At 44.9% G+C, this 144179-nt stretch overlaps 1 protein-coding gene across 2 annotated transcripts; it reads right to left on the bottom strand.

Moving 5' to 3' along the window:
* Positions 1-30083: 30083 nt before the first annotated feature.
* Positions 30084-138929, bottom strand: FGF9 (fibroblast growth factor 9). Of its 2 annotated transcripts, none has more exons than XM_078657091.1 (3): positions 137794-138929; positions 77131-77234; positions 30084-31243 (listed from the first exon to the last, which is right to left on the bottom strand). In XM_078657091.1, exons 1-3 carry the CDS (start codon positions 138071-138073, stop codon positions 30998-31000), a joined length of 630 nt encoding a protein of 209 aa, XP_078513217.1. In that variant the 5' UTR covers positions 138074-138929; the 3' UTR covers positions 30084-30997. The 2 variants fall into 2 exon arrangements, with proteins under 2 accessions (XP_078513217.1, XP_078513218.1); XM_078657092.1 differs by having other exon boundaries at positions 31113-31243; positions 77135-77234.
* Between the last annotated feature and the right edge of the window lie 5250 nt (positions 138930-144179).

The raw sequence follows: 144179 nt of genomic DNA, 5'->3' as shown, positions 1-144179 counted from the left end.
CCACCCTAGACTGACGGAAGCATCCTTTAGCAGAAACAACCTACCGCCGCGGGCAGCACCTTAGAGAGGATGGAGTTTCCTGATGTGGAGAGAACTGCCAAACAAATGAACTTTAAGCAGAGACTTTTGAAAACAATGAGGAAGAGAATTTTTATAATAATGTGTATTTTTATGCTATTCAGCGTAATGGTCTTTTTGATAAGCTATGTTTTATTCTCTTTTCATGTGACATTCACGCCCACTACATCACCCATACCTCCCCCTACTGTTTCCTCTCATTCTTTCCACCCTTTGCCTGACCACGAATCAAATAGGAGATTAGAGTTCATTAATAACTCCTTCGTTCAGCTATTACACCAACACCAACTTGTAATGAATACAACCAACTGTTGGGTGTGTGGTCTCATGCCCCACACCACGGATAGAGGTATCCCCTATTTGGTCCTGCCATTTAGTCGCAATGGGTCAGTATGGGCATATAGGACAATGTTCATATATGCACGAGAAATCCAACCCCTACGTTCTGTAAAAGACAACCTCGAAACTAGCGCCCTAGTCAAGGGTATAGTTGACATGATCAAGGAAGTAACTTCTTACGAAAATACCCCGGATGATGAGATACTTGCATATGTAGGTTGGAATGTGACCGGATATGGCACTACAGTAAGTGAGAAACAGCAAGCCAAGAGACCGTCCCCTATCTGGATCGTACCCCATCAAGGTCACCTGTGTCTGCAAGGCATTGGTAAGAATCCCAGAGCTCAGCTAGGGAAGAGTGTCTGTACAGAAACGTACGTTTTTGGATCTCAGACTTCCCCTGCCTTTTTAGCCGCTAAGGGTACTTATTTCATCTGCCATGATAGAGCCTATACATGGTTGCCCCCTGACTTCTCGGGCTCATGTTTTGTTTCATTCCTGTTACCTCCCACCTACACAGCAGCGGCGGATTACCATCGGACAAGGGTAGTTCGAGGTGTTTTGAGTAAAGAAGACACTGCAGGTCAAGAATTTGGTGACTTTGCAATGGGTGTTCTGCCGTTCTGGGGAGCCATGGCTAACAGCAGAAACATAAGGCAATTGACAAAGGTAGTTGAATCCACCGTGATTGAAACTGCTGGTGCCCTTAGTAACCTGACTGCTGAGCTCCAGTCGGATCGACTGATGACCCTTCAGAACCGGGTCGCTTTGGATGTAATACTTGCGGACCGAGGTGAAGTATGCAAATTGATCCAGTCCAGTTGTTGCATTTTTATTCCAGATAATGCTCCAACAGTGTACGGGGCCATCTCTAAACTACATAAGATTTCCGAATATATTCATGTGGATAAAGGAGATTGGTCATTAATGGGATGGTTCTGGGGACTGATATCTGCCTGGGGATGGAAAATTCTGATGGTCATTGGGATGGTCTTAGCCATTCTTTTCCTGTTCTGTCTATGCATACAGTGTGCTCCTGCAATATGTGGCCTCTGTGTTACATCATGTGTAAGGAAGCCTGTGTCAAGACATGAGCTCAGCACTAGAATGATGTTGCAGCAACATCTCAATGACTTTAGGAACCTAGATCTGGACTCAGATTAACATGAGGATAGATTAATTGCCTATGTAAGGGCAAAAGGAGGGTCTGTGGTTCTGAAAAATCTGGATTCATATTATAGTACTGGACTCGAGAATAAAAACTTCGTTGAAATAGGACGAATTTGGTATCAAAAGACCGAGAATGACGAGTACATCAAGTACATGTATTTTCGGCATATTCGAGTGACGATTTCACCTCGAAATCGTCATTTACCTTCTGAACCCTTAGCTGCATGTTGCCCTCTACATAGGCCTTAATCCAGTTGAATTTGATTCCACAAGGACACATACTCCTTGATCGACTTCTCTCTGACCCCAGTACAAGTTAGAACCATTGCCCCAGGCCGAGCTCGTTAGGTCAGTTCCCTCCCAGTGGCCGAGCAAGATAGCATCTAGGCTCAACCGGCCATAAAAACATTTCAGCGCGCACACCTGCCATATCTCACTCACATCTTTCTCCACTCCTTTCCTTCACTTGCTTTATGATGGGGAGGTGACCGTTTTTATTAGGGGTCCAGCGATATCTGATGAAATGTTGGGCCTGGCCGGATGATTTGTTATGGACAGCACGACGTGAAATATGTACATGTCATCATGACTCTGCTTTTCTTTTGTAATCAGTAACCATAAATGAAATACCACGAATCCGAGGAATGTATTGCTCAAGGCTGAATATTAGGTATAAGAAGAGAAGCCTGACTTTGTGAAAGTGTGCAGTCTCCTGAATATACTTGTATCGTACTTCTAGGACCCTGTCACCTTGGTTGCAGCCAATAAACTAATCTTTGACTTCACCTGGAAGACTCTGAAGTTTCTGTCGGTCTGACTCAGGAGAACCCGAGGTCTCTGGTGTGTTGATCCCCTGGCACCGCTGGGTTACCGGTTCTGTGCCGGTTCTTAAAAACCCAGTACCTCAGGGGTTATGTCAGTTAGGAAGCTATGACATAGTCACACAGAACAAGTCACCCATAGCAACAGTTTGTAGTTAGAAAATACTCTAAATTAATATGTTGCGCATATATACCATGATCTTGACAGATAAAATAAAATTTTACTTTTGGGAATCGACCATAGGCATACATGCCAACAGACACAATTCAGGCAGGAGAAGCTTGATTTTTAAAGCCAAAGAATGGCTTTATTCTAGCTGTCTCCCACCTAAAATTGACTCTGCTTCAATGTTAGTCAATGAGGGAAATAAATATCCCTCATTTGCTTTTCACTTTCTCCTTCTTTCTGGTTTCAAAATGTTGACATGTATGGCCGTTTGTGGAGTCAGCAAGGGTCAGTTGAGAATGGAAAACAGCTTCAGGCTGTAAACTTATTGTTACAGGTAAGTACCTAGTTTCTTTTCTCTATTTTCCAGATTCACATGCTGTGCCTCGGTTATGCAGTTGCATTTTGTCCGTAGAATAAGAGGTGTGAAGTTTAAGACGAATAAAACAAATCTTTTAACACTGCCTGCCCCACCTGTGGCCCTTCATTGCTTGTACATAGTAATGTGTTGTGAATGGTGCATATTGACACATTCCCAATATATGTTAAAGATGCTCCCTTTTATTTATTGGAATGTGTTCTCAGTCTCACTGTTGAGCGTTTACCTGCTACAGAGTAGCATAATTACATGGTCCCCACAATCCATTGGACATAGAATATTTGTTTACTGTTAACTTTACCCTTCACCTGAGAAGACAAAGCCCCATAAACTGCTGTTTGTCTAATACATTTTCTTCCATCCCCGTAAAACAATTCTAATTTCCAGCATACGTAATGTGGTTCTGGCAAATGAAAGCCTGGTAGATGAACGATTGTACTTATATGAAAATTATAGATCTTCTTGAGAATACATTTTGAAGTTGTTCTTATCACCCTCCGCTTTTGTATGTGTAGGTAAGTGTGTTGCATAGTTAAGGGCTGCTTTACACCAACCCCAACCTGAATTTACTGAAGGCTATTAAAATTTGTTGTGGCGTTGGGCCGACTCTTTCGCCCACTTGCATGACTTTGGGCACTGAGGCAAGCACTGCCATTACATATTGGTAAAACATTGAGTACCCTCCTCGGGCTTAAGTATGGAGTGCCATGTGTGGAATAAATGGAACAAATTTAGAGGTAACCCACGTACGGCCCCATGGCCACAGAGAAGGTGGGAGCAAGCACACGATGAAATCGATAAAGGGGGAGCAAAAGATGTGATATCTCGTGGGTGAAATGATCAGATTGTTAAGAACGCCCAAAATGCGACCAAGAGAGGCGAAAAGAGATTATTCTGTAACCATGGTGATGACGAATGTCTTGTTGTTTTTTAAATAAAAATAGTTTTAAAAAAAATGGAGTGCCATGGAACTGACTTGTGTAGACATTGGGCCTTACCCAGCTCACATACATGGATGTGCAGACAGCCACACACACACTGTCAGAGATTCTGGTGGAAGCATGTCTCTTGTAGTTGAGCTCTAGGGCGAGAGGCAGGGTATGGCTGACTGTCACCAGAACCATGATGAGAACGGTGGATTCCATGCCTTGTGGTTGCACTGAGGACATGCGGTGAAGTTGGAGCCACATCTTGTCTTACCATTACTAGAGGAGAATGCAACTGGTGGAGGTGCGAGACCTGAGAGCGTTACACCTTCCTGATGGCTGGTGGTCACCCGGATGCTGCCATCCCCAAAGCCACTGCAGGGGCTCAAAGGGAGCACAATCTGCACTGCAGGTGTGATTGCTGAAGGTGGCTGCTTAATGCTTTAAAAACGTGTGGTTTATCCAAACTTAACTGTGCTTCACTATTGTGGGGAATAAGAAAAGTAGGGAAGATTTCCTTTTTTTTTCCAGCACACAGTGGGGGTAGGAAAGATTTACTGCCGGGTTCTATGGTAGAGAAACATTTATGGAGGGGAAAAGACCCCCATACATTCCCTAAATGCCCTGCACATTGACTTGGGAGACTTCTGTGGAATTGCTGCAGAAGACAGAAAAGGTATGAAGAAGGTGTTGAAAGGACAAACAATGGCGATGGAAACTAAGATAAAGGAATGCGATGGGAGTCATGATGAGGCCTGGTGACAAAAAACAGAGACCCTTGACAATCTTCAGTGGGTGTGACACATGCGAGGGTTGGGGTCGAACTGTGGTCATAACCATGCCCCTGGAGACTGTTTTGTCTTCAGTAGTAGCTGGCTCACTGGCCTTAGAGTGCAAGGAAGTGGGGGAAGTAGGAAAGAAGTCCTTGTGACTCACAAATAAAGGCCAATCTTCGAATGGAGGTACAGGAAGCACCGTAATATTGATTGTGAGTTCAGTGGATTAGAGAGAAAGAATCTTACAAGAGATCATCCAGAGAAGGGAGGTGTTGCTGGGAGATCAGTGACTTCTATTCTTCCCTGACTAGCACCGCGCCACGTAGTCAAGAAGGAAGGCACTCCGGTGTGTTTCTGGTGAAATCGCAGGTGGAACATGGGAGAAAACATTTTATTTTCTCTCAGGTCGTGAGCTTTCTTGGGTGGGCTAAGCCTTGACAAGTGTTGACTGTCTGTGACAGCTGGTTTTGGGAGTTGCATGGGCATGTCTGAGGTGTGGGAAATGTAGACCCTCCTGCGCATAGAGGCCACAAGGATGCTCCATGGTGATTTTGGGCAGGTAGTAGGTAAATATGTTATGTCCTCTAATTTTCATTGTTACCTTTTTGTTCCCTCTCCACTATCCCTCTACCTCTTAAGACTATAAAGCCACAGAAAGTGTGTAGAGGTGTGTTGTTGGTGTAAGTCTTAGTTTAAATGGGTATTTCCTTTAGAGGTAGAGGCAATGTACCACAGACCTTGGAGGCTGTATGTGAGAACTTCTGTCAGTGGAGGCAGCTACTTAACGGGGCTAGGGGGTAATGGGGCGAGGGTATGGGTAGGGGATAAATGAGAAAAAAATCAATCAAAAACACTTACCTGCAGGCCCGCCGTCACCTCTTGGTCCTTTTCGGTCGACTCCAGGAGCAGGAACCAGCAAGCACACAGGCTCCCAGACTCCTCTAGACAATCACAACACTTCATTACAGCAGCATTGTAATTGGTCTGAGCACCCTGGTTTGACACTAAGAGAGGGACTGAGAGACAGTGCATGTTCTCCATTCAGGCTGTGCAATACAGCCGGTGGAGAACATGCAAAGAGCGCATGGCTGTTTGGCCAGCCCAAAACGGTCGGCAAAACCGTCATGCGCACTTAAGAGAGTGCCCACCACTCCTAACCCTGTTCCTATCATAGCCCAGTCCAGCCCCGCCCACCCGTAGCCAGATAAGCCATGACGGCAAAATAAAATGATAATAACATTGAGTTACTGTTTTATTGTTAACTGCTCACAGAGCAGTGGGGCGACATTCCTCTGCCTTAGCGGAGGAGTCCCCGACTTGTGTAGTTTACACCCAATAAATACAATTAAAGCATAGGATGGTTGTTGTAAGGATGAGACAAGATTAACCTATTTAAAACTACATTTGCATTCTAAACAGTTGCTGGCTACCTATGTGGCTACCTATCTGACCAATATTGGATTTAGGCCCTTCAAGAAAGATTTTATTCAAACTGGTATTTTAAAACCTGATGTATTGCCTGGTACCTCTGACCATGCTGCAGTAGCAGACAGCTGTACCTTATGTGATGCCTTTATCCTCCAGTATAAATGCTGAGGTACTGTAAAACTATCCCCGAAATTGACTCTCTGCCTCCCTACCTGTGCATGCGCTGAACCAGTTTGTGGGCTCTGTCATCTGCCTTCGCTCCTTCAGGTGGTGCTGCTTTTGCTGCCACTCACCACTTGAATTCTCGGAATCACCCTACGAACTCCATCTCCCAGGGTGTAACGTGGCCTATCACAGCTGTGTCGGGACCCGTTGACAGGGGGGAGGCACCGCTCCAAATCAAGCGCATAAAGCACAGCCTCTACCCCCGCAGCGTGAGTCCCTGTAATTGTCTCTCTGACTCCCTCCCTGTGCATGCGCTGAACCAGGCTGTGGGCTCTGTCATCTGCCTCCGCTGCTTCAGGAGGTGCCGCTTTTGCTGCCACTCGCCGCTTGAATGCTCGAAATCACCCTACGAACTCCATCTCCCAGGGTGCAACGTGGCCTATCACAGCTGCTTCGGGACCCACTGACGAGTGGGAGGGACCTCTCCACCTCAAGCGCATCATGTGCAGCCTCTACCCCCGCAGCGCGGGTCGTGCCGGGCGAAGCCCGGGCCAAGGGCCGGCCCGTCTGAGCCCGTCCGAGGCCGTCCGAGATTGTAAGAGGCTGGGCTGGGCCACTCCCTTGACATTTTGTTACAAGTGAGTGTATCACCCTGTAAATGTTGTTAGTTGTAGTATAGAGCTATACTAAGGGAGGGCCTGTACCTCAGGAAAACACCAGTGTGTAAGCTTAAGGTGAAATTAATTTGAATGCAAGAGGGAGCTTGTTGAGCTACTCATTCACCCACTGTATTACATTTTAGATCCATAACTGGAACAGGGGATAGAGGTAGCACCAAAATAACATGGGGAAAAATACTCTGCCAATCTCTAGGCCTGTCACAAGGCAGAAAGCACAAGCGCATACACCTGTAGTGAATCATACGGCAATAGATAGAATGTTGCAGCAAGCAATTGGAGCTGTTTCAAAAGAAATCGAGCGAACTGAGAGACGTCTCTCTCTAACGCCAGTTTTAACAAGAATCTCTCCAACCTTGGATCTAGGTCCATCTTGTACACTTCAGCCATCAGATACGGTGAATCTAACAGATGTAGCCTTGCTACAAGATATTGTAACCATCGAATCGCCTAATACGAGTGCAAGGGGGGTGGCCAAAGGAAAAAAAAAGAAGAGGCATTGCTCAAAACAAAAACCCAATCTAGGTGGGACTCACAACAATAATACCTCCTTGCTGACATCTAAACCCACGTATGATGACAATGTAGATGGTGATTGTGCCACAGATACAATGAAACCTCCGTAATGGGCTGTAGAAATGGTAAATGGGCTTAAAACTTACTTAGAACAGATTATCAAAACTGGGCTCGAAAATACGATGTGTCGTATTGATAAATTAAATATGACAGTAGATTCTTAGGGTACTAAATTAGATTCCATTCTGCATGCAAGTCAATCTGGAAGACCTTTGTACTTAGCTATTGAACCCCACTGTATCCCCAAAGGCCCGTCTGATTTGACTATGCCATCTTCTACAGTAAGGCAAGTGCCACTACCTAATACGAGCACAACTCTAGGCCCTATAAATGGCACAGGAAACACACAGGGTGTGAGACAAGAGACATCTATTCTGGTAGGCGGATTGGTGCAAAAGGCACCCTGAAAAGGTAAAGAAAGTGCTAGACATATACCTCTACCTAATACTTGTGCAAGTAAACTCATTCTGCCACGTATAGATTTACCCCCTGCGTCTTCTCCATATGTTGTCGTATTAGCTGGGATACCTGAGTTGGAAATAGGTTGTGTGGAGACCTATATTGAATTAAAAAATAAGTCAATTCATTGGTTAAACAAAAATAGACCCCTTCCATCCCAGGTACATAGTGAAAATATATTTGCACGTAGAGTAAGTTGGGTAGGGCAAAGAGAGAAAGACATTGTGGGTAATTGTATCTTGATTACATTTTAGAGATAGACGGGTGGTCCAACATATCCCTGAATGGTGTCAGCCTAGGGCGACAACTGGAATTCAGACTTTTTCCCTAAGTTATTTTTATCCTCCCTGTTCCCTAGCAGAGAGAATGGGAAACGTGTAAAAAGTGGGAATTGAGAGCTCAGATAGGAAATGTACACAATAGGGGACGGAACACTGATATCATCCCACCAACTAATGTTCCTGTAAGTAACAGATTTAGTGTTCTAGATCAGGTGGATTGACTGAATCCTACTGACCAGTACCCCTTAAGTATGGCTAAACAGCTAGGTGTGTTCCCCAATGCTGTGGGAGTTGAGCCTACCAACCAGCAACTGTTGATAAGAAATGAGTTGGCGATAGAAGAGAAAAGTATAGGAATCATTGATAGCACTCCGGAGGCTCCACACTGTATTCCCTTTGGCAGGGTGGGGAACTTGCGCACAGTACCCCAACGGGGGGGAGTCCATTAGGGCTTCTCAGGTTAAAAAAGCAGAAAGACCACAGGGAGTTGACATTCCTAACCAGCAACTGTTGATAAGCAACGAGTTGGCGATAGAAGAGAAAAGTACAGGAATTATCGATAGTACTCCGGAGGCTCCACATTGTATTTCCTTTGGAGGGGTGGGGAACCTGCCCATGGTATCCCAACGGGGGGAGTCCATCAGGGCTTCTTAGATTAAAAAAGCAGAAAGACCACAGGGTATCAGTATTCTGTCATGGAATATAGCAGGTTTAATCGCTAAAATGGATCTCCCAGATTGGGGAGATTTCATAGATTCCCATGAGATTTGCCTATTCCAAGAGATCTGGGCATTAAAACCACTTTACAGAGCAGGGTATGTTGTATATTGTGAAGCGGCTGCTCAGGGGCTAAGGGGGAGACCCTTGGGGGGACTTTGTATATGGGTTGGTACACATTTGGGTTGTACAGTAAAAAGGATAGAAACTCATTCCCCTGATATCTTGTGTATTTTTCTCTCCCTTAGAAATTTTCCAAAGGTGGCCATTATTAATGTCTACTCTCGCCCAGTAAGGTATGGGCAGATCTCGCAAACGTTAGATTGTTTGGCTGCTTTCCTTTCTACACTACCTGAGCAAATCCATGTTATTATTAGTGGGGATTTTAATTGTCACTCTGAAACCCCTCAATGGCCTATCATCTTCTATTACTAGTGAAGAGGACTCGACTTGGGCAATCCCCGCATGTAATGCCTATCCGATAAGGGGGTGGACACCATTAATATTACAACTGACCTCACTTACCCTCAGCCACTGGCTGAGGGCATGTAATGGTATGGTTGCCTGCTGATAATCCCGGCAATTTCACCTTTGAAAGGAATGGACAGGCCTCCACAATCGATTATATTTTGGTAAATGTGGAAATCTGGCATAGGATCTAGAATTTCTCAGTCCATACTCATGGTGAAAGTGATCATAATCCGTTGGTTGCAACACTAGATAGTTATCAGCTGGAAGAAGGGCAGGATTCGGCCAACTCACCACCCCCTAATTTAACAGTAGTTGAAGGAAGTAGAAGAATTCGCTGGGGAACAACTATACAATCTCCAGAAGAGATGGCCTCTATGTATAACCAAATCATTCCTTTTTTAGAAAAGGCATGCTCTGTTTCTGGAATCATTGGTGTCCTAGAATCCCAACAGGTGTTATAAAAAAATCATGTGGATATAGTTGCAACCCTGGTGAAGTTTTTTTATAGTAGTAAAACTAATAAAGGCTCTCAATGTAGAGAAAAAAACCCTGGTACAACAGGGCATGCAGGGATGCAAAGAACGCCCTGCTGTCCAGGCTTAGAGAGGGGGATATGCATTAGGGAAGCTAGTGTGTTCTTAAAAAACCCTTTTAGCAGCTAAATCAGAATGGGAGATTGATAGATGGCAAGCTATCAAGAAAGCTTTAGATGATAAAGATACAAGAGGCTTTTGGAATCTGGTTAAGACTGGAAAAACCGAGGGCAAATCTGCCATTGAGCAAAACATCGGGGAGGAAGTTTGGCGATCCCATTTTAAAGTTTTACATTCTAGGCCACAAATCGGATTTACTGAGCCAAGGACTCTTGTTAGTGATCAAATTTCTGACTCTTTTGGTGACATACCCTCTAGTTCATTGGCTGAGGTATCAGCTGCTTTGGTTAAATTATTACCAAAAAAAGCACCTGGTCTGGACAGGATCCCTGGGGACCTGTTTAGAAATGAACAGGTAGTGTGGGCTCCATACCTGCAGACCCTTTTTAATGCCATTCTCCATGGTATGGCACAAAAGGGGGTGGTGATGGACGGAGCATCAGTGTGGCAGGGTATGCTCAGACGTGAGTCCCTTGCTCACTTTGCCACTGGATTCAAGCAAGCCGGGCTGAAGACGGCTGCAATGCCAGAAACCGGTCCTCGGAAGCTTGTTTCCGGTCCAGGGAAGGCATGGCTTGGCAGTTCGGGCTGGACTGTTCCCATGAGGCACAGGGTCAGACTGATTTGCATATAGCCATGTCTGAACTGGGGTGGCAGAGTGGGCTAAAGAACGGTGATGGATTAAACCCAGATCTTTTGACTGGATGTAAGTGTTTGATTGGTTCAGATGCTCCGTCCTTCACCACCCCCTTTTGTACCGCTTTTGGCCGCCATAAGTGTGGCAGGGTATGCTCAGACGTGAGTCCCTTGCTCACTTTGCCACTGGATTCAAGCAAGCCGGGCTGAAGACGGCTGTAATGCCAGAAACCGGTCCTCGGAAGCTTGTTTCCGGTCAAGGGAAGGCATGGCTTGGCAGTTCGGGCTGGACTGTTCCCATGAGGCACATGGTCAGACTGATTTGCATATAGCCATGTCTGAACTGGGGTGGCAGAGTGGGCTAAAGAACGGTGATGGATTAAACCCAGATCTTTTGACTGGGTGTGAGTGTTTGATTGGTTCAGATGCTCCGTCCATCACCACCCCCCTTTGTACCATTCTCCATGGTATGGCACCCCCTCCAACATGGGCAGGCTCCAAGATCATTCCTATTTATAAAAAAGACTCCCCCCCCCTAGAACCAGCAAATTATCGGCCTATAAGCCTTTTTTTTAATAATCTTTTTATTGTTTTTCCAATAATATGCATATTACAGCTCTAGGGAGCATTAGAACATCAATAAACCTCACAACAACGCTGTGACCCACAGAATACGCAGCAGCATAATACTTCTGTACACCTAATCGCCATCATGACACACCTCAATAAATTGTTATATTTGTTCTTACAACACCATATCCTTATCCAGACTGTTGAGTGGTGTCCGTTTGCTGAAGAAGATGTTGTCTGAGTGGCTCCCATATGTCTCTTGGTCTCAACATCATAGGTAGTTCCTCCACATAATGGGCTAGTTGCTCATTGCAATATACCATGTCCCTGATCCATAATTTAATCCCCGGGGCCAGGCCACTTTCCCAATGCAACGCCACTCGACGCTTAACCAGCAGGAGTGCAATACGTACCAACTTTCCCACTACTCCTTTCAACTGCGGCACGAAACACAGCAAGCACACAGCAGGTGAACATAGCAGCGCGGCACCCATCATGATCTTTAGCCGCTGCACCACACTCTCCCAAAACATTAACACACGTCTACATTCCCATGCAAGGTGAAGGAAATCAGCGTCAGGTTGACCGCACCTCTTACAGTTACTCCTGTCTCTAAGTCCATACTTATGAAGCCTGACCGGGGTGTAGTAAACTTGGTGGATGTATTTAAAATGAATTATGCGCAGATTCCCATTAGGAGTAAGGGACCCCGTCACTCTACAGATATGCTCCCAATCTGTGTCTGATAATGGAGGAGTTAAACTCTGATTCCAGTGAGCAAAACTTCTGTCCGGCACGTAAACTCTCTCCCCCCTCACCTCCCTATACAGTCTAGTGATCAATTTGCGCCGCGATGGTGCTACCAGTAGTAGCTATAGGGCTTGTAGTGTTGGTGGTTCATCTGGGTATGCATGATAGTGATCTCTAATCACGCGTTTCAACCTGAAGATGGTAAACTGAAACAGTAGTGAGGGATTTGTGATGTAGGACAGGTGTTCTTCCGTAATGAAATGCCCCTCCGGATATATATCTCGCATGTTTACGATTCCTCCCTCCCTCCCTCATGGTTTGGATGGGATCTACCTCTTGCGTGACAGAGAGGGCTGCATGGTATGCTATGGGTAGTGCTGGTGCGTATAAAGTTAATTTATCAGTAAGTTTTCCTATGGCCTGCAACGCTTCTATAGTTGCGTCTACTGAATTAACTTCTGTGCGGGGCGTGTGCCTATGGGTATGTGTGAGTACCCCCGCCAGCGGAACCGGGTGTGTATCTCCATCTTCTACCGCAACATGCGGAGTGAAAGCGTGTGGCCAGAACCAATAATATGCATATTGTGCATGTGCACATCAATAATAAAGATATATGTCTGGTGCATTGAATCCACCCCTGGCGTAATCCAGCGTCATGGTAGTCTGCACCTCCTTGAAGAATTGACGTGTCAATTTAATCGGGATGTTTGTGAACAAGTAGAGGAGACGCGGCAATACAACCATTTTGATTATCGCAATACGATCAGCAAGGGAAAGCGGAAACCTATTCCACCTATCCACCTGCTGCTCCAATGCCATGTATGTCCTGCCGTAATTTTCCCTGACAACGAGATCAGTGTCACGATGAACCCAGACCCCCAAATACGTCACCGGTTCTGTGGTCCACACCAATGGATATTCTATATTGGGGGACTCCGTCTTGGTCGTGAGTGGTATAATAATCAATTTGTCCCAGTTGGTCTGCAGTCCCGAAAAAAGGCCAAATCGTATATATTCCTGCAGCACCTCTGCTAGATACCGACCTGGCTCCCGTATGAATCGCACCATACCGTCGGCATAGAGCGATATGCCAACCGGTCTGTGTAAAAAATTCAGTGCAGTTCTTCTGTGCCACTGCCGAATGATACATGCCAACAGCTCGAGGGCCAGTGAAAATAGTAGTGGCGATAATGGACATCCCTGGCGGGTGCCCTTTTAAATTTTGAATGGTTGGGAGGTCAGTCCTCCAACACGCACTAGTGCAGAGTGATCAGCGTACAACAGCCGCACCCAACCGGGAAATAATGGCGGGAATCCCATTCTTCTCAATATATCAATCAATCAATCAATCATAACACTTGTATAGCGCACTACTCACCCGGAAGGGTCTCAAGGCGCTTGGGGGGGGGGGGGTCCGCTACTGCTCGAACAGCCAGGTCTTGAGTTGTCTCCTGAAGGCGAGGTGGTCCTGGGTCAGCCGAAGGTGGATGGGGAGGGAGTTCCATGTCTTGGCCGCCAGGTAGGAGAAGGATCTGCCTCCGACGGTGGCTCTTCGGATGCGTGGTACGGCGGCGAGGGCGAGGCTGGTGGACCGTAGCTGGCGGGCGGGCGTGTAGAAGGTCAGGCGGTCATTGAGGTACTTGGGGCCCAGGTTGTGGAGAGACTTGTGTGCGTGGGTGAGGAGCCTGAACGTGATCCTCTTGTTGACGGTGAGCCAGTGCAGGTCCCTCAGGTGGCCGGAGATGTGGCTGCGTCGGGGAACGTCCAGCATGAGACGGGCAGAGGCGTTCTGGATGCGTTGGAGTCTTTTCTGTAGCTTGGCTGTGGTTCCGGCGTAGAGGGTGTTTCCGTAGTCCAGTCGGCTGGTGACGAGGGCCTGGGTGACCGTCTTCCTGGTTTCGGTCGGGATCCATCGGAAGATCTTGCGAAGCATGCAAAGGGTGTGGAAGCATGAGGAGGAGACGGCGTTGACTTGTCTGGTCAGCGAGAGGGAGGAGTCCAGGATGAAGCCTAGGTTGCGTGCGTGGTCTGTTGGCTTGGGAGCGGTGCCCAGGGCTGGGGGCCACCAGGAGTCGTCCCAGGCGGAGGGCGAAGATCCCAGGATGAGGACTTCCGTCTTGTCCGAGTTCAGTTTCAGGCGGCTGTTCTTCATCCACTCGGCGACGTCTTTCATCCCTTCGTGTAGGCTGGTTCTGGCGGTGTCTGGGTCTCTGGTGAGGGAGAGGATCAGCTGGGTGTCGTCGGCGTAGGAGATGATGTTGAGGTTGTGTTGGCGTGCGATGACAGCAAGAGGTCTCATGTAGACGTTGAAGAGGGTGGGGCTGAGTGAAGATACTTGAGGGACGCCACAGATGAGTTCGGTGGCCTCGGATCGAAACGGGGGGAGGCGGACTCTCTGTGTTCTACCGGCGAGGAACGAGATGATCCACTCCAGTGCCTTCTCTTGGATGCCGGTGTTGCTGAGGCGTTGGACTAGGGTGCGGTGGCAGACAGTGTTGAACGCTGCAGAGAGGTCCAGGAGGATGAGTGCCGCAGTTTCCCGGTTGTCGAGCAGGGCGCGGATGTCGTCGGTGGCTGCGATGAGGGCGGTCTCGGTGCTGTGGTTGGCTCTGAAGCCGGACTGCGAGGGGTCGAGGGATCCGTTCGTCTCGAGGAAGGCGGCAAGCTGTCTGTTGACGATCTTCTCGATGACTTTGGCAGGAAAAGGGAGGAGCGAGATGGGGCGGAAGTTCTTGAGGTCAGTGGGGTCCGCTGTTGGTTTCTTCAGCAGGGCGCTGAGCTCGGCGTGCTTCCAGGTCTCCGGGAAGGTGGCGGTGTTGAAGGAGGTGTTGATGACGTCCCGGAGTTGGGGTGCGATGGTGGAGTCAGCCTTGTTGAAGACGTGGTGGGGGCAGGGGTCGGTTGGGGATCCGGAGTGGATGGTGTTCATCGTGCGGGCTGTGTCTTCGGTGGTTACCGTGGTCCAGGTGCGGAGGGTGGCGGTGGGGTGCGTTGGTTCGACGGTTGGGTGCGAGGACGGTGCGCCGAAGCTGTTGTGGATGTCGGCAATCTTGCGGTGGAAGAACGAAGCGAGAGAGTCGCAGAGATCTTGTGAGGGAGTGATGTCGTTGTTGCCGGTGCTGGGGTTGGAGAACTCCTTGACTATGCTGAAGAGTTCCTTGCTGTCGTGGGCGTTGTTGTCTAGTCGCTCCTTTAGTGATTTCTTCTTGGTGGTGCGGATGAGCTGGTGGTGCTTGCGGGTGGCGTGTTTGAGGGCGGTCATGTTGTCAGTGGTCTGGTCGAGGAGCCAGGCTTTCTCGAGGGTGCGGCAGGTCTTCTTGGAGTCCTTGAGTTCGTCGGTGAACCAGGGGGCCTTCTTGCTTCTGGGTCTGCTGGGAGGGTCCTTCAGTGGTGTGAGGTCGTCGGCGCAGGCGGTCAGCCACTGCGTGCAGTTGCGGGCTGCTTCGTTGGGGTCCGTTGTGCTGGCAGGTGGGTTCTGGCTGAGGGAGGTGGTGAGCTGGTCGGCGGTGATCTTGCTCCATCTCCTGTGAGGAGCCTGCTGCGGGTGGTGGTGGGTTGTGGTTTTTCTGAAGCTGAAGTGGATGCAGCTGTGGTCGGTCCAGTGGAGTACGGTGGAGTGGCTGAAGGTGATGTGCTTGCTGGATGAGAAGACTGGATCAAGCGTGTGGCCTGCGTAGTGGGTGGGGGTGTTGACCAGTTGCACATATATTCCCATTATATGGAGTCGAACGCCTTTGCCGCATCTAGGAGGACTGCGTCAGCTGGTAGCTCTGGCTCCAAAACATGGAACATCGCATCGTTCTCAAATTATAAGAAGTTGATCTTTCAGGGATAAAACCCAACTGGTCTGGAAGAACCAGGTCGGGCATTAAGGGTTGTAACCTAGTTGCCAGTATTTTTGCCAAGATCTTGGCATCAAGATTTATCAACGACAGTGGTCGATAAGATTCACAGATGTCAGGTGGTTTGTCCTTTTTAGTAGTGTGATAATCAAGGCCTGGCGAAGAGTCGGAGGTAATAGGCCCGATTTTAGTGCCTCAGCGTACATCTCCTGTAAGTGGAGGGTAACTAACTATGTAGGCTTTGTAGAATTCAGCCATAAGCCCTTTCTGATTGGGTAGTGATCGTATAGCCGCTTCGATATCTGTCTCATCGATGGGTCGATCTAAATATTGGCGGTGAGCATTCGAGAGCCAGGCGCGCTCTATGTCTGCCAGATAAGCATCCATCTCCGACTCTGCCACCCCCACGATGCATAGAGATCCGAGTAGAAGTCGCTAAACTACTCCACTATAGCCTTTGGTGTATGGGTGGCCTCCTCTTGAGCGTCCGTGATTTTAGTAACGTAGTGGAAATCCTCCTGCATTTATATTTTTCCGGCTAGATTACGGCCTGGGCGACTCCCTTCTCCATTAGCGCGTGCAACCCATCTGCGTGCTATATAACGAATCTCGGACTCCGCTAAAGAGTCGCACTGCTGTAACAAGTCATGTATGCAACCCAAGATATCAGGACTGGGGGTGAGCGTATATTGCTGTTCAGCCTCCATCAATTTGCTCTCGACTTGAGCAAGTTGCCGATGTATATCCTTTAAAATACCGGCCGTGGTGCTAATACAAACCTCTCTGATGGTTTCGTTAAAGGCCTCCCACAGTGTGGACGCACTGTCCACCGTGCCCATATTGATTTAAAAAAATTGCTTTATGGCCGATCGTATATCGTCACTATACAGAGGATCCAGCAGTGCCTGCGCCCGAAAGCGCCGTGCATAGGGTTGATGCTCATTGGACTCTATTGGAAATGTAAGTAGTACTGGGTTATGATCTGACAACGTACGAGGGAGTATGCGTGCCCACCTTAGCTGTACTATTTCTTACCCGCCACACATCCACTAACCCAAATTCCAACATAGCGTCATTGACACTTCTCGCAATCTTAGGTGTGCGTAACCCCTGGGGCTTAGATTTGGCCAGCTGAGGATCTAAATATGTATTAAAGTCAGATCTCCATACCGTGGCTACCTCAGGCCATTTGCGCATAGGGCTATGTAGTCGTGTAAAGGTCTCTGGGTCGTCTGCTATGGGACCATAAATGTTGATCAAGGTATGAGGGAGGTTCCCAATTTACCGTGGATCATGACGCATCGTCCATCTTTATCGGTGTAGGTGCGTATAGGTGTGAAGTGTATGCCCCGCTTCACCAAAACGAGCACCCCTCTAGTATATGTGGAGTATGATGAAGCCAGTTAGTATCCCGCCCAGTTCAATCTTACTCTCAGAAGCCGCAGTGAGGTGTGTCTCCTGTAGGAGAGCGATCTGGACGTCATGGCGGTCTAAATAGGCAAACACGTCTGAATTTTTTGGGGAGTGTTGAGGCCGCGTACATTCCAGGTCAGGCAATTCTATTTCTCACCCATGTTTGTTCTTATATAACTGAGTGACCAATGTCATTTGTGTGTTGACATCCACAGCAGGTGCATTCAACAGGTGTCTCATCAGCATATTTGGTATAGTCACAGCGAACAATCCAAACATTAACCAAAGCCCACCCCTCCCACCACCCACTTCAGCAACCCCAATTCGCCAAAGTATCCCTGAACAATGCCCATCCCCCCACTCCCACCTCCCCCCAACAATCCCCATAGAGATGGAACATCTTGTGTGGTACACACACAGGAGCAGGAGCAGCAAAGCTAATGGACCCAGTGACAGCCATCACAACGGGGTCACCTTAAGGTCACAATGACACCCAACTCCACCCTCCCATGTTAACCATGAATCAACTCAAACGTGCGTAATTAGTGCAGAAACACATCCTTTGTACAAATATGACCCCCACCATGTGTATGGATAGCTGACAATATACATCATGAGTTTAGTTTGAGCACTTATCTGCATCCATATGATTTGTTTCACAATCCGTTTGGGAGTCAACGACCCCCATAGTCTTCTAGAAAGGATATATGACTGTCATTCTGCATCCAAAACCTGCTCCTGAGCATCCTGCTCGCCCCTGGGTGATCGTCTTCCCGGTTGTTGTGCGGCTCTTTGCTTCAAAAATGTTTGCACCTCCTTAGAATCGCTGTAGAGTCTGCTCTTACCCCCCTCCGTGACCCGGAGACGAGCGGGGTATATCATTGCGTAAGGAATGTTTTGGTCGCAAAGTGCTTTCTTGAAATCGACAAATTTCTTCCGGGCCTCTTGAACTTGTTGCGTGCAATCCAGGTAGATGGATATCATCATGGCTTCGTGTGACAACGTTCCCAGTTCCCTTGCCTTTCGGAGCGCTGCATCTCAATCCCTGTAGTTCAGGAGTTTTGCTATGATGGAACGTGGTCTCGCACCAGGCGGTGGGAGCGGCGCTAATGACCTATGCACCCGTTCAACAATAAACACAGACGAGAAGGTGTCCTTACCTAGCAGCGCAATCAGTAGAGACTCAATATAGCGTTCCAATGGACCCGTATTGGTCGATTCGCAATCCCCATGAAGCGCAGGTTATTGCGTTGAGACCTCGCTTCTAAGTCTTCTGATTTCGCCATGAGTGTCACCAGCACCTTGTCCGTTCTTTCTGATTTGTTTTCCGTTTGGCGCTGGGCATCCTCGGCATCAGAGATCTGCCTTTCCGCCATATCTATCCGCTCCGTGTGCCGGTCCAGCCTTTTGGACACGCGGTCCACCTTTTAAGTCAGTGACTCAATCTTTCCGTCTATGTTGGTTAGCGTCGCTTGGATCGTTGAGAACATGGTTTGGAAGTCCACGGCAATAGGGGGCTGCATACTCCCCGCAGGCTCGGAGGTTTTTTCTGTCCCAGGGTTGTCCGTTATTTCCTTTGCCTGCTCAAAGTTGAGTCTTGGCTGATTTTGGTCTGGTTTGCCCATTATCACTGCTTAGTGGCCAAAATATTAAAGTCTCCCCAGTCAGGCCCGAGGGTCCGGTGTCCTTGGTTAGGCGGGCAATGTGTGCATAGTCCATGTAGATGGCCGTACTCGGGCCCCTAGTGTAACTACAATGGGGCAGCAGAGGCTCTTCAGAGGTGTGCCCCACTTACACACAACCTGCATAAAGGTTTGTGGGAGACCGAGCCAATGACACAGCCAGCCTGGGTAGTCTCAATGAGCTGGCACATTCGCGACGTCAGCACATGGCGGGCATATAGGGCAATTTGCGTGGATCAGGGCCTCCAGCAAAGGATCCTGCCTCAGTGCCAGCGGGGGGCCCGATGGTCCAGCCAACAACAACGCCAGTCAGAGGGACGGGGGGCACAGATGGGCAGCCCTCAGGTAGCGCGGGCCCACCAGCCATACCAGGCCCCGCCAGCTGTGCCCAGATATCCCTGCTAACAGCCAGGGAGGGCCGCGCCAGCACGAGACAGAAGCACCATCCTGGGTGCAGGACCCACAGCTCCACCCGACACCGCCACAGCTGGGCCTCAGTCACGCTCGCGGCCCGCTGCTGCAGGCTGCCCCCACCTCTGCTCCTCTGCGCGGCCAGGGCCCCGGGCCCCCGCAAACCCCGTCACCAAAAGCCCCACCTGCGGCATCCCCGCGAGCAGGACAGGGACCACACAGTCGACTCTCCGTGGCCTCACCGTGTCCATCCCCTTGAAGCCGCCGCTGTGTCTCTCACCGGCCCTGCGACGCCAACAGCACTGACGCCGCTATCTGTGTCTTCGCCGGGGCAGCACACTCAGATGTCGGCGTAATCAAATGGGGCTGTGCTCCAGTGAGTGGTTCTGCAGATTCCGGCTGAGAATGCAGGCTGAAGAAGGAGGATACATGTAGGATAGTTAGGTGACCTCAAGGAGCTCGCCTACGAAGCGGTCATCTTGCAGGCCGGGCTAGCTCCGCCCCCCCGGCCTATAAGCCTTATTGATGTAACGCAAAAAATGTTTGCTCGTGTTCTATTGGGAAGATTGCAGGTATGGATGGGTGACCTTAATATATTAAGCCCCTTACAAGCAGGCTTTAGGTCTAAAACCTCGACCATAGATCAGTTATTTAGACTACAAGTGATCTACTGGAAAACCATAACATTGGAGGGAGGTAGTCTCTATCTTACATTCGTAGATCTTAAATCTGCTAGATAGACCGTGATCAATCGTGGGGCCTATTGCTTGATATGGGAGCTCCAGCCTATCTTTGTCAACAATTGAAACGTCTCCACGAAGGTACTTTTGCGAGGATAAAATATGGTAAAAACGGGGAATTAACAGCCCATTTCCCCATTGAGAAGGGAGTGAGACAAGGCTGTGTGCTTGCCCCAACCCTTTTCTCACTCTTCCTAAATGGGTTAATTGAAGATCTCCTTGCTATTAAGGATATTGACTCTCCCAGGCTCGCTAATCGCAAAATACCAGCATTAATGTTTGCGGATGACACGCTGCTCCTATCTAAAACACCTATGGGGATGCAGCTTGTCTTAGAGGAATTTAGCTTGTTTTGTAAGGAAAGGAATCTGGAGATAAACATACAGAAAACGAAGTATATGGTCTTCCATGCTGATTCTACCAACTGCCCACACCCTCAAATGGACCATAGAGAGGGTGCCCATATTTGATTATTTGGGCCCCACTTTAAATGACAAGATGGAGTGGGGGCCTCAAATTAAAAAATGTTAAATGTTAAATGTTAGGAGATTTCTAGAGCGCATGGCTGCCCGTGAGCGACCCAGCGCTGAACAGAAGTACAGGCGGAGTCATGAGGGGAAGCTTACGGGAACAGCCAGGTCTTCAGAGATTTTCGGAAGGTCAAAAAGCAAACCTAAAATTAATCCAGGCTACTTGGGGGCTCCTAAAAGTACATAGGACTTGGGCTGTAAAGGTTATAGGTCCCCCAGCAGAAATGTACAAGGTCCAAGCGAGGGGAGCCTCGATGTATGGTGCTGAACTCTGGGTTCATTGTCCATCTAACACTTGAACAGTGACAGAGAATAATTTCATAAGACAACTTTGGGGTCTTCCAAAAAGCACTCCCTTAATACCGTTAAGGATGGATTTGGATATTGTTCCTATTGCTGACCTGATTGCTTCTCGTCCACTTCCTTACTGGCGACGTTTATGGAGCACGCCAGAGCTAGGAAATTACAGGGAGGAATTAAAAGCTGTTATGTCTATTTTGGGGGCAGGGAACATACCGTGGTTGTCTTTTATTAGGAACACGTGCCATCCCATAGGGAGGGATGACTTGTGGTCAGCACCTGAGGAGACCTGTTCAGCCATTTCTAAAAAATCCCTAGCAATTGCTCTGATAGAACATAAATTGGTACGCATCCTGCAGACAGTTGACTCATCCAGCCTGACTTCTAGGTTTCTGGACGTAAAACCACATTATAATTTGGAGTTGGTGTTGCACTGCATTCAACCCCTTGCAGCAAAGAAACTGTTTCTACAATTTAGGCACGGGACACTCCCGCTGCATGCATTCACTAATAAATGGACGGGTGCTACTAAACAACTCTGTCCTGGGTGCACATCAACAGAAGAAACCTAAATTCATGTGATATTTTTCTGTTCGGCCTATCGAGGGGCAATGTCTAAAAGGGTCCTCCAACTCTGTAGAAACCTGGGTATAAGAAATTATAGAGAGGTTTTCAGGATATTAAAATATGATACTCACCCAGTTTTTGTCGTTGCAATCTCTAAATTTCTATTTGCAATGTGGTGCAAACGCAGATGCCTACTAAAAGAATTGAGTTGACAATTTCGGCAATCCTGCTCCTTACTGATCATTTTTGTGACCTAAACCTGTATAAATTTAGGGTGCACATTTTTTAAAACTTTTTTTTGTTTAAATTATATTTTTATTGTATCTGTTTTAAATGGTTATACTGTTTTAAACGTTGATAATGACTCCCTGGTTATAGCTATTTGCCCATGCTTGCTGTCCCACTTGTGACAATTGATTTCAGGGGGTGGAATCCTCCATATATTGATACTTTCATATTGTCTATGGGCCCTAATAAAAATTTGTATTTTTTTACTTTTAAACTAATGTGTCATTCTATGATGTTTATTTGACAATGTTATATTACTTGTGCCTTTATGGCTGTTATAGCCGAAATAAAGCTTTTTGACTGACTAACTGTAAAACTATCTTTCTGCAATATTTCCATTTGACTACAGAAAAGTCTATGTTGCGGGTTCAGGCTCTCTCAAAATGTCCATACATTTGGATGGTGAAATGAGATGACTGAGTGAATTTTAAGACTTCAGAAGCCAGGTCCCAAAACGAGACTCTTGGTTTTCTATTGCCGCCTTTGACCCCTTTCATATAATTTCTAGTAAATGTGAGCACCATTTTTGTTGCACCCACTGAGGTGCTATTAGAATCATGGTCATTTGTGAATGTCACGTTTGTGCTGATACTTGAATAATGAACCAGAACTTACTAAACTTCTTACAGAAGTCTTGGTTGTGTTCCTATTCAGCAAGGCATTGGTCACCATGCGTTGTTCAGAGTGGGGCCCCCAGTTTGTCTGTAGGAGCTCCAAAAGGTTCTTCACAACCAGAGGATGGCACAACGTGCAGGTTGAGGGTCTCCAGATTACTGCATGGTACCTGGAATGTCAAACCTGGGCTTCTTCGTGGGTTTAGGGATGCCATGAAGACCAAGTGAAACGTGTAGCATCACCATTTAAAGTGTCCAGTCCAAGATGGTGGTTTCTCAAATGGAAATCACATGAACTTCCCATAGTCAGTTTCTGTTTTTGACATATATAAGGAAACACATGGAAAGGATGGATGCATTGCAACGTGTTTTGTTTCCTTGATTTTGCGTCATGCTCAATGCCCTATGCCCCTTTTCTAGATGTTTGATTCCCTGAATTTTCCCACCAGATCTAGACCATCCCTAGTTAATTTTCTTTTTCTGTAGCCTAGCATAGATTGTGCTATTTTTCTTATTTTTCCCTACGCAGTTTTTGATTAACCTCCTTGTAGGTCATCTGATTCTGGACCGATTATTCCAGCTTGGCAATTTTTAAACTCCTGGTGTGTTGATTATTACCAATTAAATCTACATCATCAATCAACCTCTACACAGATTGCCAAAGGCAATTTTTCTCTTTGTGTTTGTTTTTTGTTGTTTGTAGCTGTGTCCCCCTAATGGAAATGCCTGTCGTCTTTCACTTATATTATTCTGTGCAGTATGGCACGGTAGCTAAAGGGAAGAGTTGGCCTCTCCTTGGACAATCTAGATGGGTATTCAACAGACCTGCGTTGTGATGCCCTGCATTGGTTGATGATCTGTGGAAATCATTGCATTGGGAGACAATCTTACACATATATCCCATACCAACTTATAAAACTTGCATTTCCCTCTGACCTTGGATGTAATAATTTGGTCTAAAGCCTTGGCACCTCAGGTTTGCACATGCTGTGAAGTGATCTATAGAAAGTGTGCCCCGTTGGTCAAAGATCTTCTTTGCCATTTAAAAATATCATTCCCAATCTTGAGCAATGTCCAGGTATTTCCTTAATATATCACCCTGTACATTTTCTTTACTTACCAAATGTTGCACTACTAAAGAGACATTCTGAATATTACAATACCAGATCTCCTGCAGTAGTCTTAAGAGTAGGTAGTATTTTGATCTGCAACGTCTTGAAATAAAACACTGTAGTACTGTTGCCTCTTACAATACCAATGTAGCTTTATACCAAAAACAGTCTCTAAGTCCAAGAAGACAATGTATTTTAGTGATTTTTTGGATCCAAATGACCCGGAATTTTCAAGTTGTGCAAATACACTCTCCGTCCGGTGTGCAAGAAATCTATAAGACTTGTTGCGGGTGGAACTGGTGATTTGAATATTCTCTCCTTAATCATATTGTCCTGATTCGAACATTTGAGTGTCTTTTATACTGTGTAGTTGACAACCAGTGAATAATTACAATCAAGTCTTATATGACCATTGCTTTGCTGATTATTCTTGTATTTGTCTCATATACAGACAAGCATTTGGTAATGCATGCATGATGCCACACTTTTCAAAGTGGTCTCAGAGGCTGTGACCTTTGAATGTGGAATATGAACCTGAAAAGACAGAACATTTTACCCCTGTTTTACTAGTGCTATTGCTTTAGGATTGTGCATGACATTTCGAAATTGACCATGAACAACCATTGTAGCAACAAGAGTACTGTGTTGATAATGTTCTGGCATTGCAGGAATTAGTTCCTCTTAAATAGTCCATCATACATGTAGGGGTGTATTTATATTATTGACTGAGATGCACCACAACTACTGAAAGGCATCAGTGAAGACTCACCATTCCCCGCTTTCGTAAGTCGAGGGTAGGCGGCAGAGCATTCGCGGGAAGGACCGCAAAACTTTGGAATGCCAAGTCGCACCCTCTCCGATTGATGGAACCAGAATCAGCCTTCAGGCAAGCTCTAAAAACCTGGCATTTCAACTGTTCCTAATCCTTATGTGTGCCCCGTGTAATTCAAGTGCCTTAGCGCAGTGACACCTCTGTGGGAGGTAGCTGCACATTCTAAATAAATAAATAAAAACTGATGGGGCTGGTTTTATGACAAAGGGTATGACTTTGAAGTGATGTTTCACTTCGCAACAAGTCTTGTACATTTCTGATGCTGGGGCAGTACATGAAAGTAGACATTTGTGAGGTGCAAAGTCACCAAGAACTCTTCCTACACCAGCACTCTAATAATTTCTTACTGTGCCATCATCTTGAACCTACGTGTCTTGACACAGTATTTCATGGAATTCAGGTCCAATAAGGTCTTAATAAAATGGGTGATTTTGGTAAAATAAAATAAAAATAGTGTACACCCATGTTTATATACTTTTGTAGTACCTTCTCTATCGCTCCCTTTGTCTACTTCTAGAAGCAGTATGAATTATTTTGTCTGTGTGTATGCAAACAACCGGATTCACTTCACTGCTGAATTAAGTGGTAACAGACTTCGCTCTGAGACTGGCCTCCTGAATTTTATTAGCCCACGTCTTCACGCTGATTCATTCTGCCCTTTGGACCTTTAGCCAAGACTCTGTGGGCTCCCCTTCAATTTCAGAATGTCCTGCAATTAATGGAGGCATTCCCACCCTCATTGAAGAACTTGTGCACTCCAGACCTTATGTGTCTTCCCTGAAATCTATTTCCCTACGCCCACTGACCTACAATTGTTATATCTCTACAATGGAGTCTCGGAATCTACTGTGTGCTCTGAAAATTAGTTCACCCTGATGATGGCCCTCAAATTGTCGTATATGGTACCAAACACCATTAAAAATATTTGTTGGAAAGACTCTGAAATTATGAAACTCAGAAATTGAGAGCTTTCTGAATTACTCTAGACTCAAATATCTGCATACTTCTCTGATGCATTAGTTTGTTGACCATTCTTATGTCTATCGTCCTTGTGGATGGTCACACTGCCGGCCTTTTTGATTTTCGTTCTCTCACCTTCACCTTGTGACCACTTATTGGTCAGAGTACTGTTGTTTTTTTAAGACCCATAGTACACAATCCATTATTGTAGCCTTTTGTGTTTATTACTTATATGTGTGTACATTATAAACTAATTATTATACATATGGTCTCCTTAAAATGGTAGACATATATATTTATAACTGGATAGCTAGATAACTATCTGTGAACTGGTTTACTTAGAAGTACCTCGAAGAATTTTGCTGTCTTTATACTGATAGGTACCCTGTCCTTCATACGTCTATGTCTTGCTCCTGTGGTTTCTACAGAACTCAAACAAGGGTCTTTTTGTACGAAAAGATTTTTAAACCAATACTACCAACCGAGTCCGATCAATCTGTTTTAATATAGCATAGAGCCCTGTAGAGTGGAAGGAGCAGTTATATCTGACCACCTACAGAAAGAGAAAGGGTCTGTCGGAGTGAGTAAGTCTGTGGAGCTCTCTAGTTCCAGTGCAGAAGATGACTTTGGATTGCAGTGAGGACAAGAAGGAAAAAAGTTCTAAAGAATAGCTGGTTGCTAATTTACTCATTGGAGGGGCTTTTCCAAACTTGACCAGATTTGGACTGGCGATCTAGCCGGGGGTCTGAAAGGCACAGAAACAAACTCTACCACCACATTAAGTAAATAGCGGGAGACCCCAATGTAGGAAAACAAAACGCCTTGCTAATTTGTTCTTTTCTTGCCTTGTCAGTTGGGTAGGGGGTTTAATTCAAAAGTGTCCCAACTAGATCACAAGAAAATATAAGCCTACAATCGTCATCATTCTATCCTTGAAACTCACACAATTATTTACATACAGAAAAATATAAACGTATCCCTTCGGCACAGAGTAATATCTAAATTTTTCATTTTCCCCCTTCCCCCACCCCCCCTCCCGAAAAAGGTGTTACAGTATGCTCTTCAGTAAAAGAGATATTTGGGTTTCACACATGCTGGCAACATACATTTAAAAAGTCAAGCATATGGTTTTTCTGTGTACATTGCTTTCTTTACTCAGCTGTGCACTCCCAGACAGGAGAAAGTTAAAAATAAGAGCGCATGTTGTTAATTAAAAACGACATTAGACAGTGTTGAGAATGGTCTTTTGAATGCCAAGTTCATTTTAGAAAGCTGAACTCTGCTACCAAGTTTGTTTCTGTGACCTCAAGGAGATTCTGGATCTACAACGATGAATCCCGAATGCTTTAGATGAACTCCTAAGTTATTGGAGCATTCCTAACATAGTATTAGCTCAGTCCTTCCGGGAAAAGTAATCTCGATTTTTGGAAAGTAATGTTTAGTATACCAGTAATTCATCTTAGACAGTGATGCTAAAATATTTGGTCAACTGCTACTATAGGAACTTGAAGAATGGGCTTCCAGTAACAATATTTTACCACTATAACAGATAGGTTTCAGATAAGACTTCAAGACAAGGGACAACATTTTGGCTATTAACCTATTGGCACATATGGCCATCAAACAAGGAACAGCTCTATAAACGTGCTATTTGGATTTTAGTGTTGCTTTTGACAGGGTGTATAGAGTGACGCTTTGACTGAAATTATCCTCTTGGGGCATCCCATTATCATTGTGTAATATGCACCATATAGAGACATGGGTAAGGATGAAGATTTGTTCAGGTCACATAGAGACTGGAAAAATCTATACCAAGAGAGGTCTGAAGCAGGGCAGTGTACTTGCACCCTTACTATTTAACTTCTACACAGCAGATCTAGCTCCAACTTTGAAGAAGGGAAGAATATTCTCATCCAAATGAATCTCCAGTCACATCCCTGTCATTCAATATGCCGACGATACAGTGCTCTTAATTTATACTCCAGTTGGATTACAAAGACCCTTGACGTGTACTTACCAACATAACCAAAACATCAATCTTAAGCTGAACTCGAAAGAAACAAAATAGTACAGTTTAGCAAATCCACTGGAACCCATTTTTGGGTGATTGATGGTGAAAAGATGTTACTGACTGAAGCTTGCCTGAATCTAGGTGGGGCAGTATCAGATATAAAGCCATAAAAGTCAACTATGTGCTATTTGAGATCAAGCAAGGTTTTCGCAGCACAAACTGTGAAAACTGCACTACAACTTGCTCTTCAATTTCAGGACTTTTTAGAGCAAAGCCGATTTGTGCACTCACCAATGATTCATCAACATATAGGGCTAAGTTAAACTTTTTTATAGAAAAAATATTTTCCACTGCTATCTGTGCAGTCTATAGTCTTCCACAGGGCTTGTCCAACAGACTAGAATTTGGCCTGTTGAATCTTGGCTCTTTGGTAGATCTTCTGGCTCTGCACTACAGTTAGGCTGAAGAACTCTGAAGTAGGAATCCCAAAAACATCTAAGCTGGTGTGAATTAAGCGAGCAGGTACATTTATATATTCAATTAATATATCTCCAGGGAATTGCCAATTTACACAGAATAGTCAATGTAATGGATCTTTTAGAGAAATGACAAAGTAACCTACAATACAGTCCATTTAAGATTATTGCTAGAAAATCTACAACCGTGATATTATATCAATTTACACTTCACCTGCCGCTCAGTCCTACATGGGAATGAAATTGAAACGCTCTTGAAGAACCAAGATCATGAGGCTTAGGTTTCTCCTGGTCCCACCCGCATCACGGAAACATAGCTTACAGGTATTAAGGTCGAAGAATTGCAATTGCTGTGGAGGATGTGGCTTTGTTCTGAGTCACTGGAGCACATCATTTGCATATGCCCAAAGTTACTTAACTTACATAGAACAGGTATCTGTCCCGGTTTTATTAGACTGGGCATACATACAATCAAAACTGCAGTAGCAAAGAGTCTGCAGGGCACTGACAGCCAATTAACATGTCGATTAGTCAAATTCATGTATACGGCAGACAAGGATCTGGATAAATGTGACAACAGGCTGCACTCTGTACACCCTTTGGCAAGTCTATTTAAGTGAACAACAAGTCAAGTTTTAGCAGACCTTGCTTTCCATAAAAAAACCTTAGTTTGCTCTTAACTCAAAGTCTGCTCATGTACATTTTTGTTTTATTCCATCTATTGAAAGTGCGTTTACTGCACGATCATAAAGGGGATAGGTCTAATTGATTCATATTTGCATTATCAGAAGCAAATGCTTAATCAAGTTTAGAAATGGGTATTTATTTCCATATCATGAATTTTCATGGTGTATTGTAATGTAAGAACTGCTTCATCAGCCATGTTGGTGACAGGATGTCCTAAGTCCAACGATGGTGTGGGTGCATTGGAAAGTTTATGGTTGGATAATTAGGAGGTTTTTAAAGTCTCTCGTGTCTTGATTGCACGTTTATCAGGTTACCTAAAAATTGTATTCATTCAGTGGGCTGTTGCTTTTTTAATGGCTGGTTTGTTTTATATAACAGTATTTGCAGAATTAATTAATGAGGTGGGAATTTTATAATGTTGGTCTTAATGTGATTTTGTAATGATTTTCATTAATCGAACAAATAAAGTATTGCTTACTTTGTTTAAAGCAACAAGTGCTACATTCTTTGAGCATTCCACGCTTAAAGAAGAGAATTTTAGGTACATCAGTAACACACGTTCTACAGCAGATTGGCACAACCGTATCAATGTATAAATAATAGATCAGTAGTAAGACTTTTCAGAATAGTTCAAACTTGCAGAAAGATACAATGTTAAGAACTGGAGGTGCTGATTTAGAGTTTGACGGAAACGGTACACTGTTGTAAAGGCGACAGAGAATCCTCTCTGTGAAACTAAAGGTTCACCCGCCTGATTTACAGATGGGCAGACCTTTAATAAGTCAGTGAAGGAGACAACTCCCATTGTTTTAGGGAAGCAAAAATACAACTAAACTGAATAAAACTCTAGTTCGGCACTTTTTACACTCTTCGTCCCAATGAGAAACTCCTTCTCCGATCAAAAGTTCCAAATGTAATACCTTTAAAGTAAGATTTATTTCTTTGTTTCATCCTGTAAAAATATTACAAAAAGGTTCATAAGGTGTATAAAGTGTAACCTCTTCATAGTTGGCCCTCATGATTCTTATGTGAAACACAAAAGAAAAAACATAAAAATCTAGCACTTTTCCCCAAGTTATAATTCAGAGATTTATTTGAATCATTTGCAAGTGTTACTTAGAAAAGGATATTAATATGTCATGTTTATGCAACGTTTCATAATAGATGTTACATTGGTCTCTCTCTAATTCCTTGTAAGATAGCCAGTGTACAAATATACTATGTTAAGTTTACGTGTGGGCCTAGGAACAGGTTCTTCTCGTTTGAGAAAGTCTCCAAGTGATTCTTTTTGGTTCTCTGCACGAACCACAGGCCCTCTTCTGCAGCGATCTGTCTCCCTGATCCCTAGCCACATGCTGTAAAGAAAATTACTGCAAAACAGGTGCAGATGTTTCTTCTGAACAGATCTCTAAAACATTGCTGACATCACATCTGCAGAGGAAGTACATTCGCTCTGATGTCACTAAGAGGCGTGACGGGTGAAGATGAGTATATGGTAGACTATACAAGCTCTCCACGCTTAGGATGTTAGAATAATTGAAAGCCACTTATCAGAGAGGAAAGAGGAAAGACACAGAATGAAAGTTGAAGACCCAGCCTTGTTTTTAATCCTATGGGGATTAGCTACTGTATGAGACAAGCAGTCAGAAGAGTGAATACTCAGTGTCATTGAGTGGTATGCATACTTTTACAATATCATGGGCACAAAATAGATTGTCACCTTTAATACATTAGGGTTGCTGGATATTTTTGTTCGCCATTGGTGGATCCATGCACCAAATATATTCACCTGCATGAATACATACCACAGGGCCATAGTGGCATTTGCTAGGTAATGGTTACAGAATCTAAAGCTTCCAAACTGCCCACCTGATCTGTACATATTTCATTAAAAATAAACTCTATATAATAAATAAATATATAAAATAAATATAATGTTGCCTTTGGAATTTCTATAAATAAATTTAACTTTTTATTTTCACTAAGAGGTCTTTGCTTTAAACTCCATGGGACGAGACTCCCCCACGGAGCAGGTAACTGAAAAGTCTCTTGTTTTAGTAAGACTGCACCTTTCCATGCCTTTGCAAACGCAGCATACACTTGAGTAGACTGCCATTCGGAATCCTGATGAATTGAGTATGGCAGCTATGCCGATATAGGATGAAATACAACTGACCGAAAATGAAAAAGCGCAGCTATCTCCCAGCATGCATCAGGCCTTTCCATCATTGCTTCAGCTTGTGTTTCTCTCTTTTTCTGTCTCTGCCATCTTAAATCAAGCGAGTAGGCATAGGCTCTCCTCCTGGAGGACAAACCTTCAAGTGCAGAACAAAATCAGCATGGTCCATCCAAGCCTCCATCATACAATATGCATGCTACAAAGTTTGGCAACAGTGGAGCTGACGTGACGACACAGCTAATCATTAAGAACCCACCGCATTAAACCTTTATAGTGGTTACTTTATAAGGGCTCAAGTGAAGCAATCGTCTTTTGTCAACTTTGGCTTAAGATGTCCTTATACAGTTCCGGCACTTTTTCAGGGTCCACAGGTCTAGGTAAAAAATGTGTGAATTTTTGATGCCGCTTAGTCCTAGACCCGTCTCTGGGGGTTCCATCTTTATTTAGAGCCACGTAATAACGTCGTCCAGTGTCCATATGCTTGTAGAGATTAGATGAGTATGTGTTATACCAATTTTCTTCAAACTGCTCTCTGAAGACACATTCCTGGCTTAACTTCTCCTGCAAACACAATAGAAAAGAGACATAAATAACGATGCTCAAAAGTTGGACAGGTTTTCATTTCTATAATAAGATTTGATTTTTTTAAAGATTAGTTATGACAATAAATTGGAAACTGCTAGTTGGTGGTCATCCAGCAGTATAATTTGAAGCGCCAAAATGTTGTGAAAATGCTATCCTAAATTAGGCCCTCTGTCAAACCTTCCAATCCCTATATTTTCACAGTTGAAATTAACTTTCACATTGGAACTCAAACCTAGGTAGTCACACCCCACACATCTTAACTGCACATTTCCATGTCCAGTTTAGCTTGGAACCACAGGATTTTTGAGTAATCTATTATCAAATTGTAAGTACGCTCATTTTAAACTACCAATATTAACATAAACATTTTTAATACTCATCAATAAACTTGAAAAAATATTTCCTGCACAGTACTTGAAGATCAATAGCTCTATATTCAATGAATCGAAACAGAAGAGACTAAAACTATGGTGGATAAAATTAACTGGTAACTTTTCTGTGTCAGTTTTATTTGAACATTTGTGGTGCGAGCCTTTCAAGCAAATAATAGTAACTCATACAAAGTATTACAAAAAACATCAAATGAATTAGTCAAACATTGGTCAATTAATACCTAAGCCACCGCCATAAAAAAATGTCTAAGAATTAGAGAACTGGGAGGTCTTTTGAGTTTCAAGGTTAAAAATGGCAGAATATTAAATTGTATTCATCTGTGGGGCAAAGTTTCACATTAATGATTTTAGTGGTCTCCGTTAGTCTAGTAATTGTATATTTTCTCACCATTTAGACAATTCATGTTCCGGAGCTTTCTCTATGCACAAGCACTGTCTATATCTTGAATATTCACAGAATAGTATATCTTCATTTGCGGACTTCTTTGTTGAAAGCCAATGATCATATCCTCTGAAGCCTCAAACGTGTTCTGGATCATCTGACATAATGAATTCCAGATTTCGGCCAAAATAAATAGGTAACTACTTTTTACTAGCAGGTGCTATACCTTGAACTGAAAATAACCACTTTATACTATATGCATTTTCTTTCCTGGTAATCGTCGACACGAAGAAGTGGGTTTTGTGAAAGATGTAATGCTAGTAATTTGTTACAGGTGAAGAGAACTCTTTTTTTATATTAATTGTTTTTAATGGATTTTAAAGCATAAGCAGGTGGTAGTTGTTGGTTGACATTGACAACGGGCAATACCAAGCGTCATCTAGGTTTGTCAGTAAAGAGATCAAAGGGCTACAATGAAAAAATATCAGGTGGTTTAGCATTGTAGAGTATGCTCATTATACAGCGAGCGTCAACAACAATGTGGTGTTGTAATGCTTAAACTGGCGATATACATCTGGTGGAGGGGTTAGGTGGACGGTTCCAGAAGAGGTAGCTGGGGCTTGACCAGGATGGCTGCTAGGGGAGGCTAGGCTATTCTATGGGTCGGGGATGGCGTGTAGGTGGGCAGGCGTGGAGTGTGCAGAAGCTAAGTTGTGGGCTTCCAACTGGAGTAGTATTGCGTAAATGGCAGGAGGAGTTTGGGGCGTAATCATGAGATGGGGGTAGATCGTCGTTCCCTGTCTCTTACTGGAAGTGCATAAGTAGAGTGGCCCATTGGGGGAAAGGGGAAGTTTGCGTAAGTCGTACACCGCCTCATAACAGAGTGCGTACTCCTCCGCTATGCTCTCTTTCCGTATTGCCCCATGCCACACTACTATTGTGGAGCAGTAGGAGAATGCCAGTGGAGTGTAAGTGTGCGCTTGGCGAGAAGGAGTGCCAGTGCTGCAAATCGGGTGTGTTAACTTTAGTTGCTTTTTGCATCTAACAGACCTAAGGAGCATGCTTCCCATGAGTATATGTCCCGCAGTTCAGTGACTTCGCCAAGGGTGGCGTGTACTGAATGGCAATAGTTTTGTATGTTTGGGCAGGACCATAACATGTGCCTGAAGTCCGCATCGAGAGATCAGCACAGTGGGCATCCAATGTGTGCTTTGGAAAAATAGCGATGCAATTATGACAGAATTCGGTAGGCCCTGTGAAGAATAAAGAATTGTATATTCTTAAACAAAAAGTCGCGGAAAACCTGCTAGGAGAACTCCAGCGCTCGGTCCTTTTCCCTATCATGCAACACCCCCCCAAAGTCATCCTCCAGTTTCTGACAAAGTGCAGCTAGAGGATCGACTGTTAATTTGCGGATGTCTTTATAGAGCCAGTTTAAGAATGACTAACATTCTCATATTTTAGTAAAATATGCCAATTATTAAAACATGAGAACAGTGATACCTGCTAAAAATATGTGCATTCTGCAACCAAGACAACAAGGTAAGGCAGACCAGACATCTTAATATCAACTAAGTAGTTTAAATTTCACAATTTACTCTTTAACATGGATTAGTCTTTGACATTGTTACTGTGTGGAGAGATCACTATCACTATTGCAGTATAGCACAAACATTGTTATGTTAATGTATTTTTCTAATGCGCACAGCTACCCAGCAAGGGTTTCCCAGCGCAGACCATAACAGAGACTCAAGACATCTGAATTAGCAGTGTTGATTAAAAAGTCAAGTTTTTAATTGCTTACGAAAATTGGGGTACAGCTTCTCTTTCCGCATCACATTGGCAAAGCAAATAGGTCTTCCTCGAACTGCGATTTACAAGCCTGTTCCATTGGCTTAGAAGGGAGCTACTTTCACAACTGCAGTAGAACTAGGTATTGTGATACGAGGCAGCATCCTAGCAGCAGCAGAAAGGAGACAGTAAATCAGGGGAGAGGAGCCACTGGGCGCACTCACTTCGTGATTTGTATCTCAACAGTGCTCCAGTGCATGTCTGAGATAAAGAAAGCCATCGAGTGATAGTCAATATTAGCTACAATTTTACGATTTTTGTTTCAGGTTCACCCTTGAGAACAGACTAAAATAATTTTAATTATACCTTGCTGCACTAATAATAAAAAAATATTGCTTTGTTAACTTCAAAGTAGGTGCAAAGTAGGACAGAAAATATTAAATGTGTGATGTAACTGTACTTTTCAAATGTAAAATAGTCCTGCATGTATAGCAATGGAGCTGGAAGGATACATCTAAGGTGCCAATATTATAACAGTGAGACTAAAATAATCATGTGGGCTGATCCAAGATGTGACCGATTTTGTCTCAAACCAGTGACAGGAGCATTGTGACTTGGGAGCAGACCAATGGTACACAGCAAGTCCGTAGCAGTGCAATGTAGCAGGGAAAGCACAAAAGATTCTGCGGAAATAATGGAAGTATACATATTAGACTGAAAGCATAAATTGATCAAAATTCTGGAAACAAGTATTGCAACAAGAGAAGCACTGAAGACCGAAATAGATAAAAATGGTTATAGACATGAGCATACTTCAAGATGAGCACCACAAACTGAGCCAAGGATCTGTGGCTGAAGGCTCATGAGCAAAAGAAGTCAATGGCTGAAGGACATTGACACAAAGGTTATCTATATGTATGTGCTATATTTTAAAAATAAAAGAGGCTTATTTAGGCCAGATGAAAGGAATAATATATGTGTCAGATTATATACAGAGGGTAGAAATATTCAATAACTTACTGTGCAGAGATGGAGGCATGGCAGCCACGCATGCAGACTGCTGCTCCATTGTGGGATCACGGCTACACACTCCAATTCCCCACTGTTATAATCTCCCCTTGGTTTCCCTAGGGAGGATGATGTGTTATAATCTCCCCACTTGGTACACTCCGCCACCCCCGTTTAAGGCTGCCCTTTGGTTCACCCTTAGAAACTTCAGGTGAAGGCACTGTAGAATGTTGAGGGCTCAGTGAGACGACTTGAGCACTGGCAAGCTGAGGGTACAGTTTATGCTTACTACAAATAAAGAAGTTTCTTCTTACCTCAAGCTTGGATTATTACTACACCCACCATCCTGTGGAACAACCCCACAGAAGCAGTTAGCTCTTCATAGCCTGACGCAATCAGATACCAAGGTTAATGGCGGTGAATGGGCTTAAGACAGGCTGAAGAGGCAGACAACACGAGGGCTCAGACCCTGGCCCAAGATGGAAGTCATTGCAGAGAAGCGGTGAGAGCCATGTAATCCTGCAGTGTTCAGAGAGCAAGGCCACCGCTCATCGGACATCTGCAATCCATATTAGCAGCCCTGCGGCATCCTGGGGGCCATTCTGCCCCCTGAGAAGATTAAAGGTTTGGGACTCACTCCAAGGTCTTCAAGGGCTGGAGGCCTGTCCAGCTCATCCTGTTGCAGGTGGAACAGACGTCAAGTAAAAGGGGACAAGGAGGAAGGATCAGAGCAGTGTCAGCTGGACTTCTCCAGGACAGGAGATGAGAGCAGATGGTCTGGGGTGAGCGCCGCCTCAGGACCCTGCCATGCCTGGCTTGTGGATTGCATTGCAGGGGCCTATGGCCGTCCATGATACAGAGTGGACTTGAGACTTTAGCAGCCGACGGTGAAGAAAAAACCACTCATCACATCACTGCATTCAAAGACTGCTAATGCCCCCCTGCTCTGTGGTGAGGGGTTGGTGGTTGACTTAAACAGAACAAACCCTGAGGGACATGGTAGCCCAGGGAAGTCACAAGTAGATTGTTAATGTCGGCCATACCTTGGGGCAGAGTCAGACCTCCTGGCTGCGCATACAGAGACATGGCCCCTTGGCACAATCTCAATCCTAGGCAGAAACTGGGAGAGGGGGGGGCTGCCCTGTAAATCTAGTTTAGGTTATAAGAGACTAATTGAAATTGAAAATTGACAGGAGCATTGTGACTTGGGAGCAGACCAATGGTACACAGCAAGTCCGTAGCAGTGCAATGTAGCAGGGAAAGCACAAATGATTCTGCTTGGCGATTTTAATTTCTGGCCCAGCGATCCCGCAGAAGACCTTACTTCTAAGGATTTTACCTCACTACTGTCAAGCTTAAATTTTAATCAACACGCCCGTGCCCCTACACATACCCGGGGCCACATTCTAGACCAAATATGGACCCTTAACTTACCCACTACCAATCTGTCCATCGCTCCCTGCGTACGGTCCGACCATCATCTACTGTCCTTTTCCCTGGACCTGCGCTTGCGAAATGCCCCTCGTGGTTCTAAAACCCTATGGGCTAGAAGTTGGAATTGTGTTGATATTCCTGCGTTCTGTGATTCTTTAATTGCCACCTGCCCTGATCTTACTGATACACCTTCTCAATTCCAGCTGGCCACTTTGGACAGTTGGCTAATCCATCTTCGTGATGAAAAGGCCCCTTTGAAGAAGGTCATTATTAACCACCACCACTATGCTAACAAGTGGTTTACTCCTGCTCTGAAGGCACTTAAACTAACGGTCCGCCAAGCAGAACGGGCTTGGAGGTCGAAATACTGCCCTGTCAGTAAAATTAACTATACCACCTTACTTTCAGAGTATAAAAAAGCCATCCAAGAGGCCAAGAAAGTTTATTTCTCACAACGCATACTGACAGCAGAATGCCAGCCCCGTGAAATTTTTGCAACTGTCCACGAGTTAGCTCTATCAGACAGGCCCTCACCCACGATCACACCCTCCCAGTCATTGTGCAACTCACTGAATGAGTTTTTTATTGACAAAGTTGCACAAATAAAAGCACACATTCCTCCCCCATCAAACTCTCCTTTAGATTGTCCCTCGCCACAAAATACCCAGTGCCTCACTTACATCCCGAAGCTAACTAGTGAATCTCTTTCCCCGCTTCTTAAGCGTGTAAAATCTGGGTCTCCTTCTGACGCGTGTCCGGCCCGCATTCTGGCCCAGGTGTTCTTGGCCTGTCCTGCCCCTGCCCTCACTGTCTTAAATGATACCTTTTCTAAAGGCCTAGTCTCCACTGCATTTAAATCTGCCACTATCATCCCCATTTTAAAAAAGCCCGGGGCTGACCCTTCTTCCCTAGTTAACTACCGTCCCATATCCTTGCTCCCCTACTTGGGAAAGGTGGCTGAGGCGCATGTTTCCCAGGTGCTGAGCTCCTTTATTGAGGACAGCAATTACCTGGCCCCATGTCAAGCTGGCTTCCGACCACGACATTCAACCGAGAAGGTGGTGATCTCGGTCATGGACCAACTTAGGGAGGGACTCGACGCCAACACCCCCAAGATACTGGTCCTATTAGACTTATCCGCCGCCTTTGACACTGTGAATCATGACATTCTGTTATCACGTGTCAGGGCGGCGGGGATAGGGGGGTTAGCATTAGCATGGGTCGAGTCTTTCCTGATGGACCGTACTCAAACAGTTCATCTAGGCACCTTCTCGGCTCCTCTGCGTAATGTCAACTGTGGTGTCCCCCAGGGGTCTGCTCTCTCCCCTTTATTATTTAATCTTTATGTCTTTCCACTGGTGTTTGCTTTACAGAATATGGAGGTCACTGTATATAATTATGCAGACGATCTACAACTAATTTTTTATCTTTCTTCCCCTTCAGGAGTTGGCAGTTTCCAGTCCGTCATGCTATTTATCCGAGACTGGATGAACATCAATCAGTTAAAACTTAATCCGGATAAAACAGAACTTGTGGCGACGGGCGGGGCTGCCAACCCCTGGTCCCCCTCCTTTTGGCCCCTTTCACTTGGGCCCCCTCCTCTTCCTTCTTGTTCAGTCAAAACACTTGGGATCATGCTTAATAATCGATTAACTCTCCATTCACATATCAACTCTGTGGTTTCTTCCTGTTTCTTTACACTTCGAGTTATCCGGAAAGTTGCCAGGTTTTTCTCCACCTCCGCATTAAAACTCATCCTAATGGCCATGGTCCTGTCAAAGATTGACTACGGCAACATCATCTATAATGGAGACCCTGCTTATGCTCTGCAGCGCCTGCAGTTGGTACAGAACCAGGCTGCCCGCCTGGTTTTTGGCTTATCCAGGTCTCATCATTCGACCCCATTGCTCAGGAGCCTCCATTGGCTCCCTATAAAACAACGAGCCAGGTTCAAGTTAGGGTGTCTACCTTTTCAAGCAAGAGCGGGCACTGCCCCTGCCTTTATCAACTCGGCAATCTCTCCCTATGTTCCCTCTAGAGACCTTCGCTCCTCGAGCCTGGCCTTACTAACTACGCCCCGTTTTAAAAAGAAGCGGGCAGGGGGGCAGAAGTTTGCTGTACTTGCACCCACTTTTTGGAATGACCTCCCCCTGCCTTTAAGACTCTCCTCCTCCTACATGGAGTTTCGGCGGTCACTTAAAACGCTTCTATTCCAGCAGGCCTTTGGCACTTAGCTCTCTCCTTGTTCCCACTCAGTGACCTCACCAGCGCCATGAAACGGATTCAGTGTACGTGCGCTCTATAAGTATTTTTAAATTCAAATTCAAATAATGGAGGTATATATATTAGACTGAAAGCATAAATTGATCAAAATTCTGGAAACAAGTATTGCAACAAGAGAAGCACTGTAGACCGAAATAGATAAAAATGGTTATAGACATGAGCATACTTCAAGATGACCACCACAAACTGGTGGACAAGTTGAAATGCAAAGAGAAAGCAAAGGAATAGACATGGTCCTCTGTTGACAAGCTTCAGAGGCAAGTGGCAGAATTGTCTAAAAAGGTGGGCCGTCTTAACATAGTCTCAGAACGCCGAAGTGCGCAACATCCATTTGGTAGGAGAACTCTGAGGGAACCAATATGGTATCCTACTTGGAGGTGGCTAGGCAAGACCTGTTAAAGTTATTTGCTTTGGAAAGGGTGCACATGGTCCTGGTGAGGCATCTGCTGCCGAGGGCCCTGCCACAGACAGTGGCTTCCAACCTGCTACAATATTAAGATAAGGGCTGTATTATGCTTTGCTCAGCAACCATTGGGCAGTTCAAGATCAAAAACAACTCTTTACATTTTCACTGACTACGCTACCACAATCCTTCATAAGAGAGCTTTGTTCCTGAGGGTTAAGCAGTGACTCCAGGACACTGGCCTAAGGATGATGCTTGATGGACACATTATTCTTTGACAAGCCTGCCGACGCAAAAGACTGGCTGGAGGAGTACATGGTGTGAAATGACAAATACCAAAGAGATAACGGCAGAGATGACCCGACATTAAAGGAATTAAACAGCACGCCAGATCACAGGTTGAGTGAGAAATAGCTGCTGTGGTGGAAACTGCTACAACTTTTAAGGAATCTCATGGGGTAAGAACTGAGTGGAAACACAACAGACTCACCCAAGGAAGTTCTGACACAGATACACTCATGGAAGACTGTCAGTTGAGATCCAGACTGACTCACAGGGCTGCAAACTGTATATGCAGACCCGACTTATGCCCTGACCTTACCCCCAACTGTAATGAAACCCACTGGGAAGGGGGAGTATTTACAGCCAGTAGAACGAGAGAATGGACAGATGCTGGGCTCTTACCATGGATGACTGCTGCAAAACTAGGGTAATTAAAAGTCTGACTACTTTGACTGAGGAAGGAGGACTACTGGAGTCTCAGTCTTTGACATACAGAGCGCTTGTGTAATCGGAAGGCATGGACGAGATGCTGCAGGCTCTCCTCACTATTAAAAGTGGACACAGATTGATATCTTGCCTCTATAATAGCCTCCTCTTCATGACTAAATTTAGCATGACAAGTCTAAGAACAAGCTGGGGAGGAAAGAAAGGCAGCGACCTGAGAGAAAGACAAGGAAAACCATTCTGGAATATCCCTAAAAGGTAACTAGGTACACTAAATTCAAATGCACAGACTGTTAATTTTTGCACACCGCCTACTTAAAGCCCCACAGACTGAATACCTTTGCAGGGACATTAGACAAGAAGTGACCTAGCTGTGAGTTACTAAAGGGTACAGTGGACTGGAGTTGCCCCATTATAACTCACTTCTGGTTGGGAGATCACATCCTATATGGAAAGAACATTATTAAACAGGACTAACCTTAACAGCTTAGAGGTATGCTTACTTGTTCTTACCCGCACCTCAACAACAAAGCCAAAGAGGTTGGTAAAAAGTTCCTGGACCTTGCTCCGTATTGGCTAAGAGAGCCACTAACTTGCAGCTATGCACCCTTGACGGCCTACCCCAAAGTAGAGGGAAAGGTGAGGTGGAGAGGTGAGCGAAAGTGAATATCGCAATAAGGGAAGAGAGACAGGGTGTGTGCAGGCGTTGTATAGCGGACGTGTGGGAGCAAATATTAAATTTGGTGAAAACCCCAGTGAGTGAGCTTCTGTGGTGGGGTGTCGAAAGAAGCTGGGTGCCAAACATGGTGGTTAGCCCTGACACAGCCCATTGGGAAGATTAATGTGTTTGCATCCATCTAAGCAAGGGATGAGCAATGTTTTGAAAATAGTTAATTTATTAATTCTTCTAGGAATGCATGGCCGAACTGGGTCTCCAAAATTGTTGAATTTGCTTTCTGGAAGTTGCGGTTCATGTTCATTGTATGCAAGACAATAAGCAAAATGCATTACGAATATAGAGGACAACGTGTACTGTGTAGAGAGGCCAAGTCATCCCAACACACAATGGTAGATGAGGAAAAACAGCCATAAACAATCCACACGAAGTCTTATGTGGATACCTTGCAAAAGTGTAACTGGTCCGATATTTGAAGTAAACAATACAACAGGAGCAAATAAATTGGTTCCATCATTTAGCTGATTTTTATGAGGCAGATTATTTCCTAAATACAATATAAGAGCATAAGTAATTGCTGCGCCTGCAGCTCAGCAAGAAGGCTGGAACCCATTGAAATGAAGTGTTCTTCCCACTGCAGAGAACGTGTCACATGGTGCATCCTGCAGCCGCAGCAACCTTTGTTAAAAATAGAGATCAGCCTAAAATGTCATAAGTGTGTCCTTTCTTTGCGGCATTCATTATTCAGTTCGCACGTCCTCTGGATTTCAAACCACAGGCGCTCTCATAGTTCATCTGGGTATTTAAATTAAATATAAAAAGACAATCCATACATATTCATATTTCAACACACCAAACAATTCCTAGCGACAACAGGCGTGTTTGTCCCTGCGACAACAAATGTGCTTAAGAAATGCCACTGCAGCGTACACAGATGAATTCTCAAAAAGAGGTCATGAAATAAATTCTCAAAAAGAGGTCAGCGGGTACAGGTGACTGCAGCACTGCAATGATGCAGAGGAGCGGGATTGTGTGGGCCACACATTAAGCTGTAGTGATCTCCTTTTCACCTGCTGCAGCTCATGATAAAGCACGTTCAATACACACTGGCCACCTGCTTCTTTCTGAGCAGAATTGCTTATCGGAAACACAAAGCTAATATTGCTATGGCTAATATTGCATATTTCTTCCTTGTTGGTATAATTTTTCGTCACTACATAAAACTCGCCACTTTTATAACTTACTCAACAATGATAGGCATTCAGATTATCCACCCTAAAAGATAAAATAAACTACTTTCAGCTGTGAGTTATTAAAATAAATACACCCTTAAGCGATTCGGCAAACCTATGCCATTTAGAAGGAGGGGGATAGGTATTTGTGTGTGTGAATGTGTGATAAGCAGGGTGTGAGCAGCTGTATAAATTAATATATTCACTTGACATTACAGAGCAAGTGCAGGCTGACAGTGCAGGGCTATGAAGCTAGTAGGGTGCTTGGTTGTTTTGTATGTCTGTGGGAAAGGAAAAGTGTGGGAGTGCAGTGGGGTGTGAAGAAAACGGTATAATGTGGCAGGCAGCGCAGGGCTGTTACAAGTCACACACCGGCCAGTTTGGTTTCGCCAACGATCATATGACCTCAGCTATAGAAAAACAGGTGCGGCTGGCAAAGGCGGTCCCGCTCCAGAACCCTACCATCCATGTGTGTGCCCGTGCGCGTTGATGCGCCGCGAGCGGCCGACCCCAGCCGCCAGACACCTGCCAGTCCAAAGGACTCAACAACTGGCAACAAAGGATGGAATCTACTGCCCAATAAACCACGCTGGGCAAGCTCTGTTTGGTCAACACCCTCAGCGGCAGTAAACAGCATCCCCAGTATCAGTGTGACTACGCCCATCAGTCACACCTGACCCCAGTAAGTGCTGGCAGCAGTTTCTGTAGCCCTGCAGCTCACAGCCCACCACCCAAACTGCAATCCAAGCCTGTCTGAAGACAAGTGCTAAGCAAGCACAATTTTTGGAAAACCCCAAGGCCTGGGGAGTGGTCCACACTCACACCACTACCATCTCATGAGCCTGGTATCCATGAGACTGCAACCAAACAAACAAATAAGGAGGAAAACTGTGCAGAGGTCGCACCAAAAAAAAGGAACCATAGCTAAAGGAGGCCCCAATGCACTCCTTCAAGCTGTTCAGCACACAACCTGCACCTGTCAGTGCCAGAGCCAAGCAAAATCAAGGAAGATAAAGCACCATCACCATCTTCCTCACCATCTGGACTCAATGACAAGTGCTGAACTTCCGTACACATGAGGTTCATACCCACCATCGAACCCTTCATAGTCTCTGGTGCACCATCCTCTCAAGCCACCAAATGAGCCACGTGGGTAGACTGCCGAGAAATGCACTTTGCTGCGGTCGCACTTGAGGAAGACAGGCAACGACCCATGCTTCGACACCTGGGGGGTGCCACCATCCACAGACTGTCCAAGAAGGTACAAGAAGCTGGACCCTGACGCACCTACGCCATGTTCAAAGCAGCTCTCACTGCTCACTTTGCACCTGCTTGACAAACTCCTGAAGAGTCGGTGGACAAATTTATGCTAGGTTATGCGAGTTGGCAACCACATGTACTCTCCCCAACTAACAGGATGAAATCTGCACCCAATTAATTTGGAGATGTTTATCAGCTAAACTAGTTGAAAACAGCCTGCAAGTGCCCCACATGATGATGGATGACATCCTCACCATGTTTAAATATGTACGGGGTATACCCACATCACCCTCCTATACCTGGGTAGGAGACACTGTCATGTACACAAAAGGAAGTGGGTACGGAGGAATTAATATAAGGTTATTTATTTTTGAGTCGAGCACATTCAATTACTCTCTCTTCAATTTCGAATCCTTTCCACACATATCTTATTGGAAAAGACACACATATACAATGGCACCTAATCACAAAACCATACGTAATTATACACAAAATAACGTGATAAAAGTATATACACAAGACAGTACCAACAACTGCATATTGCCAATACCCAAACAAATTAACACTCGTGTTCACCCATTTATTCTAGGTGGTACACTTGGAGGTAGTCAAGGTCGACACTTTAGGCAAAACAAGGACTTATTTTCATATAGCTCTATTGTGTCATCAACAAAGGTATTAAGCCATTCCTAACAGAAAAGACTCCTCCATAATAGATGTCGACGCGGACGCGTTTCAGCCTTAGATGTTCTTCTTGGCCTCCTCAGGACAAGGGCAATAGGAGAAAACTAAACAAAATAAATAAATATATATATATATATATATATATATATATATACATTAACCAATCAATCGGACCACTAATTTGTATAAAGCATGCTGGCTATACCAGTGCAGTTACAAACAGTCATGGTGTCACCCACATTTTATAGAAGGAGATCGAGGAAATAAAAACCTCAAGTGGATGTGCAAAACACACACAATTCGGTGATACGGAAAAAGGGGGGCTAGGGCCAGGGCAAGTGTAATTCCAGCAGAAGTCCGTGGAAAGTGAAAGTGTGTACTGGAAAAAAAGGAAAGTGGCCCGAAGATCTTGAAAAAACGAGACATGCCTATATCCAGTAGCAACCACATGTACTCTCCCAAACTAACAGGATGAATTCTGCACCCAATTAATTTGGAGCTGTTTATCAGCTAAACTAGGTGAAAACAGCCTACAAGTGCCCCAGCATGATGATGGATGACATCCTCGCCATGGGCAGGTTAAAACAGCTATCGAAATTCTGAGCGCCCCACATGGAGGCCACGCTCCAGCGTGCCATCAAGGCTGACTCTGTCATCCAAATAGGTGCCACATCCTCGCCTCAAGTCATGAAGGACTACCCCAGGAAGCTGTAAGCTGCCAGACCATGCCGTTGGGTTGGGGGCCCCACCCCACATGTGGGAGAATGTCCAGAAAAAGGACAGAAGTGCTTAGCCTGTGTCAAAATGAACCACTTTGCCAGGGTCTGCAGATCAATGCCAGCAGCAAAAGGGCCAAAGAGAAAAAAGGCCAACAAGGCAGACACAGAGTCTGGGCTGGCAGAAGACAACGACATTCATGATGATGAGTCAGAAGGTACAGTCCATGTCATCCACATCGTGGAACCCAACTCAAGTCACATACACTGAGCCCCTCAATGCCAAATCATGGTCGAAGGACAATCGATAGTAGCACTGATCGACATAGGGGTCTCGATCAACATCTTACCTCTGTCAGTGCACATAGAGACGGACACACTTCCGGCGTTGTGCCGTACCACCACCAGGGTGTAAATCCACTGTACTTTCACATGCCTCCCCCTGGCAGGAGTCTTCACCACTACCATTAGCCACCACGGCTAGTCCACCAAGATGAAAGTCTATGTCATGAAAGGAGGGGTGTACATGTTGCTCAGCTGCCACGCGGCTGAGCAGTTACAGTTGGTCCAGTTCGCATTTGGATTCCATGTCAGCGCCCTTGACCCTCTACTCAAAAAATTCAAACAGCTATTCTAGGGGACCGGATGCCTGAAGGGCGGACTAGTCCACCTCCTCATTAATGAGTCAGTACAACCGATTGAGTTACATCACCGGCAGGTAGCCTTCCACCTATGCCCCAAAGTGGAGACGGAACTGCTGAAACTTGAGAGAGCAGACACCATCAAAAAGGTGGAAGGGCCAACGCCGTGGATGTCATCTATCGTCATCAGCTGCAAGCCCAAACAGCCAGGAGAGGTGCGCGTGTGTGTCGACATGAGGATCCCAAACACTGCAGTCAAGCAAGTACGCCACATAACACCTATGTTGGAGGACATAGTATTGGAGCTGGCTGGCTAGAGTGATTCTCGAAAATTGATCTTTGCTCAGGATACCACCAGATCTTCCTCGTACCGAAATCCCAACATGTGACCACATTCTTCACCAACCTGGGTTTGCGCCGATACAAACGCCTCAATCAACTTCAACATCTCCAGCGCAGCAGAGTTGTTTCAGGACATTATCAGATGGGTGCTGGTGGGCCTCACTGGCATCCTAAACATCAGTGATGACATCCTGGCCCATGCCCCCACCCTGGAAGAGCATCTCCATTGGTTAGGGTCTGTTTTCAATGGACTATAAAGCTGTGGCCTCACACTGCACAAAGAAAGTGTGAGTTCCTAAGAGAAGAAATATGCTTCTTCAGGTATAGTTTTTCTTCAAAAGGGATCATCCCCGACCCAGCCAAGGTTCATTACATCCAGAATGCTCCCGCCCTCTACACCGTTACTGGAGTAAGGAGCTTCTTAGGTATGGTCATGTACTTTGGCCATTTCATGTAGAACCTAACCCAACTCACAGGACCACTGAGGAGACTCACCTGGCAGTGGGGTCCAGAAGAGCAAAAGTAATTCCAAGCCACAAAGCAAGCTCTCTCCTGAAACCACCAGTGGCGGCTCGCAGAGGGAGTGCTGCAGGGCAGTGGGGCGGGGGTAATGGACATACGGCAGACCGGAGTAAAGTAAATATATATTAAATAAAACAGTTTACCTTGCGCTAGCTGCATCGCCAACTCGCCCGCCCTGCCCCAACGCCCTGCACTACTCCCTCTGCGTTGATAGCCATGTATGAACAATCAGTTTCAACTTTCCTTCAGGTCCTTTTTCTTTTTTTATGAGATTGTAAACCTGGGCAGTAAGTTCCTCAGTGCATGCATTCAAGCACTGGTTCTTAGGTTCTGTTAAAAGTTAATCATAAAATAGGTCAAGTTGGCAACCATACTTAAGATAAAAATAGGTGCTTAATACAAGTTAATGCTCTCTTTGCTTTCTGCTAATCCTGTTTACGCAAGCACGAGTTTTTCAGGGTTTGAAGCATAACCTCCTCATCCCCTTTTTTGACCTAGTCCTTACTCTGTGGATATACAATAGTGCCCTGGCGTCCATTCAATCCCACTGACCAAAAGAAACACATGTCATACTATTCTCATTTTGTCACCATTAGTTTACTGCCCACACAACTAAATGTAAAGAGTAAGCAGGGGACTCCTATGAAGCCTACCAGAATGTGGCACTGATATCAAAACCAGAGACCCAAACCCATCCTACCACCTCATATTTTCCTTGACATCAGCCAGGAACACCTCTGTACCCAGAGACCTAGAAGAACATTTCTGGTGAGACAAGTAGAAAGCGATCAACAATATATTACACTGCAAATCTCTCCTGTGACTGAGTTTATGACCTTTAGTTTGGTTTCATGTCTGAGAACAGGTGTCACCAAAAACAAACTAAGAACCCATGAGCAGATGTGTCATCACAGAAGACCTGTTTGGAAACACAGAATAAAATCACACTAAATCAAGACTCCAACCATCAAGAAAATCTCTTAAAGAGAGTCCTTCAATTCAACATTTTTGCCGGCACCTATAGACCCTTCTGGGCTGTGGAGTACATTCACTCCTTAGATAGGAATTACCCACCTATTGGTGGAATTCCTTGTCACTTATGTAAGGAAACTTAGGATGTTTAAAAATAGGCACTTTCAGGATAAATAGAAAGAAATTATAAGTGGTTTTAGATTATAGAATACTGGCTTCACTGCCACAACCTACTCCCTGAAAAAGGTAGGAACAAAGAGGCACTAGAATGGGAAATAGCCCAATTCCACTATTATGTAACACTCATATATATATATATGTACAAAAAACTTACTCTGCTGGAGCTGGCAAGTGGAATGACATCACTTGGAATCACAAGAGCCACTGTTCCATCAGAGAAGAAAAGCCATAGAAATATCTGTATAGAGGATCACACGGGGACAGGGATATAGGCATTTTGGAGAATGATGGAGGTTACCAACATCCACTCGGTGATCCTGAACTGGCTCACCAGATTTTCTCCATTCTAAAACGTCTGGAATGTACAAAATTTACTGAACCCCTGAAATAAAAGAGAATTTAATCTATCCTGGACCACCAATACCTCAGAGAATACCAGTGGAATCCTGGACCATATAGATTGGGAACAATCTGAAGTTTTCCAGGATTGGCTACAGATGTACTGCAGAGCCAACCTTTAAAGACCTGGCAGGAATTTACTTTTAATGGATACGGAGCAACTTGCTTGAAAGTTGCAACTAGCGCTAAAAATTGTATTCTGTCCAGCCAGCCCTCTGGCCATGTCAGATCTACTGAACTATACTGTGCTCAGTCCAATTACGACCACATCCCACTAAGACCCAATCTTGCCTAAAACCCAGCTGGAGGACAGATCTTCATAGGCAGATCTGAGCTCAAGGTGTACTGGAAGGGACTAGGAGGCCTTCTAGATGACAATGCAAATCACAACAGATAGCCTCAAACACACTGACATATTTTGGAACAATGTGGAAAGGTGCGATCTCTGAAACTCATCCACAACACTATGGATGCACAACCACATAGATACAGACTAGAAAGCACTCCATCTGCTACTAGTTGGTGCCAGAATCAGGTTCAATTTTTCTGGATCTTGCATAAGACCAGTTGACATTGGGGTCCAGGTTACATGCAAACATTGTGGAGAAGTGTGGCTCACCGGTTAGAGGCGGCAGACCCAGAAGCAGAGGTCGTCCTGGGACCAGGGTTCAATTCCCGACGCGGCAGGGTACGGGACTAATGTCAGCGGGCTTGATAAATCTCGCCTCGGTGCCTCTCTAACCATGGGTCTCACGCTGCAACTCTGGGCAATAGCTTGCTTAATCTCCACAACGGCCCCCTCACTGCCGGGGATGCCTGGCTTCACCTTGGGGATGCCCAATAGGGACCATCTCACAGGGAAAGCCAGGACGGGTTCCCCAGCGGTACACAGCGCCAAGAAACCCCAGGGTGAACGTGCGCTCTACAAATACATACTAACATAACATAACAAAACATTAGCATCCCACTCTGTGCCCAACAAAAGAATGTGACATGTGATGGCACACCTGATAACACCTTTAAATCAAACAAAGGCAGAACCTTAGGAGCACATGGGCATCAGCTGTAGAATTAACTGAAACCAAGCCTTAGGGCAAAACCAAAGCACATCACTTTCAGCAAAGGCCGAAAATCTGGACGGTTATAGCTCTCTTATAAAAATCTGCATGTTCGGGTGCAGCGAATAACGTATATTAGGGCTGTGGCCTTCTTTAACTGATTAGAATGAATAAATTCCCCAAAACCTTCACACTGTAGAGATCATGGACATGGCACTATGGAACGGGTGGCTAAAAAACTCTTTAACAAATAAATCGTAGTGTTGGGAATGTTTTTGCTCTATTGTCGAATATTCTCCAATGTAATGTCAGCTAGCAAAACAGGCAGTGTGGCCTAGGGACTCTGCACCACAAACTCGATCAGAATGCAGTACATTTCGATCCATTTTGGAAATTACTGTAAAACAATTCAGCTAATCTGATCACATTACGACTGCAGTGGCCACTCTTGACTTTTAGCCATGCGCATACTGATAACTGGCATTACTCAGTGCACTCCATAAGATGTTAAACAACATTTCCTCAAGGAGGAAGAATTTAAACATAAAACACAGTCAGTATTGTTTGGGTAATTATTAACCATGGTATTTCTACATTTATGCTTTACCTTGACATTGTGACATACAACCAACATTTTTATTTTATTTTATTTATTTATTTATTTTGTAGAGCGCGTAGTCACCCGGAGGTATCCCAGCGCTAAAAAATCTTATCTCCTGAGTACAGTGGACCAAGGGAGGGGGAGAGGGAAGGAGGGACAAGGAAGAGGACGGGGAGGGCGGAACAAGGAACAAGATAAGGGCCAGGAGTGATTCACTGTGGGAAGAGGTGGGTTTTGAGCTGTTTCCTAAACCGGAGGTATTGAGGTTCGAGACGCAGGGCTCGGGGGAGAGTGTTCCAAAGTCGTGCAGTCTGGACTGAGAAACGCCTTCCTCCCGATCGAGCTCTCTTGAATTTGGGGGCAACAATGAGGTTTTCGGTGTCAGAACGGAGAGGTCTTGAGGATTTGTAAGGGGCGATGAATTTCTTGAGAGCAGGGGGGCCTTGATTTCGTCGTAGTTTGTGGGCCAGACACAGGGCCTTGAATTTGACCCGCTCTCTTATGGGGAGCCAGTGGAGGAGTTTTAAGGCCGGTTTGGCCGACGCTCTGGCAGGGGTATTCGTGAGGATACGGGCCGCGGTATTCTGAATTCTTTGAAGTTTATTCAGGGTCATCTCTGGGGCGCCCAGGTATATCACGTTGCTATAGTCAAGCCTCGAGATTATTAGGCCTTGAATAAGCAACTTTTGGGAGTTGGGGGGCAGGATGGGCAGGACTTTCCTCAATGACTTCAAAAGACCAAAGCAGGTCCCGGCCACTTTCTTTGCCTGCACGTTGAACGAGAGGTCGGTGTCAAGCCACACTCCCAGGCTCTTTACTTCCTCTCTGGGTTCTGGAGGAGGGCCCAGACAGGCTGGCCAGATGTTTGGGGACAGTGTGAGTCCTTTTGGGCCCAGGAGCAGAACCTCCGTTTTTGACCCATTTAATTTTAGGGCAGAGGTGTTCATCCAGTGATGGACCTCCACAAGGCAATTAAATAGATCTGCTGGTTGTTGTTTGGGGTGGGATAGTGACACAACCAGTTGTGTGTCGTCAGCATAACTGACGACACTCACTCCGAATGGAATGATGACCTCCTCCAATGTGGACATATAGATATTAAATAAAGTGGGGCTCAGGGAGGAGCCCTGAGGCACGCCACATTGGAGGGGAATTTCGGAGGAGCGGGCGTTGTTCTCCCAGATTTGGTAGGTCCTTTGAGCCAGGAAAGATGTAAGCCAGGCTAAGGCGGAGCCCTCTACACCGGCTCCCTTGAGTCTTTTGATAAGGAGTCGGTGGTCGACGGTGTCGAAGGCCGCGCTTAGGTCGAGGAGGATCACTGCCACTGATCCTCCTCCGTCCAATAGCGTTCTGGCCTCTTCAACCGCTGCTAGGAGGGCGATGTCTGTGCCCTGCCCTGGGCGAAAGCCCGTCTGGGAGCTTTTTAGTATGTTATTGCCCTCCAGGAACTGGGAAAGTTTTCTATTCACCAGTTTTTCAGCAATCTTGCTGATTCCTGGGAGTAGGGAGATGGGCCTATAGTTTGCCAGGTTTTCGGGGTCGAGGGAGGGTTTTTTTAACAAAGCTTTCACGACCGCCGCCTTCCAGCTTGGGGGTACGACTCCCTTTTGGAGTGAGGTGTTAATCAGGTGAGTCACGGGGGGGATGATCGTGGAGGCTACCTTTTTGAGAATTCGGAGTGGGGCGGGATCCTTAGGAGAGCCGCTTTTTATGGATGTTAACGTGTCTTCTACTTCTTCAGTCGTGACTTGGCCCCATGAAGAAAGACGGCAGGGTGTTGACGGTTGCGGGAGATCGTGTTCCTCACCCAGAATTGCGGAGGGAATAGCCTCGAGGATTTTTAGGATTTTCCCGTGAAAGAAATCCGCCAATTGTTGGCATTTGGTCTGGTCAGTTGTAGGGTCAGTGGGATGTTTAGGTCCGGGTGCTGGGGTTTTCAGAAGGTCTTTTAGGATAGCATAGGATTCCTTGCTGGAGCATACTGCTTTCTCTATTCGCTCCTGAAAAAACACGATTTTGGTTTTACGGATGGTGGTTTTGTAATTAAGGAGAGAAGCAGAATAGATCTCTTTATTTGTTTCTGATTTGACTTTCCTCCAGGATCGTTCCGTTCTCTTACACTCTTGACGCAGGGCTTTAAGCTCTGGTGTGTACCATGGAGCCGAGGCTACTCTTTTGGGGTGTTTGAGAGAGGAGGTTTTAGGGATGAGTGCATCAAGAGAGGAGGTGATCCATTCAGTGACCTGCTCGTCAGCCATAGCTGGATCGCTGGAGAGCTCGGGAGTGGACTCTGCTAGAACGGCGGCCCATTCCTCAGGTGCAAGTTTGTGCCACCGTCTGTCAGTGGTCTGAATTTTAGGGGTTTGAGGGTTGGTGAGGGGTGTTTCCCAAGAGATTGGGACAAGAAAGTGGTCTGTCCAAGGGAGGATCAGGGGAGGCTTAGTAGTGATGGCTGTGGCATTGGTGAGGACGGGATCCAATAAGTGTCCCTTCTCATGGGTGGGTTCATTGTTTACCAGTCGGATATTGAGTGACGACAGGTCTTGGAGAAGGTCAACGGCTATCCGATCTGTAGGGTCTTTCAAATGTAAGTTAAGATCGCCTAAAATGAGAACATTGCTGACAGAGGATGCTAGTTGTGCGACTGATTCAATAAGGGCGTTAAGGAATTTTCCCGGGGGGCCCGGGGGGCGGTAGATCAGTAAGCCCGACAGGGAGTGGGCTGGGGAGAATTGAATGGAGAATTGGCAGCTTTCGCAGTCCTCGATTTGAGCATCAGTGGTTCTACAGGTGAGATGATCCTTAAAAATTATGGCTACCCCCCCTCCCCTCCCTTTGGGTCTATGAAGTGCTTGACAGAAGTACCCTGGAGGCAGGGCCACGACGATGTCCGAGTCGGTGCTGTCTGATAGCCACGTTTCCGTAAGAAAGAGCAAATCAAAGTCATGGTCTAGAATTAGCAAGTTTGTTTCAATTGCATGTTTGGGGAGGGAACGGCAGTTAAGAAGGCCAATCTTAAGTCCGGGTTTTGTAGATGCGGTAGGGGGTGGAGCGCAGCGCATACAGTAGTAGAAAGGTTTACCTTCGGTATGCGTATGGTGACAGGCCAAGATTGTTCTCGGTTGAAGTGCGCGGAGCATGTCTCCAGTGTATACCATGCGCGCGAGTGGGGTTTCCGGCAGCATTTCTGGGCCTGGGTCCGTCTGGGCCCAGACGGGCCCAGACGGGCTTGCCTTTGGCGCGCCTTCGGCGCGCTGACGGCGCGCCCGCTGCGCCCGTCCGCTGCGCGTACGGGTGTTGCACATATTTAAGCACAGATTGGGTGTGGCCTCAAGAAGTGGGCGTGGCCTGATTGCAGGCTCGCTCGCTGCTGTCGGGAATGGCGTTTTTCTATCCCGTGGCGGTGTTGAAATCGACTGCCTGGGAGTCAAGAGGTAAGAGTAAGTGCCCAAACTGCTATGCAGGTGAGGGGAAGTGCGCAGTTTTAAAATCACACACAATTTTTAAGAAAATACAGTAAAACCTCCCGGCTGAGCCTCAGGAGTACAGATGTGAGGAATTAAGGTTGTTATGGTGATCTGCAAATAAGGTTTCTGGGTGTAGACAGAGCATTTTATGTTTGAAATTCTTCTTACCATGTTTGGAGAGATGGGGCGGGGGGTAGATGATGGACCAAGAGTTTGGGCCGAGTTTAGAGATGGGAGGGGTTGAAATTGAGGGTGGAAGAGAGAGTGGAGGCACTGTTTGGAGAAGAGGGGGAGAAAGGGGATGGATAGCAGATTGGATCGTACTGGTCAAAGAAGCGCAGACGGGAGGTGGAAATAAATCATAGAGATTAATTCAAACGAGAACTTGAAGCAGAATACAGTGATATGACATGAGGGTGAGTTAAACGGAGGAGCTTCAAAATAAACAATGTAACAAAATGTAAAAGGAACATCAAATATACACTAAAGCAGAATATATAACAACAGATTATACATAAGGATAAAGTGCAAAGTGAAGGATGGCACAATGACATAGGCAGTCTAAACTAGAAGAATTAAAATTAAAGTTGAAATGTATGACAAATAGATAACAACTATATGAAGAAAATAAAATGCCATGAGGAAGAGGGACATAACTTAATACACAATCAGTAGATAAAGAAATTACAAATGGAAAGTATACAAAGCCAGTTGGAATGTACAGTAAAGAAATCACAAATCAGAATAAATAAAATTAGATTAAAAAAAAAAAAAAAAAAAAAAAAAATGTATATTATTAGAAAGTTATAAAGTGCAGGCATAAAGGAGGTAGAGAAGAAGTAAGCTAAGTGAGAATAAAATAGTATGAAATAGCATATAGTGAGGATAACTGGTTTAAGGGGGGTATAGTGAGGTTAAAGAAAAGAAAAGAAAAGAAAATGGGGTGAAAAGGAGGAAAATGACAGGAGGAGATATAAGGGAGCTGGTTGTGAGATGACAGTAAATGGGATAAAGAGCAGAGATAGTGGGCATAGGCTTATAATTGTGATTAAAGATCAGGGCAGTCTTCAAAGATGGTCGCCAGGTTTGTAGAGGAGAAAGCAGTCCTTTTTTAGTGTCAATGTTACAAATAAGAGAAAGCAGTCCTTTCTTAGTGTCTATGTCATCAATAGGGAGGAGGAGTATATTATTGAGTGGGTAGAGATCGTCAAAATGGAGGACAGATTAGCTAGTTAATGACTGAGGAAAACAAAATGAACCAGGGCAATGAGTGATTTTGCCCGTATGGGAGTGATGAGGGCTGCATCCTTACAGCTCACGATTTGCATGTGTCCTGCGTGGGTTGGCGTTGAACATCAGTGCCCCCACTGTTCAAATCGGCAGCAATGTGGTTGCCCAGGGCATCAGCCCAAAGCCATGATCTGTTCCCTGTAGGGACCGTTTGCAGGAAAATACACTGGAGTAGCCGAGCCCCACTGATCCTACCTGTATCAATGAGGTAGTCCAGGACATCAGGAGCGAAGCTGCCTACACTGTGTATCAGGGGCGGGCTGGGTATTGAACAGCGTCATGCGGCAGGGGTGTCTCGGCCTACCTGCAGCCTCCAAGCTGTGTGTCTGCAGGCAGACCGGTAGACTGCAGCATCAAAAACGAAAGAGCAGGGGGGGGGGGTAACAGACTTCCTCCCGGTCTCCGTCACCGACGATCACAGCCCCTAGCCCCGGAGGTCTCCCAGGAAGGGAGTATCAGGAACAACACGCTCGGATCAGTCCTCCAAGACGACGCCGATCAAGCCTCAGGGGGCCCGCTCTACAGAGGCACCAGGACGCAGAGCGGAGGCTGGCGAATAAAGTACGGAGACAGCGGCTGCATCAAGGGAGTCACGGCAGGGCACCCAGATCAGAGGCAGCGTCGAGGGGGTCTCACCACCGCCCTTGGCTCAGATGAGGTCCCATAGGTAGGGAGCAGCGGGAGCATCGCGCCCGAGTCAGCCCAATAAACAATGCAGAACGAGTTCGTGACCGAGTTAATACAACGCTGCAGAGGCACCAGGACGGAGAGCAGCAGCTGGCAATTAAAGTATGGAGGCAACGGCCGCATCAACAGGGGTCACTGCAGGGCACCCAGATCAGCGGTAGCCTCGAGCGGCAGCCTCAAGGGGGGTCCCGGAAATGCACTCGGTTCAGCGGCAGTGGCCAAGGGGTCAAGTCAATGTCCTCGGCATAGCGGCAGCATCAAGGGGGTCCCAGTAGTCACTCGGCTGGGCGGCCGCATCGAGGGGGTCCCGGTGGTGAGCACGGCTCGGACCAGAGGAGACCAGCAAGCCGCCTCGTCGCTCGGATGTCTCCAGATACGTGAGTAGAGATCCAAAATTAATTTCAATATCGTCGATAGATAAAGGAAGTCTTCTTGTCTTAGTTGGTGTGTTGAACGGAGATGGTTTTAGGTTTATCCGGGGATTTACACCAAAAAGGTGATCCCTAAACCAGGAGCTTTTCTTTCTGCTCCTCCTCAGGCGGCCATCTTGAACTTAAGTGTGCATCAGTAACATAGCGTTACTGGCTCTCTCAGAGAAAGATGGTCACTTTAAACCAAATATACATATAAGTGCAGTGAATATACTCTAAATTGGTCTGAGGGAAAGTAAGAATAGGTGAGGTAAAGTGTTTTCTAGCTCTCCAACTAGAGCTAAAGAAACCTTTCTACAGACCCAAATCTGTTTTTTAAGAGCTCATCCATGACTTCTCAGCCCTACAAAACTCAAGGGCCTATCCCTCATAATAAAATCATAGACTTAAGAGCAGTTGTAAAGTTATTTATTTATAGGATTGCTCTTGAATAATCGTGAACAAACATTTCCTGTCATTTGCGTCATACAGAATTACTGACTCACTATCTTTTTCCACGTTTGCTTCAGTCAGTCCTCTTCCCGATTTCTTTTTTTCAGCAGCCCCCCAATTTTTTCTTTCCTATAGGATGTTTACATTTGTCCATCATACAACCCCTCCAAACTTTTTTTTTATTCAAACAAATTGGGTGCCATGATTCAGAAGTCAAGTACAATCAGATCTAGGAAAAACATGGTATTAAACCTAGTGAGGGAATAATCAAGACATGATTGTTTGCTAACCCATGCGACAATGTAAAATATGGCTTTCTTAAAATCGACCTACTTTACTTCTCCACAAATACACAGACCTGGTTAGACATATTCCTCCATAAATGGTCGATGTCCCAAAAAGGTTAACATATCTTACAGTCACAAACTCCTTCCTTTGGGCTGCCGTACTATAAAGCAGATCAGGGTAATACCATTTAGGACAACAATAGGATAAAGATTCAGGCCAGCCACAAAACTCGTTTAATATTTCATTAAGACTTACTTTCTTTCATTCGTCAAGGTACACATTGACGTTGACCATCCCAACTCCATGTCCTTTAGCCTCAGATTGAGACTGTTGGAAATGGGATCCCTGGCTGGCCAGGGCTTTCGCCAAAGTCAGTCAGAGACCACCACCCCCAAGTCAGGGCAAGGGAGTTACACGCCAAGATAACCCCTACTCACCCTCTAGGTAACGTGGCGCGAGCAGCAAGGCTAAACTTGGAGGCGATGTAAGTTAAGTATTTGCGCACGCACCCCAGCAACAACACCCAAAGGCCCACCACAAAGGAAACTCCACACAAGGTTATATAAAAATAGCCTTTGTATTACACCAAAACACATTAGATAAAACACACACTTTACAATGTGCCAGAGGCACGGGCAGAATTTACAGGGGATATGTACAAAAGGGCCACCTGGACCACTGTCAGGAATCAGAAGTAGCACTTTCAGAAATAGCACTTCGAATGTAAAATTACTTTAGCACAAAATAGCACACAACCAGTAATCACTGGTAACCAGGACCTCACTAGCACCACCTGTACTAGGGAGAAAACAACCACCTATGTATCACAATACCTGTAGGGGTGTAAGAACAGAACACATGATGCAATGCATAACATTCATTCAGAGGTGTAAAGAGGAAAACACATGATGCATCACAATACATTCAGAGGTGTAAGCAAAATGAACAATTGCGCCAACTCACGTAAGTCACCACCTGTGACTGTCCCTAGGCCCTCTGGCCTTGTTGGGGCTAGGACGCCCTGTGTCCAAAGTCCAGGGGGGCCTAAACGGAGCAGTTGCCCACAAAGTGCTGGGCAACTGGGTAGCAATTGATGGGGCCAACACGCTGGGGGAGCCTCACAGGCTCTGCAGAAATAAATGTCCCCCTGAGCCCCTCTGGGCTCTAGCAAAGGTCTGGTCCCTCTGAGCCTCTCTGGGCTCCTAACTGAAGATGTGCCCCTTGAGCCTTCTCTCAGGGCTCACAACCAGGTGGGGGCAAGGTGGGGCCTTCTGGGGCCACTCCACCACAGACACCAAATGCTGCCCTGAGCCTCGCAGGCTCTTCGTAAAGAAATGCCCCACTGGTTGGGGCGAGCACACAGGGGGGGGGCGGGCACCGACAATATGCCCCGACGCCCCCCTCTACCGCAAATGGCCGCCTGAGCCCTTCGTGGACTCAATCAACACTGGCTGCCACGAGCCTCGCAGGCTCTCAGTAAAGAAATGGCCCCAGGAGCCTCTCGGGCTCCAAATACCAAATTATGGTATCCAGCCAGCCGGAGCCTCGGGGCTCGCAAACAGAAGATGCCCCTGAGCCTCGCAGGCTCCAACAACAGGTAAGGCCCCCACGAGCCTTCTACTAGGGGGAGGGGCGGGCACTCACCGGTCTCTGGCGGCTGCAGCTCCTCTCTGGGGCTGCTCCTCGGCTTCGGGCGGCTCTGCACGGGATCTCCCGCTCCTCGGGGGCTCCCTCCACACTTCTCCCTCCCTCCCTCTCCTGGGCTCTCCCTTGCTTAGGGAGCCTGGGAGGGGAGACAAGGAAAGACGCCGGCTTCTGTCCTCACCGGAGCGCGGGGTGGCCTCCCGTCCGCTTCCGGTTGCTTTTCTGTCCTGCCCCCGGCCTGCCTGACTTCCGGGTCGCGGCTGTGGGGGCGGGACTTCTGCCAGGCCGCGCTCGGATTGGCCGGCCGGCAGGAGCACTTCCGGGTCGTCGCGGGCAGCGCGGCGGCCCGTCTCCGGCACTTCTAGGCGGGGGCTCAATAAACCGAGGGCTCCCTCGAGTTTAAAAATAGCAGCAAATCACCGGGGCAATGCCGGGTGGGCACCGGCTGAAACAATAAAAGCGCCCCGAGGAGCTTGCAGGAAATAGGGCGCGCTCTTAGCGCTAGGGGGCAAATCTAGCGCCGCAAATCAAGGGAAGCGCTCCCAGGCGCTCGGAGGGAAATCCTCAGCGCTCCTAGCGCTAGCAATAATCCCAGCGCTTCCAGGTGCCCTCAGCAGGGCAGGATCACAGGGAAAGTATCTTGTAGGGGGGGCAAGGCTGGGCCCAGAGCCAGCACACTGGGTCTCCAGGCAGGGAGACACCCCAAGTGGCGGTCCTCTGGCCCAGCAGCAGCAGCAACAGCCCCCTCAGGATCCTGGAAGAGAACAACATCTGTGGGGACACAGCCCCATTTTTATACAGTGCATTCCTTTGTTCAAGGGTGCAGAGTGGGGGCGGAACCAGTCGCAGCTGGTTCTTGAGTACTCTGTTTACCTCAGCCACCCTCTCTATTCACTGGCAGGGCTTGGGTCATTAGACACACCACAGGGGGGCGGAGCCAGCATTGTGTGGGGGAAAACCCAGCCCATCCAGGACACAGGTACACTCCTCCCACACATCACTCATGCTAATATCCCACTCACCACCGGGCAGACCCATCCAGACTTCCTGGAGCCTGGCATGCCAGCCAGCTCCAGCCAATCACACGCCAGCACCCTCACAGCACACGTACAGCCATGTCTAGAAATGGCGCTTCCCTACTAGTCACATACATGCTGCATACACCATCTCGCAGCATTCACTCTCACGAGTTCACACATACCAGACTCAAGCCTGTACACCCCACGCATCAGGAACTACCAGGGACACATACATTCCCCATGCATTCCTATGGGCGGGCAGGCCTAGCTCAGCACATGCACTCAGAGTGCGCACGCACTTTCCACTGGGACACAGTGAAAGTGTGCAGAATCCCAAAAATCACCATCACCAGGTCACCATTTCACGCAAAAAGTCTAGGGGTGAACCTGCCCTAAGGGCCAAAGTCCAACACAACCCCCTTCCAGCCAAAACGCAGGGTAGACCAATCACCACCGTGATGGACTTCCCTGCTTGGGGCGATAGAACACGGACGCGGGCCCGCAACTGCAGGGACACCCTCCTGTTCTACGCCACGGTGAACCCATGGGATTCCTTCTAAACACACTGTCTGGACCAACTGGGCTACCCCACTGGTACTCCCAGGCTGTCCGCGGCCAGGACCAGGCCCTGGGCCACCCAGGTGCCACTGGTCCATGCCAATTCACAGAGCGGGGGGTAGTAACCCCTGGCACATAGGAGCCATTCTCCACTCTTCCTGTCTGCAAGACAGGACTAGACTGCCACTGGTTCTCCAGCCTAGGGTCTACAACCTCAGGCAGACCAGGAGTCTCAGGGAAGGCTCTCCTCCCCTTACCTCTTCTCCTAGGGTTCCTCCTCCTCCGACGAGGGGTACACCTAGAACGCCATTCCAACCCAGGGCTTATCCACTCAGGTTGTACCGGGGTCAGAGGTGGGCTCTCCCACCCTCTGCACCCCCTTCCAGAGGTCTGCCCTCTCCCACCTGGAGAAGTTCCTCTGGAAGAAGAACCGGTCAGGACACTGGTTACAGTCGTCCTACCCTTCAGGTCAGGCTGATCCTGAACCTGGCCTTCCAACCTCTGGTCTAAAACCTTCGGTGGAACAATTGCCTGGCACTCCAGGACTTCTGGGGATTCACACACAATCCCCCTGAGGCTAACAAATGACACATCTGTTGCGTGACTGTCTGTCTGGCGCAGATCTCCCGCCCTCTGTCCACCTGACAGTGCGTGACGATCCCCCAGACCAAAAGTGGTGTTACCATGGTCACTACACGGGAACCTAGCCCAACTGGGTAGTCCCTGACCCACTGGTCCTTCCACTGGGGAACTCCCCCAATCACTCCTCACTCTGGACTCCTGTACCCTCCCTACCGGAGCGGTACTGCCAGACTCTAGAACCACAGGAGCTCTGGTTACAGACGCTCCAGGTCCTCTACTCACTAGGAGATCCTCCTCAACTGGGTTAACAGGACAGCCTAGGTCCCCAACCTGGTGTTCCCTCAAGAAACCACCCAGGTTCTGAGACAGGGCTTCGGGCCTCTGGGGGCTCTCAGCCACCCACTGACTCCTGCTCCACTGAGCCAGGCAGTTAGCCCCTACACCCTTCTCACTAACCAGGGACCTAGCTGGGCTACACTGAGCCTCTTCCACCACGCTGGGCTGGAAGATCCCTGACCCACTACTTTTGGAGTCACTCCCTAATGACTCTACAGAACCCCTGGTACTTTCCCAGCGGTCTGCTTCCTCTGCAAGGTCCCAAGGACAAAAACATTTCAACTTCAGCAGGTGCTGGCGCAACTCTGGACACACAACACTGAGCAACTGCTCTTTGAGGAACATATTCACTACTCCGTCCCTCTCATCGTCCGGGTTAGCCGCCAGCCAATCCTCCATTGCATCAGAACAGTCATCCACAAAATACCCCCACTTCTGGTGAGGCGGTTTCCTATGGTTCCTGAACTTCAACCTGTTCTCCTCCTCTTGGGAAACAGGTTCCAGACTGGGGGAACTGGGACTGGGATTTCCTACACTGAAATCTAAATAGCTGCCACCACTGGACTCAACCCTCCCTGGGGGATCCAGAAACTCAACACTGCGCGCAGGGGATAGTCTACCCTCCAGAGCTACTTTGCCCCTGGTGGCGGCCCTCTCAGCCTCCTCTATCCTTTCCTGCGCTAAGACCCTCTCGGTCTCTAGCTGTTGCTTCTTAACCTCCAGCTGTTGCTTTCTAACGCCCAGCTGTGCCATAGCCTGGGCATGCTCCAACCTGAGCTTTTCTAAAGCCAGCTGGTGCTCCCTTTCTCTCCTCCTATCTTCCAGCTCCTCTGGGGACAGGTAAAGGGATGAGGTGCTGCCTCCTACGCTTGACCCAGCAAGGGACTCCCTATCTATGGGGTCCTCACTATCTGCTGGCGTCCCTGTGCTATCATTTTCTTCCTCCTCCTCAGACTCTTAAGGGCTCCCCTCTGACCCACCACCCTCATGGTGTGAGACCCGGGCCCTCTCCTCACTGTGCTCACGCTCCCAGTCCTCCTTCTGCCATTGGATCAGGTTACCCCTAAGTTGGGACTGGGTGTCTGACTCATTCACTGCAATGTCTCTCTCTTCGCAAAACTCTCTCAGTTCATGCAAAAACAGACCCCAGACATTAAAAGCAGACTCCATCTTGGCAGGATGATCACAGACACGTGCAACACAGGGGACTTAACAATCTGAAGTAAGAGTACACAATTCCAAAACTTCAACAATCTCCTTATCAAAGAGAACTCATACTCATGCGTCCAGGAAAACACACCATTCATCCACACACACCCTCCCCTCGGATCGGTAAGGCAGTTTCTACCACCCCTGACTTCTCAACCTGACCAAAAGCGACACAGGTACCAAACTCTGGAAGCAGGGCGGGGGACAAATGTACTGAACACAATTATAAAATGACACTCTTCAGGAGAAGAAACAATGGAATTTCATAAACAATCCCCTAAAATGTGGTCATCTAAAATGCAGAGCTTTGTAGTGCGGCCAGTTGCTACTAAGGTACAAGGCAAACACAAATCCTCATCCTCACTGCTTGCCGCCAATGTTGGAAATGGGATCCCTGGCTGGCCAGGGCTTTCGCCAAAGTCAGTCAGAGACCACCACCCCCAAGTCAGGGCAAGGGAGTTACACGCCAAGATAACCCCTACTCACCCTCTAGGTAACGTGGCGCGAGCAGCAAGGCTAAACTTGGAGGCGATGTAAGTTAAGTATTTGCGCACGCACCCCAGCAACAACACCCGAAGGCCCACCACAAAGGAAACTCCACACAAGGTTATATAAAAATAGCCTTTGTATTACACCAAAACACATTAGATAAAACACACACTTTACAATGTGCCAGAGGCACGGGCAGAATTTACAGGGGATATGTACAAAAGGGCCACCTGGACCACTGTCAGGAATCAGAAGTAGCACTTTCAGAAATAGCACTTCGAATGTAAAATTACTTTAGCACAAAATAGCACACAACCAGTAATCACTGGTAACCAGGACCTCACTAGCACCACCTGTACTAGGGAGAAAACAACCACCTATGTATCACAATACCTGTAGGGGTGTAAGAACAGAACACATGATGCAATGCATAACATTCATTCAGAGGTGTAAAGAGGAAAACACATGATGCATCACAATACATTCAGAGGTGTAAGCAAAATGAACAATTGCGCCAACTCACGTAAGTCACCACCTGTGACTGTCCCTAGGCCCTCTGGCCTTGTTGGGGCTAGGACGCCCTGTGTCCAAAGTCCAGGGGGGCCTAAACGGAGCAGTTGCCCACAAAGTGCTGGGCAACTGGGTAGCAATTGATGGGGCCAACACGCTGGGGGAGCCGCACAGGCTCTGCAGAAATAAATGTCCCCCTGAGCCCCTCTGGGCTCTAGAAAAGGTCTGGTCCCTCTGAGCCTCTCTGGGCTCCTAACTGAAGATGTGCCCCTTGAGCCTTCTCTCAGGGCTCACAACCAGGTGGGGGCAAGGTGGGGCCTTCTGGGGCCACTCCACCACAGACACCAAATGCTGCCCTGAGCCTCGCAGGCTCTTCGTAAAGAAATGCCCCACTGGTTGGGGCGAGCACACAGGGGGGGGGCGGGCACCGACAATATGCCTCGACGCCCCCCTCTACCGCAAATGGCCGCCGGAGCCCTTCGTGGACTCAATCAACACTGGCTGCCACGAGCCTCGCAGGCTCTCAGTAAAGAAATGGCCCCAGGAGCCTCTCGGGCTCCAAATACCAAATTATGGTATCCAGCCAGCCGGAGCCTCGGGGCTCGCAAACAGAAGATGCCCCTGAGCCTCGCAGGCTCCAACAACAGGTAAGGCCCCCACGAGCCTTCTACTAGGGGGAGGGGCGGGCACTCACCGGTCTCTGGCAGCTGCAGCTCCTCTCTGGGGCTGCTCCTCGGCTTCGGGCGGCTCTGCACGGGATCTCCCGCTCCTCGGGGGCTCCCTCCACACTTCTCCCTCCCTCTCCTGGGCTCTCCCTCGCTTAGGGAGCCTGGGAGGGGAGACAAGGAAAGACGCCGGCTTCTGTCCTCACCGGAGCGCGGGGTGGCCTCCCGTCCGCTTCCGGTTGCTTTTCTGTCCTGCCCCCGGCCTGCCTGACTTCCGGGTCGCGGCTGTGGGGGCGGGACTTCTGCCGGGCCGCGCTCGGATTGGCCGGCCGGCAGGAGCACTTCCGGGTCGTCGCGGGCAGCGCGGCAGCCCGTCTCCGGCACTTCTAGGCGGGGGCTCAATAAACCGAGGGCTCCCTCGAGTTTAAAAATAGCAGCAAATCACCGGGGCAATGCCGGGTGGGCACCGGCTGAAACAATAAAAGCGCCCCGAGGAGCTTGCAGGAAATAGGGCGCGCTCTCAGCGCTAGGGGGCAAATCTAGCGCCGCAAATCAAGGGAAGCGCTCCCAGGCGCTCGGAGGGAAATCCTCAGCGCTCCTAGCGCTAGCAATAATCCCAGCGCTTCCAGGTGCCCTCAGCAGGGCAGGATCACAGGGAAAGTTCCTTGTAGCGGGGGCAAGGCTGGGCCCAGAGCCAGCACACTGGGTCTCCAGGCAGGGAGACACCCCAAGTGGCGGTCCTCTGGCCCAGCAGCAGCAGCAACAGCCCCCTCAGGATCCTGGAAGAGAACAACATCTGTGGGGACACAGCCCCATTTTTATACAGTGCATTCCTTTGTTCAAGGGTGCAGAGTGGGGGCGGAACCAGTCGCAGCTGGTTCTTGAGTACTCTGTTTACCTCAGCCACCCTCTCTATTCACTGGCAGGGCTTGGGTCATTAGACACACCACAGGGGGGCGGAGCCAGCATTGTGTGGGGGAAAACCCAGCCCATCCAGGACACAGGTACACTCCTCCCACACATCACTCATGCTAATATCCCACTCACCACCGGGCAGACCCATCCAGACTTCCTGGAGCCTGCATGCCAGCCAGCTCCAGCCAATCACACGCCAGCACCCTCACAGCACACGTACAGCCATGTCTAGAAATGGCGCTTCCCTACTAGACACATACATGCTGCATACACCATCTCGCAGCATTCACTCTCACGAGTTCACACATACCAGACTCAAGCCTGTACACCCCACGCATCAGGAACTACCAGGGACACATACATTCCCCATGCATTCCTATGGGCGGGCAGGCCTAGCTCAGCACATGCACTCAGAGTGCGCACGCACTTTCCACTGGGACACAGTGAAAGTGCGCAGAATCCCAAAAATCACCATCACCAGGTCACCATTTCACGCAAAAAGTCTAGGGGTGAACCTGCCCTAAGGGCCAAAGTCCAACAGAGACATTGCCCATTCTATAATTAAAAGGGAGTATAAACGATTAGTGCACAGTCAGCATATCTCTAGCAGAAAGTCTACAGTCCCTAAATTGATTCTTAACTGCACTCTGCTGAAGTCCCACTATGTTGTAACAGACCGCTTGGCCTTTGCTACTCTAGTGGTGTACTTCCGATTACTACTTTAAACAATCTGCTTCCCCCCAACTCTCATCTAACGGCCGGGCTACGTCCTCCCAGGATATTCTTGCACAATGGCTAGATCACCAGTACCCTCCCTTCCCTTCTTCTATGGCTCTGTTATGCTGATATTCTAACGCCACTGTGGTCTTCTAGACACCATGTCACTTATTTGATGGAGTGTATGCTAGAATATTCTCAGGAAAAATATAATCTGACAGAAACATTATGTCTAAATCTCATTTATAGAAAGCATTCCAGCTGGTGGGTGTAGATTACTGCTAACCTCAATGAGAGGATCATTTTGAAACAATAATCAGAACAGGATATTTCTGTCAGAAGAAATTTTGGGTACGATATTCTGGTACCGTACGAGTTGATGCTATCTTTTTTATTTGATAATATGCTGTTCGGCTATTGGCTGTGTGCTTCTATTTAACATTTTAAATTGTATGCTTTCTTTTGCTCCCAACCCACAGCTTCCTCTAAAGCGGTCTCCTACCCTCAGGGTTTGCTGCGCACTCAAAAAGCAATTAAATAAATACACCTTCGCAGCTACTCATTTTGAGGTGAAAGGCGTTCACGGACACTAACGAATAAACATCATTAGTGCCCGTTGGGATGCAGAAACAGGTGGGGAGTTCCCTAAAGAACCAGTGGTAATCCGCCCATATAGTGTTGCCATTAAAATTACAAGAACATTCCAGCGGCTGTCCAGAGGGGTATTTGTGTCATGGCGCAAAAGGGTAAGTCAGGCACGATGTATTTTTATTCACATGCTTTCTCGGACTTCAAATACACGAACCATCTGCGTTATCCCTGTTTCTATAACGAGCATGCAGCAGGTCAGCCTTAGACTAAACAAATACAGAGGATGTGGAAATCCGTAGTTGCATTTAGGTTTCTCCAACGAGTGGGTGCATCCAGGGCCGTCTTAAATGCTGGTGGCGCCCTATGCGACAATCATGTTTGGCGCCCCCACACCCATGACCGCCTCCTCGGATTCTCTTACTAATACAAGGCAAAAGTGCCCCTCAACTCTCCAATCATAAATTATTGAAAAATACAGTGCGTCTCCTTCTCCCAGGTCAGCGCCCCCTCCACTGGTCAGCGCCCAGTGCAGCTGCACCGGTCGCACTGCCCTAAAGCCAGCCCTGGGTGCACCACACTGGATGCACAGCAAGCTTGCTGGATGTGCAAGCCGCACGTGCTAAAGGAGCCTCTGGACAACCAAACATTTACAGAGTGATTTTAACCCGAACCATGTCCACAGGAGTGGTTTCAGCAGTATCTTTTTGAACAACCAGGTGCAATTTCATCTAATATGATGAACTGAGTCCAGCTGAAGAAACACCTGGAAAGCGACATATGTCCGATTTAATAAGACATATGAAGGACGAATACCCATGAACATTAACATATAATTTAGTTAGGTAATTAAGAGTGTAACAGGTATTTCCCATTAACGCTAAACAAGATAATTGTGAAAGGTGTTCCACGTTCAAATTATTCAATTTATAAAGGTGTTAATTGTACAACAGGACATGCAGAGACGTTTTACACAGCAGAGTCTTGCCCTGATGGCCTATAATAATTCTGAAATATATTGTTTTGAATATCGCTTCCCTTAAATTTATTTTTAAGGCAGTGATGTGTGAGATTCATAAAAAAGAATCTTTTAGATCAAAACAGGACCTCATATATGAGAAATGGAAGATTGTCATAGGGATTATTTGCACTAATATTAGTAAACTGCTGCTGTGTTACAATATTGAAAACACTGGTCACTATCCCTGAATATTATATATAAAAACATTTAGAATTTAGAGAGTCTTTGTACTGTCAGTGACCTGGCCAAAGAGGGCATGAAAGAGCTGAGTGGATCCTAAATTCAAAGCTCTTCTGAACGGCACCGCCAAAATACATTTGGTCCAGGGCCCCCAAAATCCTTAACATGTCCCTGAAGACATGCACATTAAAACATGCACTTACCGCGCACAGTACCAATGGGATTGGGTAACGAAGTATTATACAAACCAGGAACATTGGCTAAAGTAAACAGTGGATTCTGGAGAACTTTTAGTCGGATTTAAATGATCTGCAACATTTGTAGCATAAATATAAAATTGACAGCAAAAGCATCCGAGTTCCGTCAGTAGGTAAAAATATCGGTAAAGTCTGTACTATCGTGACTCATCTAGGTTACCTCTCACCCCAACAAATAGATTAATACTTTAAAGCTTCACTTTTTTTTTTTACAGTGCCTTAATGACCACGATATTTACATGTATTTTCACACATATGCCCTCAGTCTAATAATACCATTAAACCACAGTTCTGCCCAAACGAGTATTATGATTCCAGTGGTGATACAGTTTGGGCTCTCATGGTCCAAAAAAAAAAACTAGGCCTGGGCGGAGCTCACAGAGTTTCACTCTACGGAATTCCATGGAGTTACTGAAAAACTCAGCCAAATTTCACAGACTACTGCGAGCAGGCCGAGTATTGCACACCTACGACTAGTTCAAGATTTCATGGGTGCTTCTCACTCAATGGTTAATACTGACCTGTGACATTAAGTGGATGACGAAACGGTGAACTTGCTGTATCGGAAAGGTGAGTACTTTAGCCCTGATATTACAGAAAGTAGGGGTCCACAAGATCGGAGTCAGCGTTTACAAAATATATCTCTTTCGTACAAGTTTGGTAGACTAGAAATAAAGGGGTACCCTCCACAGCCCAGAAGGCACAGCTTGCACTGCTTTTTATTTCAGCGCATGAAGTCATTCAGGATGAATGGCTGAATACATAGTGCCATTGCTCTTAGGGAACAATCATCACAGTGATGGGGGGGTTAATGGGATAAAGTATGAATTCGACAAGACTGCAGCATTTTAAGGGAAGATTCTCAGCCAATGCACACCAAGTTAAAAAAAGAAGGCGCAGGAAGATGGAAGCAGGTGCTATGGAACTAGAAGGAAACCAAATCGGCTGTGGGTAGCAGATTTAAAGAGTATTTGGCTTTTGCCTACGCACAATACTCTAATTCCACCCTCGTTCTTGTAGTCCATTTTCCAAACACAGAAGACATACAAGCACACTCAAACCATCCTCCCCCACCACAGAAAAGACCACTGCACCTGAAAGTCATAGACACCTTTCATGATGAAAAGATTACAGAAAGTGGTCCCAGATGTTCCAGGCATGGACTCAAACCCTATAGAGGACCATTCAGGGAATGTGGGGGGTGAGAGGGGTTGGCCTGGGCTGGCAGGGACAGGATAATTTAAAAAACAAGCAGTCTCAAAGCAGTAAGTCTCACATTTGTGAAAGTTAGAGCTCTTGGCGTTGAAAAGGACAATGTGTTTTTACTTTTGTTTTTTATTTGCAGGGGAGTGATCATATTTGCATAGCGCTATTGCCATTGGTTTGTACTTACTGCGCTACAGAACCAGAAAATGGGAATTAGGTTATGAGGGAGGGGAAACAAGAGTATATGCTGCCTGAAAAAAATAAAAAGTAACAATATCCTGGGAAAAGCAAATACTCATAGGGAATGCAAGATTAAGTAAATCATGTGAAATGCAAGCATGGTTACCAAAACACTTTTACACTTTTATTTAGAAATCAATGAGTTTTCTTGCCTGAAAAGTTAAGAACATGACAACAGGGCCCGGTTTAAAAACACCACATATCTGAACACAGAGCCACGGTACACATTTTATAAACTAAAATAAGGAAACCAGACAATAAGGATCACGCAGAATATTTTCCAATCTACGCATCAACCAGGTATTGCAGTACCTCCAGGAATGGTGCCGCATTTGCCCACCCGGGCAAAAACGAGAAAACAAAAGTAAGGCTTCACTGGCAAAATCTGTAAAGTGGTGCTAATGAGTGTGGGTGTGAATATCACTTTGTGTCCACTCTCTCTTGCTTTATTTTATTTTTTTAATTAAATTTCTTCGTATTTTGACCTTTTTTCTCTCTGTCCGAGGCTGCACTTTGGAATAGAAAAGTGTTTTTCTTTTTTAGATGTATTTCACAGGGGAAAAAATAAAGGAAAGGAGAGAAGAGGAAAATGAGGGTAAGAGCTGTTTGAAAAAAAAAAAAAAGAGTTCTCCCACACAACAGGTAAAGAAGGAAAGTGTAAGCAAACTGTACTTGGTCGGTGTTCCTCTGCCTTGAACGGAAGTTAAGAATCAGCTGCACGAACGAGTTAGGAGACAGGGAAAAAAAGCGACACTGGCCGGGGAGCCTATGGTAAGCAGCAGACGGGATAAAAGTTGTTTTTAGGATTACAGCAGGTCGTTCACGCCTAGGCTCGATCTAAAAAAGTCCATTGTTAGCCCCTTCGCAGCGGGGGTAATTCCCCCGCTGTGCTGGGGGTCGGGGGCGCGCACAGCGACCCCGTGCTCATGACAAGCTCAGCTCGTCATGAGGCACAGTGCTGGTGTGCTCATGACCCATTTCCGTGGAACGTTCAGCACAGCAGGAGAAATATCCCCGCGTGGGAGCGTTCCACAGCTCATGACGAGCTCAGCTCATGACCGTGCCTCATGATGAGCTGAGCATCGGCTGACGAACTGGAGTCGATGGCGCCGGCGCCAGCGTCCATAGGCCATGGTTGCATTGTGGGGTGGCATGGTGCGTCGTCCAACTTATGAGCGGTGCCCTCAAACCACGGTGCAAGCAGCGATATGGATGTCTGCATGGAGCAGCAGCGTCGGGCGTGCTAGGGCGGCGGTGTGAAGTGAGGCAGTGCAAAGTGCGGTGCCCACAGGTCATGGTGCAAGCAGCGGCGGTGGCAGCAGTGAGATCAGTGTTGCAATGCGAAGTACTGCAGTGCCTTCAAGTCACAAAGTCAGCAGCGGCGTCATTGATGGCGTTGGGTTGCTTTTTCTTCTGTTGCAGCACAAAACACACAGTTCACAGTGCTGGTAGAGGATGAACTTGAAGTCTTTGCTGTGCCCGAGACTTTTTGAACAGGGGGCAAGCTCTACCTCAAGTCCTTGGAGAAACTCAAGCAAAGAAGTTGCAGAAAGTTCAGTCCATTCATTTCTCTGACCAGACAGAAGCAGTCACTGCAGGCCAACACAGCAAAGTACACAACAAAATGGTAGTTCCTCCTCACAGCTTCTCCAGCTCTTCTTCTTGGCAGGTTCCTTCTAAAGCCCTGGGGTCAGGGCCCCAATATTTCTACCGCATTTTCTCTAAAAGGCAAGGGTCTCTGAGCTCAGTCAAAACCAATTCTACCCTCTCTGGCCCAGCTTCACTATAGGAGGTGGAGACAGCATTGTGCAGAGAAGACACTGCCTATTCAGGTGCTAGTGAAAACTCCTCCTACCACTCTAAATGCAGACCAGGCCTATTCAGCCCTGCCAGGAGTCACCCAGGAACGACAGGACATACCTCAACCCCCCCTTGTGAGTGTCTACAGTGAATGCACATCTCCAGCCCCTATCACTCCAAAACCAGACAGTCAATACACAAACTTGCAAAGGCACACAGAATGGTTAAGCAAGAAAATGCCTACTTTCTAAAAGTGGCATTTTCAAACACACAATTTAAAAAACATCTCCCTAAAAAGACGTGTTATTAAAGTCTGAGTTCAGAGATCCTCAACTCGATTTCTCTATCTTGTCCCAATGGAAAGTTATACTTGTAAGAGGTTACAAATCAGCTCTCATGTTAGCCTATGGGACAGATAGTCTTGCAATAGTGAAAACGAAATTGGAAGTATTTCACTATCAGGACATGTCACACACACCAGGACATACCCTACCTTTTACGTACACTGCACCCTGCCCATGGGGGTACTTTTGGCCTACTGAAGGGGTGGCTTACATGTAAGAAAAGGGAAGGTTAGGGCCTGGCAAATGGGGGCACTCGCTGGCTCAACATGGCAGTAAGAACTGCGCGCAGACACTGCAGTGGCAGGTCTGAGACACCATTGAAAGGCTGCTTGTGTGGGTGGCACAATCAGTGCTGCAGGCCAACTAGCAGCATTTGATTTCCAGGCACTGGGCACACACGGTGCACTATACTAGGAACTTAGTAGTAAATCAAATAAGCTAAACATGGAAACACCAATCCATAAACACAATTTACAGTAGGAGCACTTGCACTTCAACACTGAACAGCAGTGAGAAAATGCACAGATGCACTAAACCAGCAAAACTAAGTTCAATGTTCCATTAAAACCAGGAGGCCAGAAATCAAAAAGACAGGTGAAACATGTTAAATGATTCCAGGTCTAACAGGCCCTAAAAGGAATTCAATTTACAATCCCCAATAATATTGCTACCCGGTATTACCAACGCCCCCTGTATCAGTTATGCTGCATATTGTATTATTGTAACAAAAAGTTTGAGGGTTAATTCGCCCTCGCCTGATGTACGGGCCAGTGATTCACAGACACCAATGAACAATAATGTATGAATGTGTCACCATTTGCAAACCTTCCTACCACCCCTTGTGAGTGCTTCAACATACATAGCCCCTGCAAGTAGTAAGGCCTGCAATGCATGGAATCGGCATGTTTATCCTACTATCAACATTCTAATTATTGTGCTATTTTGTCTGCTGTAGAGCTTCCAAAATCTACTACAGAAAGCTGAAAGGTTTACTGTTTTTTGGCTGGAAATGTTGAATTGACACGGACTTCAAATGCAGTAAATGCCAAAATGTCAACTGGGAAAGCATTTCCAGCAGAGATTGAAATAGTGTGAGTCATGAAAATGCACAACAGAATAGATGCAGGACTCCCTGTAATAGGGCCATCAGAATACACGTGTAAGTGTTGACAAGACTGCAAGTCTCTTTATTAGATTTTAAACGGTGTGCCTTGACACAACTGTTTAACTTAACTGAATCAGTTAAATTAAATGACCTGTGGCTAAAAAGGCTGTCGTCTGTCTGTTAAAAGGTTTCAATGTAGAACAACTCGAAACCTGAAGTTCAAATAAAGCTGTGTTTCTCTTTTGCTTCAAGAAGCATCAATAGGTTATTTTTCCATCAATTATTCAAGTGCTTTACTGTACAATGCATTATTTAATAAGGCGGGAGGAATAGCTAACCCATGCTGACATAAACTAACAACCCCATGCAGAGCCCATTACAGACACATGAATGAATAAAATAAAATGCGTCTTTATGAGGGAGCACGAGAAAAGGTGCAGTTTTCTTAGATTCTGCTATTGTTAATTTCAATTTATAGGCATTGCGATTGTGGCACAGAAGCAAGGTGCTTTAAGGCACCGATAAATAACAAAAAGCCTTACTGATGTGATGTTTGCTTGTATTTGCCTTGAACGGTCAAATGTACAAAAATCTGGTGCGGTTGTTTTTTGTTGGCTTTCTATAAAATCAATAAACTTGGTTATCAAAAAAAAAAATCACAAAAAAACATGCTTCCTTGAGCAAAGGGAGAGAAGAGACTAATTGAACCACCTCCACACTCCCTACACTGGCCCCAACTTGCTCCTGTTAACATTTACAGTATTGTCATTTTTTTTCTAAAGAGATTGACTATGCATGCCTTTTTAATTGATAAAACTGGGAAGGTAAAGAGTGTACAAATCTATAATATGACAAACAAGGATCAAACCAGAAATCTTTGGAGCGTGCCGTGACTGTATGGATTACCATCCTTATATTAATTAAATGGAGATTGCAGTAGGAACTACATTTTCGGGTGCAACCTCTGGGGGCCTACATTACCATGGTCATCTGTTAAATCAAGGATGCATTTTATTTTATCATTCTCCACTTTCAAAGGCACATAACTTAGAGCACAATTCCTATTCTGAACATCTTTTCAAAACTACTAGATTGTTTCTGCAGGTCCCCAGAACCCTGTAGCTACGGATGGGGCAGTCAGTCTGTGTCCGATCGACCAGTCTGACAAATCAGGTTTTGGGTCTGTTTTTGTCAGTTCTGGGTCTGTTTTATGGCCAGGTGGACCGGTTTTCACTCTTTATTGCATGGACATTACCATTTTTTTTTTTAGCTTTCCGCTTCGCTAATGCGGGGCACTTATATATTGGGGCGCAGGCCTATTTTTTGTCCCATCTGACCCTGCTTGTACCATCTCGAGGGAGATGACAGTAGCCTACCCTCTGCTTCCTCATTATTAATTTGGCTGGGGTACCCTCCCACCAAATTAATAACCCAATTTTTTCACATTTATCAAAAATAAATTGTACATATACTCCAGTAGTTAAGTGTGATATCTTTGGCGGATGTAACTCCATTAATGTCCAAGTTGAGATTACCTTCTGCCATTTGAAACATTAACTTAATACATTTTCACTGCTTTGAATATGTGTTAACTAGTTTTTAATGTAGTCTACTGCAATAAAACAAAAAAAGAACATCCATTTAATTTGTATAATTTTAAACGACTGGAAGTACTAAAGGTATGATGACATTGAGGATTGTGACAAAATAGGGGTTTAATGTTAGGTGTGGATTTCTAATGAGACTTCGAGGGTCACTAATTGCATTTACAGTAGCAAATAGTCCCTAAAAGCTTCTCCAACTGTGTTTAATGGATAATCTCTACACAATAGAAATATCAGTCCACGTTACAACTGCGTTTGTGAGGTTTATTTTCTTTGTATTTAAAGGTACATATACATGAGCACCCTTTTGTAGGCAAACTCGATTCACAGAATGGCTGGTAAAACACCTTACAAGTGAAGCCAGTATAAGCACAGCATTCTTCAGGTGCTGAAACTAAGGAGTGTACATCAACCAGATCGGTGTCAACTGGATTCAATGATTATTTGTGAAAGCGGACATTTCAGCAGATGACCCATTCTCATGCATGCTGGTTCAGACTAAAGTCCTTCTCCTCTCTTAGAATTGTCTCTAAATCAGTTAGCGTCAAAGTACAATAGATTCAGGTGCCTTTTATGAGTTTTGTGCCAGACTCAGCTGCATATGAAATGGTCGCTCTCTGTGATATTCACAAATAAAAATAAAGTTATGTAAAAATAAATGAATACATCTGCCAATTGCAAAATCACCATGCTTCTCACAAAGTAACATGCAAGTACAGCAGAAGCTCCAAAAAGATTCACAATGGCTTCGTGTCTTGGTACCCTGGGTGGAACATGTGTACGTTTATCTATATATTTATAATGTGTAACTTCAGTTTAGTGACTGACTGAATGGGATGGGATGGGTCTTTCTTACTTATCGCTATTCCCATTAGCTTGTTTCTTGATGAATATCTATTGTGCAAGTTACATCACTGGCCACAGCTCGATTGTAGTGTAGAACACTACAAATGTCAATCAACTGGACTAAACTGAAAACAGTTTAAGCTTAAATAAATTCATGGACGTACAGTTAGTGGTCTTTCTAATATTCAAATGGAGTTTGTTCCATAGATGAGAAGCCTGGACCTCCAGACTGAGTTTTCCTATTTAAAACGATTATCACATAGAATTATAGATGGCTAACAGTGCATGATGGGGATGTTTTTCACAAAATGGGGTACTGAGTAACACCAACTAAACAAAGAGAGCAACGCTTGAGCTATTTAGGATGTCACTCAAAATCCATATGTGAAATACGTCTGTTATTCACTTTTTACCCATCTATAGTTTGTTATGTATAGCCCCATCAATTATACACTGCCTCCCCATTACGCAGGGACAGAGTCGTAATGGGGAGGCAGTGCATAATATTGCTTTTTCCACCTGTTCCAAATGTTAAAAAAAATAAAACAACTAGCCCCCTGCCATCCACCAATCTCTGTGCCTTCCCTCCTCATTCCCTCCTTCTCCCTTCCCGAAACTGCCATCAAAGCAGAGCACCAGTGCGGCAATGACAGACTCTCCCAGAGCCCGGTCATAGCAGCATTGAATTCCTATATGAGGTAATAACAGTGGAAAACAAATTTTGCTTCCAACATTTGCTAGGTCATAGCAGCGAATAACCGCATTTAGATTCAGTTACTCATGATAGCAACACTCAGTGAGAGCTGTAGAAACCTGAATAATCAGTATTAGTGTTCAAAATGCACTGTAAAAAGAGAGTCTTTATGAAAGAAAAGAAAGTCCGAATTACTTGGTTGCCCAATGGTCCAATCCTCTCATGTACTGCAAGCCAGAGTAAAGAGGTATAGGGCATTGGATTACATGCATGCTCAACTTCCTAGCCACTGGAGTGCACCTGCTCCCATGTTTTATAGGTGCTCTAAATTTGGAAGACGATACAAAGGAAGGTCCAGATATGGACTAGGAAAAATCTAAGTTAGTAAGTACCATAGCAGTTATCACATGGACCCTATGAGAGACTATATGGAAAAGCAGTCTTTCATGACACTTTAAATCTGATGATCCGCACACAGTTGGATATATATAACTAGCCAAACAATTTTGGGGATAGAAGACAGATATCAAATTGCATAACTGCAGGGTGGAGTAATTTGTTTTTACCACAGGCTGACCCTTATGCGTGTCAACAATGCATCAGATTGCTTTTGTGGGACATCAGACTCGCCTTATTTTGATGCAGCAGAGTATTTGTTTTCCAAGATGCTTTTTGCGGGTGTGTCATTTAAATAGGTGTTTTTTAACTGAGGGTCTTAATTAGCTCCCCAGGCATTTTGTAATTTACACTTAGGGGGTTTCAACTCGGCCATCCTTTGTCCAAACTATTTTGGTGCCTTGTAATTAGAATTGGAGCTTTGGCTTTACAGGGGAGTTTGATTCTATGCGCTATCTAGCAGTCACCTATGTCTGAAGTACTGTGACTACCAAGGTGGAATCTTCAATTGTCCATCACAGTCATGCTACCGATGGTGTCACTTTTACCTATATTCTAGTGCCCACATTCCCAAGTGTGTATCTCTGTTTGTTATATTACTATCAACTGTATAATGTGAGTCCCAAAAATGAAATTGTGTCGCAATCCTGAAAAGGGAGTAGGCGCACGAGAGGCAGTTGCTTTTGGATGGTGGTGAACAATGATCGGGTTACACGATTTTAAACTGCACGATCTTTGACAATCCTTCACCTGTTTCAAAATGTAGTTCACCTGGGTTTATTTTGTTAATTTCAGGTTCATTTAGGTGAAAAGACTGTTCTTCTTAAAAATTGTTTCTTATTGGCATGAGCCGTTATTGACACAGATAGTCCAGAGACATTTTAAGGCATGGGCAAAGTGGGCACGGCCCAAGGCCTGTGTCTTTTAGGGGACCCCTGATTGAGCCAGCTCTGTCCAACAGAGAGTCTTGCTCTGATGATCTTTAATAATTCTTAAACAGATTGTTTTTAATACCATTTTCATTTACTTTATTTTTAATGAGGGGGATATGTGAGTTGATTACAGACAATTTGCAAATACATGTGTTCATGTTTCATACAACATTCATGAAAACGTTTCTTTTAGATCAAAACAGGACCTCACATATGAGAAATGGGAGGGCGTCACAGAGATTATTTGTGTCTACCTGAGAGACTAAAGTTTATTTTCTGAGCAACAGAAGCAAGCTGATCTCAAACCAAGTAGGAAGAAAATGAGAATACACCTCAGAGAAATGCAGAAAAACTTGTACACAAAATCATTTTTAACACTTTAGCCGCGGCCGTAATTTCGCGGCAGTGCGGCGGTTCCGCGGCGGCCATTGGACGTTCGCAGCACCATCGAGGTAGTGCTCGCGATGGCCGACGGCAGCAGTTAAAGGGTTAAGAACAGGATGCAAGCCACAATATTCCAGGATGGTACACCCCAAGGTGATATAGAGCACTACAACAAAGATTTTTAACACTTTGGATGGCTGAAAAAACTAGCAAGCGTTAGAAAAGCCAGTAGATCTTACCTTTAAAATACAAGACACAACATGTCTGTAATGTATTGGTTAAAAAAAGGTCTTACAAAATTTCAAAGTACTGGAAGAGAATCAAATACGTATCTTAGGATACCTCAATACATGGAATTCAATGTTTTTGACCTTTATAAATAGCATGCTTTATTTTTCAAATACTTTTAAGTAAGAACACTTCAACAGAATTTAAAAAAAGAATAAGGTCTTGTCAGAATGAAAATAGAGAAACATTTGCCATGGCCCACTTTACTTTTGACTGGATTCAGCCATTTGGTTGTCTACGGAGCCCAAGGAGCGGATGTTTGGCCTCCAAGAGAGGTGGAATGCTAAGTACACCTTCTACCTCAAAGGCCGCCTGAGTGAGTGGAGCAGATAGCCAGTCATCCAAATCCATGGATGTGTTTGTGTGCCAAAGACTGTTTTATGCCCTATGTGGAATGCAGCAGATACAACAAAAACCTCTTCCACCATATCCCAGCAACAATATCTCATGTTGCTGTGCTTTTACAAACTAGTTGGGAGAGGTGAGGGTGTTTGTGGGGGAGGGAGAGGAATCAGCATACAAGTGACAAAGCTAACAAAAACATGCACTCTCATGGATTGCGAACGAAAAAAAGTAGTTCCATAAATATGAGCAGTGGAAGGATACAAGTTTTCCAAACAAAAGTATCATTAAGACGTTATCCTCTAGGGGAGAGACAAACAAAAGAAGAGGAAGGCAAGCCATCAAATAAGAAGCAAGCGAATGAGTAGCAATATAGCCAATCAATGGTAAGCAATCAACCACACAACTTGCACTATTTGAAAGGGGACACCTAAAAAGAAAGGCCCTTTTTTTTTTTATACGTCACGTAAGTATTGAGTGTAGTCTACAATTGAGCCCCTATTTATGGAACCTTAGGCGAGGGTTGTTCACAACCTGTGGCCTTGAAGACAGAAAGTGGGATATCATGGGCTGTATAAAGCACAGTCTTTCTGTTGAACTGTCTAATGTTGTAAGGAGGGAGATGTAAGCCTGCAAATATATGTTGGTGAGGGTGTGCAGAGATTTTGAGCTGTCCTAAAACAGAAAGAACTTACCGACCCATACAGCTCTCCTTTCTCATTCATTCCGAGGTAGAGTCCGCTGTCCACACCTCGAATGCTGACGAGGCCCACCGCTATGCTAATGAATTCTAGTATGCCTACAAAAAATAAACAACAAATAACGTATAAACTCTTTGGTATATTAAAAGAAATAGTTTGTGATTATTAAAGGGACATAAAACAATTTACATATTGATCAGAGAGACACAAATTAAATGGCAACAATAATTAAAAGTGTGTTTTCTCCGGGCAACAGAAATACTTTAGTAATCACACAAATTTAGTATATTGGCCCACCTACTGCCTTCAAGTGGCATTTGTAAATCACACACTACCCCTTTGGTCATTTGGCACAGATGTTTATGGTTACTCAAATTAATGGTACCCATCTTATTGACCTCAGAACATGAAAGGCTCAGTGGTCCTGCCAGGATTTGAACCTGTGAGCTTGAGGTCAAACACAGATTAATGGAGCGGATGCATTAGTTTACTACACCACCCGGCCCTGTCTCTTCAATCAATATGGAAGTCATGCATGCCTTCTTGCATTTTTATTCAGAACGAGGCTCGGACTTCACTATCAAACAAATATGAATAGAGCCAATCAAAGTTAAAATGTTATAATTTGTTCCTTTTTTATGCAATGTGTTGCGTAAAAATAAGTAGGAGTACCTGCAAAGTAAGGGTGACTTGAAACAGTAGCCAAACATGTCCAAAGAGCTAGCATCCTTTGTAGAGTGGATGTTTTGTAATGGAATCGGACTGTACAATATTAAGACGGAGATCCTCCACTCCTTAGTCAAGGAGTATTCCATGAGCAAGATGCCCTGCTACAGCTCACTTGTCTCTTGTTTATTTTTCCTTTCACTTAAATCTGCTTCATAAAATCGCATTAACATTTCTGCAGGCAGGCTACAATATGTCTTGTGAAAAATTAGCATCTGTACACCTTGTAAATTATATTTGAGGAAAGTAACTTACGGTGAGGGATGGTTAAATCTAGTGTCACATATAATGTTGGTGACTCTGCAATTCCATCTCCTCTGCATAGCAGGGAACATATTTGAGACCTCTCCTAGCGTAACCTCTTGCAAAACCCTTCCCATTAAGAAAAGAAGAGGACTTGCAATTGCTTCATTGAAGGTCTGGTGCCAAAAATTAAACAGAAGCAGATTAATTCTTAAATGACTTCTCTACTCACCGTCGAAGATTTCAATTACTTGGTTTATTTCACTATGTTCACCAAAGAACTTAAGACTGGCACAATTTGATAATAAAGAAGAGATGTTAACACTGTTTTATAAGTGGTGGTCAGTTCTTGGGAAAGTATGCTGCCGTGGTTTCAGCCTTTTTTTTTTAGACACCGACCATTATCATTGACCTCAAGCTAGACTCTCAAAACGCACTTGTGTTTTTTACATTAATGCGTCCACTATTAAGCGGAGTTTGATTCTTCAGGTTGAATCTGTTCAACAGGAGATGGCTGTCCAGTGGGACATATACTAGGCTTAGCAAATCAGTATCCGAAACGGATTTTAGTACTAGCACAATTCCACTAGGAGAAATAAAAATCAAATCTGCTGATTTCGGTCTTTCTTTTATTTGATAAAATAGTCCAATACAATTTAGGTATTAAATCCCAAATCATCAGCAATGTACGGAACAGTGTACACATTGTCATCTAATACATTTTTTAATAAAAAATCCAATGTATCTGGGGCTATTCTGTGCATAGGTTCGTGTTTACATGTTTGTGGGGTCTCATTCTGAAGAATCATGTGTATGTATATGGGCCGTCTTGGTCCTTTTGTTGGCAAAGGCCCAATGAAATTTGTTCCGGAAAAAAATGCAATGATAGTGAATACCATGCATTTCATCCAACTGAGGCACGACCCAAATGAGTTTGCTTTACAAGGGGCAAAATGAAAAATAGATCTAGACGTTTTAAGAGTATATATGAGATCCCTGACGCTATATTTGCAAGCAGGAGACAAAAGGAACAAACAGAGAGAAGTGCAGTTGAAAATGACTCAGGCAACTATTCGCCTGAAGAGATGTAAAATGACCCGGAAACTCACAACCCCAAAAACACAAGGTTCTACCCAGCTTCCGGCTTCTACATCCAATCTCCAATCTGGAAATATACAACATGGTAAAAAAAGACATCTTTAAGAAGAGATATGTTGCCTTGTGCAAACATCGGCATGGGACATTTGGCACACACTGGAAACCTTCATGGCATTTTGCTGCAAGGGATGACCAAAGCCCTTGGCACAGACTACTTCTAATTTAGAACTACAAAGAAATCTATAACATTGGGTTTAGAACAAGTGATTAATCAAATATTTCTCAACCTATATTTTTAGCCACAAATCTATGCCCAGTCATTCAGGATTACTCTTGCATGTAACCTTTACATGGTGGATCTCTGTCTGACTGTTATCCAATGCCAGAGAAGTGAGGTCATCGGTATATACAATTTTCGCTTTTTTTTAGTGGAATACAGTGGTTGAAGTAGCAACAAACAAATCTCCAGTAAAATCAGTATCTCAGCCATAGCAGATTTCACTGAATACTGGGAAATAGAATCATAGGGTAAAAGTAAGGGTGTGCATGTCTTTTCTAGAGACCTTCACGTATTTATTGCAAAAAACGTTTTAGTTTTTTTTTTTTTAAATAGGGGAAGAGCACAAAGATTTTAGATTTGGCTTTTCATAAGAAAATGTGGTCTTTTGCAATGCTGTTGATATCATTTACTATTTTCAGAAGTTTTTGGGTAAAATAGTGAGTTCAGCACAAATACGTTGTACAAGAAACTAGCAAGAACACAGCATATACCATTCCATTGCCACACAAATGTGCAGAACAAAATACTACACAGATCTGATTTAATTGTGAAAACCAATAGGCAGCACCGACGAGTAAAATGGTTGCACGTCTCTTGTCCGCAAGAAACCAATTTTAACTACTCTGTTTCCATAATGTTTACACGCTACACCGGTAAATGCAGGAAAAAATTGAATGATGCAACTACACAGCGAAATCTATGGGAAAGCAGGCCAGTGCAAAATCAACAGATTGGCCAATAATCAGGAGTTTCTTACATTTAAAAAAAAGACACTTGCCCGAAACAAAAAAAACAAAAAAAATCACAGAATCCAAGGAGGGAGGTTCACAAAATGTTTTGTTATATGCTGTGCTGAATCCTATTTTATTTAAATAAGCTTGGCTCTCCCACGTCCCCCCTCCCCCAATGGCATACACCTTGCTTAGGCCCCTCCAGGTTCTCTCCTGGAACGTCAACGGTCTCCTAGACCGCATTAAGCGCACTGCGGTCCTTCGAGCGGCACATCGCCACTCGGCAGACGTGCTCCTTCTCCAGGAGACCCACCTTTTAGGGACACAATGTAACTTCCTGGCCCGGTACGGGTTTGCGATGGTCTGGCACTCTGGGTTTCAACGCGGGTCCCGAGGGGTGGCGGTCCTGCTCCGGAAGGGTCTCCCCTTCACCCTGGTTCAAGCTTACACTGACCCACAGGGGCGATATGTCGCAATCTCGGGCATGGTGGAGGGTTGTCCCCTGAACATTCTGAATGTTTACGTCCCTCCCGCCCTCCTGTCCCCGACGCTTCGATGCCTCACACAGATCTCCTCCGTCTTTCCGCTCGGCCTCACAGTTGTTGGTGGCGACTTCAACGCCGTGATGCAACCGGGGCGGGACACGACCGGTACCCCTTCGGCGACCCGCCTCTCCTCTGCGACGGCCCTGTCGAGCTGGGCCTCAGCCTTGGGGCTCTGTGACACTTGGCGGGTCTGGAACCCTCGCAAGACACAATATACTCATACCTCGGCCTCCCACCATACCCATTCCCGCATTGATCTCCTCCTACTCCCGGCCGCAGATTGTCATTTGCTCTCCGGAGCGAATATCCTACCAAGGGGACTGTCGGATCACTCCCCCATCTCCCTCCGCATGGGCTCCACTCTGGAGGGACCGTGTGCGGTATGACGCCTCAATGCATGGTTCCTGCAGGACCAGGCCCTGGTAGACGAGCTAGGGCAGGAACTAACCCACTACTTCACTGCCAATGAGGGTTCGGCTTCATCATCCGCGACCCTTTGGGAGGCTGGTAAGGCGGTGATTCGTGGAGTGGCGAGGGGGCTTGTCCACGCCAAGCGAGCAGACCGGCTAGCCTGGTTTGCGGAGTTGGAGTCCCAAGCTGCCTGGCTAGAAGCCGAACAAACTGCAATCGGCCGAGCGGACCCCACCCTGCAGCTGGCGTTGATCCGGGAAGAGCCCCGCCAAATCTCGCTCGACTCGGCCCAGCAGTTGTGGCGATCGTCCGTGGCGCGGATATACGGCTGGGGTGACAAGAACGGTAAACTCCTCCATAACTTGGTCTCCTATCCTAAGAACCCCCGCGTTATTCCGGAGGTCCGCGCACTGGATGGCACCCTCCAGGTGACCTCCGGGGCCATAGCGGGAACCTTCGCCGACTTCTACACCCGCCTCTATGCGGCGCGCCCACCCGACGCGCTTCTGACTACCCTACTGGGTAGGGCCGGTGCCCGGCTACCCCCCTCACTCCAGAGGATGCGGAGGCTCTAGAGAAGCCATTCACACAGGATGAAGTCCTGGAGGCCACCCCCCTTTTGAACCGTGGCGAGACACCCGGTCCGGACGGGTTCCCGCAGGAGTTCTATGCGGCCTTCCGGGACACTCTGGCCCCCCAGCTGTTGAATCTTTTCCATCACATGATAGAGAAGGGCTCCTTCCCCCCAGAATCGGACTTGGCCACGATCGTGGTCATCCCCAAGACCCACCCGCCCTCTGTGAACTGTTCGGACTTCCGCCCTATCTCCCTTATTAATACCGAGATCAAGCTCTTTGCCACAATACTGGCCCAGAGGCTCAAACCCTTTCTACAAGACCTGGTAGTCCCGGACCAGTGTGGCTTCATGCCGGCCAGAGGTACCCGCCACTGTATCCGCCGCCTCCATCTGGCCTTGGCCCATCGCTCCCGCCTATTTCCCTATCTGGCCCTCCTCTTTCTCGACTTTGAGAAAGCCTTCGATACGGTGGGCTGGGCGTATCTGCAAGATGTGCTGGAGGAAATGGGCTTCGGCCCGCGGTTCCGCAGCTATATTGGGGTCCTCTACGCGAGCCCCAAGGCCCAAGTGTTGATCAATGGGACGCTCTCAGAGGTATTCCCGATATGCAGAGGCACGCGCCAGGGGTGTCCCCTATCTCCACTCCTGTTCGCATTAGCGATGGAGCCCCTGGCGACGCTCATCCGGCATGACCACCTCGTTCAAGGGTGGACCTGGACTGAGAGTCACATAGACAAATAGCCCTCTACGCCGATGACGTGCTCCTGTATTTGGCGGACCCGGCGACCTCAGGCCCTAAATGTCTGCAGATCCTTCTGGACTTCGAGCAAGTCGGTTTAATGCGGCAAAGTCCACCCTGGTCCCGCTGCACCCCTCCCGGGAATGCTTCGACTGGCAGTCGTCCATCCCCCTTAGACGCCACTCGGTTAAATACCTGGGGATATGGGTGACTCTGCTACCGGAACTGGAATGGGCACTGAATATCACGCCCCTGGTAACCCGAATGCGATCGGATCTGAAGAAGTGGCAATCCCTTCCCCTCAATCCCCTGGGTCGGAGTGCACTGTTCAAAATGATGGTCCTCCTCCGTTTCCTTTACATTCTACAGAATACCTCCATCCCCCTTCCCCGTGCTTGGTTCCAGGAGCTTGACAGAACTCTATTCAGGTTCCTCTGGAGTGGCGGACGACCGCAGATTTCCCTTGCCCACACCCGCACCCCCCCTTTGACGGAGGCCTTGGGGTGACTCTCCTCTATCTCTACTACCTCGCCACCAAACTGATAAGTCATCCACAACTGGTACGCGGGCGGCTGGTCCGACCCAGTGTACCGGGTGGAACTGGAAGAGACGGACTTCCCACAGCTGCAAGCACTCCTTTACGGCTGCCCTGTCCCACACACCATAGCCCCAATTACCAGAGCGGTCTCGCTGGCTTGGCGCGCCGCCCTACGACACACAAGATGGGACCGTAAACTTACCCGCCAGACGCCACTCTGGCACGGAAACTGGCTCCGAGAGGTTTCGTCACTTGGCGGGTTTCGGCGCTGGGATCTCATCGGGTGTCGGTGCTCGGAGAACCTTTGCTGACTTACAGCTGCGCCACGCCCTTCCTCACGCCCCGCATTTCAGGTATTTGCAGCTGCGCCATGCTATTCATGCACATCTCCCCGCGCCAACCACCCTTCCAGAGTTTAGCCCGCTAGAAGCCCAAGTGATGATGGGGGATCTAGGTGGGGGGGGGGGGAGGGGAGTATCCCGAATTTACCATGCCCTAGTAAATAACAGCCCCTCGTCCCTCGACCAACTGCGTACCCGGTGGGAGGGATGGGTGGGACCCCTGGAGGAGGCCGATTGGAGGGACGCCCTGATGGCTCCGCGTACCCTAACCACATCCTCCAAGCTGCTGCTGGTGCAGATATATTACCTACACACATCCTACCTCACCACGGAGAGGCTTTTCCGAGCTCGTTTGAGACCCTCCCCGAACTGCCCAAGATGTGGGCACTCCCCGGCCGACTTCTACCACATGGTGTGGATGTGCCCGGGGCTTGTGAGGTTTTCGAGGGGAGTGGTGCGAGAACTTACACAGGCTCTGGGCTGGGAGGTTCCCCACGACCCGCTGCGATTGCTGCTGGGAATCTTTGATGGCCTGGATGGCACTAGATCGGATAAACGCCTGTTGGGGACGGCGGTAGCCGTGGCCAAACGGTACATAGACCGTAACTGGCTGCGAGAAGCACCTACCACGGTGGGGGGATGGAGGAGGGGGTGGACTGGTGCGGTGACCAAGAGGAGGCCCTATTCGAATCCCGGGGCTCTCCAGACCTATTCTCTAAAATATGGGGGAAATGGTTCAACCTGATTCCACCGTGAACCCAGATATATGCAATGTCTTTGCCATTTTCACGCACACTGTAATGTCGGACTGGCTTAATCCTACCCATGTGTACTGTTGATTTTACCTCAATGTACCTGTTAATTTATGAGCTGCTGCCAATGAATTCTCTTTGCTGTTTTAAAAATGCTAATAAAGTTGATTATCAAAAAAAAAAGCTTGGAGTGGCCTTTAGTTTATGCCGATCCAAAATCAAGGCATAGAAATACTAATGCAGAGGGTTGCAGAGCCCATAGTCTGTAATGTACAAGGCTGAGATGTGTTAAAGAGCTAAGAGTACTGTCAAAATAAATATTCTCTGCAAGGCTAGACTGGCTGTTTGGGCATCTGGCATTTCCCCGGGAGCCTGGAAGGGTGGGGGGCGAAAGGTGAGCAGTGCTTTTTATTACTTACAGTTTTGTAACAGTTTTGGAACAGTGCAGCAGTTTTAAGAGAACTGCAGAGTTCCTTGTATGTCCAACAGTTTTAAGGTAACAAGAAAAGTGCCAAGATAACTCTGGTGATTAATGTACCTGCTAGAGAGAGATCAAATTTGTGTTTAGTGGTAGTTTTTACTCATCTAAGTTAGTGCAGAGAGTTAATATGCCTGCTGCAAAGAGTGTGTCCTATCCAGGTCACAGGACAGTATTTTATGCGCATAGCTCAGAGGTTTATCGCTATTGTCACAGAGATCCTTTCGTTCCTGTGCAGTTCATAAATTACAATCATAATCTAGGTTAGAAAGTTATGCGTTTTTTCCAGTCTTTCATTAGCTTAATTTTGCTAAAAAGGGTACTTTGGGTAGACATACATTTTTATTAGTAAAGTCAACCCTAACCACTGTGTTAAGTTCTGGATCCTGAGTTTGAGCTTCCCCAGACCAAAGACTCTTAAAAATGCCTACCAGAATGGATGACGTGAGAATCCTACACCTTGTAGTCCCCTTTGTCTTATACAACATTTTCAATCCCCTGATTTACGCATGTATGATTCATTGTCTCTGTATTTTTGTGTGATGTAAAGTGCTCCCACACCCTACACTGGTATAAGAGGCGTTATAAAATAAATTAAATACACGTGAGAGAGGAGCTATGGAAAGAGAAGAGGCCCTGTTGGAGAGTGATAGTGAGGGACTCATTGAGGAGCCCCAATAAAGATTGCTGCATCCTGGTGCATGTAAATTCAACATTTACTATGCTTTAAAAACAAATACAATTAAATATATAATGAAAAATTATGTGCTGTAAAATGCACAATTTTTGTAATTTTTCCACAAATTTTCTTGGGGGGGACCCCGCATGTAGTGGTCAGGCTCGCACCCTATGGGACTTGTCTCACAACATTAGCCAGGGCTGCTTTGGGTTCCCAGTGCGGCCCTTATTCTGTGTGAAAGGTGTGTTCACACAGATTTAGGAAAGGCCTTAACGTTTACAAATTGCGGTTATTATACTGGCACAAAACTATAGCAAAATATATGAGAGCACTTCAGTGGGAGGTTTGCCTTTCTGCACCCAGAAGAGGAAATGTGGGGTTTAGCACAGACCGTACTCCACCCCCTCACCCCTCTGACTCACGCTGAAACAAGAGGCCGGGGAGTCTGAGGGAACTGAAAGCGTTAGGTTAATTTTGATCATTTCAAGACATCTTGAAAAACTCATCTATACAATGGCAGCACATCCGATAAAATTAAAATACTCTGACAGTCAAATTTCTGCTGAGGCCGTGCGTAGAGAATCAATGGTCCTCCTGTCGACCTCTGGGGGAAAATAGCAGCCTGCTAAATCGGTCAGGTCATCAAAACAAAGACAGCAGTACTAGATTTTGATTCTGCTGTTCAAATGGTGCAGGGGTGCATGACCGGCCACGCACTGGACCCAGAGATAAAAAAAGCGCCCAATTGAAGGATATTTTAGCAGTTACAAACACTCTCTAGTGACATTGAATGTTTCCAAAGCACGAGCAGTGTCAGGGGCGCAGAAATTATGCCAGAATGGGGCTATTCAGTGAATTACTTCTAGTTTCTCTTACATGTTAAACTAAAATAACGTGTAATATTACCGTGTTGTTACAATGTGGAGGGTCCCAGATGGCTTATAGAAAAGCACTTACATGGATTTGAGAACAATTCATTTTGCCTCTGTGACAAAATAGGCTGTAGTCAAATCAATAACAACCACGAGCCACATAAATAAGGCTTACGATGATCCTCCAGAGGAAAGCGCCGCAGTCGGGAGGACACAGAGATGAAATGCATTTCTTGCAAGGGTATACGGATCATTGCTTCATGGATTATTCAGAGGCACAGACACACACTGCACAGAAACAGCATGTGTGGCCAAGCACACAGAAATGGGTCAATCTCTGGGTTTCTGCCCCAGGGGTCACCCCCAGGTGCTGCTTTTTTAGACTGGCTGACCTAGGGTGACTCTGCCCCGCCCTCATGGCTTTCAAAATCAATATGCGCACAATGGCGATGCAAACATCACTTAACCCAATAATAGGCTCTGCATGCCGAATGGAGATACTTTAATGATAATGCAACGACTTGAAGGACGCGTGTGAGGCAGAACCAATGACCGATAGGCAATCAATCTTTCCCAGTATCCTTGACAAATATTGGGGCCAGGTATAAAACTCGTCTTAGATGCCCACACGGAACACAATAAATCTTAAATTGAAGGTGCATATATGTGCACACATTCTCACACAATAAGCATCTCTTACATAGGCGTTCATCTCTATTCGCTCCTTGTGAGAGGAAATAATCAACAGCTACAGTCACTCATCTATGGTTCTTTCACTGCTCTGTCTCCTTAATCGTGCTCCTCACCACTATTCAGAAGAGCATAATGTAAAATAGGGAGGGGCTTACTGCAAAAGGTAGTGAGGGGTCTCCGAGTCTTGTGTCACTCTAAGTGGCAGCACTAAGGGCAGGGTAAGTCGGCGAAGGTCCAGGCAGGTGTTACACCCTTGCATCCCCATCACTGCTAAATTCCCTACCGAATTGTTGCGTTCCACCTCCAAGACCTTTCTCTACTTGCCTTGCCCCAGTTAATGCTGCCTGGGGTGTCCGCTCTTTGACCACTGCTTGCCTCTACACACATCTACCCTAGCTTTCCCACTACAACAATCACAATCTGCCACCAAGTGTTGCCTACTAGCAACACAGCGTCCCTTCTCACCGAGGCTACTTTTGACAAATTCAACATTTTTGCAGATAGTTCATGATCTTTACTGTCGCACCAACATGAGACAGTAAGACTAATGAATATTTAAAAAATGTATCACGTTGCACCGGGGGATAACAAAATGGCTGTGCTGTCGCAATTTCCATCTTGTTATTCACCATACAGTTTTTTATTCAAGTACTACCTTTGTTAATGCATACACTACTATCTTGAAAGCAGTTCATGGGATACACATCATTTTGATGTATCAGAATAGCATAAAGAAAAATTAAATGTGACAGAAATATTGTGTCCTAATTGCTTGTAAAAACGTTGGTTCATTGAGTGTAGATTTTCTGTTATTAACTCCAATAGGGGCAATATATTTTTATACAAAATATTTGTCAGAAGATATTTTAGTTACAATAATATGGTACAATACCTAAAAATTAATTTCCGATAATTAGTGTTAGATACACCTCTATACGCACCCTAATGAATTGCTATCTAGAGGCCATCAGCGGCTCCTCTGCTATGGTGGAGGAGCATCTCCCCACCTGTCAGCATCTAAAAACCATGAAAAATAAAACTGGTTTAAAATCAGTTTTATTTTCTTTGTGCAGAGGTTTAGGGGCAGGGCCAGGGTAATGACGGCCTGGAGGGGGAGTATTGGGCACTACTATTCACTGAGCATGTGGGTTTGGCCTGCCGTCTCAGGCCAGACAAACCCACATGCGCAGTTAAGCTCTCTCCAACCCTAGCTGCATTGCTGGAGTTGGAAAGAGCAAGCACAGATTCCTAGTCTGTCCTGGAGCGCAAATCATCAGCACTGAGGCCAATCCCGAAGTTGCTCTCATGTATGAGAGTAGCTTCAGGATTAGCCACAGGGCAGGCTGGAAGCCTGTGCCTTCCTGCACTGAAGAGGAGAGGAGCAGAAGTGCGCAACACGATCCTGGAGGGCGCCAGTTAAGTTATCTTTTATTAGAATATTAGAATGTTGGGAGCTCCATTGTAGACAATGGAGTACTCCATGCTTCTACGGGCCGGTAAAAGGCCCGCAGAGCAACATTCCATGTTTTTGTAGGCCTTTGAGAGGCCTTTGTTTGATTTGTCAGAACATTCTGCTCTCTAGTGGCAGAATGTTCTAATAGCCTTATAGTCCTTCGTAGCAGGGCTATACTGGCTATTAAAGTCCCAGTCCCTTGTTAAAGTCCCTCGACTTTGGCTCGTGCATTTAACGCGGGAGCGGGCCTTTACTGGCGGGCTATAAGGCTGTATTATTATTTTTTAATTTGTCTCCATCATCTCTCCTCCAACACCCCCTTCTGCTTCTCCTTTCTTCCCCGACACGAGCCGCTCCTGCTTGTTTGTCTTTAAAACATGCATTTTATATAGCACAAGAAGACATTTGCAGAGCTGGCTGAACGCTGGTGGCACCCGGTGCGACAATGTTTGTTGGCACCAACCCCCCCATCTGCTGGTGACACCCGGTGCGACAATGTTTATTGGCACCCCACATCTGCTGGTGGAGGTGATGACCACCTCCACCATGGATTACCTCACCACCACCTGTTAACAGTGCCCCTCAAATCTCCATAACCACTCTCTTTCAGATGCTTTTAATTAGTTATATAGCGTCAGTGTAGGGTGTCAGAGCACTTTGCATCATACACACATTACAAAGAGACAATCAATTGTATGTGTGTAAATCAGGGTATAGGAAATGTTACATAAGCCAGAGGACTACAAGGCGTAGGAGTGACATGTAAGCTTTACTGGTAGTCAATATAGTGCTTGGTCTAGAGAAGCAGAGAGTGAGAATTGAAAACAGAACACTATAGTTGGGGGTTCTCTTTAATAAGAAGAATGGATTTCTACCCAAATGAACCACTATTGCAACATTAATCTATGCACTAATCTATACTTTGCAGTGTGTATGCAGTTCTTTGATGACAGTTAATAATTCACTGTTCTATATTAAGATCTCTGTGACAAAGGCAGTAACTCATTGACCTATATACATTATATGCAGTTTGTGATCTGCATGGTACACTTTCCCTGCAACAGGCATATTAATCCTCTGTGCTATTCGATGATCAGTCAAAACCTTAACTAGACAAAACTCGCATCCCTCTCCAGGAAGAACATTAATCACCTGAGCTATCTTGACATTTTTATTGTTGCCTGGAAACTGCTGTAAGCAAGAAATGTGGTATAAGGTGCTTTTAAAACCAAAATAAACTTGATAACAGGCCAGGGCACTCCCTGAAGTCAGCACGGGGTGCAGTGGCACTGGTCGCACCACCCTAGAGCCATCCTTGAACATTTGAATAAAAAAAGGAAATGAGGATAAAATAGAAACTGTAGGTGACCATTTAGGATAACAAGGTTTTCCTATTCGTAAGCGCAATGTCCAACTTAAAAAACACAAATGGATATTTTAACTCTTGGGGAGTTAAATATACTAAAGTGGGCGTAATAAGATGGCTAGCTTTACAGTGAAGGTCAACAAATCAGTAAATTCAAATATAAAATTCTAGTAGACAATACTTTAACAGGGTTGGCAGATGGCAGTGTCCAGTGCAGACACACAGAAGGTCACAAGATTGTCGCATGGCACTACTGGCCACGCAAGTAGCATGCCTAAATCGCACCTGAATGATGGGGCCTAATCTAATGTAATATGTCATCTTCCAGAAGAAACAGGCGCACCTACCAACTACTTCGGCATTAATGTAGGCAAATACTTGGGACACTCTTTTGGTAGATAATTACAGTCTGCTTTAAGGTCATAGGAATACAAAAATTATCCCACATTCGGATGGCCAGAGCTGTCAGATACCTACATTTTGCTTCCCGTTGCTTGTTTGCCAAATATGGGGGGAGTGTTTCATAGAAAACAAAATAAGTACGGTTGAACAGACGAGAGAAAGCTGAATGGCAGACCAAAATTGAAAAAAAAGAAAATGCAAGATGCATCCAATTGACACCTGCAGATACGTTCAATACTAAAAATGTTATGAAAATAGTTCGAAACGGTTTGCCAGCCATTATCAAGACATTTTTAGCACTGGATTAGCCAGAATTGGACAAGAAAGCAATTTAGCACATCTCGGATTGATGAAATTACCCAACTGGTGCGTTTAAAGTCAGATCACACTCCTTCTTATTTGCTCTGATATAAGGCGACCTGCTCTGTATTTTGTTCAGCACTTTCGGAGTAGGCACCTCCTTCTATCACAACTTTTGCTCCCAAGGCTTGTCAAAAACCAAGTTGAAGTAAAATGTTCTATAACCTTCCCAACTGGTGTCCCTCCACACTCTTGCCATTATCTACACTAATGTAAATCGTTCGATACCAGCCTAGATTTATTCTCAGAACATTAGTACTTGCTCTTTGTGTGTCTTGGTACATTGTGCCTCATATCAAATTGCTGTGGTTAAATGGCTCCCAAAAAATACCTTTAGTCATTAGATTGCTACTTTCTTATCAATTTTTCTTTGGGTTTTCACATAAATTCTACATCTAATAGAAGAGCGCCATGGAAATTGTTTAACAAAGTGGCCAAGCCAAACCACACATAGATACAGAGACAACCCTGGTCTTTCGCAAAGAGCGGATAGTTCTTGTATAACATCATGGAAATTCTCTGACAAGAGCGATGAGGGGAATCCAGTTCTCTTCAAGAGAGAAGTTAGGAAATTAGCACATAAATGTTGTGCTACAAAAATAGTCCAGCCAGAATATACCCAAATATTGTGAAGAAGGCATACATAGGTAAGTATAGTTTCACTAGGCTTAACTCTACATCTACCCAGTTTTAAAATATATATATATATTTTTTTTCCTTTTCTTCATATGATATATACTCACATCACACTCTTTATGAGCCAAAAGAACCAGAACTCTGGGATATTTATACCTTGATATTATGTTAAAATATCTTTCAAGTATGGAGATAATAAAAATATTTAAACATTGGACCAACTTTACTCCAATAAAAAAAAAAACAGTTTGCCACACACCTGACACATGAAACAACCTCTGATTCACCTTTGCCACTGCCTTAGGATGTAGCAAACTTGCAGTGTACCCGAGATTCTGCATGTCTCAAGAATGGCGTATCATTCACAACCTATGCCTCTTCGAGTTTCCATGCAGCACTCTCCACAGCCCCAATAAGGGAGTCTTACACACCATCAACCTCCCCAAGGGCTTCATGTCTAACATATTTCCAAGTTACAAAATTCCATTATCTATCTATCTAGCTATTTATCTATCTATTTATCTTTTACAATAAATAAAATATACTCTGGCTTTGGGTTGCGCCCTTGCCCTTGACTGGAGGGCTTGTTGACTATCTCAAGTATGTGCTTTTGATTCCGTGGTTTTCATCCCTATTCTTTTGCTAGTCTCTCCCAGGATAATTTTGAACTTGCATTGTTGTGACTGGATGAATTGCATTGAGCACTCTATGGGCCCCAAGTGTTTCTTTTCTTTTTCTTGTTTGTGTGCCCTTTGCACATACTATACTTTTTTCGCTACCCAGACCGCCTATATGTTTTTTAGTATTTATTTATTTATATATTTATTTATATGAGGACTAGTAGGTGCAAAGCCCATCCCTTGTTTTATTTGCCCTTCTATGATTTTTCCTTTTTGGCGCCTCCCCTGTGCACTATATTTTTATTCCACTCCCCATTGCTTCCTGTCCCGCTTTCATTTTTTTAAATGTTTTACTATTATTATAATTTTAGCAGACCCAGCAACCCCAAAGTGCTGCGGCTGCTCTTGCTTTGTTTGGGGGGTTCGTTTGCGCGCATATGCACATTTGATTTCATTGTAATTATTAGGATTTTTAAACACTTTTTTGTAGTAGTTTAACATGGCTGTCCGCAATGTTAGGTAGGTAAATTAAAAATGTCCTCCATACAAAAACCATTGCAAAACTAACAGCTATAAGTTTCCACGCATCATAACACCTTAGTTGAATTAAAAAAAAGCACTGGCAACGCCAAAAGTGTGACCTATTAGAGAGGAGACCACATAGCTTTATTATTGCTTGTTAAGTACAGTTAACGAAACTGCATGTGCGGTGAGACCGTTTTAGGCAAGCACACACCAGCACCCATTTAGAGACAAGAGACATATGAAATCAATGAGCATCTATTGGGATTTAAACACCTTGTCAATTGGGAAACGGCCATTACAACGAAGCCTTTACAACGAAATCGTTAACCACGCATGCAGTACAACGCATGCGTGGTTAACACGAAAGCCTTTACCACGCATACCTTTACTACGAGGTTTGTAGTAAAGGTATATGTGGTAAAGGTAAAAAGTAAAAAAAGGGGGGCTTGGGGGGGTCTCCCCCCCAAAAAAGAAACTCACCTGGAGTCACGTCGGGTATCAGCGTCGTTTAAGAGAAAACGGAAAATAAACTTCCGCTTTCTCTTAACGACATATGACGTCACCACGCTAGTAATTGTGGCAAATGTAATGCGTGGTAAACGAATTCCGTTGTAACGCATGCGTGGTAAAGGCATGCGTTGCAACAGAATTCGTTGTAACGTCATATATTCTTGTCAATTGATATCTGCCGTCTTTGAGCACCCATCAAGAGTAGACTGGTTTGATGGTGTTTATGAACAATTCTTTGAAGAGAGTGGGCTAGATGCAATCTCCACATGCAAATCTTTAGGTGCAGAGTGTGCTCAGTCAACAACAGGCTAGGAGCACTGCCCAGAATTCACAGAGCCAGATGTGGTGGAAGATCCCTTTCATACGCCACAGCTAAACTGTGGAATATGCTGCCACGATATATCACAGAAATAGAAGATCATCTTTTGTTTAAAAGGCATCTCAAGACATAGCTTTTCTGTCTCTGAATCACCTAGGGTACTCTTTTCCGAGCTTTTCTATCTGATAAATCATGTTCCTGGTCTTGTCTGAGCCGCAATTCTTGTGGGTATTGTGCGTATTATTCATAAACTTTACTTACTTACAGAGTAAACAACCTCCATCTGGATCTAACTAATTGCTATTGGATATACACAATCCATGAGCACCTGCACTGGATGATAAGTCACAGGCACTTTGTTATGCTTATCTAACAGTCATGTATTTTATAAGCTCCGAAAACACTCAACACATTTTTATAACCAATGAGAACCCATCTAGGATAAAGGATACATACACCGGACAATCATCAGTATATAGGCATTACGTAAACGCCATGCAGGATCTACCACATATGTGATCTCCTATTTAAAGATACTGGCACATCAGGCACAATTGTGTTGGGACAGGAGTTGTATGAACTTCATGAATAACCAAACCATGCATACACATTAGCTACAAATCTAGGGATATTGCATGTATACACTGTAACTCACTTAGAAGTGCGAGTGAAGTGTTGGGAAAGGTGAGCTGAGTGAATATCCCCACAAGGAAAAAGGATATGTCTACTTGGTGAGAACCATCTGCATGTTCCATGAGCACTCACCCAAAGATGGAGTACTCTGTGACCACTCTACCATGGATACATGCACTCCCTGAGCACTCAAATGATATTTCATACATGTACAATTTAATGCCCAATCTGGATAAGCCATGAATAATTTGCACATCATGATCAACTACATAAGAATGGAATTAGTGACTTCTGTTAGACCTGGCATCCTTTTCGTAGTTTCACCCTAACTTTTTGCCTTCAGACCTCCTGTTTTTGCTGACTTTGGTTTTGTTGGCCTTGAAACTCTGCACACTCTACCACCTCTTTCCCTAAAACATGGTAACATTGGCTTATACCCAATTGGCATATTAAATTCACTTATAAGTCCCTATTAAAAGTGCACTACATGTGCCGAGGGCCTGTAAAATATATGCCACTAGTTGACCTGCAAAACACACAAGATGATGGACGGAATGTTGCACAATGGCAAAACATTCACCCCCAGTCACAGATCTAGGTTTAATCCATCGTTATTTTGCTCACCAAGCCACCCAAGTTCAGACATGGCCATATGCAAATCAGTCTTGACCCTGTGCCTCATGGGAACAGACCAGCCCGAACTGCCAAGCCATGTCTTCCCTGGACCAGAACCAAGCATCCTAGGATCGGTTTCTGACTATCAGCCGTCTTCAGCCGGGATAGTTTGACTCCAGTGGCTTAGTGAGCACGGGACCCACATCTGAGCATACCCTTCCCACATAGTGTGAACAGCAAAACACACAGGGTGATGGACGGAATGTTGCACAATGGCAAAACATTCACCCCCAGTCACAGATCTGGGTTTAATCCATTGTTATTTTGCTCACCAAGCCACCCCAGTTCAGACATGGCCATATGCAAATCAATCTTGACCCTGTGCCTCATGGGAACAGTCCAGCTCAAACTGCCAAGCCATGTCTTCCCTGGACCAGAATCAAGCATCCTAGGATCGGTTTCTGGCTATCAGCCGTCTTCAGCCAGGATAGCTTGACTCCAGTGGCTTAGTGAGCACGGGACCCACGTCTGGGCATTCCCTTCCCACATAGGGTGAACAGCAAAACACACAAGATAAAGGACGGAATGTTGCACAATGGCAAAACATTCACCCCCAGTCACAGATCTGGGTTTAACCCATCGTTATTTTGCTCACCAAGCCATCCCAGTTCAGACATGGCCTGCAGCACTGATTGTGCCACCCACTTAAGTAGACCTTCAAACATGCCTGAGGTCGGCAAATGCAGAGCGTGTGTGTGCAGTTTTAAACTGCCATGTCTAACTGGTAAAATACGCCCTTTGCCAGGCTCAAACTGTCCTTTTTAATACATATGTAACTCCTAGGGTAGGCCCAGGACAATCCAGAGGGCAGGGTGCCATGTAATAAAAGGAGTGGACATGTACTTTTAAGTTTTACTTGTCCTGGTAGTGAAAAACTCTTAAATTCACGTTTCACTACTGCAAGGCCTATCTCTCCCAAAGGATAAACCTGTAGTTGCCTTATTATATTTTATAAGTGTAATTTCCAAATAGGAGGAGATGACTGGTTCATGTTTGGTGTGTCTGGAATCTTAATTTAAAATTCCAGTATATGGTGAAGTTAGATTTTAAATTACAGTTCTGAAAATGCAACTTTTAGAAGGTTGGCTTGCCTTAGCCATTTGGTGCCTGTAGGTTGTCTCTAGTCACATGATTAGGTGTAATTGGCAGTTGGGCTTTGTGTATTCACCATAAGCAGCCACACACAAAGGGAGCTTAGGTGCGACTGGATGGGCCATCACTGGTAGGATGGGAAGGAGGAGCTGGGCCTTCTCACTTACACCTGAATTGGCTATGTCCTGTTTCCAAACAAACGGCCTACAACCTTGTATTGTCACATAATCCAGCTTGAAGCCAGGACAGGGAAGGCAGGGCATCTGTGCACTTCAAAGGCATGCCTCTAGAAGCTTCTAGAAGGACCTCAGGCACCACCAGTTCAGTACACTTCTGCACCTGTGAATACTTTGCTCAGCAGAAGGACTACGGTGCTGCTACAAGGACTGCCGCTCTGCTGGACTGCTACTCTACAAGGAACGACTGGCCTGTTGTCCTGTCACCCTCTTCCCTCGGGAAGAAGACCTGGACCTGCAACTCCATCTTGAACCCAGGACCCCAGAGTGACTCGAGTGGCTAGTCTGCTGGACTCCTGATCTGAGCATCAGGGGCGTAACAGGCTTCCCAACAGGTCCTGGACTCATCTTCTATGAGTTCCTTGTGCCTTACCCTGACTTGGATTGTGGTTGCTGCTGGACCAGAGCTCACACCCCAGTCAACCAGAAACCCAATTTCTAACAACTTTAATCAGTATCTATTATGGGATGTAGGCAATAATGGAGTAGTCAAGAAGTAATCGGAATCCTAGGCATTCCATGAGTTTTTTTTTATTGTGGAATAGGGTTGCAACCACAACATCAAGACTTGCAAGGCAGGTAGATTAATCAGTTTGAAATGCTCATGGTGAAGTGTGAATATGTTTGCTATTGTGTTGCTAAACTCAGAACTAAGGCAAAGTCTTCAAGCTGTAGCTTATTAAAGTTGGTGCTCAGATATGAATATTTAGTAACTATTGCTAAGACGATCTAAAACTAGGGTATTATGATGGATGCAACAATTCAATGCTGAAATTCGGACATCCACAGCAGTGTACTGACTAGAAAATACAAAAGGCAAGAAGACCACGCCTTATAGAAAAACAAAGTTATACAGTTCTTGGGTGAAAGAAGTGACATTGGGTTGTACGACACAACCACGCATGCCTAAACCACGCATTCCTTAACAACGCAGTTGGAACAACGAATGCGTCTTAAGCACGCCCTCCTTTACAATGCAAGTCTTTACAACATCTTTACAACTACTTGCCTTACGGAAAGCGCTGGGCTTTGAAACAGTATAGTTTACTATTTCAACTCCAGTCCGCGCAACTGTAGGGAAATAGTGGGATTTTAAGTCCAACGCTACTTTACCTAAGGCATGTCGTAAAGACATGCATGGTAAATGACTGCGTGGTTAAGACGCATTCGTTGTTGCGACCAAGTTGCAAAGGCAACACGTGGTTCGGCCGTTGGTGTAATTGCCTTTTCCCGTGACATAGGGATAACTCAATGCGAAGGAAACGGGTGGGAATCGCAGCTTTAATCAGTGAAAAACACCACATTGCCTACCAGTCGAAATTCTAATTGTTAACAGCAATTCCTATAAGGAGTTTCAATGTCTCACAATGTAACAGACAAAGAGATCAACGTCTGCTCGCTGTACGCTCACAAAATATTTCACTTTTGAGGTTTCTAAGAATATTCATTTTAACACAATTAAATCTCATCACAAAATATGAGTAACCAAGATATGTACCCAATTCGCCAGCCAATTTGGTAAGTAAAGGTTCAACAATTATAAAAAATAATGAAAGAAGGTTCACAATAAAACCTGGCTGTTTATTTAAATTGTGAAATGAAAGTCACGCAAAGTGCGGTTGCTACTACATGTAACAGCACCACCTATGACATACAGGCTGTCCAGGCTAAAAAAGCGAATTAAAGGTGGAAAGTGTAATATTCAAAGTTTTATCTAATCTCAGCTTTGGCTGCCAATGATTCTTACTGCAAGCTTTTCAGAAAAGGGTTCCCATACTTTCTTAGAAATATAATTGCCACAGGGGAGTGATTCAAAATGTAGGCTGCAAACTCATCAAAATCGATTGGAACTGAAAAAATAAAACTATATTAAAAAAAAAAAAAAACTCGAGACATGACAACTGGTAGGGTAGTCAGAGTGTACGAGATCCTCGCTCTACAGTTGTAGAATTCAGGGAGTTTTGCATGCTGGCAAGAGTGGATTTTTAATTGTACAGGGCTCTTCTCAGTATAGTGACTGATAACATCCACACAGAGAATTTCGAAATTACTTTAAAAAAATATCAATACACAAATTAGAGCTGTCCTTTCAAGTCACCTTATGAAGAAACTAAAGGATTCTGGAGCCTTGTATAGTACCAAGCCAGTGTTTCCTTCATTCAGTCAAATGAAACATGCAACACTTATTCAGGATATAGTAAACTCAAAAATTAACGTAAAAATCAGAAACCGATTAAATGCTCAAAATCCTAAAGTGTTATGTAAATTCAGAAACCAACACCTTATGGGAACGCATCATGGAACACCATCAAACAAGCTTGCTTATTTACAACGATTTATAACCCCAATCTCGTACTTCCTACATCAGGGATGTGTAATATCCTTGGATATACGAGGAAAGAACAAGGAGACACACCCAAAGCAAAGCATAGGATTTAGTGAACGCCATGAAATGGTATACTCGCCGGGCTAATGGCAGCTTAAACTGTGGAAAAAATAAAAATTGAAATGGTAATCCAACAGAAAGAAAGCACTAGACAACCAAATAAACATAATCTGAAACTAAGAGCAAAGCCAGATAAAGGTAATGACTTAAATGGTGGAGAACCCAAGGAAAAGAGCTATCTACATGGGCCCGAGAAGTCCTTATCTGCTGTCAAATTCTAGGTAATGAAACTAGAAGTTGTAAGCTGATAGGAGGTACCTTTCAACAGATGGTGTTGTTTTTCTTTGTCGAGTCAGAGCCTCCTATCCGCAGTACTCTAACCTGGTCCCTTGCGAGATGATGCTTTCCTGTAAAATAAAGTACCCATCATGGTCTTGATGAAACATATCAGTAAATAATGCCAGTCGCTTGTATCTGTAATGCTATTATCTAGACCCTTGTGAGTAGGCATAATAATGCATGAAAAAGTGTCAATCAAGGACTTACAGGATTTTATATTAATTTAAAATGTTAATTTCGCAATTAATTTCTCTCAAGTTCCAAAAAATAACCCATATTTTTTAACATGATATTTAATCAAGCAGATTCTTAGGTTGTCAACAAAGCATGGTATCAGAACTAATGCTGACAAATCCCACCTCAGGTTCCTTGACACCGAAATAAACATATAAATGAAAGAACATCCCTTGAGGTTACTAGATTTGAAATAGCAGAGATTTGAGGATTACATGCTAATTCAAGAGAACCAAAGAAGTGAAAACTTGAGGTATAAGCAAACTGTAGTAGCTTTTTCACCAAACCACTGCTTTAACCAGTAGAACATTTTGGCTGATGAGATTAGATGATGCTGCCCTGGTGCCTTAACCCCTTCGATGCGGATGACAAAGCCAGCTCGTCATGGGCGTTACCTGCGCTACGCAGATGACGAGCTGGCTTTGTCACAAACCGCGCGATTTTCAAATTTCAGCGCACAGCGGGAAAACCCGCTAGCGCGGTAGCGGTTAAAAAAAGGCCAAACCTCTTCGCAGTCAGGATGGCCACTGGTGGAGATGAGAGATATAGCTACCAGAGGATGATAAATGTAAATAGCCTACAAATTAATTTTTAGATAAATTAGCATACTAGGAAAACCATTTAAGAACCTACTATGGGTTATGGGAAAAGGAGTGAAAAATACTAACAATGTTAATGGATTTATTAACACAGCATATAGATTTTATTTTGGGCATTTATATAAATATTTAGTTAGCACAGATCTAGCCCTAAGGGTAGCCTCTGAACTATTTAAACAGTAAGAAAAAGAAAAATAGGATTGAGATGTAAGGGGTTACAGAGTGCACATAATACCATTTCCAAAGCTCCAGAAGTGCAAAATAATATTGTTTTTTGGGTCACAACAAAAAGTGGGGGAGGTGAGAGAGAGAACTGCCATATGGGAAGGATCGAGAGCATGCAAGACTGACACGTGAGAAAGAAGAAGAGCACGCAAGACTGCAGATAGCTGGAATATATTGAGAAAATGCATTTTTGTTCTTTTCTAAAGTTTTGTGGCAAGGAAGGCGTAGCTAAGAGTGGAAGAGAAGCTTGCAGTGGGGCATAGAGGTAGAAGCCTTGTTTCCAAGTTCTTTCATTCAGCTATTACTATATCTCAAACATCATAAGAGATGAGCCCTGGCCTGTGACGAGTTACGTACCTTTGGTAATTCATTTCTGGTGGATACCCTACCTACCAGCAGATCATCACCAAGTGAGTATTCCAGGTGCCAGACTTGATCCAAAAATTGCACAAATAGGTGGCATTGAGATGCCCCGTGCCGACTTCTTCCCACTCCAGAAGTGAGGAAAAGAGCCACATATAAGCACCATCCATGTGCACTGAAGACAGTTTCTTTGACAGGTGGATGCGCGCCCTCAGACGAGCATCTTATCAGCAAACTAGGACAAGTGAACATAATCCTAAATTGGGACCTTTTTAGGCGGAAAAAGACATATCTATATAACAGGGAGGTGGGAAGGCTGTGAGAAAACTGCCAGATTATCCACCAAAAGACCATTACCAAAAGTGCTTAATATGTTCTTCTGATGGATACTTCCAACCGCATATTAATTATCTTGTGAATAGATACCAAATCAGTACCTTCCAAGGTGGCAGGTTTGTGGAATGGCTCAGATAAAAAAATCCTGCAGGACCAAACAGGTGAAACGTCCATCCTGACGGACCGGAACATCAAGGCAATAGTGCTGCATGAACATGTGCACTGATGCTCACGCAGCAGCCTAAGAGATATTGAGGAAAAGGCACTCTGTGAGCCAATGCAGTAGGAGCAGCCTTTGTTCTGGTGGAATAAGCCCTCCGATCATCTGGAGGCTGCATCTTAGCCAATACGTAGCAGATATCAAACAGGGGACTATCCATCGTGATATGGTGTGCTTCTGCACCCCGTGGTGTTCTTTGCTCCAGAGAAGCCCGCAAAGAGTTGATTATCTCTCCATTGGGATCCTTGGTAAGAACAATGTAAAAGTTCAGTATTCTCTTGGGGTTCAAGCAATGAAGTCTCTCTTTCTCTTTCAAGGGCTGAGGCAGAGAAAAGAATGTCAGAAGAGTAATTTCCGGCCAGCCATGAAAAGGCATCACCAACTTTGGCAGGAACGCAGCTCGGGCTCTCAAAACTAGTAAGTTGGGGAATAAGGTGATCTAAAGCAGCTGGACCAAGAGGGCCTGAAGCTCACTCACGCAATGAGTGTATGTAATCATGAGCAGTAAAAACATTTTGAAGGTCAAGAGGCGTAATGGACAACTGTGCATAGGCTCGAAAGTGGTACAAATTAGGAAAAGGAGAATGTAATGTACGTCCCACTGTGGCATCACAAAGGGTTTGGCCAGAAACATATCTTGCAAACCTTAAAGAAGCCTCATAATAGGTGACCTAAACAAGGATGGCTGGTCCAACAAACATAAAAAAGGCCAAAAGGGGCAATAAGTAACATTTAACAGTGCCCAATACAAGTCCTTGCTGGGCCAATGATAAAATGAACAACTAGATATCGAGATATCTGTTTGGCCTGCAATGGGTCTATTTGGCAGATGCCGCATCAAGCCACAAACTTATTCCAGCACCTGGCATACAACGAAATTGTGGAAGGGTGCTTGGCTGCCAAGATCACATCAATGACTTCAGAAGGAAGATAAACAGTTTCAGCTCAATCTCCACGTATGGAGGTGCAGATTGTGCAGACCTAGGTGCCAGACCCTGCCATGCTGCTGCGAAAGGAGGACTTTCCGAAGCAGCAAACTGATCTGAGGACAGATGCTCAAGCACAGAAGTTTGTGGTCCAGTCTGAAGCCACTAAGATGAAATGGGCCCAGTTGTTCCTGTTCTTCTTCAAACGGGGCAGGAAAGGTAGCAGCTGGAAGGCATACACGAGTCCTGTGCTCCAGTCTAGGTAGAATGCATCTCAGAGAGAGCCTTCTAATGCACAAAAGCGCTGACAATGCACTTTCTTGGCGGTCGCTAAAAGCCATTGCTAGAAGATGCCCTGCACCACCTTTGGGCGTAGGTGCCATTTGTGATCTGCTAGGTATTCCCAACTGGGTTTGTTCATCCTGGCGTTCACATATCCTACAGATGCTTCACAACCAAAGAGATGCCAAGCTACTTACAGGCGCTCAGAGCCTCCTGGGAAAGAACACAGGACCCCACTCTGCCCTGCCCGTTGCAGCACCACATGCAGTAGTTAATTTGTAAATAAGTGCCAGTGCTCTTGTCAGGAGGCAGCTTACATCAGTCCATTTGTCCTGTTAGCTTCACCTAAAACAGAACCAACTGCTAAGCATGAAATTGGGGAGAGGATGTGGCGCAATGGCCAGAGCTGCCGACTTTCAGAGCCTAGGAACTAGGTTTGAGTCTCAGGAGTCGGCTCAACATCCTGTGATTCTAGACAATTCACGTAATCTCCCCACAAATGAATGCGTCCTTAACTGGTGCTCATGAAAAGCACCGGTGTTGATGATTAAATGCCGGTGCTGAGCACCGGAAACCACCAGCTCAAATTAAGCACGGACCACCTGCTGGTACCAAACGGTGGTGGTGTTATCCACGAGAACCTGCACCATTTCTCTTTGATGGCAGGCAGAAAGGGCTTCAATGTCAAATGAATCATCTGCAACACCAACAAATTGATGTGGATGGGAGGGCTCCTTTTGGGATCAGAGTCCTATGATTTCCACATCTACCAGATGACCTTCTCAGCCCAGCAGTGATGTGTCCATCACCACCATCAACTCTGAGTGGGGTATAGTGAGGGGTCTGCTGCTGGTCCAATTGCAGTCGAGCAGCCATCAATGCAGATCTTTTGCAGTCTCCTCCAAAAACGTGGACGGCATCTGGCAGGTTCACTTGATGCTGGGCCCACTGAGAATTCAGATCCCACTGCACAGCTTACATGTACCAACTGGAATCCTTAATGAGCAGGATGCAGGAGGCCAGTAGGCCAAGAAGCCTCAGAGACATCCTCACTGAGATAGAGGACAGAGGACAAAACACTGGGGTCATAACCTGAAAGTCTTTGACTTGTTGATCCTGAAAAAAGGCACTGCATTCAGAATTACTCAGGTGAGAGAAAGACTTTGCAAAGGAGTCCGGTGTGAGATTGGGAGGCTGATTGGGCGCCCCGGCGAAGTACCGAGGTTCTACGGTCATCTGGAGTTGGTCCATGACTGACTGTGGCAAGCCCGCCTTCAATAGCCAGTTGTTGAGGTAGTAGAAGACTGGTACCCTCCACCTCCAAAGATGGGCAGCGACCACTGCTATTACCTTTGTGAACAACTGACAGGCACTGGTGAAGCAAAAAGGGAGCACTGCCAACGAAAATGCTTGTGGCCAACGTTCAACCACAGGTAGCATCTGTGTGCCTGCAGGATGGCAAATTGGAAAAAAGGGATCTTGCAGGTCCAGTGCCACCAACCAGTCTCCTGGTTCCAGTGCAACTGTAACCTGGGCTAGCATGAGCAACCTGAACCTGTCATTTCACAAGAAGGCGTTGAGAGGGCAAAGGTGCAAAATAAGATGAAGGCCTCTGTCCTATTACACGAGGACGGAGCTGGAATAACAACATCCTGTAACAACTACCAAGGCAGTTACCATCTCTGTGGTTCTTTGGTCTAAACACCTGATGCAAAAAGAACACGTGGTCCTCCAAAAGCTACTATAGCAGGTGTGGTGGTCGAAAAGGAGTGGCAGAGCATTACACCATTGAATGATTTGAAGGACCCATTTGTCGGATGTAATGGCCACACTACCCCAGGAGGAAGTGGTGGGTGCTGAGACCTACGTGGTGGTTGTGTGCCACTAAGAGCACACTACACTAAAGAGGTTATGAAGGTTGTTGCTGGAGAGGCAGGAGATTAAGACATGCATGTTCCCTAATGGCCAGGACATTGTCTGTTGAGGCCACGGCCCCAACCTAGAAATGGCAGTGAAGGATGTTGTGTGGGCAGTTGAGCCTGGCACCATTGATACAGCAAGCGTCTGGTATAGCCCAGAAATGGATTACACTGTTGGAGAGATTGCTGAAGTGTTGCAAAACAGCCCTTCAGTTGACTTTCCCTAACTAATTTGACTGCTCAGATCTTGTGCAGTAACTACTTCAGGGCTAGGAGTGGGACTACACTCAACTTCGACCGGGAGCAAGACCTACATGGCGTCTTACATTGTTTTGCCACATATAGCTTCACCTCGCATTGTCAGATGTCTCTCGGGTTCATTGGTGCACAGCGGTTACAGTGCTGGGAGCCATGCAGCAAACCTAAACACCAGAGGCATTCCTCTTGATTATCTTACACAGACATCCATTTGCAACAGTCTCTACAAGGCTTAAACCCTGTAGTCTGAGGAGGAAATATGTTACCTTGCACACTGGTTTATTTGTAGAGAAAGAAAGCCTCTTCAGAAATGAAGATCAGAAGCAGAGCTCCGGCTCCACGTCTGAAGGCACGGAAAGAAGGGAACTGACAATAGCGTGCATGGGTGGTGCTTATATGCTGCTCTGTTCGTCACTACTAGAGTGGAACGAGTCAGAGCGGAGCTGCACAACACCACTTACAGACATACAGGTGCACTGCTCTTTGAGTTTTTTTATTCAACGTGACACCTGAGGATATTCACAGGGTTAGGAATCTGCAGTTAGGTAGTTAGAAGTAATCACCAGAAATATCATTTTGGCAGTGAAGTGATCCGCATTTTATACTATCCCACAACTCATGCAGTGTTATAATACAGTGTGACCATTATGGTAACCAGAAGAGAGTATTAGTTTGGGGCTAATGTGGTAGCATCATGCAGGAAGCCTTTCGCCATGGCTAGTTTGTCATCCAGGCAGAAAGGGAATCAGTCTGCAGAGGAGATTTAGGGAGTAACAGGCATTTTTTGCCTTCATCATAAGCTCATTTTTAGTGGAGTCAAACGTGCTGATGTTAAAGAGCAAAATCCACCCAAAACGCATTGTGTATAATGATTTATCCACAATAAATAGAAAATCACCGAATCATGCATTCATTTTATTTTTACATTGTAACTTCTGTCTCCGTTTTGCAACTTTAACAGCTGAAATGTAACACTTGTGAGCCACCATCATTGTCCCTCCTTGCTTTTCTAAGACACCTATCAAGTGGAAGAGAGAAAAAGGTTACTTTGTTGCTTTACGTGAATCCCTAACAACTATGTGTCCTTATAAAACTACAGGGCGTGGAGCTCCAAAATTTTCACCTACTGCTCTGGCGATATCTTAGGTCAACCACCGCCTCCGAAACCGTCATCACAGGGAGGCAGACAGGATCGCTGGGGTGTGACTCAGTCCCCCAGCAGCCTCCATACCCGGCACAGCGCGGGAGGTGACGTCAACCTCCCGGCGTCTTCATCTTCACGCCAGCACGCCCGTGCAGCAGGACGCGCGCGGAGTGCCTGGGCAAAGCCCGGGCCAATGGCGGGCCCGTCAGAGCACGGTAGAGGCTGGGCCGGGCCATCTCTCTTAGTCATCATTGGAAAATCATCTCTAGTCAACGTAGCCAACTCGGAACTCTAAATGCAAGGTGGGTGCTTCCACACCAGTATTATTCTATTGAGTGCTTTAAGTCTGCCCTAAGTTACGTCTGTGGTTCTTACAATTCCTCCCCTTTACATTTCTAGTGGGAGTATCGTGTTGTGTGCAGCACTCTAGCCGCTCCAGACTTTTTCACTACATCCTAAGACCATTGCATAAGTAGCACGTATTGTTGTTAACAAGCCAAAATGGGGAGACGCCTCTGCGCAGGGAAAAAACAAACACTAACTATTCAATCGCCAACAAGCTGTTAGCCCACTTCTATTGATAAAATGCTACAGAGGGCTATATGGGGCAGTATCATCTGAAATCGAACTGAGTGAAAAACGGCTATCGAGAACACTGGAATTACCCACGCTCTCATCTAGCCCTGATGTACAATCTGCCACGCTAACTGCAATCCCCGTATTCTCTGGGACCCAGTCCAGGACATGCGCCTTGGTACACGCTGTACCTACCTCGGACTGGTCTATTGAGGAGCTCCCCTCTGGCACAGGGAAGAGAGGGAATGTAAAAACTGCCACAAAGCCTGGGAAGTACCAGAAGAAGGGAACTGCGGACCTTGTAGTAAATGGTGATTCGGGGATGGGAGGGATGGGTGGTCATGCGAATGTAGGCATAGAAAAACCATCTTGGGTGGCAAATTTAGTAATGGATCTACAGTTGCAGATAAGAAACATCATCAAGGAGGAGCTGAACTTCTTAACCTCCCGGGTAGATAAACTTACATCACTGCTAGAAACTTATGTTGATAAGGTAGATGTCATCTCTAGCGAGGAAGACCGCCCCCCTGCAGCGTGTGACCCAAACCCGCCCCACTCACCAGAGAGTAGACCATGCCTCAGTAATGATCCAGAGCTTGCCATCTCAAACTCAGTGTAATAAGGAGGGCACAACCAAACAAGTGAATATTCCCATTAAGCCCGGAGATAAAATTAGCCTACAAAGCCAGGAGTGCAGTCGGGGAGGGGAGAGTGGCAAGAAGCAAGGTCACTTCCCAGAAAGGCCTCTGGTTGAAGCCAATGCGCAGCATTTGGGGGCAATGCATAGAGTCAAAGAGGGGCAAGACATACCGAAGTAGCAGAGGGAAGATCAACTCTACCAAGCATTAATCTCCCCCCAGACTCAACACTGTATGTTATGATCCTAACTGGCGTTCCAGAACTCAACAGGGGCCATAGGAATCATATTATGATTTAATAAATAAATGCATTTTCTGGCTGACAAAACAGCTCTAATTTATGTATAAGGATGCTGGTGAGATCTTATTTGCACGCAGGGTGGGATGGGTTGGCAGGCGGCCTAAAGAGATTCCTGGTGACATTATTGTGGTCAACTTTAGAAACGTTCAGGTTGTAAGGTCCCTTTTTACACGAAACCAGCAAAGGCAAGAAGGGGGCATTTGGCCACTCCCTCTGGGGTATTTCTACCCCCGAGACCAGCCCCAAATAATAATCTGTGGCAAATCTGTGGGTCAGGATCAAGGCACCAGCAAACTACCATTCTAGGGCAGGATCAACCAAGCCCACTGTTTTTCAATCTCCCACTTCTAAATAGATTTGCATCCCTAGAAGCAGTGGATTGACTAAAATTAACACAGCCACTAATTGCATAACCAAATCCACAGTGGAAGTATTGGTGGGACCCCCATGAGTGGAGGAAGTTGTGCAAGAGTCCTGTTACTCCTAGACAGGATGTATCCTGGATCACTAAGAGGGTTGCTGGAGTGGGTGGTTCCTAGAGTGAGGGAGTGGAAGGGTCATTTACTAATTTTAGTGAAATAGGTACACTTCCAAGGTCCCCACAGGTTCCTGTAGGCCAGCAGCAGGAGATTACAGATAGCATACCCCCCAGAGCCGAGGGCCTCATCGTAGATGAACCCAGTAATTTAAACCAGCCACCAAAAGACACACCCAAATTTTGAGTGTTATCCTGGAACATTGCGGGCCAAAAATCAAAATTAGACAATCCGGAGTGGGGAGCATTTATCCAAGACAGCGACATTTGCATGTTCCAGGAAACTTGGGCGAGGGAGGATACCCACAAACTAGGCTATGCAACCTTCTGTCTAACAGCTACAAGTGGAGGAAGGGGAAGATCCGCAGGGGGACTTTGTACCTGGATTGCTGCGCACCTGGGTAGTACGGCTAGGCTAGTTGAGACCTCCTCTCGAGATATACTCTGTGTTTTTCTGAGTTTCCCTGCCAAGACTAGAATAGCTGTAATTAATGTTTATTCTCGCCCGGTCAGCCATGGTCAAGAGTCGACAACTCTAGAGCAACTGACTACTTTTTTATTTACTATCCCCGATAATACCCTGGTGATACTTGCTGGCGACTTCAACTGCCAGTTTGAACCCCTGAAAGACCTATCTGGGGGTGATGCCAGTGAGGAAGACCAGTATTGGGCCATACCAGAACCAAATATCCTGGTAACCTGGGTCTGGACTCCAGATGAATACCCTTACACTGAATCACTCCCTTAGGGCTTGTAACAGGCGTACAATATCTGGCTCCCCTGCTAACCAAACCTACAACAGACCAGGCAGTTCCTCTATTTTAGAATATATCTTGGTGGACACTACATCCTGGCAGCGGGTGATTGATTTCAGGGTCGTTCCTCGATATGACAGCGACCACAACGCCCTGATTCTTGAGATGGCACTGCCTTGCCCCAGGTCCGCTATTACAGGCCAATCTTCAACTAGCCCCAGGTTATTTATATCCAGTTGCAAGAGGAGAGTCAAATGGGGAGCATTTTGCAAATCCCAGGAAAAGCTAGCCTCACTTTACCAAACCGTAATCTCATACCTCAAGGCTGCAAACTGCTGATTCCACCACTGTCTTACACAAAATCGTGAACAATCACCAAGGCTTATTATCTGATCTGGCAAATATGTTCTTCCCCATTTCTAGAACTAGGGAAAAGGAAACTACTGGTCACCCTTGGTATAATGGCGATTGTCGCAAGGCCAAGAGAGCACTAGTTCTAGCCATTAAATCTAAAGAAAGATCTATAATAAAAGATCAACGATTAGCCCACCAACACATTATTAATATGGCCAAGAAACAGTGGGAGGAAGATAAATGGGACAGTCTGAAAAATGCCCTATATTCCAGGGACATGAGGAATTTTGGGAATTTAGTAAACACTAGCGGCACAGAGGACAAATTGGCTATAGAACCAAATTTGGGGGCAGAAGCTTCGAAGGCCCACTTTGAACCCCTATATGAAAGGGTAGAGGGTGTAGTTGGGCAGGATACCAATGAGTGCCCCCACTTGCAGTCACCTAATCATGCTGCACCAACAATTTGTCTAAAAGAGATAATGGATGCCCTTAGTAGGGTTACCCCCTCTAAGGCACCGGGACTAGACAAGATCCCAGATGACCTCTTCCGTAATGAGCCTAATATCTGGGACCATACTTATGGACCCTGTTTAATGCCATCCTGCTGGGAATGCCAATCCCCAAGACATGGCTGGGGGCGGAAATTATTCCTATTTACAAGAAGCGCTCCCCACTGATACCCGCGAATAACTGCCCAATAAGCCTCATAGATGTCACCCAGAAGATATACGCACGAGTGCTATTGGGTCGATTAGAGAGTTGGATGGAGGAGTATTCTATACTCAGCTAGAGCTAGAATGTCAACAATAGATCAAATTCTTAGGCTGCAACTCGTATACTGGAAGAAAGTACTTCTGGAGGGACGCAGCCTTTATTAGATCTTTGTCGACTTAAAATCGGCATTCGACCTGGTCCCTAGGGACAAACTGTGGTCCATTCTATTAGAAATGGGGGCCCCTCCCTACCTCTGCCACCAGATGAAACGGCTCCATGAATGTAATTTTGCCTAAATCAGACACAGGAAGAATGGTGAGCTCACTGACCCCATTTTCATAGAAAGAGGAGTACGACATGGGTGTGTGTTGGCCCCAACCCTTTTGTGATTATTTATTATTGGTTTAGTGGAAACCCTGACCGCTGGGAGGGATATAGATGCCCCTAAGCTGGTGAACCTCAAGGTTCCCGCCTCGATGTTCGCCGACGATACCCTCTTACTATCTAAATCCCCAATGGGCTCTAGATATTTTCCATTCTTTTTGTAAAAACAGGGGTTTAGAGATAAATACCCAAAAAACTAAATATATGGCCTTTAATGTAAAAAAAAAAAAAAAATACCACACAGCCAAACCCCCAGCTAGATGGGAAGCCATTAGAGAAAGTGCCCATTTTTGAATACCTAGGGTTAACACTCACTGAGAAGATGGAGTGCAGCGCACAAATAAAGAAGGCCAGCATTAAACTGGCACAGACAACGGTGGTTGGCCAAAACGCTCAGGAAGGGTACCCATAAAATGGTTGGGCCAGTGATGGAAATCTACAAAGCCCAAATAAGGGGGGTGGCTCTGTATGGGGCAGAAATCTGGGGCCATCAGCCATCCAACCCCCTATCAAAGAATGAGAATTATTTTGCCAGACAACTTTTAGGCCTCCCGTCAAGTACTCCCCTTACGCCACTTCAAATGGATCTTGGGGATGGTCCAATTGCAGAGGAAGCCTCCCTCTGACCCCTTCTACATTGGCGCCGTTTATGGAGTACCCCAGAATTAGAAGCTCTCAGAGTAGAGTTAAAGGAAGTGCTGAGCCCACAAGGTGCCGGGAAAATCCCATGGCTGGGGTATATTAAAAACTCCTTAGAAGTTATGGGGATGAGCGACCTATGGGCTAACGCTGAAGGAAGCAGCATGTCGATATCCAAGAAGACCCTGTCAAAGATCTTTAGGGAATATAAAATTAATCAGCTTAAGAGGAGCCCTGCGACAGGTACAATGACTGCATCCTTTCTAGAGATTAAAGAGCAATACAACCTAGAACCTGTCCCTGATGTCATCCAGCCTCCCCTCGCAAAAAAAGTTGTATCTACAATTTAGGCAAGGAGCACTGCCGCTTCGAGCCTTTACAAATAACTGGGTAGCACTCAAACTCAGGGCTGTCCGGCCTGTAACCACTTCTCAGAGACAGCTCATCATGTACTTTTCTCAGCATACAAAAAGGACAGACGCCAATGGCTAGTACAGACAGGCAGAAACCTTGGAACTAATCATTGTGCGGAGGCCTATAGGATTTTAAAATATAATACTAGTATGCCCATTGTGTATTCTGTTTCCCGATACCTATTAACCATGTGGTGCGTGCGCCGAGCTATTTTAAAATCAGGCTCTGCTTAATTTGATCACTCCATCATTCATTTGTGATTTTATACTGGTATCAACCTCACCCTTTTTTTTAAAAAAAATCTTAAATGCCATCAATGCCTATTTTAATGTATTTATTACATTTTATAACTTTTAATCGGAATTCTTTGATACCGTTTTGCACGTTTTTTACTTTCGGAATTTATATGTATGAATTGTGATGCTTTTCTTACCTGTGCTTTTATGGTCACATTGGCCGAAATAAAGAATTCTTGAATAATAGTAAGAAAACTATAAAACAGAATTGGCATCTACTCAATTTGATCAAATGAATTGGCGCATAGAGCTTTGCCTGCAGTACTGTCTTTTATTTAGAGAATGTGTTTAGAACAGTGCTTACGCCTTAAGGCAAAGGCTAAAACAATGAATGATAACTAGATGAGAGATTAAATAAAAACATTTTGCAGTAAAACATTTTAAATGAAAAGATAGCATAACAAAAATGTAGAAAGGTAAAGAAGTAAAATATTTTTAAAAAATGACAACAATTGTGAAAAAATCATGAGTTATGGTTTAACTGGGGCATGTTTGAGGTTAAGTTTAGTTTATGTTTAGAGGTTTGGGTTAGTATAAGTTATGGCGTGAGAGGTTACGTAAAGTAAAGTGCACAGGTATGGGTAATGGGTCAATATGGTCGGGGCAAGAGGTATGTGGTTTGAGGTCGGGCTATGATCAGATTAGTTTTAGGAATTAAGTTAGTGTTAAAGTAACGGAAGATAAATGGAAAGATGATATGGTAAGGGTGAGGGTTAGTGTCAAGTAGAGGTTAGGATTGACGTAAGGGATGGGGTTAAGTTTAGGGGAAATACTGAATTTGTTTTAGGATTAGCTTAAAAGATAGTGTAAGGAAAGGAGGTGATGCAACGTTATCCCGTCGTAAAATGAAAGAAACAATGCCACATGATGTAATTAAAAAGAAGTTACGATTAAGGAAAGAGTGACAGACACCCATTAGATTAGGTTAAACGTTAATGTATGCCTATGTCCCATGCACAAATGTAGTGATCAAATTGTTACCTTTTTCACCTATGCACTTTATGTTACAACCTTGAATAGTTACATGATTTTCTGTTGCATCAGATATAATCATCCAACACACCGGTACACGTATTATTAGTATGTGGGTGATCAATATGCAGATCTGTACTCTTGCCATCAGTAAGGAATAAGATGCAAACCTTACTTGAGTTGCACGCAGTCTAAGCTACTGCTTTTAATAAGGCACTAGCCTACTGCTGAAGGCAGCTGACGCGCCCATTCTGTGCCGTGCCACGGATTAGCATGCAGCAGCATCATTCCTGCTGACTGTGATGCAGCATCACTGGGCTTCCTCGGCAAAGTGATGCATCACTTTCCTTCTCCAGTGCTGCAGCGAGGGGCTGCTTAACTTTATATTGGCGCAGCATGGTCATGGTCATGGTCATGTTCTTCTCTCTGTAATGAGCCACCAGCTTTTTCGTGCTTCCTACAGAGTACAAACGTTTCTACGCTTTCGGACAACACCCCAGACAATATGTGCATGATGGAAAGAGGTCTCCATCCTCACACAACCACTGCATCATTCGCAAACTAACACAATCAACATTCTAAGGTGTGTTCCTGTTTAGGTAGCATCAAGTGTAAGATAATAGCTTTAAGCAAATAGTGTAGAGAGTTTAATTTATAGAAACTGCGAAGCACCACTCGCAGAGGAAGGGGAGACAGCAGGGAGTGGCCCAGCATAAAAAAGGAGGTTTCAAGCTAGGGAGTGCCACCCACTAATGGATCAGGACAAATAAAGGGTCCCGCCAGGAGGCAAGTACAAGATTGCAGAGGCACAGTCCAGTTGCAAAGACACAAAGGATAGCAACCACAGGTGCAGTGCTTTAGAGCAAGGACATCTCCCTGTGGCACAGTTCAGGTGAGGAGAGACACCAGCCAACCAGCCCAAAATAACAGGACAGGAACACTAGGCATTAGAGGGCAAAAAGGAGCTATGCCACCAGTCACTGGTGAACGCTATGGCCAAAATGTCCGGTAATGGTGCAGTGCAACATGAAAAAATCATATGGGTATAACGGCAGCGGCACAGAACGAAAAAGCATAGGTAAAACTAGAGGTAAAGCTCACAGGTTGGTGCGAATGAGGTTCCCCACTTACGAATTGGGAATTCAGCAAGCTATGCAGCCTAAGGGAGTGGGGCAGTCAGTGCTACAGTAAAACAGCAAAAGGAAATCAGTTAGTGACAGATGGCAACAAGTTTGGGTGGACAACCAATGGAGTAGTGGCACAGAGTGGGAACCTGCCAGAGCAAGAAAACTAAGGTACCAGCCAGCGGCACAGATGACACATAACTTACCTACAATGCTAATATATATATATATATATATATATATATATATATATATATATATATATATATATATATATATATATATATATATATATACATACACACACACACACACAAATACATATAATGCTTTTATGCGGCAAAGTACACTTTAAATGACTTAAAGTTCTTTTTGCAGCCATTTAAAAGGCAAAAATGTCCCCACGTTTCATTTAATTAAAAAAGAAGCCAATTATATTCAAATAGTCAATAATATAACAAAAGTAACTAGAAACACCTTTGGCACACCTTTTTCAAAGGAAAAGAAAGGAAAAGCAAGCTAATGTTAAAAAATACACTGCTATAAAACTAAAGTGGTAAACGGTCACTTTCCATTTAAGGAATCATCCTCTTCCAGTGTCCCACAGATGGCACTTCGGTAATTTCATTGGTGACAAAAATGATTGTAGGTATAACACAACAATTGTTCTCGTTCATTTACCTAAGAAGGTGTGAGGGTAGCTTGTGACTTATGATGATTCCCCTGGAGGATAACTAGGATCACAGGTATGTACTTTTTAATTTTCCTCCAAGGGATCATAATCAATAATAAGAACCACTTAACAGGTGTCTCCAACCATTGGATCGTGAGCTACCAGTAGCTCACAGAAACTTTCAGAGTAGCTCCCTGGCTTGAGTTCATTTTTAAATAAGAATTATACCTTTTAAAGTAAAGGAAAGGCTAGGTTTATTTTACATTACTATCAGGCTACCGATAGCTGAGCCTGAAAATGAGCAGTGCTCCACTCAGATTTATGACCCATGTGGGTACAGAGGTTCAGTCCTAAAGCACTGAGGTATTTAACTCTTATGTAAAAGTCGTTCTCAACTCAATATTGGAGTATGAGAACAAGATGGCATTTCTGAAAACTTTTAAATGATTGAAAATTAAAATGAAGAGCTAGTGTAATCAGTAAATTAACACCTTATTTTAATCTTCTCCCTTTTCAAAATGTTACATTTACAAACAGCAGGCATCTTGCTTCCACTGTCTGGTAGACACTGTTCCATCGTTATACTGAAAAATACAGTCATTTTCTTTTAAATGGGGGACATTTAAAGTGAATAAAAATGCTTCTATGAAACATTTGTCTTGATGTTTTTCTCTACTTTAAATTAAACCAATCAAGTCCTAATGTTGTATGGAGCATGTTTCTTTACCTTAAATTCCCCACATTTAAACAAATGACTGTATTTTCCTATTATAAATATGGCACCATGTCTAAAGGCCACTGGGACTAATATTCCTACTGTTTGAAAAGACACGGACATGGGAGACAATTAAAATGATGAGGTTTATGAAATGCATATAAACAAAGTTAACTCTTCAGTTTAATTGTCTCCTATTTCAAAGTGTTACATTTACACACCGCAATAAAGAGGTCTGTGAAGATTTCCTACATGCAGGTATAATTGTACATGGTACCTTAATTGAGGAAATATGCAACCCATATCTCCCCCAAATGTAGAAGATACAGGACCAACACTTCTTGGTGTCTGGAGGGATCGTAGTTGTTTTTGGATGCACCACTTCAAAGCATATGACATTCTGATAAAAAGACAATTCACCTCTTTCAGAATGTCTATACAGTACTGAGGAAAGTTCAAATGCCCATATTGTATGAGCTGTGGAGCCAGCCACCAAGGTTATCAATGAAAGGTTGGAATGTGAGGCCACCATCCTCAAGTTCTATTTTTGTTTCCTTTTGTTGGTTGTTTTGAGTTTGAGAATGTATCATATTACTGCTTTGGTTAAGGGGTTGGGTCCCTTCCTCTGAATCTGAAAGAAACTAATTTCTTTATGGTGATGGCAAACCTCTTCCACTACTTATTTCTCTAGAAAGGTGTTGACTTACTTTCGGAGCTGCTCTCCATGGAAGTGGGAAGATTTTGTTCAGAGGTAGACAAGGCGAAGCGGATTTGAATCTAAGTGAACATCCATTTTGAATAGTAGTCAAATTCCTTCTCTCTCCTGTTATTCTTTGCAACTCTTCCAGATGGCGAGTGATGTCCCCACACTCAAGTGACTATCCGAACGGGGGCAAGAAAAGACTCACTTCTGTGGTGAAGATTTTCCAGCAGCAGCTGATCACTGGTGTGCTCCTCTCGCATGTAGCCTTCTTATGAAGAAGAGTATGCTGTCTTTACTGCTGCTGTAATTGGTGCTACCATTGAAGAGTTTTTATACTCCAAATGAAATAGTTATTTTTTATATGGATGTTTTCTATGATTCTTTTCCAGGATGACCACCTCCATTCGTCTTTTTTTTCACCATCCGCATCAATCTGATAAGAGAATGGAAGGTTCATGATGCACTGCTGTGTCTCAGGATTCAACCAGTCAAGTGCAACTGGGAACTACATCTTAGAACCTGATCATGGCAGCAGCCGTGAGCTGCTAAATCACGAGAATCATCATCTGCACTCATGACTTTCTTTGCAACTAACTTGCCCTAAATCAATACTTCCTGGAAGCCCTGTCTGTCCTGTCTGGGAAGTTTCTCTGAGATGCTCTGTAGGGAATCAAAAAAAGGCTGTATCATATATTCCAGTAATGCGGTAGCCATGGCCATCTTTATCCAGTAGCAGCAGACCCACACATCGTTCTTCCCACTGAATGAAGGTGCTTGCTCTCCTTATCTGGTAGGACACCAGAAGATGGTAAAGAGGAAGGATCTTTCGCTCGGTTTCTTTATATTTCCTTGAAAAAGTCTTGCTGGTGCATATTTGGCAGTTGCCAAAAATAACAGGCTCAACAAACCAGGTACCAATGGCAGAAGAGGCCTAGTGGATGAGTGGTGGTCTCAAAGATCACCAATGTCGCTGTAGGTGGAACAGAAATTGGAAAGTTTATCTTAGAAGCACCTCTCAATAGCACATCATTGAAGTTCATAATACCATCGATTGGGTGATGCCTTCAAAAGTGTGGAATATGTCAGAGTCGGAAAGTAGCTTATGATAAAACAAACAGAAGCAGTGTGTGGTGAACAGGATCCTGACACTCTCCTGCACTGTCTAGCGTGCCAGGAATGTGATCTTTTGGAGTATCTTCTAGAAGAAGACCATAAATGCCTGTGAGGATTTTTGCAGCGTGGTTCCATTGGCACAGGTGCAGGAGTGTGAGGAACTTAATCCATGGGCTGAGGTGGTGGAATTTAAGGTCTTGCCAATGGCAGTAGCACAGGCCTTTGGGGAGTAGCTTGAGGAGCAGGTGAAAGCCTTGGATGCACGGTTGACTCTGGAGCTGTAAAGGGGAGTAACTTCATGAGTCGGTGACAATGCCCTAGATGTATGTAGAGTCAGAAGCCTCAGGCAATCTCTTCCATTTCAGCTTCTTGAACCACTTCTCAGATGGTTTTAATCTGCTTGATGCTGATGTATTCAAGGTTGAAAGATTTTTTTTATGTGTACATCAATGGAGAGTGCCCAGGTGCTGTCTAAAAATTGTCTTGATGTCAGTTCAGAGTGATGCTTCGACTGCAAATTCTCCGACGTAATCCTGGCTGCTGCTTCAAAGTCGAACGATGCTTCGTAGGCATCACGTACCTCGATGATCAATGGGAACAAATTATTTTCTGGCTTGCTGCTTTTTCTCAGGTCTTCACTTATAGGAGTCTGTAGAGAGAACGGAGATATGCTGATAGGAGGGGCCTCTTCTTCGTGCCTACCAAATCTTCTTGAGGAAGATTCCAGGCTTCTTCCCTGTAGGCAATGAAGCCTGATCTTCTCCTGGTTCTTTAGGATGCACTTCAACATTTTTTCACGGTGCTGGTAGCCCCTAAGATCATGACCCTCTGGTAGATAAAGTATGCAGAGGTCACGGCAGTCAGATTGTGAGTTTGTTTTTCCATTATAAGTGTACTTAACAAATAAAGATGGCTTTTTATGGAGTAAAGAAGTCAAATCTGTCAGAAATATTCTTAAAGCACTCAAAATTGCATTAGATATTTAAGTGCTATTTTAAAGGTATGGAAAGGTATTTAACTGAAAAAAGGCAAAAAGGCTAAGCTCAGTGCTAAGGGATCCTGTTTTCAAGAGCCAGAAAAAGAAATTGGCCTGTTACCTGTAGGGCCTGATGGGACACTGGAGGAGTTTGTTTCCGTAAAGTCAGAGTGACAGTTTTTCAATCTATTTCTATGGCAGCCTATCTGCTAACACTTCCCTGCTTGTCCTTTTAGAACGGTTTGTGAAATATGTTTCTAGTAACTTTTTATTGCATTAGCGATGAGTTGAAGATAATTGGCTTGTTTTATTTAAAATGAAAATAATTAAATGCTTTATTTAACCTTATAATAGTCTGTAAAGATTAAAACAATGATCATTCAAAGTCCGCTTTCCAACAGAAAAGAGTTACACTTCATATAAACATATACATATTTAAGTGCTCCAGAATCCCACACATGAACAGGACAAATCAGTCCTTATGACTATTGACGGGGATCCCTGGGAGGAGAACAAAGGATGCCAAAAGTCCAACATGTTTAAGTGTAAGAGCCTGTTTTTACATTCCCACCTATTACACTGAAAAATACCCAGTATCTCATATCAGTACATTATAGATTTTCCCTACCACGCTCAAACACTTCAGTGTCCCATAATCTGGGTTTCATTGGATATCCAATAACACCCTCCATTCACAAATACCATCCCTCACAGTCGTTCCAGATAGAACAAATGGCCATCCTCGAATATCACACGTTAGAAACCTTACACTCTCATGCACACAACACCACAGACAAATTGTTTTCAAAGCGTTGTATAACACTGTTACGCTCTCTCACCCTATACACTTAAACCATTCTAATAAAAAAAAATAACAGCATACATATAGCACACCCTCATCCCCGCAACACTGCACCATAATGACCTACTTGGATGGTGACGCATATATAAACAGAGCACTTTACTCCAGCCGAGTCACAGGCAACCCACCTTTCACTCCAAACCAAACAAACAAAAATAACGAAAGTCCTTTTTACACCCGTCCAGTGGCCTAAAATACTACAATGACGTTTCAAAATCAAACGCAGTTTACTTTCACATTAAGCAAAACACACCATTGAAAACTATGCATTGAACAAATTCTCTACTATCCAAATGCCCACAACTAACACAATCGATTGATAGAATGCCCAGGTCTTCACAAAAGAACAGATGGAAGTTGTGCTACAATGTCACAATGATAGTAAGATCTACTCTACACAAATGGCAATAATATAGAAAAAATATAACATCTTTATTCACTAGTTGTATTCCCTGCAGAAAACAATTCAGTCGGGGTACAGCTGGAAAACAGTGAAGTACTTGGACTGCGTAGAGGACTCTCCCAACTGCTCTTCACAAAGTTAGATGTAAATCTCTCTTAAAAACATAAACAACAGACCCGTCTCTCGCTTAAGACCTACTGATGCCATTCACTCAACTGGTGAGATACTTTAAATAAGGTGGTTGGAAACACAGCGCTCTGAAGTCCAAGATTCGGAAAGCATGTCTACTCATAGACAAACTGCACACGCCTACACAGACAGGGCAAGAAACGCTTTTTTCCTCCCATCTCGGCCTTCACGTTGCAGCACAGATGCCTTTATTCCCTTCGTGTAGCCTCGAGGCTCTCCCTTTATTATGATGCATCACAGCATTCTCGCTTGCTATACTGCTGCCTCGCAGTGACACAGAATAATAATTGGGGCATTCTGTCTTTAAGACATAGCAGGACTAATATTAAATAAAAAATGACATCGGATTCAGAAACAAAATTTTTTTAAAACACACGCATCACAGTGGATGTGACAATATGTTCCAGTGGTGAGAAACAGAGAATCTTGCCTGTTTTGGCACACAGGCGACTAATTTATGAGGCACCGCTTATGGGGAGGCAGCTGCAACAATAACCTGACATCACAGCCTGTTCTACGCTCAGAGCCACGTTCAATCTTTGAGGGTGTATTTTTGGGAGCTGTACTCGAGCATGCACAGAAAAAGACTATGCAATGCTTCTAGGGGTTTGAAGGCCTTTGAGATTTCAGCTCATGCTTTGGAACAGCATCCAGGCATAATACTTTGCAGCATGTTATACGTTTAAGGAAATATTGGAACGATTATCCTAAATTAATCAAATACTTCCACTGTGTTAACGCCCTCGCCTCCAGGTGCATAGGAAGAGAGTGCGCAAGCACCATTCAGAAAATGTACACTTTTAAATATTACTGTTTTTGTGGCGAGGCATTGGTCCTTGTTGCCACCGCCATAAGGCACAATCTACCTAATAAACTGGGAATTCAGAAAATAGAGATAGTAACGACCAAAGGAACGCTGCATTCCTGGTACTCGCTACCCAAATGTTTCACCAGCTAAAAGCTGATGACATTTCCAGGCGGGAAAAAGAACAAAAAAAACGTAATCACTAACTTCTATATTATGTCACGATTTTCGAGGAGCCACTGACAGGGCGAGTGGAAATACCACAGTATTTCAACACCTTGAAAATACGGAAACCCTGGAGCATTGGTAATTATGTGTGCAGAAGTACCACGTCAGTATAGTTATGAAGAATTTGTAGTAGACACAAAATTAAATAAATCTATTTTGAATGCCCTCAAAATAGAAATGCTCAAATTCGTGGTTTGATCAACTAAATCAAAAATCACCTCAATTTTTCATACTGCTGTTTTCCACACAAAAAGATCCAAAGCATAAATGCAGATGTCAGTAGCCCATGCCTGCTACCAATAAAATGGCGTTATCCCACCAAACAATACAGCTTTAACCTTCGCAGTTTCTTTCAGCCTCTTCTACTGATGTTATTCATGCTAGGGATAACACTCTATTCCAAACGACAGACCATGCCAGTTGATCCCAAAGAGCTATTTCTTACAACCACCGTCCCACTGTCACATACCACGAATTGTGTAGATCGGTTACAGCTAACTATAGAAGTGGTACATAAAAAATAATAATTCCGTCCTTGTATATAGGATTGTGAACAGAAAGATGTTACATAATATAATAGAATAGGTCTGTCTATAGAGCGCACATTCATCCCAAGGGCTTGACAACAGACGTGTATAGTTCCCCAACTCAACAGTACTCATTTTAATCGGTTCTCAGAAGGCTAAGTTAACCACTCTGGATTTTTACATTACATAATATTATGTTTCTGTTTATAAACGACATGCAAGACCACCAACATAAAAAAATTCACAAAACTATATTTCGCATAGTGGTCAACGAGTCAATCTTGGCTATTCATAGTATTATTTATTTCTGTTATTCACGCTGAGTTTTGATTAACTCCATACAATTGATTACGCAGAGGCAGAGGGAACCAAATAAAAGCAATCTTCAACCACAGTATATCTAGATCATTATTATCAAACAAGCCAGGCAAACCATTGAAGTTTGCATGTATTGTCCCACACAACAAATGCATCAAGCCCCGCTGAGCCATGTCATTAACAGAATATAACGAAAGTTAGACTCCAATACCTTGGATGGGGATTGAACGCCTAAAGGGACAAAGTATCCTTCCATAAAAGTGCAAGCAATTAAAATCAGACCACCATAATGATGCACCTTATGCAATGGAACGGACAATTAGGGAAAGGCTGCCATATTTACTGTCAAATATGGCCACACGAACCATGATATTTTAACTAGTCTGCTTTTTTTATGGCTGCTAATCCCAAACAAATATGATGTGATCATCCAAGGAATAGTGACACTCATGCACTAATTTTTGCCTGGAAGTCACCAACAGTTCACACTGCGCCCTTATCAACAAACTTCATCATTTTTGTCTTGATGAAATTAACTTTCAATGAGTTGGCAGTACAGTATATCTCCAGCTTTGTTAGCAACCTAGTACAGACCCGTAACTTAATCTAACCATATTATCTGCATACAAAGGCAGAGATTATGCCTTGGTCAAACTTCCGTGGAAAGCTATTGATATGGCTCAGCTCACAATGCAGGTCAGCACGAGAATGTAAAATTTCAAAGCAAATATGCAGCCCAACTTGAGACCTTTGAGGTGGATACGTTGGTGATAGGTAGGGGTCCATCCGAGGTGGTGACGCTATCTACTGCATGCCTCCTAACGGAACACTGAGTATACAACTGACATTCAGCAGCACACAAAGTAGATCCCTATTGGTAGTGTAAATGGCTGACTCAAACAATTAACACATAATATATTGCGGATTTCTTGGCTTTTTCGAATTAGGCCAGGTTGCCAAATTAGGCAGTTTGTCAGGGTGTAAGAATTCTTCCGAAATCCAGTCTGGGTGAATCAGAGAAATTCATGCTCATCCACCCTATCCAGAAGTTGCACAATTAACCTGATGGCAAATAACTTAATTCGCAAGTTCAGCTGGGTAGGCTTATCAAAGATAATCAAATAGTGTGCCTTGGAAGAGAAATAATTTTAAGGATATTTAGACTTCGGATGATTTACAGCGGGCAGGATTTTTAGTATGAAAGGAAATAGGTGAGAAAGAATATGCGTAGAGATAAGCTGAAAGCTTTGAGGCTGTACGTTAACTCCCCAAGATACCTTTTGTTAGCTCTCCACATTGATAATCAAAGGGGTTGGTAGAATACCATTTTGTGGGCCTGTGCCAATAATAATTCTCTGTGATGCTCCAGGTCAGCTCAATGTTTAATAACTATCTTACTGACAGGGATTAATATGGAGATGGACACCCACCAACAGTGCAAGCAATTAACCCTAATGCACCCCATCTGTCCAGGCCAGTTGTTCTAGACATGTTGAGCAGCTCAGCATCTTTGAGATATCATAATTTCTTGAGAATTGTCAACTCTAATCTAAAGCCAAATCCAAAAGCTGCATCATGCTCACATCTTGCTCCTGATAACTTAACTGAAGTAGTCTTCCCAGATGAGACTAGAAATAGTAATCAGCTTATCACTCTTTTGTTCGACTACAAAACCAGCTACCTCCATTAACCAAAATTTGTTTGCATTGTCCAGCTAAAAAAAAATCATCATTAACCTTTTCCAATTCTAATTAAACTAAGCTACCTTTTCATACTATACAATATTATTTTTTAGCGATTGCCTTATTCTCTTAAATTTAGTCCAGGTTAAGCAAATGGTTAATTCCTTGTTACGATCCATAACTCTAATCTATCCATAAACAAACTTACATCTCTACTTAAAATCCTTGCAAGCTAACTATTTAACCTCCGGCATATTTCCCATGAAGTCCATTATTGGCCCTATAAAGGGCGCTCAATTTACCCCGTAAACAGGAACATAGTTTAACTTAAGAAGTAATGATTGCAGAATGCACTGAGAAGCTTTCCATTTGACTTGAAGCCTTCAGCTTCCCATAAGTACATACTAGGTTATGATAATATGAAAAGAATTTCGCCTAACAGAAGGTCTGACCTGAAATTAAATTACAATCTGGGTGGGAAAGATACTGAATGACTGATTCATCAACAACACTGAAAGTCTCACTGAGATAGCTTGGTGGAGGGGTACAGCAAACTGTACTTCTGTGTTACAATATGACTTGTTATCCTACAGTCAGTCTAAAATGTTGTTGGTATGCTTGAAGTTGATGAGTGACGTTTAATTCGTGAAGTTTGACTAGAGTGGGATGGGGCAAGATTGTGCAGCAAATTGCAAGGTCTCATGAGTGTGCCTTGGAAGAGAGACAATCTTAAGGATATTTAGACTTTAGATGATTTACTGGCGGCATCATTTTAAGTATTATAGGAAATAGAAGGGAAAGAATATGAGTAGAGATAATCTAAAAGTGTTAAGGCTGTACATTAGCCCCAAGATACTTTTTTACTCTTTACAAACAGAAAAAGGCCAAAGGGCTATCTTTATGTGGAGCTGGCTCAACTTGAGGCGTAAGTACACTAGGAATGATGCAAGAATGAAGGAAAATGCCACGACATGCATTTAACAGAGAAAAAAATATATAGAGGCCTGTTCAAAAACTGGGTTTTGCAGTACTATAATAGTACAAGTAAGATACTACAACAGGTTATTCACTAACCTACGTGCAGCGGTCTATGCCTCTGCCTCTCCTATCTTTTATGTGCAGAGATTTTCACTTTGAATAGAGAGTTTTCCTCGTACGTAGGTATATATAGTACTAAATGTGGGAGGGATGGGTGGAGTGGCTGGAAAATTAGGAATTTTATGACGAAATGGGAGGGGTTTAGGGTGGAATATGGGAGTGTTATAGTGGTTTAGGGTTTAGTTTGGTTTAGTAAAGGACATGCAAACTCACAAAAGAGTAAGCCTACTGCTGTTCGCAAACTGCCATTCTACTTACTGCAGCCAAAAACACCCAAAATAGTTGTAAATATACTCCAGCACAACATATGGCCAACCAATGGTACTGCAATACACTCCATAGAACATAATTGACGTAAAGACTTGGAAAGAATCTTCAAATCAATTACCTAATTTTAACTTACAAGAGTAAGCTACCCTTGCCAAAAAAGACACATTAGTAAGTCCAGCTCCACACATGGCCCAACACTGGTACTGCAACACTCTCCCATAAGATATAAAGGAGGTAATGACTTAAAATAGAACACAGTAAGAAAAATGTATTACAATAAATTCATTTATTAAACCTTTAAAAAATATGTATAGATTTAGGTTAATGTTGCAAATCTTAATATAAGTTATACAATTTTTTTTTAATATTTTAATTACCTTTTATTTAATTGGGAAGCAAATGTAAAGTTTTTTCTAAAAAGTTAATTATATAACGTATTTATGCACAACTTTTAGTAACATTTAACCACTTTCATGCATCCAACGGCCCCCGGCCATTGTCCGACGTCACCGTGGGCGTGTGTGTTGGACGGCCGGTCAGCACACGCGTCAAAATGTGCACCGCGGCGAAGCAGTTAATACATAAAAAGTATAAATATTTTGCTTTATGTGTTTTATAAATAAACCTTTCAAAATACTTGTGATTTAATAACCTTGAATTAAATATGTATTTCAAAACTACGTTAACAGTTATTATATATAATTAATTTACTTTAACATTTATGAAACTTTTTTTAGCCTATTTTGTTTTACTTTAATGAACGATTATGCATTTTCCTATACTTTACTATAGGGACATCTCCGCCCCAATATAAGATGTCTCAGCAAAGTGTGTAGAACGACAAATACAGTTATAAAGTCACTACTAGTAGTAACTTTAAACACATATGATGTTTTTACTGACTTCACCACCCTGCTTTAGGAGGAAGGAACATTTAAATCTACACTTTTTAGTAACGTTAATGGTGCCTAGTCAAGAATAGTAAATTTACTCAAAAGCATAAAAGAAAATTTACACGCGTAGATGTATTTGCGTGTAAGTTTACCTTTGTGACTAGTCCCTAGAAGGTTTAATCCAAAAAATGGGAACAAACAATTTACAAAAAACAAATGGTGACCAACTAACAAAAATAAGAAATTGAAACAATTATTCATTAACAGTTTAACTAAACTATTCAACTGGAAACAGCAATGTCAATGTCAATGGAACTGGCTAATAACAGAGTGCCTCTTCGTATATTAGTGAGTTTAGGCACTCAATACGTCATCACAAGTGCATTTTGTCACTTATTCTTACACTCATGCATCCATTGAGCCACACAATCATTCACTCTTTCATTCACCCGCTAAGCTGTACCCAGCTGATGAGCCCATAACTAGGACAAAACCGGTCCTGGGTTGCTTATGTTCTGGTACAGGGAAGACATGGCTTGGCAGTTCAGGCTGGACTGTTCCTATTGGAGCAGGGGCAATACTGATTTGCATATCGTCCAAACTGAGGTGGCATGGTGGGCAAAAAACTATGGATTGGGATGCACCCGAGAATTGCCAGCAGTTGAGATTAATTCAAGCATTCCATCCAGCACCTTGTTGCTTTTGTATTTGACGTCCTAAGTGCACAGGGTTTGCCCCAATATGGGTCACGGGCTCACTGTGCTACTGTAACAAAATCTATACCTGGCTGAGGTCCCTAACTAGGGGGAAACTAGTCCTAGGTTGTTTGTGATCAGGGAGGACCTGGACTGGCATTTCGGGTTGGACTGTTCCCAGGAGGAGCAGGGTAAAGGTTGTGGAATTCCACTAGCACGATGCCTGGGACAAACATGTGTGTTCATGCCTATTGTGTCCTAGGGACAAGAAGGCCTGACCCCCTGCAGCACAAACCCTTTTGCTGCCAGTTTACAGTGCATTATGAGTCCGGGAAGGGCATTGTCTGTAGTGAAGGTATATTTGAGTCCATATGTTAATGCTGTTCAAAAATGCATTTGTGGTTTATCAATGCAAAGCTTTTATTATTAGTGTTAGCATTTTAATGAAATGCTTCAACCTCGGACTGCACTACTGACAGTGGTTCAAGTATAAAAATGTGTATATACTTTTGTAAAGTTTAGCAATATGAGACCAAGTATAATGCTCCCAGAATGCTTTCTGATTAGATGCAAATATTTGCAGAAGCTTGATAACCAGGTTGATGATTCTTTGCTTTCAAAATAAAATGTTCACAAAAAAATGCAACTAGGAAAAACAATGCTTTGCTAAACTACCTTTGAAGTTTGGGCACCATTTCTTTGAAGCATCATTTAGTAAAATGTGTTGATGCATGCAAGTATTTCCCAAAAATATTTATAATGTAAAATCAGTGTAACCAGTTTCAAAAAGATTACAGGAAACTGGTGGTCAGCCTTTCAGTTATGTCAATGCGCGTCTTTTTTTGGCATTTTGTTTTTGTAAAACTTTATTGTTATGGGAGCTGCCAGGCTCTCACCATTATAACAGACATTGGCAAAAAGCACACATTGCGTTCCTGACAGTGAACAAAACTACTTTGTATGCAGATATGCTCCTTGTTAAAGAGCAGAATGCTTTCACTCACAGTGAAGCCTGGCGATAGATGGATATAGAGAGCGATAGAACACAAACAATTTTGGTTAACACTAATTAGTGGCCCAATTATTAAAGAAAGTCTCGAAAGTGCACCTATCGTATGTGTCCTTGCATTAGTGCATTTTATAGCTTTAGTGAATTCACAGGAATTTACAGAAGTAGGCCAAGAAATCATACTCCTAGAAAATATTTGGGAACTGCATTTTAGCACAAGCAAATATGCATGTGTAGCTTTGCTCATGTGAAAATCTATTGAGAATATACAAGTTCCCTTTCCTTCTAACCACTTTTTTCCTAACCCTAGAATTAGTATTACTTCTGCCATTGTCAGAAGTAAGTTTCGTACCTTCCTCAGTAAGGGAAATGATCAGAGAAGAGCTGGTGAAAGCCGTTTAAACATGCAAATTAGTAGGCTTGCACAGTCTTAAAAGGGCATTCCAACCCTGCATCTGTTGCTTACCACTACCATCAACTGATCTGGGAAAGATGCCAACATAAGGGAATTGCTAGTATTCAAACCCTACTATAGCAAGAGTCCTGGCATAATCAGAGAGGTTACATCAGAGCTCTTATATATTGAGATTAATTCCATAATTTGTTGATGCACTACATGGTACAAAAGGGACAAGTGGATTATGTTCCCGGACAAGTAGATTTATGAAACAACCTGCACGAAGGACAAGTGAATATCTTATTTAATTCCACACCCCTGAAGACTGATATGCATATGACTGGGTCCAAATTGAGGTGGCATGTGGGTGAAAAATGATGGATTGGCATGCGGCCAAAGCGATTGCCAATGGCTGAGAATAATTCAAGAATTCCATCCATCACCTTATTGTTTTTTTATTAAAGAGCCCCAACTAGGGCTAAACCTGTCCTAGGTTGCTTGTGTTGAGTTTCAGGGAGGACCTGGGCTAGTAGTTCAGCTGGAATGTTCCCAAGGGGAGCAGGGTCAAGACTGATTTGCATATGGCAGGGTCCAAACTGAAGTGGAATGGTGGATGAAAAGCAATGGATTGGGATGCGGCCCGAGCGACTGAGATTTATTCAAGCATTCCCTTCATCACCTTGTTGTTTCTGTAAAGACTTTAATATAGTCTGATAACAATCACCTTTAATAGCATATTAGCTTTAACATAGGAGTTACCAATAACTATGTCAAGTCTATGGACGGTCCTGTAATTATGCAATAAACAGATTAGACCTGTGGCAATTTACTTAACTAATGAAGCCATTAGGCATATAGCTTTTTTTAATGGCTTGGATCTATAGTCAACTCAGGCCTACTGCATTAAGCATAATCTTTCTCACAAGGAAATCATCAGTAAAACAATCATTAAATTACAAATAACAGTTGACAAAATAACATATAGTCCCTCCTAAAAGGGCCTACCAAGGATTATCACATCATAAAACTGCTACTCCCAGGCTTTCTCAAGAGTAGATATACCTAAACCAAAATGTTTCCCTGCTAAGGTAATCTGTGAGATTCCATACCCAAAATTCACCTGCAGGTTTTATTACAGTAATAATCCACCTGTACATTAACTTATGTTTTTCACAATAGGTAGGTCAAGCCTACTGCCTATGTTATAACTTTACATAATAAACAAATCAGACTTGTTGCACTAGATATGAATTTTCTCAGTGAATGAGTCAGGCCCATAGCCTTGATCATTGGCTTGTTGACATACTCAGGCCTACAGTATTGAGCATAAGCTTGCCAAACAAAAACCAACTGTCATGTATACAGTCTTATAATTGCAAATGTGTGCCAGATTACAGTAGGCAAAACAATATTCAACCCCTCAGAAGATAGCCTAACAAGAATGTTTACAGTGTACATAATCTACCGCCATGGTTTGCTAGAGGTTTAAAGAAGGCTAAACACTTGGATAATCAGTGAGAATCCATACAACAGATTAACTTTCTAAACTCCAACTCAGCCTAACAGAAACCCACCAGTAAAAGTTTATGTAAGAAATTGATTGTTTGTTGTGGGGCGTGTTAACGCTTCTCAAACAACAACCACATTCTTTGTCATGGTGAACCACAAAAAGTCACTAAATTAACCTGTGTTTAACACTCTGGTACCTTGGCACAACAGCAGGCAGGCTTACCTTAGGGGCAATGTGTAAAGTATTTATGCAGCACTGAAACAGAGTGCAAAACGACTCTTGAAAAATCTCACACCAATTTAGAAAAATAGAAAAATAATAAATAAATAAAAGGACACCAAAATGAATTAAATCCAATCAGTAGAATCAAAGTTGTGAATTTTTAACGTTTTTTGTGTGAAAAATATCGTTCAAAGATCTGACTGCAGAAATCTAGAAGCGTGAGACTGGGACAAATTCAAAAGTTATGGCCGACCGCAACGGAGAGCAGTTCAGATACAAGAGGTGTATTGTGTCCGGTCTCAGCTTACCTTTGGACTCAGAAGGAATTTCGAAGAAAAATGTCTGAGAGGATAACGTTCAGTGGTGGAAGGCAGTGTGCGGTGTCCGAGGAGGAAGAGGAGGCCTTGTCGTTGAGGAGCAGCTGGAGGAAGTAGCAGTGAAGATTTCAACATTCAGACTTTGTCACTTTTTTGGAAGTCAAAATTCTCCAGCATGATTAAGCTGCAGGCTACAGCGAATAAGGACTCCTCGAGGACAGATACCTTTCTGAAGAGGACCAGCTGAACAGGATTTGCTGCTGCTCACAAGAACATAGCTGGAACAAACGCAAAGTCAGGACGACCAGGGATGCACCGTGGGCAGATTGACAAGCAGGTAGGTCCCGGTCTGCTGTCGGTTCTCAGGCTACTTTTTGGTGCAAAATGTTTTAGTCCCAAGTTTTCATTTTGGCTGTTAGGGCACCTCTAGCACCACTTCCAAGAGACCAGGAATGGTGGGGAACCTCTTGGAATACAGGGATCACTTCAGGCAGGATCCAGGTGCTGACTCATTGTTGTATTGTTGTTGGAGTTTTTTTGTGTCCCTGTAGCCCAGAACAGGAGGCCAGCCAACTAGCCCTTGGAATCACTCTAGCAGGCCTAGGATCAAGCAGCAAAACAGGCCTCGAGCAGCAGGGCAGTCCCCTGAGGGTACAAGTCAAGCTTCAAGCAGAGAGGCTGTACTGTGAAGTACTAGGTAATCCTCAAGCAGCAGGACACTCCTCTTTAGTACAAGGCAGTCCTTCTGGGTGTCCAGGAGTGTACTGAAGAGTTAGTCTTAAGGTATTATATTTATAAATGGTGCCAGTCTTTGAAGTGGGAGAAACTTCTAGAGATTCACCCGCATCCAGTTCTTGAATTTCCTTCCTCCTCTGCCCAGGCTCCAAGAGGTCTAGGGTGACAAAGAACTGGTGTCCAAGTTATTTGTCAGTGTGATGAAGCATCCGCTTTGAAATGTAGGTGGGGCTGGGAACAGCTGTGTCCCTCCGATCCTGGAAGGATGGTCCTTCCTACCAACTCCTAGTACCCCTTTGTCTCACTGTCTGGGAGGAATATACAAAAGCCAACTGCAAGCTATTTACTGTCATATGACCCAGGGCACACGCACCAAATGGTTAGGACAAGATAAGGCCAACTTTCTTAAAATAGCATTTTCAGAATTTTGACATAAAATCCAACTTTATCATTAAAGAGGATTTTAAATTACAACTATTTTGAGACCAAACATGACTTTTCTACCTGCCCTCAAACAAAAGCTATCACGTATTAAATGTAATAAGATAACCCAATGTTATCCTATGGGAGAGGTAGGCTTCACAGTGAAAAATAAATGTGGAAGTTTTTCCCTACCAGGACATGGAAAAATTCAAATGGACATATCCAACTTTGTTAATACGCTGCACCCCGCCATGTGGGCTGTTTAGGCCCTACCTTAGGGGGTGACTTCCATATAATTAAGAGGGAGGTTGAGGTCTGGCAAAAGGTTTATTTTGTCACATTGAACTGGCACTTTAAAAATGCACAAGCTGCAATGCAGGCCTGAGTCATGTTTTAAATAGCTACTGAAGTGGGTGGCACAATAAGTGCTGCAGGCTCACTAGTAACTTTTAACTTACAGGCCCTGGGCACATGTTGTACCACTTTACTAAGGACTTACAAGCAAATTAAACGTGTCAATAAAGTGTAGCCCAATTTTCCCATGTTTTAAAGAATGACCACAAGCACTATAGCAATGTTTAGCAGTGGTACAGTGCACAAAGTACTAATGCCAATAAAAATGAACTTCAGCAACAGGGGGTGAGTAGGCAAAAGATTTGGGGGAACACCACCTTAAGGGCTGTCAGGTTTAACAGTCTATTTGCAGGAACACATGTTTTCAAAATAAACAAATCAACATGCTGATTTTGTTGTCATGCTTCATAATAAACTAATAAAACATGTGGCATCTGACATATCGTTTCCCAAATTAGGAATAAAGCCTTCCCATAATGTTTCTTATTAAACTTGTCAGGCCTATTCCCCTGATCATTGACTTGTAAGAATACCCACCCCAATCCTACTGTATCAAGCATAAACATTCGCACAAGGCAACCGTACAATAAAGCACTTTTTCAGTGGAAGCACACAGTTCCTTTCCAGTCACATGCTGTACTCGAGGTAAAATACATGTAGACAGAGTCAAAGATCTCTGAAAGGACTTTTGATCTTGATAAAATAGGTTGACGGCTGCTTCTCTTTGAACCAGACCTAAAAATCAAATTAGTCATCACAAAAAAAGTCTGCAAACAGTCTCTGTGCCCACTAGAGGGCATCGGTAAGTAAGGATATTCACACCGGATAGCAGGACTTGTAGAAACAGATCAGCAATAGGCTCAAACTGGCAAAAGAAAAGGTTCTTTGCCAAATACGCTAAAATTTCAGTGTGATTAAATGTTCTCATTCGGGTTTACTAGTGATGAAAAACAAATTACATTTAAATGTATTGACACTTTTGCCCAGTGGTGTTAACACAGGATATTAACGATTGGAACCAGAGATAAAGAAACCACGTCTAGGAAGGTCTACGCGGATACTTCTAATAGGGAGGTCCTGCACTACTTGCTTCTGAGGGGGTTTTGACAGGATCAGCGTCTGGTACCCCATCTCTGCACTGACAATCTGTTTAGGTAAATGAGATTTGAGTGAGGGATATTTCCAGTCTGGCTAAATTGCTCCTAAAAAGAAACTTGTAGCGAGCAAACAATGAATTCAGGATTCCTATCATTTGACATCACACCTGGACTGGACTGGTTCTTGGTTTCCTTCAAGGTCTGAAACAGCTGGACAACACAGCTATAATGTACTGCCTCCACAGGACTTCTAGGTTCTTGGTTTCACAGCAAGATGGGCTCACGGCTCCAGTGGAGCTTGTCGTGGTTCTGGCATAACATCACTGGAGGTACAATTCATTCCAACAGGGACATCAGCAAGCAAGACAGAGCTTCAGCTTGGTGAGTGTGTAGGCACTTCGAAAATTTAGAAGACGGAGTTCTACAGCTTGGCGTTATAAAACAAAATCCCAGCCTCCAGACGGGTATGGAAACTACCAAATAGAGAAATAATGTCTCTTGCTCTTTGCCCAGAAACCTTTTTTTCCAGAGGTGTGGGTGCAGAAGCTCCCTTTTGGCAGCCCATATCCTGCCTCGTCAGAAAAGTCCCCATCCAAACTTTTCATGCAGGTGCTTTCTGCCTCATTGGTCACAAGGCCTTGTTAATTTAAATGCTTCCGACACTGGAGAGTCAGAGCTGGATAGACTCTAGCTATGGTTTTCCCAAAATCTGACCACTCATGGCATGGGGGAAGCCTCAGTATCATACACTTCAACAAATTAAAATGGAATAAGCCGTCAAGAAGCACACTTCTAAAAAAATATCCCTAAATACTACCTCATATCTGAATTAAGATACAACATTCCAGTCAAATATACACATAAGCTGGCATGAGATGGGCAGGGAAACTCCTCTTAACCCCTAGTTAATCAGGAGAGTTTCAGAAAGTAATTTCCAAAATATATTTCAAATTCTTGTAGAAGTAACTTGAAAACATTTTAGATTAATTAGAAGTGTGTTCCTAATGTTCAATGTTGCCACCACGATATAAGAGTAATGCACCTTCTTTAAACAGGTAGTGTCTCCTTTTATGGCTGGCAACTCTTTCAAGCAGTGTACCTGTAGACTCGCATCACAGAGACACATTGCGATTCTGCGGAAGTGTAACTTCGGGAGAAAAAATGTTAGGCTTAGACTGGCCGAGCTCAAGCTAAAGCTGAGAGCATGCAAATCAATCTGTGCTGCTAATTCAAGGACATCGAAATAAACCTGATATTGGATCAAGTTATGGGGAAGTCGCGAATAAATTATGCAACTAGAAAAGACAAATTATTTGGCAAATCAAGTTCAACCTAAGTCCACAAAACAGCCTCAACCGTGTCATCTGTGCGACTGCTTTTAGTGGAAGTTATTCTTCCACATGAAACACGTGAAGACTGAGAAAATTCACACAATACACAATCCTCAGCAGAGGCCCAAAAAGAGAGTAAAGACAATTTAAACATACGCTAAAGGCAAACAGCACTTGGATTTCCAAGAGATGGGGTTGTCAATGGATGAAACTGTATTTAAAGCTGGGTTTTAGAGCCTGAATCTGGACTGAATCTCGCGAGGAAGCAATGGTGGTGTCTGGTGCTACCATAAAGAAAGTGCTTTCTTTAAATATTACAATAATATGTGATCTCAGGATTAAACTAATAGTACTTTTCTCCAAAACAATGTTGCATGTGATCACTAGATTTATAACTTAAATCTCCCTATGATTCAAAGATTCCTCCTTTTACTGTGACCCTCGTCTCCTTAGTCTACTTTATGATGTTACTTTAATGCTTCAAGCACTACGAGATGTGCACCTAGCGGCACACACCGCTCTAAAGCAAAGAAAATGCAACGAAACTATATTAAAAAGGGCCTCTATGTAAGATTACAATGCCACAAAGCCACACAAATAAAACATCTCCTGGTCAAGTAAACCTGAATACAGGCCAGTTCATCTTAACTTCATACTACAAAAACCCTGCTGTCCTTATCAAGTCAGTTAATGGCTATGCTAATATGTTAAACTGATCATCTGTCAGATAATCTGAAAAGGTGTAAACCAAATAACTGCAAGTTGCAATACAGGGCTTGTTGGACAGACCAGCTGCCAGATTTCCAGGCATCAACCACCATCACGAACGTCCATAAACATGAGTGCCGAAAAATAATGATGTGTCAAGCATGAACATTGTGTAGTGATCAAATTGTGTTAAAAGGAAGTCCACAAACCTCCATGGAATGGGTGTAAGTTACCTACACCATGGCCAGGAAACTCCAAGTGCGGCACCGAGTATAAAGCAATAGCAGGCAGGATCTTGCCACTTCATTCCGAATACACATGCTTTGGTAATGTGTTCTTTGTAACACTTATCTTCCTCTAGAACGCACCGAATGAAATTGGCTATTGTACCTCAGAATGCATGCAGATGGTTAAACTTCTCGCCTTAAAACCTGTAAAAAGAGACCAACGTTCACACGGGGTGGCAAATTGGTTAATGATGGGTTTTGGAGTACCAATACTTGGGAGAAGAATGTTGACAGTTGCTTATAAATACTTATTGAAAAAGTGAATCCACCGTCCCACCCACCTCTGACTCCTATGCTAATCAAACTTACTTGCTATAACGAGGCAGTACTACCCCATTGAAGCAATTGGTATCAAGTACACTCTAATGTTAACAGCAGGGCGTGTTAATTTGTATAAAAAAAAAAAAAAAGTGCTGGTCCCAAAGTTTTACTTAGAAGCCTGCGGCCGGCACTACGAACATCATGAGTACCGAATACCAAGGCTGTGTAATCTTCAGTCCACTTAATGTTCTCTTTTATCCACCACCAGGCACTCCCTGACCTGTTATCTTACTCTTGAACGTTCCTTTGCATGTCAGCTTTCTATCTTCATCACTGTTTTCCCATATGTCTCCTTCTTTCCCCTTTTAAGTTTACTCTTTCTTGCTCAAGGTGAATGTCTGATGAGGAAAAATAAGTTGCTCCCCAAATATGAGTGCCGGTGGACCACACCTGCAACCAACGGCTTAAATTAATCAACACAGCAAAAGGGATAAACATGAAGAAAGAATGCTAGTTTACAGCATCATCACCATTTATCTGTCGTGGAATTCATTCGAACGATATAACCTATATTTCATCACTCAGTACACTAGTGCTTAGTGACTGAGAACACTGCGGACTATCAACATAGTCAATGGCAGGTGTGGGAATGAAATCACAAGAACAGTAGATTTCTATTGAGCAGACATGATCAAATACAAGTTTTACAGTATGTATTCTGTGGATTGAGGGTGTGTTCATATATATCACAGCTAAGGAACCACAACCAGCTCACACCACCTGCGGCATGGACAATCAACAACTGTAGTCAAGAGTTTGCTTTTCCAGCCAACTAAATAAAATAGAACGACAAAAATACTAGGAAATCATTGAAAAGAAGTGTGAAAATCCACCTTGTGAGCCGATTGGTTCACCGCTCGCTTGTTACATCTGATCTTGCTGTTGCAGGTAGATGTTCATTCAACTGGGTTAAACAATTACCACTCTGTATTACGCCAGACTTCAGAAAACAACTCTACAAGAGCGCAGTGCCCAGTAAAAACTTCTGCTAAGGGATAGTGTCAGTTTATCTGATTACTGTAATCTCTCAATTCACGAAAGGACATTGAATAGGACAGATTGTTTCCCATGAATTCATCTTTACAGTAACATGAAGCCACACTAAATAAAAATGCATTAAGGTGAAAATTCCAGGGGTGGGCAACGATCCATTTAACAAGAAGCAAAATACTTTCCACTTACATTGGTTAAAACTGTAAATACTCCACACGCTAAACATCAGTGTTTGTTGGCCTTTGCTCCTCCACCACCCCAAAGTTTGTGTACCACCCAACTGTCTTATGAAACAGCTTGTTAAAAGAATGGAAACTCCATACAGTTGTTGGAGAATACGTATATTAGATGGAAAAAAAACACAGGGCAGGATTTGAAAAGGAGAACAATTAAACTGTTCGAGTGTGATATTTCATCCATCTGGGTTTAAGGCCAGTGACCATGGAAATGTATTGACAATTCACTCCTCACTCACAGCCCTGTATGGAACATTTATTGCAGAGTGTATGTCCTTGGTTGGCATGTCTTCCACTGCAATGCAGCCTAGCAGCTAAGGCTACCCTGGTTATTAGGGACGGGTCCATGACGTTTTGCAGATGGTTTCCCCCTAGACCAACAGGGAAATGGAGGGGGGGGGGGGGGAGCCGAAAATCAGGTTAATTCCCAGTGGTTAAAAAAGCGCTGTCGCAAATATTTGCATTCAGCACTACTTTCTGTCTCAAGTCCTCCGTTTCACTAACCCATCCTCAAATAAATTAACTAGGCCTTCCGCTTTTTCAGATTCTGAACGCAGCCCCTGCTTCCCCATACCACAATAACATATGCCTAAAGCTTCAGAGCCTAGTTTACCACAAAAAGTTGAGGTATTTTAAAAGTTGTATTACGTGTTTTGCCCAGACTCACAGGATGTTGAGCGGACGCTGAGACTAGAACTCCCCAACTCCAAAGTCGGCAGTTCAGTCTTAAATTACGATAAGGGGCACCCACAAACTTATCACAGATCTCGTCATCCAAGAGATATTTGTAGTATGTTGGCGTTTGGGCAGAGTGGCTGTTTTAACAGAAAAGCCCTTCGGTCAAGGCGGACTAGTACTGTTTCTCCTCCACGTTCACGCACGAAGCAAAGAACTATTCAGGACATGAAGGCGGCTACGTGAAGTGAACGTTCTATTGACGTCAGACGTCGGATGCCGCGGTTTCTGTCACACCTGGTCATTCTCTGGGTACCAATTATCACGCAGCACGGGGTTTGCTGGCTGCGTCGTCTCGGGGTTGCGTATATTTCTGGTTTTAGGGGCCTGTTGGCGCACGCTGATTCGGAGCAGGGAGTCCAGTGTTCGGGGCAGGTCTGGCCTTCTAAAGACCGTGTGTTGCTAAGGGAAGTCCTGGGAGAGCAGCAGCTGCTCAAGGGTTGCACTGCCAGGATTCAGTGGAAGAAATTAAACGAGCGCTGGATATTCACCTGGAAACGGGGACGTTGACACTGTTGTTTTCCCAGGGAACCGCCCTCTCTGGACTGCGGCATGTATATGATAATCTCAGGCCCTAAGAATGCCAGCGGTGTCCGTATAACATCGGTGAAACTTTTAATATGTGAATAAATATCTATCTTTCCGAAGCATGGGTCTGTGTTGCTATGATATCAGTTAGTTGGAGGTTAAACAAAGTGTATCCAAATACCTGCAGGTGCACTGTGTAATACGCATGAACAGATACCTTTAGTTCATGCCAGGACACTAATACCCTGCTGTAAACGCTAACAAAGATCTAATTCCCCCATGAAAGCAGCCGAGGCACTGCCGGCCGTCCCTCCCCCGCAGCACGGGGGACTAGGGGCTGCTCGCAGTTGAGGACGGCGCGTGCATCCCTAACCCGGCAGCTGTGTAGGCAGACTCTCCCATTAGCAGGGCTTGCAGTAGGCACAGAGAGGCCAGCGAGCATCTCGGTAAGTGCACCTGCGTGGGAGAGAACACAGGGAGGGGGACACCAACTCTTCAGGTCCCCCAATCTATCATGTTCCCTCTATTTAGCCCACGGTCATTGAACATCTGCGATCAGGGAGACTCAGGGGCCGTCATCAGATTCGTGGGGAGCACTGCGAAAGCAGCAGCGACATTCTGAGGCAGGGAATTCCCAGCTCAGAACAATGTATGCCAAGGCACTTCACGCGCCTACCCCATGAATGCGCACGCTGCATGCAGGCCTTGCGACGGTGGAAGATGCGAATAGAGCTAGTAACCCCCGCCCCAAGAAACGCCGCTTTTGACGCCACCTACGTAAGCGAGTGTCCACGCGGCTCCCACGACAGGCGCCTATTCTGGGCGCAGCAAGTACACACCTCTTAATATGCTATTTTAAACTCCTGCAGTTATTGGGGGATCGAGGAATAACGAGCACTCAGAAATGATAGATAGAAGTGCGCTATATTAAAATGTCAGGGACATCTGGCTAGTGTGAAGTTACTACTTTTGTGCATTATTAATTCTTTACCGTAAACTAAACTTCCTTAAAAGCCCGCGGGGTGACTCCGATACCCTGGCCCAGTTCAGAACTGCAATCCCTCTGTCATTTGCATTGGTTTTTCCTTACACGCACTTCAAAGCGGCTAGGACCATAATATTAGTAGATCTCACTGCTGAGTCATAAATAGCTGTCTATAGACAGTAAATTGTTAAATGCTTTTTAAAATTAGCTCTGCATTTATTGGTCTTCGCCTTCAGTGTGCAGGATATGCAAGTCTACGGAGAAGCCACGCTCGGCTAGCTCTTTATGGCTTGTCAAACTGTACGTGTCATGCTATTGGAACCTCTTAAAATCGTGTAGCCGGACAGGCCACTGCAAGTCCAAGTGTCCCAACGCGATATACTATTCGGTCACTTCATTTGAAATATTTTCCTATGGGAGATATTTGACTGCATTAGGCTTTGCCACGCCCCTCCCCAACTACCAAAAGCCGTTTAACTTGTGAGCGGTGAATGGCCAGGCGCTCTCATTAACTTCAACCAAGAGGCAACACTCTTCCCAGCCATGCTTGTATAGTTCTGGAAGAAGCCAGCCCGCTACACACATCAATCTAGGACGCACATGGGCGCCGTCTCTGCACCCAAAAAGCACTATCAAAGCTATGAGTTGGCAGCCATCCCATATCCAAAGGACCAGTGTCCCCTCCCGCCCCCCTTGCATTCTGGTACATGCAGTCCTGCATTTAAAAAACGAAAAATAAAAACTACAAAGACCAGGATGCAAATTATAGCCAGATCTGGAAGAAACATTCGCCTGGTGTTGAAACGAAACACAATATAAGACATGCCCGCAGAAGTGATTTGTAATGCACCTACCAAACCTGTTGTGGTCTTGCCTGGTTCCCTGGATAGTGCCATTTGGGAATATCTCCAAGTGAAAGCCAGTCCTGCAGTACAGCTGCCTTCGCCGGAGGATCCCCTTTAAGTGGTCCAGGTCAGTAACCCCCGGGCCCCGGGGCAAACCCCCGGTCTCGGACTGGCTCAGGTGCTCGCTCAGCAGCATGGATCCGTCCACTGGCAGCACGGGTACGCTCCCAAATGCCGCCGCCGCATCCTGCACACCGAAGTAGTTCCCAACTTCCCCCAGGGGAGCCATCGGGGAGCTTGCCTTCAGAAAGGGGAGCCAGCGGCGGAGAGGAGGCGAGCACACCCGGGAAAGTCGAGGTGAAAAGCGGGCAGCGCCCTCCCCAACTGCGCTTACTGCCCTGGATCCATCCGATGCAGAGCAGAGAAGGTCCCCTTCCCACCTAGGATAATCGGTTGAGGTTCAAGGTCAAACCGCGCCAAGTCTAAGGAGTCACCCGTGTGCACGGATGCACTGACATCCTTATAAACGGGTATCCCAGCTCCTAGCAGGCGGCCAGGTCTTCAGCCCATCCAGCTGTCAAAAGGAGCAAAATCCATAGTTCCTCCATTTGGTTCAAACTGAGAATGATCATCGCAACTTAGAACAGCCAGGGTGCGTTTTTATTATAAGGATGCACCGGCTACGTCAGGGTGTACGGATCCTATCCTCCAGAAAGGCATGCGCCGTGCTCGCACCCTGTAGCAGACCGCCTGCATCAGCATGAATCCTGGAGGGAAGGCAGAGGGAAAAAAATCAAAGCCTTGCGGGTCGTGATCAGTCAGAGCTCTCTACCAGAAAACAAACACGCACATACATATATCTATTTTGAAATAACTTTTCAGGCCCCAGACTGGTGCTGCAGCAGGGTGGTCAGAGGGATGGGTCCTTGGTGGCTGTCATCAGGCGTGAGGAAGGTGCCCCTGGGATGGCTAAGGACAGGTGTTGCAGTAGCAAGGACGGAGCTGGCTCTGCATCGACAGTATGTCAGTCCGAGCTCTGGTTCTCCAGGCAGCAGCAGTGAGGTGAGCTGAGCTGGTGCACTATGGGCAGAGGTCTGTGGTGGCGTGCTGCCTCCTCCTCCAGCAGAAGGCTGGGCTCGCCTCTTCCATCCACAGCAGCGCGCAGAGTGGCGCAGGAGCGGGCATAGGGCTGGGTTTAAGGTGCTCTCGGTGGCGCGTCGCCGGGTCCTAGCGCCCGTCCCCCACCTGGTACTGCAGGCCAGGAGAGAGAGAACCCGGCTCACCTTCTGCACGCTGCGGCAAGGCGGGTCACCAGTCACCTCAGAAGAGAAGGGGATGTGAGCCGACGAGGAAGGCTGACTCGGCAGCTGGAAATAAGCTCAGCAAAGCAACAGAATGCTTTTGGTGGCACGTGAAGGGGCAGGCAGACCATTAAAAAGTGTGTGCTATCGTGTCCACAACTTCGTAAGTGTTATATGTTCAACGGAATGAATATGCCCTGGCATAACGGATAGCATTATGTGGAAATGTCAGTTTTAATTTCCGCTCGAAGTTATCAGCAAAGAACACGTGTTAAATCACAGCAAACCAATTTAAAACATCTACTCACTACTGATGCCAGACTGCTAAACACTGCGCTATGGGAAGGCGTGGACTCATCATGCGGGTTCCCTTCAAGATCGTGCCATGCGTACACAATATTTGTCCTACTCTATTCAGTTATTTAATACCTTTTTTAACTAACCTTGATACATTTCTCGCCGCTTGTATCTGAATGGCGTAGTATTAGCAAGGGCTGAACAGTTAACGAAAGAAGTGACACGCCTTACAAGGGAAAAACCAAATATCTCCAAAAAGCGATGTCCCTCGGAGTGCGCCAGTTAGTTTCTTTCAGCAGCCCCGCCTCAGGGTTAGCTCAGACGCAGAGATAAGAGACCTCGCCCATGGAGAGCCGCAGACCGAGTCGGCGAGTTTGATGCACCGCCCGCCTCAACCTATTTTGAAATGTGTGACACCTGCCCGTGCGAACGCTGTGCTTACTGCATTTTAAGGTGTTGCGTGGTTCAGCTTCAGCGTGTTCTGCTTTAATGACTCATTTCAGCGTTGAATGTTGTAGTATTCAATTCATCAAAGTAATCATGTTCACACAGAAAGCACTCGCATCAGACATGACACCTTTACACTGTAAATGTTCACTGACCCAGCAGTTAGGAAACAGGTAATGCTCACAGGCCCAGCAATACCGCACCCTATCGCACACAAACTGTAAATCAATATGCCAGCCTGGTAAAATTATTAATCAAAGCATTTTTTTTCGTTCATCACACAACAGTTTCACAAACATGCAACAGAACACAATAGTCAAACCATCCTGCGCCCTGAAGCACAGAACACGTTAGGCAAACCACCCTGAAGCACACAACATAATAGACGGCGATGGACGTCAAGGTTCCCCAAAAGTATAACACCCTCTTCACTCGTCCCAACAACAACAATAACAGCAAACACCATAGTTCAAGCATACAGCACAACACCACAGCCTTACATTTGGCAACGCCATTCCACCAACAATAGCCCACCCTTAGACTACCATCTCTCACAATCGTCAGAACAAGTTAGTCCAGTGGTGCCTACACTTTTTAGAACCACAACACAATTTTTTGAACGACAAACCTTCGTGACCAGCCTAGCTTTAATGGACATGAGGTGGGCAACTTTTTTTAAATGTAACTAAAGCGTTGTGTGATAGCGCACTGTCATTTACAGACAGCACATTTTCCATTGAAATGGCCCCTACATTTGCACAGACATTCAGTTTTACTGATAAAACTATATTGCACACTAATGATAATGTGTGGAAATGATATTTCAATAAATATTTATTTGTGCATCACCAAGTAAAGTGTCTTGATTTATTTTTATCCGATTAAAATCTTTGTTTCCATCACAGTTAAAAATGCGAAAAAAGTGCTTTCCTAACACTACTGGACTTGCAAGACCTCCATCTAGATATTAGTCTTGACCTCCACCGAAAGGAGCTGAAGGTCCAGGCCCTTTGCACCACCATGGCAAATGCCACTCCCTCATCTGTAGCCACGGTAGGGGGAGAAAGCATGCCAGAATCTGGAGACGTGTCCAGTCCACTGGCCTCACCCACCTCCTCACACCAGTAAATTTGTTAAGGCTGGTTTTCTAAAGGGTCCAGTGACCCTTTCCAATCTTCTTCCACTCCTAGCCCATCGGAATAGGGCTCAGAAAACAACCTAGGACCTGGAAGTTTTGTCGGCGCCGATATTGGCGAAGGTCAATGTGGTACCGACTACGGATCGCCGGGAATCAGAATGAGGGGGGCACCGGGAGCATCAGTGTCAGATCCGGGGAAGGTCGCAATGGTACGAGTGGTGCCAGATCATATACATTCCTGGATCCATGGGGGAACATCAGCACTGGTGCCGGAGCCGCCGGTGCAGAACCCAATGGAGCTCCTACTGAGCCTACAGGGCCCAAAGGCACACTAGTAGTATGAGGTCGCCAGAATGTGAGGCACATGGCATCATAAAATTCTTCAAGTTGGGCAGGGGGCGCTCCAGATCCCGGGGAAGCGGGTAGCCAACCCAGGCGCAGGTTCAGAAGAACGAGACCTAGAACGCAAAAGCATGCTTTGACTTCTGTTTCTTATGCCTCTTACCTGACCTACCAGACGACTTTTGTGCCTGGACCTTCCTCTCAACTGGGACTGCGAACGAGACCTCCTAGGAGTTGTGTGACACAGTGCCGAATGCCGGGCCACAAGTAGCTTTAGGGACCTCTCCCTCAAAGTTTTTGGACCCATGGCCCAACAGTCGGAGCACAACTTCAAGTTGTGGTTCCGTTCCAGGTACCAGAGGCAAGCCGGGTGTGGATCCGTCACTGACATGGTGTGGTGACAGGCGTTGCACGGTTTGAATCCAGAAGTTTTCCTAGATATGATGGAAAAACGTCTACACACTAAAAAGGGGTCGACAAATCGTCATAAAAGCCAGTGAAAAAGTGACAATGGGTAGCTCTCTTCACGGATCAGTGTTGACTGGCAGGGAAAGAAAAGAACTGATGCCAGCACGTCGAGGTGGTGCCCCCCATAGGTGATCATATGCAGCAGTGGTTCAGCACTCAATTTCGGATTCCATTATATGTACTTCATATGTCATCAATACACGTTTGGCTACTGCACGGTTGCTGTGATTTTAAGAAAAGGATGAACAAGAAATTATTTTTTGAAAAAGATACTACTCTTGCATTTGCACAGACATTCAGTTTTACTGCTAAAACTATATTGCACACGCATGACAATGTGGAGAAATCATGTTTCATTAAATATTTGTCATTTGTGCATCACTAAGTAAAGTGTCTTGATTTATTTTGATCAGATTAAAATCTTTGTTTCCATCACATTTCAAAATGCGAAAAAATGTGCTTTCCTAACACTGCTGAACTTGCAAGACCTCCATCAAGATATTAGTCTTGACCTCCACCGAACGGAGATGAAGGTCCAGGCCCTTTTCACCACCATAGCAAATGAAGCTCCCTCCTCTGTAGCCACGGTAGAGAGAGAAAGCATGCCACAATGCGGAGAGGTGTCCATTCCACTGGCCTCACCGAACTCCTCACACCTGTCCATTTTGTAAGGTCGGTTTTCTAAAGGGTCCAGTAACCCCACCCAATCTTCTTCCACTCCTAGCCCATCGTAATAGGGCTCAGGAAACAACCTAGGCCCTGGAGGTTCTGTCGGCGCCGATATCAGCGTAAGTCGATGTGGCACTAGATACGGATCGCCGGGAATCAGAATGAGGCTGCCACCTCTGGGGGGAACCAGGAGTACCGTGAGCATCAGCGTCAGGGCCGACGCCGGGGAAGGTCGCAATGGCACAATTGGTGCCACACTAGATACATTCCTGGATCCATGGGCGGGCATCAGCACTGGTGCCGGAGCCGCCGGTGCAGAACCAGATGGAGCTCCTTTTGAGCCTACGGGGTCCGAAGGCACGCTAGTAGGGTGAGGCAGCCCAAAGGTGAGGCACATGGTGTCATAACATTCTTCAAGTTGGGCAGGGGCCTCTCCAGATCCTGGGGAAGTGGGTAGCTAACCTAGGCGCTGGTTCAGAAGACCGGGGCTTGTAACCCAAAAGCATGCTTTGACTATTTGTGTTTCTTATGCCTCTTACCTGACCTACCAGACAACTTCTGTGCCTGGACCTCCCTCTCGACTGGGACCTTGAACGAGACGTCCTAGGAGTTGTACGACGCGGTGCCGAATGCCGGGCCACAAGTAGCTTTAGGGACCACTCCCTCAAGGCTTTCGGACCCATGGCCCGGCAGTTGGAGCATGATTTAAAGTCGTGGTCACGTTCCAGGTACCAGATGCAAACCAGGTGTGGATTCATCACAGACATGGTGCGGTGACAAGCGTCGCACAGTTTGAATCCAGAGGTTTTCCTAGCTATGATGGAAAAAAGTCTACACACCAAAAAGGGGTCGACAAAGCGTCAAAAAAAGCCTGTCAAAAAGTGACAGTGGGTAGGTCTCTTTACAGATCAGTGCTTGACTGGCGCGGAAAGAAAATAACTGATGCCATCAAGTCGAGGTGGTGCCTGTATAGGTGATAATATGCAGCAGTGGTTCAGTACTCAATTTCGGATTCCTTTATATGTACTACATATATCATCAATACGATAAGACAGTTAATTGTTGACATCTCAATAAACAAATGTGAGAGTAGTATCTTCTTCAAAAAAATCTTTATTGTTCATCGTCCACCAGGGACTTCTTCAGGGCTCAATACACATGTTGTCGATAAGGTCCCAGCGTGGCGTCCGGTTCAACACTGTCTTGCTGTTGAACCGGACGCCACACTGGGACCTCATCGGAGCAACAGTACTTCAATATTTCTTTAAAAACACACTTATTTTTTCATCATTTGCATAAAGAAGAATATACTAGACGACAACATGTGTATTGAGCCCTGAAGAAGTCCCTGGTGGATGAACACATTGGCTACTGCATGTTTGGCTACTGCACCGTTGCTGGAATTTTAAGAAAAGGATGAACAATAAAGAATTTGTAGAAGAAGATACTACTCTCACATTTGTTTATTGAAATGTCAACAATCCACTGTGTCTTATCATTCACTATGTATTGATGATATATGAAGTGCATCCAATGGAATCCGAAATTGAATGCTGAACCACTGCTGCATATGTTTATTTTGGGAAGTCTTTCCCTTTTAGGGTTGTAGAAGGGTCTGTCCTCTGGTTCGTAGCACCATTGTGAACTCTGTTCCAATTTGTTCTATTTTGTGTTGATGGGTGTGAGCTTGTGTGTCTTGATCCTTCTTTTGTGTTTTTTATCCTTTATAGGTG

This window comes from Lissotriton helveticus, chromosome 8 (genome assembly GCF_964261635.1).
Source record: "Lissotriton helveticus chromosome 8, aLisHel1.1, whole genome shotgun sequence".
Classification (NCBI taxonomy): Eukaryota; Metazoa; Chordata; class Amphibia; order Caudata; family Salamandridae; genus Lissotriton; species Lissotriton helveticus.
The sequence above is the reverse complement of the archived record's forward strand: the minus strand, read 5'-3'. Positions and strand labels throughout refer to the sequence as shown.

Coding starts and splice junctions, on each gene's coding strand:
- FGF9 (XM_078657091.1), bottom strand. CDS start 138,073: ATGGCTCCCCTGGGGGAAGTTGGGAACTACTTCGGTGTGCAGGATGCG. Junction 77,235..137,793: donor GCAAGACCACAACAGGTTTG/GTAGGTGCATTA, acceptor TATTTTTTGTAG/GCATACTAGAATTCATTAGC. Junction 31,244..77,130: donor AAGGAGAGCTGTATGGGTCG/GTAAGTTCTTTC, acceptor TTGTGTTTGCAG/GAGAAGTTAAGCCAGGAATG.